Consider the following 121,896-nt stretch of genomic DNA (forward strand, 5'->3'; position numbering starts at 1 on the left):
ACAATAACAACACGACTCTATTGTAGCAGCCTTTAGTTAACAGTGTTATAGCTAGATACCTGCTGTAGTTAACAGTATTACAGCTATACCACAATAACAACACGACCCTATTGTAGCAGTCTTTAGTTAACAGTGTTGTAGCTAGATACTTGCTGTTGTTAACAGTATTACAGCTATACCACAATAACAACACGACCCTATTGTAGCAGTCTTTAGTTAACAGTGTTGTAGCAAGATACCTGCTGTAGTTAACAGTTTTACAGCTATACCACAATAACAACACGACCCTATTGTAGCAGTCTTTAGTTAACAGTGTTATAGCTAGATACTTGCTGTAGTTAACAGTATTACAGCTATACCACAATAACAACACGACTCTATTGTATAGCAGCCTTTAGTTAACAGTGTGGTAGCTAGATACATGCTGTAGTTAACAGTATTACAGCTATACCACAATAACAACACGACTCTATTGTATAGCAGTCTTTAGTTAACAGTGTTATAGCTAGATACCTGCTGTAGTTAACAGTATTACAGCTATACCACAATAACAACACGACTCTATTGTATAGCAGTCTTTAGTTAACAGTGTGGTAGCTAGATACCTGCTGTAGTTAACAGTATTACAGCTATACCACAATAACAACACGACTCTATTGTATAGCAGCCTTTAGTTAACAGTGTTATAGCTAGATACATGCTGTAGTTAACAGTATTACAGCTATACCACAATAACAACACGACTCTATTGTAGCAGTCTTTAGTTAACAGTGTTATAGCTAGATACCTGCTGTAGTTAACAGTATTACAGCTATACCACAATAACAACACGACTCTGTTGTAGCAGTCTTTAGTTAACAGTGTTGTAGCTAGATACATGCTGTAGTTAACAGTATTACAGCTATACCACAATAACAACACGACTTTATTGTAGCAGTCTTTAGTTAACAGTGTTATAGCTAGATACATGCTGTAGTTAACAGTATCACAGCTATACCACAATAACAACATGACTCTATTGTAGCAGTCTTTAGTTAACAGTGTTATAGCTAGATACATGCTGTAGTTAACAGTATTACAGCTATACCACAATAACAACACGACGACTCTATTGTAGCAGCCTTTAGTTAACAGTGTTATAGCTAGATACCTGCTGTAGTTAACAGTATTACAGCTATACCACAATAACAACACGACTCTATTGTATAGCAGCCTTTAGTTAACAGTGTGGTAGCTAGATACATGCTGTAGTTAACAGTATTACAGCTATACCACAATAACAACACGACTCTATTGTAGCAGTCTTTAGTTAACAGTGTTATAGCTAGATACCTGCTGTAGTTAACAGTATTACAGCTATACCACAATAACAACACGACTCTATTGTATAGCAGCCTTTAGTTAACAGTGTTATAGCTAGATACCTGCTGTAGTTAACAGTATTACAGCTATACCACAATAACAACACGACTCTATTAAAGCAGCCTTCAGTTACAATGTTATAGCTAGATACCTGCTGTAGTTAACAGTATTACAGCTATACAACAATAACAACACGACTCTATTGTAGCAGTCTTTAGTTAACAGTGTTATAGCTAGATACATGCTGTAGTCAACAGTATTACAGCTATACCACAATAACAACACGACTCTATTGTAGCAGTGTTTAGTTAACAGTGTTATAGATAGATACATGCTGTAGTTAACAGTATTACAGCTATACCACAATAACAACACGACTCTATCGTATAGCAGTCTTTAGTTAACAGTGTTATAGCTAGATACCTGCTGTAGTTAACAGTATTACAGCTATACCACAATCACAACACGACTCTATTGTAGCAGTCTTTAGTTAACAGTGTTATAGCTAGATACTTGCTGTTGTTAACAATATTACAGCTATACCACAATAACAACACGGCTCTATTGTAGCAGTCTTTAGTTAACAGTGTTATAGCTAGATACTTGCTGTTGTTAACAATATTACAGCTATACCACAATAACAACACGACTCTATTGTAGCAGTCTTTAGTTAACAGTGTTGTAGCAAGATACCGTTGTTAACAGTATTACAGCTATACCACAATAACAACACGACTCTATTGTATAGCAGCCTTTAGTTAACAGTGTTATAGCTAGATACTTGCTGTTGTTAACAGTATTACAGCTATACCACAATAACAACACGACTCTATTGTAGCAGTCTTTAGTTAACAGTGTTATAGCAAGATACTGTTGTTAACAGTATTACAGCTATACCACAATAACAACACGACTTTATTGTCAGCAGTCTTTAGTTAACAATGTTATAGCTAGATACATGCTGTAGTTAACAGTATTACAGCTATACCACAATAACAACACGACTCTATTGTAGCAGTCTTTAGTTAACAGTGTTGTAGCAAGATACCTGCTGTAGTTAACAGTATTACAGCTATACCACAATAACAACACGACTCCATTGTAGCAGTCTTTAGTTAACAGTGTTATAGCTAGATACATGCTGTAGTTAACAGCATTACAGCCATATACCACAATAACAACACGACTCTATTGTAGCAGCCTTTAGTTAACAGTGTTATAGCTAGATACCTGCTGTAGTTAACAGTATTACAGCTATACCACAATAACAACACGACTCTATTGTATAGCAGCCTTTAGTTAACAGTGTTATAGCTAGATACATGCTGTAGTTAACAGTATTACAGCTATACCACAATAACAACACGACTCTATTGTAGCAGTCTTTAGTTAACAGTGTTGTAGCAAGATACCTGCTGTAGTTAACAGTATTACAGCTATACCACAATAACAACACGACTCTATTGTAGCAGTCTTTAGTTAACAGTGTTATAGCTAGATACCAGCTGTAGTTAACAGTATTACAGCTATACCACAATAACAACATGACTCTATTGTAGCAGTCTTTAGTTAACAGTGTGGTAGCTAGATACATGCTGTAGTTAACAGTATTACAGCTATACCACAATAACAACACGACTCTATTGTAGCAGCCTTTAGTTAACAGTGTTATAGCTAGATACCTGCTGTAGTTAACAGTTTTACAGCTATACCACAATAACAACACGACCCTATTGTAGCAGTCTTTAGTTAACAGTGTTGTAGCAAGATACCTGCTGTAGTTAACAGTATTACAGCTATACCACAATAACAACACGACTCTATTGTAGCAGTCTTTAGTTAACAGTGTTATAGCTAGATACTTGCTGTAGTTAACAGTATTACAGCTATACCACAATAACAACACGACTCTATTGTATAGCAGCCTTTAGTTAACAGTGTGGTAGCTAGATACATGCTGTAGTTAACAGTATTACAGCTATACCACAATAACAACACGACTCTATTGTATAGCAGTCTTTAGTTAACAGTGTTATAGCTAGATACCTGCTGTAGTTAACAGTATTACAGCTATACCACAATAACAACACGACTCTATTGTATAGCAGTCTTTAGTTAACAGTGTGGTAGCTAGATACCTGCTGTAGTTAACAGTATTACAGCTATACCACAATAACAACACGACTCTATTGTAGCAGTCTTTAGTTAACAGTGTTATAGCTAGATACATGCTGTAGTTAACAGTATTACAGCTATACCACAATAACAACACGACTTTATTGTAGCAGCAGTCTTTAGTTAACAGTGTTATAGCTAGATACCCGCTGTAGTTAACAGTATTACAGCTATACCACAATAACAACACGACTCTGTTGTAGCAGTCTTTAGTTAACAGTGTTGTAGCTAGATACATGCTGTAGTTAACAGTATTACAGCTATACCACAATAACAACACGACTTTATTGTAGCAGTCTTTAGTTAACAGTGTTATAGCTAGATACATGCTGTAGTTAACAGTATTACAGCTATACCACAATAACAACATGACTCTATTGTAGCAGTCTTTAGTTAACAGTGTTATAGCTAGATACATGCTGTAGTTAACAGTATTACAGCTATACCACAATAACAACACGACTCTATTGTAGCAGCCTTTAGTTAACAGTGTTATAGCTAGATACCTGCTGTAGTTAACAGTATTACAGCTATACCACAATAACAACACGACTCTATTGTATAGCAGCCTTTAGTTAACAGTGTGGTAGCTAGATACATGCTGTAGTTAACAGTATTACAGCTATACCACAATAACAACACGACTCTATTGTAGCAGTCTTTAGTTAACAGTGTTATAGCTAGATACCTGCTGTAGTTAACAGTATTACAGCTATACCACAATAACAACACGACTCTATTGTATAGCAGCCTTTAGTTAACAGTGTTATAGCTAGATACATGCTGTAGTTAACAGTATTACAGCTATACCACAATAACAACACGACTCTATTAAAGCAGCCTTCAGTTACAATGTTATAGCTAGATACCTGCTGTAGTTAACAGTATTACAGCTATACAACAATAACAACACGACTCTATTGTAGCAGTCTTTAGTTAACAGTGTTATAGCTAGATACATGCTGTAGTCAACAGTATTACAGCTATACCACAATAACAACACGACTCTATTGTAGCAGTGTTTAGTTAACAGTGTTATAGATAGATACATGCTGTAGTTAACAGTATTACAGCTATACCACAATAACAACACGACTCTATCGTATAGCAGTCTTTAGTTAACAGTGTTATAGCTAGATACCTGCTGTAGTTAACAGTATTACAGCTATACCACAATAACAACACGACTCTATTGTAGCAGTGTTTAGTTAACAGTGTTATAGATAGATACATGCTGTAGTTAACAGTATTACAGCTATACCACAATAACAACACGACTCTATTGTAGCAGTCTTTAGTTAACAGTGTTATAGCTAGATACCTGCTGTAGTTAACAGTATTACAGCTATACCACAATAACAACATGACTCTATTGTAGCAGTCTTTAGTTAACAGTGTTATAGCTAGATACCTGCTGTAGTTAACAGTATTACAGCTATACCACAATAACAACACGACTCTGTTGTAGCAGTCTTTAGTTAACAGTGTTATAGTTAGATACATGCTGTAGTTAACAGTATTACAGCTATACCACAATAACAACACGACTCTATTAAAGCAGCCTTCAGTTACAATGTTATAGCTAGATACATGCTGTAGTTAACAGTATTACAGCTATACCACAATAACAACACGACTCTATTGTAGCAGTCTTTAGTTAACAGTGTTATAGCTAGATACATGCTGTAGTTAACAGTATTACAGCTATACCACAATAACAACACGACTCTATTGTATAGCACCCTTTAGTTAACAGTGTTGTAGCTAGATACATGCTGTTGTTAACAGTATCACAGCTATACCACAATAACAACACGAATCTATTGTAGCAGCCTTTAGTTAACAGTGTTATAGCTAGATACATGCTGTAGTTAACAGTATCACAGCTATACCACAATAACAACACGACTCTATTGTAGCAGTCTTTAGTTAACAGTGTTATAGCTAGATACCTGCTGTAGTTAACAGTATTACAGCTATACCACAATAACAACACGACTCTGTTGTAGCAGTCTTTAGTTAACAGTGTTATAGTTAGATACATGCTGTAGTTAACAGTATTACAGCTATACCACAATAACAACACGACTCTGTTGTAGCAGTCTTTAGTTAACAGTGTTATAGTTAGATACATGCTGTAGTTAACAGTATTACAGCTATACCACAATAACAACACGACTCTGTTGTAGCAGTCTTTAGTTAACAGTGTTATAGTTAGATACATGCTGTAGTTAACAGTATTACAGCTATACCACAATAACAACATGACTCTATTGTAGCAGTCTTTAGTTAACAGTGTTATAGCTAGATACCTGCTGTAGTTAACAGTATTACAGCTATACCACAATAACAACACGACTCTGTTGTAGCAGTCTTTAGTTAACAGTGTTATAGTTAGATACATGCTGTAGTTAACAGTATTACAGCTATACCACAATAACAACACGACTCTATTAAAGCAGCCTTCAGTTACAATGTTATAGCTAGATACATGCTGTAGTTAACAGTATTACAGCTATACCACAATAACAACACGACTCTATTGTAGCAGCCTTTAGTTAACAGTGTTATAGCTAGATACATGCTGTAGTTAACAGTATTACAGCTATACCACAATAACAACACGACTCTATTGTATAGCAGCCTTTAGTTAACAGTGTTGTAGCTAGATACATGCTGTTGTTAACAGTATCACAGCTATACCACAATAACAACACGAATCTATTGTAGCAGCCTTTAGTTAACAGTGTTATAGCTAGATACATGCTGTAGTTAACAGTATCACAGCTATACCACAATAACAACACGACTCTATTGTAGCAGTCTTTAGTTAACAGTGTTATAGCTAGATACCTGCTGTAGTTAACAGTATTACAGCTATACCACAATAACAACACGACTCTGTTGTAGCAGTCTTTAGTTAACAGTGTTATAGCTAGATACATGCTGTAGTTAACAGTATTACAGCTATACCACAATAACAACACGACTCTATTAAAGCAGCCTTCAGTTACAATGTTATAGCTAGATACCTGCTGTAGTTAACAGTATTACAGCTATACCACAATAACAACACGACTCTATTGTATAGCAGCCTTTAGTTAACAGTGTTATAGCTAGATACATGCTGTAGTTAACAGTATCACAGCTATACTACAATAACAACACGACTCTATTGTAGCAGCCTTTAGTTAACCGTGTTATAGCTAGATACCTGCTGTAGTTAACAGTATTACAGCTATACCACAATAACAACACGACTCTATTGTAGCAGTCTTTAGTTAACAGTGTTATAGCTAGATACATGCTGTAGTTAACAGTATTACAGCTATACCACAATAACAACACGACTCTATTGTAGCAGTCTTTAGTTAACAGTGTTATAGCTAGATACCTGCTGTAGTTAACAGTATTACAGCTATACCACAATAACAACACGACTCTATTGTAGCAGTCTTTAGTTAACAGTGTTATAGCTAGATACATGCTGTAGTTAACAGTATTACAGCTATACCACAATAACAACACGACTCTATTGTAGCAGCCTTTAGTTAACAGTGTTATAGCTAGATACATGCTGTAGTTAACAGTATTACAGCTATACCACAATAACAACACGACTCTATTGTAGCAGTCTTTAGTTAACAGTGTTATAGCTAGATACATGCTGTAGTTAACAGTATTACAGCTATACCACAATAACAACACGACTCTATTGTAGCAGTCTTTAGTTAACAGTGTTATAGCTAGATACCTGCTGTAGTTAACAGTATTACAGCTATACCACAATAACAACACGACTCTATTGTATAGCAGCCTTTAGTTAACAGTGTTGTAGCAAGATACCTGCTGTAGGTAACAGTATCACAGCTATACCACAATAACAACACGACTCTATTGTATAGCAGCCTTTAGTTAACAATGTTATAGCTAGATACTTGCTGTTGTTAACAGTATTACAGCTATACCACAATAACAACACGACTCTATTGTAGCAGCCTTTAGTTAACAGTGTTATAGCTAGATACCTGCTGTTGTTAACAGTATTACAGCTATACCACAATAACAACACGACTCTATTGTAGCAGCCTTTAGTTAACAGTGTTATAGCTAGATACCTGCTGTAGTTAACAGTATTACAGCTATACCACAATAACAACACGACCCTATTGTAGCAGTCTTTAGTTAACAGTGTGGTAGCAAGATACCTGCTGTTGTTAACAGTATTACAGCTATACCACAATAACAACACGACTCTGTTGTAGCAGTCTTTAGTTAACAGTGTTATAGCTAGATACTTGCTGTTGTTAACAATATTACAGCTATACCACAATAACAACACGACTCTATTGTAGCAGCCTTTAGTTAACAGTGTTATAGCTAGATACCTGCTGTTGTTAACAGTATTACAGCTATACCACAATAACAACACGACTCTATTGTAGCAGCCTTTAGTTAACAGTGTTATAGCTAGATACCTGCTGTAGTTAACAGTATTACAGCTATACCACAATAACAACACGACCCTATTGTAGCAGTCTTTAGTTAACAGTGTGGTAGCAAGATACCTGCTGTTGTTAACAGTATTACAGCTATACCACAATAACAACACGACTCTGTTGTAGCAGTCTTTAGTTAACAGTGTTATAGCTAGATACCTGCTGTAGTTAACAGTATTACAGCTATACCACAATAACAACATGACTCTATTGTAGCAGTCTTTAGTTAACAGTGTTATAGCTAGATACCTGCTGTTGTTAACAGTATTACAGCTATACCACAATAACAACACGACTCTATTGTAGCAGCCTTTAGTTAACAGTGTTATAGCTAGATACATGCTGTAGTTAACAGTATTACAGCTATACCACAATAACAACACGACTCTATTGTAGCAGTCTTTAGTTAACAGTGTTATAGCTAGATACCTGCTGTAGTTAACAGTATTACAGCTATACCACAATAACAACATGACTCTATTGTAGCAGTCTTTAGTTAACAGTGTTATAGCTAGATACCTGCTGTTGTTAACAGTATTACAGCTATACCACAATAACAACACGACTCTATTGTAGCAGCCTTTAGTTAACAGTGTTATAGCTAGATACCTGCTGTAGCTAAGAGTACTCAGCTATACCACAATAACATTCCAACGTACAGCACCTGAGGAATAAAACACATGACGGAGGTAACGTGTAGCCGAAAAAACACAAACCATTAATCACCTGGTTTCATGTTTGTATCACCCACGAGTCGTTTGGAGGTTATATAGCATGTCCTTGAGGAATATACGTGTTGAGAAGTACTTGAAAACATTGCTTGAAATATTTACGAGTTTCGTATGATGACGTCCAACGCCTATATGTTCGAGTGTTTGTGAGACTGGACAATAAGCTTCGCTCCTCGCAAGATGTGTTGAACAGTTGAAATATTGTTCTAGACTTCCTTCTTCCTTCCTAAAAGGTTTCATTTTCTATTTGGACCCCTTAAGTTGGTGAAATAAATATATCAACTTAATGTGGGTGGAATGAGTGAGTTTAGTTTTATGCCGCTTTTTGCAATATTCCAGCAATATCACGGCGGGAACGCCAGAAATGGGCTTCCGAATTGTACCCATGTGGGGAATCGAACCCGGGTCTTCGGCGTGACGAGCGAACGCTTGAACCACCAAGCCACCCCACTATCCCTGGTGTTGGAGGAGGACACGACAACGTGAAGCGTAAAACCACGAAATCTGTTTGTTTGTCTGCTGTTAGTGGTGATTCGGTGTCCTCCCATTACGCAGACAGGCAGTTCGCAGACGCCTTAAAACAACAACATTTACAATTCAATGAACAGATTAGCTACTACCCGTTACCTACACATTATAATGGAATAGTCCAAATAAAAACGCAAGAAGAAAACTGAAGCTGTATTATTTACTTTGAAAGATGGCCGAAAAGACATTTGAATTTTGAATGCTGCTGTTCATTTTCATAAACTTTTCACTTTAACCTTCTCGTCCAACGGGAGCTGGCATCATCATATTGAAAACATTGTCAAAATGACATCTAAAAGTTCCGACTGAACAGAACAACACCAGTTTGAACACCAGGTGATTGTGGTGCTTAACGCAACACTCGGCAATATACCAGCTATGACGGCCATCTGTAAATAGCAGTGGTGTATCGATGCATCGATCCATGGGCCGCCGATACAGTGAATCGATACAAAGTTTTACATTGTCGCATATCCCGATACGATACTTCAAATGGGCTACGATACATCGATGGTTTACTTTGAATATTGCCGAATCGCGATATGTGTCAAGATATGTTGTTTTTAAACTCAGCACAATCTTCATTCTATTATGTGACTGCAGTGACACCATCCAGATAGATTCAGATATTAAAGATGTTTTTGATCTATGTTTTCTGTTTATAACAGTATTATGTTTTATTTATTTTGAACTTGTCTTTAAAAAAAGTGTATAATGTGACTTTTTTTCAAATCAAAGTTTCTTTCATTTAAACACTGTTTTTGTTTTGATCGTCAGGTGTTTCATAATTGGTGTTGGAATTAGTATCGTGATACATGTACATATTTCGGGATCCGTATCATATCGCAGCTTTAGTGCACAATACTTTGGTAGTATATCTTCGTGACTGAAATTTTAGTATGATGTATCGTATCGCAGCTTATATGCCAATAGCACTAGTAAATAGTCGAGTCTGGGAGAGACAGTCCGACGATGGACCATGTGAGTAACGATCCACGCCATCTTGGTTCGACTTCATGCCTTTATCCAAGCCATCGAGATTGGCCACCCGATTCATTTTGTTGCTTGAACCCAGTTATGGCCCTGACTCCCCATGGATGCAATTTCCGAGTTGTAAAATCTATAGACGTGTGATTTCTATATACACCATTGGATGACAATACTGACAATAAACATAATTAATCACTGTTGCAAAGGTACATTACTTGACGAATATTTCGGTTTGTTTAACGCCGCATTCAGCAAGATTTCGGCTTTATGGCGGTGGTCTGTAAATAATCGAGTCTGGACCAGACAATCCAGTGATTGGCATCATGAGCATCGATGTACGCAATTAGCATACGATTATATGTGCCAACCAAGTCGGCAAACCTGACCACCCGATCTCCTTAGTCGCCTCTTACTAGAGGAATTTAAAAGACATTGAAGTGGATAAAGTATGATTCATACCTCTCTATATATAGTTATTTATTAATGATACATTATATGCTGGGCATACGTGCAGGGTATGTGTGCTTTTTCTGCTTTGAAATTACTCTGAATTCCGAAAGGCACGCGAGTATTAGACATAAATCAAGGCGAAGTGGTGTGTGTTCAATGTTCAGATAGTAATTCGCGTCAGAGGCGGTTGGTTGGCTTAGTGGTCTGGTGGTGCTGAAGACCCGGGTTCGATTCACTGCATGAGTAAAACATGTGCAGCCCATTTCTAGTGTCCCCTCCATGATATTGCTGGAATATTGCTAAAAGCGGCGTAAAAATGAACTCATTCACCCATTGCAGCCCATTTCTAGTGTCCCCCTCCGTCATATTGCTGGAATATTGCTAAAAGCGGCGTAAAACTAAACTCATTCACCCATTGCAGCCCATTTCTAGTGTCCCCCTCCGTCATATTGCTGGAATATTGCTAAAAGCGGCGTAATACTAAACTCATTCACCCATTCTAGTCAGTTGTGTGCTCTGATGATACTGAGGTGGCTGCTTATTGGAACCATACTCGATACTCGTTTCCCACCCCGAACTAGGCAGGAATTATGGAGAGATATATGGCTGGACTAACGAGCCTTTGCAGAGTCCGATCTAAACCACGTTACGAAATTGACATCCGTTTCATAAACAAAATGTCAATATATTCAAACTGTGATTTCGTTTCACTTATAGGTAAAGTGCCATGTGTTGCATATACCTTGTCTACTTTATAATATATGCAAAACCTTTCTCGTCACTATATGGCCGAAATATTGCCGAGGTGACGTTGCATTTTGACTCACTCTCTCACTGTACTGTCTAAAATATCACTGAATAATTCTTTCAACGACGCCTTAGATTTGAACAATTTATAACACATTCGGAAGAGACCAACATCTAGTCTCTGAAATGAACATATATATGTTACACAACAAAATCAGTTCCTACAAAATCTTCATAAAATATAATCGAAATAGGCCAGAGTCGTTCTATTCTTCCTTTTCAAATTTCCTTAAAATTTGGTAATCTAGATTTGCCGGGAATTCTACACTTGCGGATTGATTTCAGGATGTGTGTGCTGGGCAAGGGAGAGACTGTCTCACAGTCCCTGAACCACATTATTTTTCCTACTGCCTAGTCTTCCCTCCCTGCCATGTAGTCTGTCTCACAGTGCCTGAACTACACTATTTTCCCTACTGCCTAGCCCTCCCTACAAAGTAGTCTGTCTCACAGTGCCTGAACTACACTATTTTCCCTACTGCCTAGCCCTCCCTACAATGTAGTCTGTCTCACAGTCCCTGAACTACACTATTTTCCCTACTGCCTAGCCCTCCCTACAATGTAGTCTGTCTCACAGTCCCTGAACTACACTATTTTCCCTATTGTCTAGCCCTCCCTGCAACATTAGTCTGTCTCACAGTCCCTGAACTACAATATTTTCCCTACTGCCTAGCCCTCCCTGCAATGTAATCTGTCTCACAGTCCCTGAACCACATTATTTTCCCTATTGTCTAGCCCTGCCTCCCTGCAATGTAATCTGTCTCACAGTCCCTGAACTACACTATTTTCCCTATTGTCTAGCCCTCCCTGCAACGTAGTCTGTCTCACAGTCCCTGAACTACACTATTTTCCCTATTGTCTAGCCCTCCCTCCCTGCAATGTAATCTGTCTCACAGTCCCTGAACTACATTATTTTCTCTACTGCCTAGCCCTCCCTGCAACGTAGTCTGTCTCACAGTACCTGAACTACACTATTTTCCCTATTGTCTAGCCCTCCCTCCCTGCCATGTAGTCTGTCTCACAGTCCCTGAACTACATTATTTTCTCTACTGCCTAGCCCTCCCTGCAACGTAGTCTGTCTCACAGTCCCTGAACTACACTATTTTCCCTACTGCCTAGTCTTCCCTCCCTGCAATGTAGTCTGTCTCACAGTGCCTGAACTACACTATTTTCCCTACTGCCTAGCCCTCCCTACAATGTAGTCTGTCTCACAGTCCCTGAACTACATTATTTTCCCTACTGCCTAGCCCTCCCTGCAATGTAGTCTGTCTCACAGTCCCTGAACTACACTACTTTCCCTATCGTCTAGCCCTCCCTGCAACATTAGTCTGTCTCACAGTCCCTGAACTACAATATTTTCCCTACTGCCTAGCTCCCTCCCTGCAATGTAGTCTGTCTCACAGTCCCTGAACCACATTATTTTCCCTACTGCCTAGCCCTCCCTGCAATGTAGTCTGTCTCACAGTCCCTGAACTACACTACTTTCCCTATCGTCTAGCCCTCCCTGCAACATTAGTCTGTCTCACAGTCCCTGAACTACAATATTTTCCCTACTGCCTAGCCCTCCCTGCAATGTAATCTGTCTCACAGTCCCTGAACCACATTATTTTCCCTACTGCCTAGCCCTCCCTGCAATGTAGTCTGTCTCACAGTCTCTGAACTACACTATATTCCCAACTGCTTAGACCTCCCTGCAATGTAGTCTGTCTCACAGTCCCTGAACCATATTATTTTCCCTACTGCCTAGCCCTCCCTGCAATGCTAAAGCCCAAAATGAAGCAAGTCTAGATTGCCCCAGGTTCCCCCTTTTCAATGTTAAATGAAATTATTTCTTACTATCAAAATGATATATATTCAGAGACTAAGCGTTAGTCTAGACAAGGGAACATGGCGACACTTCTTTCAGGAAATGCATAAAGACAGACCCGTGAAGATCCGGGTTAGAACTGGGGCTCCTTTCACGAAGCAACCTTTACTAAGGTTAACCTTAACTCCCATTCTGTAACATTGCGCTAAGGTTACCTTAGTGACTTACGACCACCTTAGTGCTTTGTGAAAGGAGGCCCAGGTCTTCAGTAACCCAGTAAAGGGCGACTAATAGCATCGGGTGGTCAGGCTCGCTGACTTGGTTGACACTTATCATCGTATCCCAGTTGCGTAGATCGATGCTCGTGATGTTGATCACTGGATTGTCTGGTCCAGACTATTTACAGACTGCCATACAGCTGAAGTATTGCCGGGTGCTGCGTTAAACAACCAACCAAGCCTAAAGGCAATTTACGTCCGCTGCAGATACTATTGCAGAAGGGAGCACAACTAATTACAGCCCGTGACACGCATACAGACATATGTACACATACGCAGACAAATATGTTATCTTGCCAGTAAGTAGTCTGTCATACAGACCCTGAAATAAATATAGCCAAGAAATCCCACGCAAGACTAGAAAATGTGGCAAGTCTAGATTACCAATGAAGAAAGTCTCAGGGCTCCTTTTCATTATATTTTATTTTTTTCACTTTGAGCTTTTTTTCTGTAAAATATGTTCATTTCAGAGACTAGTTGTTAGTCTAGCCAGTAAGTTGCCACAATGGAGTGAGTGGGTTAAAAATTATTGTCGCATCGGCATTAGTTCAGCCAGATAGCGACGAGGCCAAGTTTACACATTCACACGCGTCCATTATAAACACGAACATGTATACTCATGCCAATAATGGTTGTCACCCCTCTCCCCACCCCAACCCCACACACACCCCACACCCCTTCTCCAATAAAAAAATTGAACGGCGTGACAACCATTATTGGCATGAGTATATCTCAGAGCAATTTTAATACACATTTTAGCATTACAAATATTATTTACAATTTAAAACAGCATCACCCCAGGGGGTATAATGAACATAAACAAATCAAGCCAATATGTGTGTACTCTTAAGTCCTTGATCAAATATGCACACGGGCTGCTTGGGTAGCCTCATGGTTGAAGCGTCCGCGCGTAACGCCGAAGACCCGAGTTCGATTCCCCACATGGGTACAATGTGTGAAGCCCATTTGTCGTGTCCCACACCGTGATGTTACAGGAATATTGCTAAAAGCGGTGTAAAACCATACTCATTCTTTCATTTTCAACAGTGAAGTTCAGTTTACTAGTATATACTCAAAACTGCAACGACCTTCATTTGTCAGGCAACGAACCTGAATTTAGTACAATTACTACAACCTTGGTGTCATTCATGTTTCATGGTATAGCTCCGCACCTCTGAAATCATGCATTGTCATAAGGCTCAGTTAATGAATATATTGCTAGTATAGTCTGTTTGCAGTGAAAACGTACCGATGAATTTCACTTTAAGCAAAAAGTAAATCAAATAAAGTGAAATTAAGACTGCGAATCCTCATAAATTTGCCTTGCCAACTGAACATTTAAAACTCAGAATTTTATTCATTGTAGGACAAAAGTTGTTTAACAAACGATCATACATTCAAAACGCTATTATTGGTTTGGGAAAGAGTTCCTTCCGTTCCCCCAACCCTAAACCTAACTCTAAACCTAACCCTAAAACCTAACACTAAACCTAACTTAAATTTTGGACTTTTAGTCATTTTGTGAGTTCTCTAGTAATTGTTGTGTTAATATTTGTTAATAATTTTAGTATATTTATAAATATTATTTGGGATGGGGGAACGGGAGGAACTCTTACCTTGGTTTGTATTACAAGGGGGTGAGCGCAGTAGATGGAACAGTGAAACAAATGCACGTGCGGTTCGTGATGAGCGTTAACTTAGACCAACCCTACTTGTTCTCGGTGTTTCATTTAATGTGCATACACCCTTGTAATACAAACCAATAATAGCGATTTGAAACTATGATCGTTTGTTAAACAACTTTTATCCCAAGTTGAATAAAATTCTGAGATTTAAATGGTCAGTTGGCAAGGTAAAATTATGAGGATTCGCAATCTTAACTTCATCTTATTGGATTTACTTTTTTGTTTAAATTGGCATTCATCGGTACGTTTTCAATGCAAACAGACTATAGTGGTAACATCACTCTTGTTTAACCTGACAAAGGATAGTGCCACATTTCTTTCCCATAGTCAGGGACAGCGTTTCAAACTGATCCAGGCCTAGTGCGGTCAATGTATAAGAGAAACATGCAGTGTAGAGATATTTTATGAATGCTTCAGTTACCTTTAACCGTGTTCGCGTCTCCTCTCCAATGTTTGAGGTATGTTTCGAGTTCATTTTCAGTTACTTTATATCTGACACCAGGGGCGTAGCTACCATTATTAAAAAAAGCCCGGACTTACACATGGTTGTTGCTAAAAGGGCTGGGCAAGCCCTCAAAACTAGCTAAATATAATGCTTTGCAACCTATCGGGCTTCCACGAAAAAAATGGCTAGCTACGCGCCTGTCTGTCACTTGCAAATCAACTGCAAAATACCACATGTGCTTATGTTTACATGTTGGAATATGTGAGCTCTTCAATAAGGTCTAAACAGAGAAGAAATTATATCTGTTCGTGTACAAGGTTGGCAACCAAACACTTTTTTCTTTTCTTTTTTTTTGGTGTGTGTGACTCGTACCCAAATATTGACAACCCGTACCTACTCGTACGTGATACACATAATAAAGAGTGTTTTATGGATGTCAAATTCTTAAGTTATGACTTAATGAAATTACTGTAAAATAGCGACCACGATCATATTTTTGGCGGATGTAGTTATTTGTCTATATTTCTTTAAAATCCAAATATTTTACATATATTTCTTGTAAATGGTAAGAGTTCCTCCAATATATAGGGTCGAACCACGTTGTATGACAAGAGCCCTAGGCACGGTAATGTTACAAAAAAGATATGGGGAACAGAGGAAACTTTCCTTATAAATAATTAGCTGTCACTTCGTTAAGTTTGATCAGTCAGAACCAAACCACTGTATCTATATATCTGTGACACTCTCTATTGTCCCAAGCTAACACCTATTGTCAAACTGCATGTTTTGTTCACCCTAAAAATCTATCAGGACATCACAGAACTGCTCAGGTCAGCAACGGGACGAGATGGGATAAAAAATAAAGTAAGTTAATTATCCATTATCTGTATATTGTATTGTATTGAAATAATACGTACAGTATGTTTATATTGTCTCTTTGAGTAAACTAAATGTATGTAATATTAAATAAAAATAGGTTGACTAATTACTTAAATCAGGGAGACTATATAAGGAGTATTGTAGAGTATCCCTGCTTAAATATTGGCATGGATCATTTAATATTATATTCTATCACTGTAATGAATGAATGGATGTGTGCAAGTTTTTCCGCTCCGGTTACACTCAGCTCAAATTTGGGTACGGGCCAACTACGAGTTGTCAAAAATGGATACGAATCTGACGTGAATTTGGGGTGCGAGTTAGCCATTTCCTTCGGGTATTATTATAATTATTCAAATCTACGTGGATAAGGATCGTCCAGTATCTGAAATCATTAGTGTTACAATTACAGCGAAAACGAAACGCTATCAAGACAAAACAAGTGAATTATCTAAATTAAGTCACTACTACAACATAACTACAAGGATGCCCATACTGAAACCAGAGACCATATAATATATAATCTATTATATGGTCTCTGCTGAAACAAGAACAAATATTACTCCTTCTTGAGCCGAAAAACGTAAACAAACCCAACCCCAGAACACGTGCAACTTCCGCTGAGCGGTGTTCGCTGTGCGCATGTGTAAAGGCACATTTCCGTGTTAAATGGCAGGAGCGGGTTGATAGTTTGGTTGGATAAAGTCGACTGGAGGTAACCAGCATGTCTTTATGTAGATGTGATTGTGTGACACGGACAGAAGAGCTTCGATAAATACTGGGGTGTGGGCTGGTGGGTTAGAGTCATAAACATAATGACTATTGGGTGGTGTGGGACTGTCTGCCAGGTCACCCAGGTGTCAACAGCTGATATTTTACAAAAGAAAATATCTGTAACAAAGTACGAACCGGTTTTATATTTTGGGTTTTTAAGGGAGGGTCATGAAATATACCCAAGGCTTTATCTATTTCCATAATTTCACTCACAGTGCAATACATACCTTGTGAAGAAACCTGAAAAAGAATACAGGAACACTTGTACTTTCATGTGTTCCCTTATTCGTTTCCATGAGTATATATTCACGGACACGGGGAGGGTCTTCCCAATATATTACAAGCCTTAGGTCAGCAATTTCCTACTGAGTCTGTCAATGTCAACGCCGCACACAGCAATATTCCAGCTATTTGCCAGCAGTCTGTAAATAATCGAGTCTGGACCAGACAATTCAGTGATCAACAGCATGAGCATTGATCAATGAAGTCTCATCAGCGACTGACAAGCATAATGCATGTGAAATATACTTTAGCATATTGTAACTATACACAATCTTCTATAGTTGTGGTTACCATGTCTCTCTGCTGCTTCTTATAGATCAGTTTTGTATCAACATGTCACCACACAGACCAACGGAATATCCCACAATGTTTTCCTGACAGATCCCTGATCCTAATATGTAACGGAAATTATCTGATTGTTTTTTGGTTAGAGGCTATCATTGACCTTTTGTCTTTTATGATTATCTCCCCTCAATAACAGACCGCCTGTCTGGTGTAGTGGTTAGAGGGCACATGTCCAGAGAGACAAAACCCAAAAGGGTTCGATCCCCGACCATGTCATACCAAAAGACATTAAAATATGGTACTTGTTGGTCCAACAATGTTTTTAACATTTACAACATAGGACTGAGATGCAGGTAGTCAATAAATGTTTGAATATTCTTCAGATGAGGAGGACCACGTGAAGTATCTCAGTGGGATAGCAATAAAACCAGCTAGTACAAGCATGTGCTTGCCATACACATAGGCACGCATGCACAGGATATGGGTGGTCATATTCTCCAGCACGACGTTAAACCCAATTTGTCATCAGTTCCCAATTTCAATATCATGCTCATGCTGTTGATCACTGGATTGTCTGGTCCAGACAAAACCCATTTACAGATTCAAGCCTCTAGTTGTAGATATTTGACGACAGAGATGCAGGTAAACAATAAATATTGAATATTCTTCAGATGAGGAGTTGTAGGAGAGTTGGAAACAAGTCCGGTTAAAAACTGATGAAAATAACCATATTGCAATACAGTGGACATGTATGTAGAAAATTGTTCTGTCCCTAATATATCTTCTTGGTTTAGGCTAGGTCATCTCTACTATAAATAGAGCAGATCCCACTACAATGGATACTGACATAGAAAGCAGTAACCATGACAACACCGATGTTAGGATGGAGGAAGAAGACAGCTGCTATATGTTCGAGTCCGATCGACGCTGCACTGAAGGGCAACTCAGACTACCGAGAGCTGCTGAAAACAATCACAAAGTTGGAGGCTCAGCGTAGCCAGGCAATAAAGGATATGGAGGCTCTACAAGAGGCCCAGGAGGAGGCTCTCAAGGATCCAATCAAATTTGTGGAAAAGTTACAGCAGGGCGTGAAGTTCAATTTTCCTCAGCAGCAGGAGATTGCACAGGTGCCGAACATCGACTGGGAGAAGTATCGCAGTAATGTGGACTTCACTTCCTTCGGTGTCCCACGTCACATGACCCGACAGAAGAAACTGCTCACAGAACTGGAAGGTATGTACCTGCAAGTAGATCTTGCTCAGCTTTTAGCTGGAACAGTTGTTATTTTATAAATATCGATACTACCCTTGCTCGAATAATTTACGGGCTGCAGAAACGTAGGTGGTATATTGTTGACATTGTCATTCAACTCAAACAAGCATTTTTCTCCGCGAACATCCACGTGATATTTCTTATGTAGGTGTACCGGTATATATTTTCATTTGTTATCATGTGAAAATGTGTCAAGCCCATTTCTGGTGTCCGCCATTATATTGCTCGAATATTGCTAAAAGCAACGTAAAATCATACTCACTCACTCAGTATCATGTGAGATATGACGTGTTAATGAATAATTATCCATGGACCATGTTGAATAATTTTGGTCGTGAAAAGACTATTTATTTGAAGTTTGTCTTTGAGCAAAAATAACATTAGGAGCTAGGTTAAGCCCCGGCATGATGTGCTTTTCACAGTCCATTGGGTAGAGAATGTATAAATTCTTAAGCCTGTTGCAAATAATCTGTTGTAGAGACTGTTGATTGGCGGAATCTGTAGCAGTGTGAGTTTAGTTTTACGCCAGCAATATTCCGGCAATATCACGGCGGGACACCAGAAATGGGCTTCACACATCGTGTCCATTGTGTGGGGAATCAAACCCAGGTCTTCGGCGGCGTGACGAATGAACGCTTTAACCACTTGGCTACACCACCACACTTCCAAAACATTTAAGCATAACACATACCTTATAATAATATACTTAGGTGGGCGGTGAGACAAAGTCATTGTCGACCGCCCCCCAGGTTACTTTGGTTGATGTAACGTCTTTGTCGGATGACCACCCACCTGTAGTAGAGACTTTGTTTGTATGTTGTCAGATCCTGTACTAGATAGGGAGAAGACAGCACGGGGTCCCCAGTCGGTATCACTGTTTGACGATCAGAATGAGGTTACAGTTGTCCGAGGTCGCTTGAAAACAGAATCCAAACCTGCAACCTTTAACCAGCTGTGGACTGTTGAGGAACAGAAGAGGTAAGATTGACACATGTGGCCCAAGCAGTTTCACCACCTTCCACTGATGCACTATATTTGGGTTAGAATTGGTCTTCAGCAACCCATGCTTGTCGTAAGAGGCGACTAAATGGATCAGGTGGTCAGGCAAGGTGGACATGTAATCGCATCCAAATTGCGTTGATCGATGCTCATGCTGTTGATCACTGGACCAGACTTGATTATTTAAAGACTGCCGCCATATAGCTGGAATATAGCTGAGTACGGTGTTAAGCAACAAACAAACATTGCTCTTCGGTTACATGAAAAGGTTTACACTTTCACAACTTGCTCTTTCTGGGTTTTAGTATTTAATTAGCCAAGTCTTAAATACCAGATTGTTGTAAGTGGATGAATGTTTGTATGTATGTTCATTCTACTCAAAAGATTTTCATTCTTTCATTCTACTTCAGTTGATCTGTCATGCTCCAATTTACTATTGTTGTATGAAAAAATCAGGTTGTCCAGACTTCTTTTGGGTAGTATATGTTTAGAGACTGGTGTGTCTCATTCTGATATCTGATACCCATGAAGATCCGAGTTAGAATTGATCTTCAGTAACCCATGCTCAGGGCTCGAAAATTCCACTCGTCCGCTCGTATTGACGAGTGACATTTGTTTTGGGCAAGTGAAAAACATAATTTGCTCGTCCTAGAAGACAAGTACATTTTCTGACCCAACTATTTTTCAAAACAAAAAGTTTAAAGGTCACATGCAACCAAAAAATCAAACATAAGTAAAACACAATAATCACTTATGACATATAATATACATTGCTGATCATGAAAAAACATATAAACAAAATTATAAGTGTACAATCGCAAATCAAAAGTGCAAATATTTTGTACTTGGGTTTACTTCCCAACAAACGAAGCAGCCGGGATACCGAGCCCAGTCAGAGCGGGTGGGTGTGCACTCAAGTGTAATGGCTGGTTCATTTGCAGATGCCCTTACGGCTTATTGTGTGTGTATATATAGAGATGTTGGGTTTTGTAAATACATGCTCATTTTTTGTGTATAACATTTTGCAATCAACAGACATCATAACATGTCATGCGTACAAGTATCACACCTGCCTGTCTGTGTAATTACATAATGTGACAGAGACCGAACTCGGGCCATAAATCAATGCATTGTGTTTATGGTGTATAGCCTGATAGGTGTTAAGTTCAAATTGCATGTGGTCAGTGATCGAAGTTGTGTATTGAATATTGTCATTAGCAGACAGGCAGGCAGACACATAGGTGTCAATAAAACAGACATTGAGTTTTGTCTGTGACGACATATCTATATCACAGTTAGAAATTCTGTCAACGCTAAATAATGACATTGCTTTTAAGTATCGAACTGAGAAAGTGACTCGGTAAGAAGAACGTGTGGTGAAATAGACAAATGAAATTGTATAAACAGTTAAACCGGTAATCTACTGTCATAACATATAAAATGCTCACGCCTGTGAAATATCAACAAAACATTAGAAAAATAGCTCACACCAAAGCCTTCACCGAGTATTCACCGGACAACCTGCTTCCAAGCTGTGTGAACCTATTTCACTGCGCATGTGCAATGAGCGCAGCCCAGCGCAGCCTAGCTGTTGAAACTACTTTTCCCCCAAGCTCTGGGGGAAAATTAGTGAATCATTTGAACTCCGATTTCACGCAGGTTTTTTCATTGCGCTATTTTTCAACTTTATAAGTTTAATTTTTCATTTTTGATGATTTTTTTCGGTAAGTCCATACCGAAAGGTATCAGAATCTGCAAAGTTGTGTTTTACGGTGCATGTGACCTTTAAGTTTTAACATCGTCATTCCTGATTAGCAGTATTTTCAAATTCCCCGAAAACTGACCAAAAAGTTTAAGTCTTGATGTGCGTTTGGTATCCATTTTAAACAGATATCATGCAGCCTCGTTTTGTAACCTAAATGCTTCGAATTTCTTGATTGGCTGCTAATAATAAACTGACCAATGAGAAATATCATCACAACATGAATGTTACTGCTGTCGAATCAGAATAAGCTTTATAATAAGGAATTGCCTGCTTGTTATTACCGATCGTTTATCGTAGTCAACTTTTCTTTTGGGTGATGATTTGTTTTTATGATTATACATAGGTAATTTCCAGGTAAGATAAAATCCTTGATATGTTTTACCACATACACTAAACTGAAAATTAGATTGAACAAACATTTTGTACAGAAGACAAAGTAAGTAATGTTTAGTTTAGTTTTATTCCAAGCAAACGTTTTGAAATTAAATAATTTAATTTACATTCATTGTGTTGCATGATCTATAGGGCAAGTACAATTTTAGAAGGACGAGTGGAATGTTCATATTACAGATTTTTTTTTGCTTGTCTGAAGAGGTGACTAATGGGATCGGGTGGTCAGACTCGCTGACTTGGTTAACACATGTCATCGGTTCCCAGTTGCTCAGATTGATGCTCATGCTGTTGATCACAGGATTGTCTGGTCCAGACTCGATTATTTACAGACTGCAGCCATATACTGTAATATATCTGAGTGCGGCGTAAAACTACACTAACTTACTCACTCTGATATCTGTATTATTCCTTCATTGCAGTAATAGTAATTAACAATGGTGAAACAAATTGTTTACAGGGTTTTACCTTGACTTACAAAAGTGGGGGGTCCAGGGCACCCCCATGAATAAATTGATATAAAGGTTTAGAGAAGTACTTCAGTGCCTGTAATGAAACAGTGATCATGTGGATAGTTGCCATGATTGATGGATGAAATAACAGACACCCAAAACTACTCTTGGTGTACTGTAGGTATGCTGTCAGTAATGTTGTGCGTGCCTCATGACGCAGTACTTTTGTATTTCTGAATCGCTTCTCCACAATTGTGCATATTGGACTCACATTTGTGCATTGCGTAAAACCCTGAGTTTTAGACAGAGCTGAATAACTGTTGAATTGCATACAATAAGGCTGTAACGATTCACTCGCATATTCAATGGATCGAACCGTAGCCCTTCATGAATTCAATTCATTATTCGTGGTCACCAGAACCGAATATTTACGATTGTTTTAAGATAGCATGTTTTACTTGAACCCTTATGTCCTTTTCCAAAGTGAGATATGCAAGAATGGAACATGTACTAGCATTGCAGTAGCGCAAGTCATGTTAGTTTGCCAAGACTGCACATGGTACTGTCGATTATAACTATTACATACCAAATTTGAGTGTCATGAGATCACTGGTTATTGCTGTGACAAATCAAAACTGTCAACATGAGCGTTCCATATTGTACATCAATCACTTAACTACAATATTGTATTCTTGAATAATTATTCATATTCGTTACCCAATATTCATGATACGTATCATATTCACCACATAGTGCATTCGTTGCAGCACTAGCATACAATATACTTTAGGTTGTCTCCCTTATTTTGAGAGTTGTCTCCCTTGTGCAGGCTGGAAGAACTGTTGTTGGTGTTCCCCCCAGAGGAGGTGGAGGCCAAGAGGTGGCAGAAGATCGCTGTCGCTCTTGGCAACCGCACTACACAGCAGGTGAAGAGCGGCATCAGACAAAAAATTTATCATAATTGGCGTTATTTATAACCCATTGACCTTTCTCAGTCCCTGATAAAATTATACCTTAAATTTTGTTGTTAGTTCTTGCTTGTCGAGATGATATGTGTGATACCAGCCATTGTCAGCAGGGGTGGAAATAACTTTAAAATTGCTAGTGTACTCCGGTACAGTGGCACATGTAAAATCACTTGCCCTGATAATGTTTCCACCATACCTACCGTCATGCCGAAGACCGGGTTATCCCCACATGGGCACGCATTTTGCTGTCCCCTGCCGTGATGGAATTTCTAAATAAACAACATAATTAACATTGGAAATAACTGGACACAGGTACAGTGTGATATACAAATTTGCTTGCCCGACAGAAAAAAACACTGGACTTGGAGGTCGGGCAATGGGTTATTTCCACCCCTGTGTCAGACATTTCATTCTTGAGTAGTGTCAGTGATGAATGCGCATGGTTCTTATCAGGCAGACATAATATTGCTGAAATGGTGACCTGGACATCAAACAACCAAGAGAAAGATGGCTTATAGCTTAATTAGTTTACGCTGTGAACAACCTTCTAGTACCTTCACATCTTTTTGTGTTATTTTATATCAGCTGTCAGTGTTTCTGCAACTAAAATCATTGGGACTGCTGTTTCTCTCATGTTCCAGTTTAGTCGTTAGCACCCACTGGACTTTCAGGATAATACATTGGTGGTTTACTCAGGGTTTTACACAGACTTTTAAAAATGGGAGTCATGGTGACTCACAATATTTATTTTTGGGAGTCATTTTCAATATTTGGGAGTCATGAAAATTTTAATATTTCCTTGTATTAATCATTGTCACTATGTAACTGTGTATGTCACACCACAAAATGAAACTACAGCATTGTTCAATTCAAACAGCCAGGATTACTGTCTCCTCTGAGTTCTCTGGAGCAATCTGACAGCTCTGTAAAAGTCAAACTATCATCGAACAAAATCATTTTTAGCTTATCAAATCTACTTTATTGGAGGAATTGTGAGGGCCACCCATAAAACTCAAGCTTGACTCGTATGATAATAATTTGAGAGTCGTTTACAATTTTTTTGAGTCAAATACACAGGAATCACGCGTCATGTAAAACCCTGTTACTCTGTAGTGCATATAACTGATGTGTGTTGTGTCCCCAGGTGGCCAGCAGAGTGCAGAAATACTTCATCAAGCTGGCCAAGGCTGGACTTCCTGTACCTGGGAGGGCCCCCAACATTGGGACTGGGACCAGGAAGGTAGGTAGCCTGGAATGGGAGGGTAGGTAGCCTGGATTGGGAGGGTAGGTAGCCTGGATTGGGAGGGTAGGTAGCCTGGATTGGGAGGGTAGGTAGCCTGGAATGGGAGGGTAGGTAGCCTGGATTGGAAGGGTAGGTAGCCTAGATTGGGAGGGTAGGTAGCCTGGATTGGGAGGGTAGGTAGACTGGAATGGGAAGGTAGGTAGACTGGATTGGGAAGGTAGGTAGCCTGGATTGGGAGGGTAGGTAGCCTGGATTGGGAGGGTCAGTATCCTGGAACAGGAGGGGGGATAGACTGGAACAGGTGGGTGGGTAGATGGAACAGGAGGGTAGGTGAACTGGAACGGAAAGGTGGAAATGTATAGGCAGTGGGAAAAGAAGGATGGGGATATATAGGTATTTGGTGCAACAGGATGAGGATATGTAGGTGCTGGGAACAGAAGGATGGGGATATATAGGTATTTGGAACAGAAGGGTGGGGATATATAGGCGTTGGGAACAGAAGGATGGGGATATATAGGTACTGGGAACAGAAGGATGGGGATATATAGGCATTGGGAACAGAAGGATGGGGATATATAGGTTTTTGGAACAGAAGGATGGGGATATATAGGCATTGGGAACAGAAGGATGGGGATATATAGGTGCTGGAAACAGAAGGATGGGGATATATAGGTTGGGACACTGGAAACAGAAGAATGGGGATATATAGGTATTTTTGAACAGAAGGATGTGGATAAATAGGTATTTGGAACAGAAGAGGTGGAAGGGCAGATATATAGATGCTGGGAACAGAAGGATGGGGATATATAGGTACTGGGAACAGAAGAATGGGGATATATAGGTATTTGGAACAGAAGGATGTGGATAAATAGGTATTTGGAACAGAAGGGTGGGGATATATAGATGCTGGGAACAGAAGGATGGGGATATATAGGTACTGGAAACAGAAGGATGGGGATATATAGGTACTGGGAACAGAAGGATGGGAATATATAGAGATAGATGCCGGGAACAGAAGGATGGGGATTTGTTGGAACAGAAGGGTATTTGGAAACAGAAGGATGGGGATTTGGGAACAGTCGGTATTTGGAACAGAAGGATGGCGATATATAGGTACTGGTAACAGAAGGATGGCGATATATAGGTACTGGGAACAGAAGGATGGGGATATATAGGCACGGGGAACAGAAGGATTGGATATATAGGTACTGGAAACAGAAGGGTGGGGATATGTAGGTATTTGAAACAGAAGGATGGGGATAAGTAGGTGCTTGGAACAGAAGGATGGGGATATATAGGTGTTTGGAACAGAAGGGTGGGGATATATAGGTGTTGGGAACAGAAGGATGGGGATGTATAGGTACTGGAAACAGAAGGATGGGGATATATAGGTACTGGGAACAGAAGGATGGGGATATATAGGTACTGGGAACAGAAGGATGGGGATATATAGGTACTGGGAACAGAAGGATGGGCATATATAGGTATTTGGAACAAAAGGGTGGGGATATGTAGGTATTTGAAACAGAAGGATGGGGAGATATAGGTATTTGGAACAGAAGGATGGGGATATGTAGGTATTTGTAACAGAAGGATGGGGATAGGTAAGTATTTGTAACAGAAGGATGGGGATATATAGGTACTGGGAACAGAAGGATGGGCATATATAGGTATTTGGAACAAAAGGTGGGGATATGTAGGTATTTGAAACAGAAGGATGGGGAGATATAGGTATTTGGAACAGAAAGATTTACAGAGTTACACCTTATAGTAAATTTAACTGGGGGTGATATTGTAAATTCTGTTGTTTCCTCTTCCAGCTGGGCCGCCAACAGCGCCACAACCGCTTCTACTACCAACCATCAACATTCATGCAGGCCTACACACCCCCAGTCTACATGTCAGACGACGAGGACACACGGGCCTACTACGACGCTGAGTCCGAAGCCAGGTTCTTGCAGAAGTATGAGAAATATGGAGAAAATCTATCTTCTGATGAATCAGTGAGTTACCTGTAAACCTTCTCACTTTTTCCCTTGGTATTTCGTTTAGCTTGCTTTATGTTTAAAACTACTCTTAATTTCTTCCATAGTGTTCACAAAAGATATATTTAACTGGTGTGATTTGTGTTTTGGTAATATAAGTTGGAAGCAATAGTTTATATATACAAGCTGACAGTTGTGGGGAGATATGGTGAATATATTCGTATTGACTGTATTGCTATTATATGGTGTATACATTAAAGTCAACAGTAGTAGTGGTGGAACATAATGGATATATTTATATTGACTGTCATACTGGCAAGATATGGTGTATATATTCAAGTTGACAGTAGTTGTGGGGAGATATGGTGAATATATTCTAAACGTATAGACTGTATTGCTATTATATGGTGTATACATTAAAGTCAACAGTAGTAGTGGTGGAACATAGTGGATATATTTATATTGACTGTCATACTGGCAAGATATGGTGTATATATTCAAGTTGACAGTAGTTGTGGGGAAATGTGAATATATTCGTATAGACTGTATTACTGGGAAGACATGGTGTATATATTCAAGATGACAATAGTATTTCAGAGACAAAGTGTGTGTATTCACTGTTATTCCCACGTGTTGCCAGGACGAGGATGACGAGGTCCCCCTGGAGCTGCGACACTCAGAGGAGTATCGGGAGTTGCTGAAGCTGAGGTCATTACGGGCTCACAAACTGCAGCAGACAGCTGTCCAAGTCCACCATGATGGCTTCAAGGTGGGAGTTACCATGGCAACAATAGCATTCAACACAAATTGCTTTACTTCGTGGACTTTGGAGCCTGATATATGTATTCATTGATGATCATATGGTGCTGTTGTGACATGGCCATTTTTGTGTCAGTTTGAATTGGCATTCATTCTATCAACCACTGGTTTGTACGATGCAGACTCATGTATTTACAGGCATAAAGCACTCTTGATATTTTTCGTTGTAAGTGGTAACTTTTTTGGTTTTACAAAACTCCTTTTCGATATCAGATACTCTTCAATGTGTTACGACCAAATCAAGCCAAACCCTGATTGAATAATTGATGTCATACTATAGCCAAAACATAAGAAAACTCAGTCCGTACAGAAACATACTCTCAGTAGTATATCCTTTTTGGTATCAATTATTTCAATGGTGCTCTCAAACGAGTAGGTCCACAACAGCATAATAGTGCAACCTTTATTATTTTCCATTCAGAACTGTCCGTTTATGTTCATTCTTGAGAGACAGTAATCAGATCTGATGGTGAATTTATATTCAGTGAGCGAGCTTAGTTTTACGCCTCACTCAGCAATGTTCCAGCCTGGATCAGACAATACAGTGATCAACAGCATGAGCATCGATCTACTCAATTGGGATATGATGACTTGTCAACTAAGTCAGCAAGTCTGACCACCAAACGTCGACCAGACGACCCAGTGATCAACAGCATGAGCATCTATCTACGCAATTGGGATATGATGACGTGTCAACCAAGTCAGCAAGTCTGACCAGTAGTAGATATCTTAGCATGAGTTAATAAAGATCGGTTCTTCACGGGTCGTGTGAATTTAAAAGCCTTGTCACACTAAGAATCACCTGAAGTGACCTGCTATGAATGGTTTGTCAGATCTGATCCATCATCAACTGTTCTGTTCCATTCTGTTTCCAGTGTGACATGTGTGGTTGTGAACCGATTATTGGCACCAGATGGCACTGTATGGACTGTCCGGAAGACGAATCTGTGGACTTCTGCGATGACTGTGTTGACAGGTAGTGATAACATTGTGAACGTCTTCAAATTGGTCTGAACACATGCGATAGTTGTAAGCTTCATTTTGGCCTTTTTAACTTTAACTTTGGAGCCTAATTTTTCAAATAAGTAAATATGAGGCCAATAAACTTGCCAAAAGTTGCAATATGTCATGTGCTTGCAGAAGATTTGGTGAAAGTTACAGAAATATCCTTCTAAACCACACAGTAGCTTTACTGTTGTAAAAGCATGTCTTTTTTCAATAACCTTGGTGTGTATTCAATAGATCCTCACCCACCAAAGCTCAGAAACAGGGTCCATTCGTCATCAACTCACACAACTCATTTCCAAAATCAAAACTCTGTATTTTTCATGAAAGGTTGTGTTATTAGTATCAGGTATACAAGGAACTGTTGGTTTCTGGGGGTTTTTAAAAACAAATTTGCATTTCTATGGCAATAAGGTTAAATAAGGGTTGGGTTTGTTTCAGGGGCATAATTCATACCCCATTTAGTGTTTCATGTTTTGGGGCGGTGGGGTAGCCTAGTTGTTGAAGCATTTGCTTGTCACGCCGGAGACCCGGGTTAGATTCCCCACATAGGTACATTGTGTGAAGCCCATTTCTGGTGTCCCCGCCAAGCAACGCATAACCATACTCGCACTTGTTTTATGTTTCATGATACAAGCATGGAAAGTATTACTTTTGCTAGAATGACACTAACGTCCGCCCAGAGAGCGGAAGGTCGCGGGTTCAATCCCTGACCGCGTCATACCAAAAGATGTTGAAATATGGTACTTGTTGTCCCTGCCTGGCACTCGGCATTAATGGGTACAACAAGGACTGGTCGGCTCGGAGTCAGTATAATGTGTCTGAGTGGGGTATTCATGCTTCACTGCGGCATGGTATCTCAGTGGGCTAGCACTATAAAACCAGCTTCAGTCTGGGCTAGTACAAGCAGCAGCACATACACATACACACGCATGCACGTCGTCAAATGAGCGAAATATTCTCAAGCACGACGTTAAACCCAATTTCACCTCACCTCAAATGACACTCACCAATATCTTGACCTCAAGAAAAAGGTGAGGTCCCTGAAACCCATCAAAATGCAGAGAGAGTATATGCCCCTTCCCTTCTCTTCCAAAGAATATAGCTTAAAAACCTTAAGATTAAAATCTCATAACTTTCTTGTCTCCTAGCAACCATGAAACAGAGACTCACAACTCAAGCCATCGTCTGAGGCCAGAAAAGAAGAAAGTGTCATCTACTGGGTGGTGATCAGGACTACATGAAGTTTTCTCTCGCTGACAGCAACTACCTCGACCCAAACTACATGCCTGCTAGTTGACCACACTACGACATTGATGGAGACCGAATCGTCGTTGAACACCTTGTCTTAGATACTGGCTCGTACAGTGGGAGGGTGTTGAGAACCTTGTTAGTGGAGGGTGTTGAGTGGGAACCTTGTTATTGTGGACACCTTCTCTTACTTACTGCCTCATACAGTGAGAGTGTGTTGACACCCTGTGTTACATACTGGTTCAAACAGTTGAGTGTTGGGGGGAACAATGAGACCTTGTTATTGTGGACACCCTGTGTTACATACTGGCTCATACAGTTGAGTGTTGGTGGGAACAATGAGACCTTGTTATTGTGGACACCCTGTATTAGATACTGGCTCATACAGTTGAGTGTTGGTGAGAACAATGAGACCTTGTTATTGTGGACACCCTGTATTACATACTGCCTCATACAATGATAGGGTTGGTGAGAACATTGAGACCTTGTTATTGTGGACACCCTGTATTACATACTGCCTCATACAATGATAGGGTTGGTGAGAACATTGAGACCTTGTTATTGTGGACACCCTCTATTACAAACGGACTCGCATTGCTGATTTGTTGGTGAATACAATGAAACCTTGTTGATACAGACACCTCTACTTATGACTGGCTCACACTGAGATGGTTGTTCAATAAAATTAGACATTGTTAGTGTGGACAGCTTGTATTTAAGAATGGCTTGCACCATGGAATTGTTGGTAATGTAAGGACACCTTGTTAATGTGACACCTTGTATTGTGGACAGTTATTGTTTTCAGTTCATTGTTTTTCATATCAGGTGAACAACAATGTTCGATACAGATGTCACTTGTCCATGGTATGTATTCTCCAATAATACTTAAGCAGGGCTCCAGATGTAATGAATAAAAATATGCACGATCGCGGTAGGGAAATAATTTAGAAAATAAAAATATGCACAGCAATGCTGTAAACGGTCTTGGAATCATTTACAGACGTATTTATGTGAAAGAGTATTGTTTTATTGTTTGACCTGTTTACACAAGACTAGCAATGTTGTAGTGCATATATGAAACGAAACACAAGATTACTGATACTCCATTAAATTCCATTCAGTACTCAAAATGTATTAAGTTTATCCAGTACTCCTATATTGATAAAAATAAGGAGTACATACTCCTGATGTTGAAAAATTATCTGGAGCCCTGCTTAAGTGGCATGTACTGTCATGTTTTTGTTTCATAGCTGTGTGCAGTAGCACTACCCTGTTTGCTCTGACACTTATTGTATCAGCAAGTCGTAAACCTTCGACAGCCCATCGACATCATGCTGCATGGATAATTGAGCCAACCAGTCCCTCTCTTATCTCCTTTGTGTCAAGTGAGTTTGGTTTTAGACCGCTTTGAGCAATATTTCATCAATATCACTGCGAGGGACACCATAAACGGGTTCACACACTGTATATATGTGGAGAATGAAACTCTGGTCTTCAGCTGACAAGTGACGCTTTAATTATTATACCCCATTCAGGCAGGGCAACAACAAGTGCCATTAGTTTATGTCCTTTGGTATGGCGCCTCCATGGAATGAACGTCTAACATTTTCTTCCATCAATTAGACCATGGAAAATATTTCTACCAAGCAACAAGATGTGCACCACTTCATCCATTGGGGACCGCTTCCGTGGTGAAGTGGTTAGAGCGTCCGCCCGGAGACCGGAAGGTCGGGTTCGATCCCCACCATCGCGTCACACCAAAAGACGTTAAAATATGGTACTTGTTGGTCCCTGCCTGGCGTTCGGCATTAATGGGTACAACATAGACTGGTCGGCTCAGAGTCAGTATACTGTGTCTGAGTGGGGTATTCATGCTTCACTGCGGCATGGTATCTCAGTGGGCTAGCACTATAAAACCAGCTTTAGTCTGGGCTAGTACAAGCAGCGCACACATACACATACACACATATGCACCATGAACGACGTTAAACCCAATTTCACCTCACCTCACCTGATCCATTGGGAGTGGTGGGGTAACCTATTAGTTCACTCATGACGTCGAAACCTGGGTTTAATTCCCTTCATGCGTACAATGTGTTAAGCCCATCTCTGGTGATCACTGAGATATTGCTAGAATATTGCTTAAAGAGGCATTAAACCATATTTTCCTTCAGCCATAAGGTGCATCTCTGACCATGGAACAAATAAACAAGTTTATGAAACAAATAAAAATAGTTTATTTTTAAATGTAAATGTATACAGACAGCTAAGTGCATATGATGTAGACGATGTTCTTTGTCACAGATGGAGCTGCCTAAGACATCAAGTAGCCACTGAAACAGAAATACATACCAGTCAGGTACACCATAACTTGTAGCATTATAAAGAGGGATATATAAGTTATCACATCGCGTCGAGGGAAATACGGGGTTTATCAGTCCCGAGTCCAGCTCGAGAATACAACCTTACTCGGGACTGATAAAACCCTGTATTTCCCTCGACACGATGTGATAACGCATTTATCTAGCCGAATGTTTTTACTAAATCAAAAGAAAACAATACGCATCGAATCAATTTCATTCTCAGTTGTGGCAAAACGTTTCCTTGCTGCCATGTTGACAACAGCTGATCGATTGATCGATTGCAGAAGATCGTTACTAAAAGTCACCGAGGCGTGGCGGGATAATATGACTTTTGTACTCCCTGCTCGCGGATCATGACAGGTGTACATGGTATTTTATCAGAGTCACGTGAACCAATCAAAACTCGACATTCTTACACGAGGCTGGATAAAGGGTTTTATCCATCTCGCCTCCATGATTATCCTGAGAGGCAACCAACCAGTCGCTGACTTGACACGTCATCGTATCCCAATTGTGTAGATCAATGCTCATACTCTTGATCACTGGATTGACTGGGCCAGACTCAATTATGTACAGACCAGAGTGCTGCGTTAAATATTAAACAACAATCCAAGCAACCCATGCTAATGTGAGATAAGACTTCTAGACTACTTACGGAACCTTGATCCTCATGAACACTCGGCACATGAAGAAAGAGATGAGGATGGCGATAAAGCCAACACTGAGCAGCAGGACTCGGTTCAGCCGCGGCATGGACGGCTTGTTGGTCTGGTCGAGAATTACGAAGCCCAGACCACCGAGAGTAAACAGGAAGCTGGAGGCTAAGCCTTCCATGATGTACTGCCCGTTGATTCTGTATGGCATGAAGGCAACCTGAAATAGATGTGATTATACAGTAGGACTACATGGTATTACGTGTATACCGCAATAGGTTTCCAAACGATTCGTAGACAATCTCACCCAAGTGTCTACTGATATCAATTATATCAACATGAGTTGATAAAGTTAAAAATATCCGAGGCCTTTTACTTTTATCAACAAGTGTTGATATATTTGATATCAGAAGACACGAGGGTGAGATTCTATTTATCATAAAATATCACTCTTCATTAGTTTTCAATGAAAAATGTACCCTGGAAGTGGAACACAGTACTGCCATTAGACTTGCAGTGCAGTGATGTCATAAAGTTTATGATGTCATCGGTTTTTTGACGTCATAGCATTGTGAGCCATGTAACTGATTATGTCAAAGCATTGTGATCTCATGTAATTGATGACGTCAGGGCATTGTACAAAATCTTCTGTAAAAATGATATCTCTTTGGAGGTATCATTTGATCTCACACAAGCAATTTCTCCAGTGGAACACAGTTTTGGATGATAAATATCTGCAAACCGGTATATTGGGTACAAAAATATGTGAAGTGTTGATGATCTTTAAGGTTTACTTTATGAATCCACACTGACTGTTGTTCTCTTCGTAATGAATTGACAGAATGGCATGTTTTACATGCGATAAATTGTATGAAAATGAATATAGAACCCCTAACCATCCAACCTAGTTTTGAGATTGCAATATTCAGAACCATAACAACATATTTATAAGGCTTTTGTATGTAGAAAATAGGCTCTGCATGTACAATCAGTGTCACAGTCAAACACTAAACACCCTGTTTATGGCAATATGGGTACCAGAACCGCAATATATTGAAATACAATTTACTTGCTAACACACAGCCCTATTATACAGTAAAGCCATGAAAGAGATTGAAGATTCAGGGTTTTACCATGTTTACATGGACTTAAAAAACTTGGAGTCATGGCGATTCACAGTGAATGTTAATGTCTTCTAAATTTGTGTGTCATGAAAATATTCTGTCAATAAAATAATTCTGTATTAATACTATATAAAGCAAGGGCTGTAAAAGCACATTTTGGGATAGTGTCCTCTGCTGTTAGTCATCTGATCCAGTGCACATTTACTTATATATATTTTCAAATCAATTCATTTATAACAATCCTGAATATAATGAAATGGTGAAATACACCAGTGATTTTCCTTATAATACTTTTACGTATTTTTACAACTTCAAGCAAATCTGGTACTAGCTACAAGCTCAAACAGTGACACTCAGTAACTGTACCAAGTAACTCACATCACCTGTTACACTCACTACAGTAACACTACATTTTATTCTCTACCTGTAGGTAAACTTATCTAGAAAACTACTGCATGACTCGCATAAAAATATTTTGGTATTCTTTAACAAAATCGTTGAATCAAATACACAGGAATTACACATCACGTTAACCCACAAGGATTACCATTTCTATCACATTAAACCTTGCCTTAAGCAGAGTGTAGCATTGGGCTTAAGCCATCTTTCAGTTACACCACACTGAATCTGTTTTAGAACAAACTTCAAATCTGTTTCTCTGAAGAAACCAACAATATATGGCACAAAAAACCAACAATCATACTCAAATGCAAAATTACAGTCCATGATTAATATTGTAATTAGCAGGTGATAGGAAACCAACAATATTACGAGACAGCCATGGCACCTTAAAAAACAACAACCAAGAATCATGTTACCTACACATTATAATGGAATATATATTATTTACAAATGCAAAATTACAGTCCATGATTAAAATTGTAATCGGCATGATCAGATTGTGATAGTTCATGACATTTACACAATTAGTCAACTGGTTTGGGGGTGGGACCTTTTATCTTTGCTTATTCTGCACCAGCTTACTTATGAATCCAATTGTATGTTTATTTTAAGGCCAAAAAAAATTAAAATGTTGTGGTCCCGATTTCCTACATTTCAGAACTAGGGTAGGTAGGTAGGGTTTGTTTTGTTTTTTTGCAAAATATTTTTACATTACTCATGTGTCAGAAAATAAATTTAATTTATTATGTGGTGAGTAAAATTGTTAGGCTCGGTGGGAATATTAAGGGTCAGTCGGGAAATCGGAGCCACAAGCCTTTTTTTTTTTTAGGCCTAAGGTGACCTGTATTTTCACACTGGTTGTGAGGCACACAATGATAATTTCAACAAAGTGAATCACCAGGTGGTTCACCACAACACAGAATGATCGATTTCACGTCTCTGGGTCAATTTTCTCCTGTTTGTTGAAACCAGATCATATTATTGTATGTTCACGTTTTGTGTGAAATGTTAAGTTTCATTCATACTTGGATGGGGAACATGTTACAAATCAGTCAGAAAATTGTTATTTTGATATATGCTCCAAATCTTTGTCCTTCATTTATCCCACATAAGGGCCAAATATCAATTAATTTCCAACAGTGGCTTGGCTTTGGACTAAATTGGATTTAAAATCAGATAACATGCTGATTCATCCAGCATAATTACTTTTCATACTAACGAGGTCAATATTTTTCCTCTGGTTGAAAGCCCATCACTGACAAGATGCTGGGAAGCAAATAATTACTGCCACTGTTTAATGAGATGTCAGCTGATCATGTAGGATTAACGAGACAACTGACATAACATCCTAACTGACATTGAACTACACAAGTTGTTACAAGCCAGCCCACCTAAAGCAGATCACTGTATGCAATGTACTATATAATTGATGAATAGTTCATCTCAGACATTTACAATTCGCGTAACTTGAAAAGAGTATCATACTATCAACTTCAACTGATAAGGAATCCCAAAGTAAGTGTTCAAATGTCACATAATCATGTGGTAATAGACAAACATCCAATGTACAACTTATCACATTAATGTGAGATGAAGTGAAACTGGGTTTAACGTCGTGCTTGAGAATATTTCGCTCATATGACGACGTGCATGCGTGTGTGTGTGTATGTGTGGCTGCTTGTACTAGCCCAGACTTAAGCTGGTTTTATAGTGCTAGCCCACTGAGATACCATGCCGCAGTAAAGCATAAATGATGAATATCCCACTCAGACACATTATACTGACTCTGAGCCGACCAATCCTTGTTGTATCCATTAATGTCGAGAGCCAGGCAGGGACCAACAAGTACCATATTTTAACGTCTTTTGGTATGACGCGGTCGGGGATCAAACCTGCGACCTTCTGCTCTCCGGGCGGACGCTCTAACCACTACACCACAGAGGCGGTCCACATTAATGTGGAATATTGCAATTTGTATTCAGAATATCAAAATGAGTTTGCAAAGAGCATTTATTAATTCGAAATTGTTGCCTGTGTCTTGTTTGTCACCTAACATCACATTCAGCAATATTCCAGCTATGATGGCGGTCTGGACCAGGCAATCCACAGATTGACATCATCAGCATTGATCTATGCATATATCATGTCAGCAAACCCTATCACCTAATCATGTTTGTCAATTATTATGACAAGAATAGGTTGCTGATGACAATTAGTCCAGCCCTATCTATCATAACTTTTCTGTTTGCAGCAATCAAATAGCAACATTAATACCATGAAAATAGTGATGCTTTCAGAAGTGTTCACTTCCAAGATGAGGAATCACATTATCTGTGGTTTGAATGAATTGTTATCCATAATGTTAGACTTTATACAGGGGATTAAGCAGGGGATTTTGTGTCCTAAACTTTGCTAAAGCCAACTAATCACTTTCACAGGGCAAACGAATCTCAAAAGATCAACATTGATCAACAATTTAGAAATAAGTCCCAAATGAAATGTTTGTGTAAGTGTATTTTGGGGTGAGTGAGTTTAGTTTTACGCCGCTTTTAGCAATATTCCAGCAATATCACGACTGGGGACACCAGAAATGGGCTTCACACTTTATACCCATGTAGAGAATCGAACCCAGGTCTTCAGCGTGATGTGTTGGACACTTAAACCACTGGGCTACCCCACCACCTGTGGAATTCAGGGCCCAATCAAATGGGTATAAAGACACTGGGACGTTGTACAATTTACTACAAACATAAAATCATATTAGAGGCTTAGATCTAACCCCTTGTATTTAACTGCCGAACATAAATATTTCCTTGATATCATATTCCTACCGTAAAGTAACTTCAAAAAGTCTTTTGTGACGTGATGAGAAATGAAACTCAGACGGAAAAAGTAGATTAAAGGAATGGGGGAGCATCGTCATTTCAAAACGCCCTTCCCAGTCTTCATAACGTAAAATTTTACTTTATTAGGTCTTTTATCCTACTCACGGGTTTGGTATTTCCCCTGTCATCTGTCGTAGATCCTATACTTGGAGGCTCAACGATAACATCATATATGATTCCTGCAACAATAAACAAATGTCAGTCATGTAGCGTACATAACTATAATCTGAATTTTTTGGATGGTAACGTGGTTGAAATAATTCGGAATATCAGACGATGCAACCGGAATGCTCACCTCCTGTGACAAGGAAATATGAAAGAAGAACTAATGCAAACACCATCATAGCAGAAGGCTGTTTGAACCATGATGGTTTCTTCAATTTGATATTTGGGCACTGCAAAAAGGTGTACGGTAAACTGTAAACGGCCTCCATGTTGATGTGGCAAGTGCTTGTCCACTCGGAAAACCTCGGCTCTTCTGACCGTGGAAGTCCCACGTATGCGATCCGATTTCTGCAAGGCTACCGTCTATTTTAGAAAGCATTTTACGCAGTAAGTTGTCTGCGCATTGCGACAACAGACCCAGTTCAGAGATTAACTGATGCGAGCGCCATCTATTCAAGTAAGGGAGATAATTAATTCCGCCAAAGGGGGGTAACTTGGAAGGTAACGCTGAAACCTTTTGAAATGGTCCATCCTTTGTGATTCTTTACGGTAAATCATTGGCGTAAGTTGTTTTTATTAGTAATATTATGAATCTTAACCTACAATTTTACCAGTCTCGTAACTAATGATTTGATTCCACTGCTCTTAATTTGGCATATTAGGCTAATTAACTCCAGAGCTATCGAGGGAGATCACATCTCATCTCCAAACGATGATCATCCCGCAGCTGGAGAAGGAAAAGAAATCGTGGCGCAGCCTGTGAAATACAGTACTATATGATTAACCCATTATAACGTTTTCTGGCATACTGTGTACAATGTTTTGTGTTTGTTGTCAGTAATGCAATTTATTAGACGCAGCTTACACGTGACGCTAATCGGCTCAGATTGCCGGTAGTGATTCTTGCGTCACAGATCTCTCTTCGATCCTTAGGATTATTTTTTTAGGGATTAGGAAGGTTACGTCCTAATGTGTCCTTAGCCATTGCTCTCAGTTCCCATCAAGCACCCCTTTATGATCACTAGGGCTAAGTACCGTTTTCGGATCAAACGCCCCATCACGATCCTTACCCTAAGTCTTATGGTTAGGAGCCCGGTGTTAGGAATTTTAACTCACTCACCTTAGGGTTAGTTTTGAGGTAGGGCTGTGGGTTAGCTATCTTAACCTGATGAAATTGAAGAAACGCACCACAGTTTGTATGAAGTCTCGAATTTAACAGAAAGGTTTGTGCACAAAGGCAAACATTCACATGATCCAGGTGACTGCATATACCATGCCGTCATATGATTCCTGGTACTTACGTTTCCGTGGTATTTTCTAATGACATAATTTCTAACAATCCTCTACCCAAATCGCGCCACCTATCAATTGTTTACGTTCATCAGTCGATCTGGCACGGCTTTGAGCAAGAAATGTTCAGACTTTTATCAATTTGCTTACGTACAGTCATCTACTATTAAAAACTAATGTAACTTTATGTCTAGCATGTAATGCACTTTTTGTGAGATCTTTACAAACATTTTCTATAAACTCATTCAGCTTCCAAGTTTTCCAAACATCGCTCGTCTGCTAGCTGATGTAATCAATAAAAATAATCACATGACCTATGGGGGGAATCCCTGCTCAATTTTTTTAACAAAGGAAGCCCGATAGGGTCATCTCTTCAGTCGTTTTTTTTTCACTTTTCATTTCACGTATTCCATTGATCAACTCTACATATTTTGTAAACTGGAAATTTATGCTGAAGAAATGTGACTATTGTGTTAATTCTATAAAATCGTTGACTGTATTACAATTTATCACCTTCGTTATTTCTGTAAACCTACATTGACACTTCCGGATTGGCTGTTGAAAACGTGGGAGATTGTGACATGTGCTGTTCGCCCGTAACTTGATCTTTAGGGAATACCACGGAAACATATGACGTCACCAGAGTTTGTGCACAATGGCCGCCTGTCATCTGATACGGACAACAATGAACTTCAGAATGACAAAAGTGTTTTATTGACATTAAATGATACAAATTTATGTTATCTAACACCGTGTAATGTTTATATGACTTGACAATATCATTGATTGTTTTCATAGTCGTAATTTCTTAATACCATGAATCCCCATGGCGCAAGGGTAGTTTTGAACTAGTTCATTAGCCAAGCATAGGTTCAAGCTGGCAACATGAGATTGATTCCTGCAGGCATCACTAACTTAGATAAAAATATGTGCAGCTGGTAAAGTCAACTTCTCCCTGTTTGCTTAAATGCTTAAAACACATGTTAATGGACACAGACTTCTTTGGGAAAGACCTAACAAGAACAATTATGAGATTTGAAAAGCAAATGTGACTGTGTCTGTTCGGCCAACAAACAATCATTAAGAATACTATTTGACATATGTAGCTAGTTACATCATGTACACAATATAATCATAAGATTTATGATTGTTTATTCAATTTATTACGTTATTTTGTAATGAAATTCAGAGGTACTTTGTGATATATGTGAGCCACCATTTTTCATTCAAGGAGCCACATATCATGTACCTTTGGCATGCCAGAAAACAAGGGCTTGAATTCCAGAGGTAGTTGCATTCTGTTTCTAGGTTGGTTAGCACTAGACCCAATGGTTCCTAGTTTCACCGAAGTCGTATAACACAACTCACTCACTCCATCAAGACCCTTCACCTTGAGAGCATTGTGAGTGAGTGCGTTTAGTTTTATTCTGCTAATATTCTAGCAATATCACTGAGGTGAACACTAGAAGTCATCCTCGATAATCTCCAGGGTATACGTTACGATCACTCTCCACTATACCCTGGATGCATCCACGGCTTGGGGCGATGATTTTATTACCTCCCTTGGCTGGCTCCGCATTCTCACAGTAGCCAATCAGCTAAGCCGCCGTTACAGCTGAGCTTGCCAGTGTCAAAGATAGCGGTCACAGTCGCGAAAGTTTGTTCGCAGTGCCACACAGATATTTTGGGAAATAATAAAGACAAATTCACAGATGTGAAACTTAAAAACTATATGAAAGAACTCCTTCTACTTCTTTCAGAGTACCTCTGCCTCAATTGTGTTGCCAAGTTTAAACGGTTAGATAATTTGAGTAGCGAAAGTGAGTTGTGATTGGTTAACTCAACTTCCCAGCGTAGGCAGATTGATTGGATAAAAAGCCAGCCAAGGGAGGTAATAAAATCATCGCCCCCAAGCCGTGGATGCATCCAGGGTATAGTGGAGAGTGATCATAACGTATACCCTGGAGATTATCGAGGATGACTAGAAGTGGGCTTCACACATTGTACCCATGTAGGGAATCAAATCCAGGTCTTCAGCGTGACAAGCGAACGTTTTAACCACTAGACTACCTCACCGCCCTGAGATCATTGTGACAGATTGAGTGAGTCTGTATGGTTATAGTACTTTACCTCACTTTCAGCACTATCCCAGCCTTGTGAAAACTAACGAGCTGCACACACCAGACGGTTTCATAACACCCATGTGTTCATTGTCTCTTAGAAGATTACCACATTCCAAGCAAGAAAGATGTGCCAAGCTCATTGTGACTAGACTGTCTACATACATTATTTAATCAAATATATCGAATATTGATAACTAAGCTTTTTGTGTAACAAATTTATTGTTGCTAGACTCTGGCTTTGGTGTGGTGAGTGGATATGGTTTTACCATGCTTTTAGCAATATTCCTGCAATATCACAGCAGGGGACACCAGAAATGGGCTTCACACATTGTACCCATGTGGGTTGGAGTTGTAGAACATGTGACTGACAATGTCTATCATCAGGCAGACCGCCTCCGTGGTGTAGTGGTTAGAGCATCCGCCAGGAGAGCGGAAGGTCTCAGGTTCTCCCTAGCAGTGTCATACCAAAACAAGTTAAAATATGAAACATGTTGGTCCCTGCCTGGCGCTCGGCATAAATGGGTACAACATGGACTGGTCAGCTCGGAGTCAGCATAATGTGTTTGAGTGGGGTATTTATGCTTAACTGAGGCATGGTATCTCAGTGAACTAGCACTATAAACCAGCTTAAGTGTAGGCTAGTACAAGCAGCCATACACATCATCATATGAGCGAAATATTCTTAAGTACGGCGTTAAACCCCATTTTACCTCACTTTCTAGGAATTATTTTAATAACATTGACCTGTTTCTAGTTCCAGTGAGGTGCAAGTATTGCAGAATGAAATAATCGAACTTAAGAGGAATCATGTCTGACACAGAAGAAGAGTTTGCCAAGGTGAGACCTATAACCAGTTTTAGCACATCTTGACCCTGTTACGAGGCCATGGGTCACTTATGTGTCCAATTTTCAATCTGTTTAACTGATCTGATAATTTGACATGAAAACACCTTACATCTAACAATTTAAATGGTTTTCATAGATTTCATAGAATGTTTATTAAGCATGGTGAGGATATAAGGGTGATAATGTATTTTTTCAGTTTTTATTTGGGGAATTATTAATATGATAAAGTATGTAACAAATGAATCTCCAAATCATCAATTTTTGTCAGGTTTTGGTTTCTTTTGAACAACCTGTGAAAAATTCATGGAACATTTTAAAACAGACTAAACAGTTCTAGGTTTCTAATCCCTCTTGACTATTGAGGGTTCCAGATAAGCTGCATATTTGCATAAAATATGCAGAATAAATCTTCAGTACCAAATCAATTTTGAGCTGCTTCCATATACATGATATAAATATGAAGGCACCTAGTAGACTACCAACATTTAGTATAATTATTCTTGTAGCATGCATGTTTGCCTTTCTTAACAGATCTTTATTTTTGAATATACATGAATTCCACTTCAGTAAAAGTCATGAATGCACATGTCACTAATTGTTTAGTGGATTTGTTTGTAATTATTATTGTATCTGTTACATGCTCCAAGATCTGATGGTCACAGGTTCTGGACTTGATTATGATTGTTCTTAAAAGATCACTACAGTCCGTTTGAGTCAGAAACAGACCGATGAATTGCAAATTTTATCATTGTACAAAATTGCCACATAAATAGAAATAGTACACATGTTTATCATTTACTAATACCCAACAGCTTTCTTATATTTGAAAATTTTCCAGACTCCACCAAAAAAGTTCTTTAAGAAACTATCATTAAAATTTTGACACAGTTCACTATTTGTTACGAGGGAGGAGTGCAGAGAAAGGGACAGCCAGGTGTGCGAGAAAGGATGGAGACGGCACAGCACAGGCTAATGAATCAATAACTTGGTGGGCACTTGTGCACGTGCTTCTCTAACACCTGGCTGTCCCTTTCTCTGCACTCCTCCCTCGTAACAAATAGTGAACTGTGTCAAAATTTTAATGATAATTTCTTAAAGAACTTTTTTGGTGGAGTCCGGAAAATTTTCAAATATAAGAAAGCTGTTGGGTATTAGTAAGTGATAAACATGCGTACTATTTATATTTATGTGGCAATTTTGTACAATGATAAAATTTACAATTCATCGGTCCGTTTCTGACTCAAATGGACTGTACCATAGCTTTACTTGTGAGTTTCTCCATAGTGGAAAATGTCAAAAACATGCTTTACTTTTGGCTTCCTTTCACATTATGCTGCATTATTTTACATGATATACTAGTAGCTGAAATGCTGTTAAATCAGCCAGTAAAGCCAACTCATTTGCTCACTCTTGTTTTAGTTCCTCTGTTTCTGCGAGAAGTCCCTGAGTGGTCCCAGCAAGCAGCTGATCAATCTGGTGAAGAAACGCTATGATGAGTGCTCCGACAAGTTCAAGGGCACCCAGGAGCTGTACCATCTACTGTCAAGCTGCAGAAAGAAGATGGAGTCTGACAGCAGGCACCTGTTTGTCCATCTCAAGGACTGCTTGAATGAGCTGAAGGCTTACGCCAAGGGCAGGAAGGGAGAAAACGGAAACACCGATCTGAGTATGACTCGGATGACACTGTGTGGAAAAGGACCAAAACTTCAAATGGAGAATTCCGAGATAAGGAGGACAAGAACACTAAGAGCCGATCGCTGACATCTTCTCCAGTACCTGGGGAGCCCTCAAAACAAGCCAGAGATGATTCTCTGCAGGATTCCAAACTTAAAGACAAACAGCGGGAAAGCAAGCTTAAGATATCTCCTAACTCAGCATGCTCATCAAAGCTTGCAGACATTATCAGAAATCTGAAGGATAAGAAAGGCGGTGGTGATGCTTTGTGTGAAGACACTGTTGTCAGCAAGGGAGACAGTGTCGGTAATGGATGTACGACCAACACAGATGGAGATCTGAAATCTGAAGGTGAGAAGAAATTGGAGCTGCCTGAATCAGGCAAAGCAGAGAGAGCAGTGTTGGATAATGATGACGATGATGATGATTGTATTCTGATTGATGACAGTCCACCACATCAAAGTACAGATTCACTAGAAGCAGCAAGTGCCAACACTGATGTAAAAAGTGCCAACACTGATGTAAATTCGAAAGATGACTTGAAGTTATCAGGTTCTGATTCAGCATTAAGTGGAGTTAACAGTAAGCCAGCCAGGGTTCAGTAAACTGTCTCTTTCCGCATCTAGGGACCTCAATTGGCTTTCGACCCCTGACTCCTGATGCTAACAATGCTGGTATTTCTTCTGCTACAAATGGAACAGAATCCACTAAAGATGTTGTTACAGGTGACCAGTCAGCTGCTACAGACAGTTCCAGGTCGCCATCTGCAGTTGATGGGGACCATTCAAATAATGATCAACATCCTTCAGTTAATTCAGGAAATGATTCAGGTTCACCCATGATCTCAAAAACAGATTTAGATGTAGAAATGATCTCCGATTCAGAAAAAGATTCAGACTTAAAGCCTGATATGAAATCTGACTGTGCTGATAATGAGGAGGATGAAAAACCAAAGATGAGCTCAACAGAGAGAACTTCTCCGTCTGTAGAGACATGTGATACACATGAACATTCACCAGGTGGGAAAGACATGGAGATTTCTATACCTGAATCACAAGAATCATCATCTGAGAGTACTGCCTTGCCTGGGACCAGTCCTCCTGCAGCTACATCATTGAACACCTCGCCTATCAACACAAGCATCCCTTCACCAGCAGCTGAAGAAGATGCTCATGCTACTTCAGCCACAGAAGGGTCACCAGGTACTTCTGGTATTACTGCTGATTCAGCCCCTGTCATTACTGGTGGATCTGGTGAACCTTCTGTTTTGAGAACCTCAAAGCCTTGTAACTTATCCAGTGGTGATACCTCAGAACATAGTGACTTGCCTGTTATCACTGCAGACTCACCAACTGATGTCATGTCTGATCATTGTGAGTCACCCAGTGGTGAGACATCTGAGCATAGAGACATGTCAGTTGTCATCACTGCAGAACAGAGGGACTCACCAACTGATGTCATGTCTGAGCAGTGTGATTCACCCTTTGTTGTCACTGCAGAACATGGCGACCTACCAACTGATGTCATGTCTGAGGACAAAGACATGTCAGTTGTGATCACTGCAGAACATGGGGACTCACGAACTGATGTCATGTCTGAGGACAAAGACATGTCAGTTGTTATCACTGAACATGGTGACTCACCAACTGATGTCATGTCTGAGCAATGCGACTCACCTGTTATCATTGCAGAGCATAGTGACTTACCAACGGATGACTGTGATGTGACGTCTGAGCATTGTGACTCACCTTGTGATGTGACATCCGAACATTGTGACTCACTCAGGACCAACCAGACTACTGGTTCAACATCTCAGGGATCTGCTGTAGGAAGAGGTGAGGAAAAGAAGAAAGAAGAACCAGTGAAGAAAAAGGAGGAACCGGAGAAGAAAAGGGCTGAACCGGAGAAGAAAAGGGCTGAACCGGAGAAGAAAAGGGAAGAGCCAGAGAAGAAAAGGGCTGAACCGGAGAAGAAAAGGGAAGAGCAAGAGAAGAAAAGGGCACAACCGGAGAAGAAAAAGGAAGTGTCTGAGAAACACATCCATCGCTTGGAGAAGCTCCTGGAGGTAGGTGCATTCGCTAGTACTGGTCTTCTTCTGACTCGTAGCCAGCAGAAATTATTGATGCCGGATTCTTTGTTGTATTTCACTTGTTAGTATGCATGTTATTTCTAGTTAAGGTGGTTGTAGAGTGAGATGATGTTGTGTGTATGTGTATTCGTAGAAGTGGCAGACAGTGTGTACAATATGATGGTACAATATGTTTGTGCAAGTGTGTAGAAGCTGTAGACTAGGATGTTTCTGTTTGTGTGTGTAGAAGCTGTGGACTACAATGATATGTTTGTTTTGTCCAAGCTTCAGACAAACATGTTACTCTCTGTGTTTGTGTTTGTGTATGTGAAACTACAGTCCGTTTGAGTCAGAAACAGACCGATGAATTGCAAATTTTATCATTGTACAAAATTGCCACATAAATATAAATAGTACACATGTTTATCATTTACTAATACCCAACAGCTTTCTTATATTTGAAAATTTTCCGACTCCACCAAAAAAGTTGTTTAAGAAACTATTATCATTGAAAATGCAAAAGTTGTTATCTGTCGCGGCAGGGTGAAACCGCAGAAAGGGAACAGCCAGTCATGGCAGGGGACATCTCAAAATCTATTCCGGGAGACCTGTCGGTTCCTCGTCCGTCGTAGTGTCATAGTCAACGACTTAAAGGGATGACAAGTGGTGCCACAGTTGCCTGTTGTAAGCCATCCCGAGACCAGTAACCTTGTTCAATGACGTTAGCTACCTTGTTGACACAGTTTTGCCAAGTTTCAGTCGCGGATTTTGTTAAGGGATTCCTGAACCAAAACCTCTACGTCACGTAATTTAAAAGTTGTGTTTGATCTGGCAACATCTCCTTTGACAATACCCTATATCATTTCAATGGGGTTAAGGTCACAGTGATAGGGTGGAAGTCGCGAGAATATCGTGACCCTTACTTTTATGTAACTGTCAACTTTGTAGAAAGGTTCACCTTTGTGGGTTTTATGATCTCATATAGCTGAGGCTTTGTTGCCTTTGAAGGCCGTGGCGATCTGAAATTTGTCAAGCCATGATATCATGTCACCTTTTCGACTGTTCGATGTCAGGGCTTTACTGTCAGGGTCCTGCACGCTGTGGTATGGGGCATTGTCCATTACGATAAAAGACTTCTCTGGTAGAGCTGGTACCAACTTGTTTTTAACCCAATCGAGGAAAACCGCACCATTCATCTCGGAATGGTAGTCTCTGTTATCTGTGGACTTTGCCCTGAATACCAAGTCGCAGCCTGGGAGAAAGCCTTTGCTGGAGCAACCAGCATGGAGAATGATTAGTCTCTCTCCTTTCCCTACAGGCAGCTTTCACTACGTGACCCCTTATCACCCCCATCTGGTACCCACTGACTGCTGGCAATGTGCGAGGCATTGACCCAGGTCTCGCCCAAGTACACTGGCTCAAACCCTTCCTCGCGATTCTTCTTTATAACCCTGAGAAAATTATTTCTCAAGCTTAACGATATCAGGGCGCTCACAGAGTACTGACCTATTCTCCCCGACATTTTCTTATAGCGATACCCGAAGAGTGTAAGAGTCGCCAGAGTGTGTACTTTGATACTCTGAGGTTGTGTTCTTGCTTCAAATGCTTTTTAAAATTTTCATGTATTTGTTTTCAGAATAGAGCTTGCCTTATAGACGCCTTCATTCTTTTGAAAGTTGTCCAAATGTTTTAATTTGTGTGATTTTGACACGACCCTACCTGCTTCAAGATCACCCTCACAATGTTTGTGTTCCAGAACATTTGTCAGTACCCTTGCTGATACTCCTAAAGCTTTTGCTGCCCGCCACGGAATTTATTAATGGCATAAAATGGTTTGCCCCTTTCAGCTTCAGCACGGAAAAAATCGTACACTTTAATCATCAACTGTTTCACGTCAGCATTCAACTTCATTTTTCATCAGGCATGTGTATCCCGTGCACGACGAGATAGTGGTTGTTCCCTTTCTGCAGTTTCACCCCGCCGCGACAGATAACAACTTTTGCGTTTTCAATGATGATAGTTTCTTAAACAACTTTTTTGGTGGAGTCCGGAAAATTTTCAAATATAAGAAAGCTGTTGGGTATTAGTAAATGATAAACATGTGTACTATTTCTATTTATGTGGCAATTTTGTACAATGATAAAATTTGCAATTCATCGGTCCGTTTCTGACTCAAACGGACTGTACAGACTAAGATGTTCCTACATGTCAAGCTGCAAACATGTCAGTCTCAGTGTTTGTGTGTGTAGAAGCTGTCAAGTAAGATGTTCTTACATGAATGTGTTTCAGTCTTTCCAAGCTGCAGACATCCATGTCACTTCCTGTGATTGTGTGTGTAGCAACTGCAGACTAAGATATTCTTACATGCTTGTGTTTATTAACATGCTTGTGTTTAGTGCTGCTGTAAGATGCTATAATATAACATGCTTGTGTTTGTGTGTGTCCAAGCTGCTGACAAACATGTTACTCTCTATGTTTGTAGAAGCTGGAGACTAAGATGTTCCTATAACAGTTACACACTTGTGTTTGTCCAAGCTGCAGACTAACATGTTACTCCTTATGTTTGTGTATGTAGAAGCTGGAGACTAAGATGTTCCTATAATATGCTTGTGTTTGTGTCTGTCCAAGCTGCTGACAAACATGTTACTCTCTATGTTTGTACAAGCTGGAGACTAAGATGTTCCTATAACACACTATAAGTTATCACATCGTTTTGAGGTAAATACAGGTTTTATCAGTCCCGAGTAAGGTTGTATTCCCCGGCTCGGTGAATACAACCTTACGAGGGACTGATAAAATCCCGTATTTCCCTCGACACGATGTGATAACGCATTTATCTAGCCGAATGTTTTTACTAAATCAAAATGTTACCCTCTGTGTTTGTAGAAGCTGTTCCTATAATATGCTTGTGCTTGTGTCTGTCCAAGCTGCAGACTAACATGTTACTCTCTGTGTCTGTATGTGTAAAAGCTGGAGACTATGATGTTCCTATAATATGCTTGTGTCTGTCCAAGCTGCAGACTAACATGTTACTCTCTGTGTCTGTATGTGTAAAAGCTGGAGACTATGATGTTCCTATAATATGCTTGTGTTTGTCCAAGCTGCAGACTAACATGTTACTCTCTGTGTCTGTGTGTGTAAAAGCTGGGGACTATGATGTTCCTATAATATGCTTGTGTTTGTCCAAGCTGCAGACTAACATGTTACTCTCTGTGTCTGTGTGTGTAAAAGCTGGGGACTATGATGTTCCTATAATATGCTTGTGTTTGTGTCTGTCCAAGCTGCAGACTACCATGTTACTCTCTGTGTCTGTGTCTGTAGAAGCTGGAGACTATGATGTTCCTATAATATGCTTGTGTTTGTGTCTGTCCAAGCTGCAGACTACCATGTTACTCTCTGTGTCTGTATGTGTAAAAGCTGGGGACTATGATGTTCCTATGATATGCTTGTGTTTGTCCAAGCTGCAGACTAACAAGTTACTCTCTGTGTCCGTGTGTGTAAAAGCTGGAGACTATGATGTTCCTATAATATGCTTGTGTTTGTGTCTGTCCAAGCTGCAGAATAGTCAGCAAGAATAGTCACTCTCTCACCCAAGTCAGCTCACATTACCCCTGTGTTGAAGGACCTCCACTGGTTGCCTATTCCTCAGCGCATCACTTTTAAACTCTGCATTCTAAGCCTTCAGATGTCTCTCTGGAAGTGCACCTCAATATCTGTCCGACCTCCTTTCTCCATACAAACCAACAAGATCCCTCCCGGCTCCGAGATAATCTTCTGTGTATTCCTAAAGTCAGAACAGTTAAATTTGGTCAAAGAACTTTCTCTTATGCTGCAGCCTCAGAATGGAATCATCTCCCACAACATTTGAGAGAAATGACAGAACTTTCAACCTTCGAACATCGCTAAAGACCCACCTTTTCAAAAAGCCTTTTCGTCCTGACATCAGCGCTTTGAGCATGCATTGTGCATGGAAATATGCTCTTTATAAATGAACTATTATTATTATTATAACATGTTACTCTCTGTGTCTGTGTCTGTAAAAGCTGGGGACTATGATGTTCCTATAATATGCTTGTGTTTGTGTTTGTCCAAGCTGCAGACTAACTCTCTGTGTCTGTGTCTGTAGAAGCTGGAGACTAAGATCCAGCAGGTCCAGGCACGTGAGCTGAGTCTGGATGACCTGGCTGAGGAAGACTCCTCCTACATCTACGAGGACAAGCTCAAGAAGAAGTTTGTGGCTGTATGGAACAAGCTGTGTGAGCTGAAAGACCGCACCCCCTCCACCGGCCGCCCCACAGAGAGGAGGTTCAACTACCAGGGTAATGATAGTGGTAGCATAAGAGACACATCCTTCACTGATATCTTTGTCATCTATACTGAATGATGCACTAATTGCCCAGAGGTGTAGAAATCTGATCTTTCAAAAAGTAAACTGTTGAAGTAAATTAAACAAATTGAAGTCTTCTTGTCAACATGTTCAAGAAAATTTAAATTGAGTTTTAAGAATGTTGAAAAATTGACCATTTAACAGATTTATTTAATATATTTGATATTTATCTGATGTGATTCCCATAGTTTAAGATAGACTTATGTTAAGCATGCTACGACTGTTCTAATTCACATAGCTGAAAATCGCTGCTGCTTCATGAAATTCATCACAGAATCCTATCCCTATTAAGGATGTTTATTGTTGCAGGTACAAGGTACCCAGAGGTCAATAAGAAGATAGAGAAGATGATTAACAAGAAGAAGGTCTTCCCCGACTTCCATGACATGAAGAGACTGGTGGCTAAAGTCAGCATCAACCAGAAGCTGCATCTCAGGTGAGCATCGGACATTTGTTTGTGCCACAGATTCATTGCCAAGAGTACCTGTGAAGATCCGGGTTAGAATTAGTCTTCAGCAACCCATGCTTGTCGTTAGAGGAGACTAAAGGAACAGGATGGTCAGATTTGCTGACTTGGTTCACACATATCATCGTATCCCAATTGACCCGTGAAGGCCTGGGTTAGAATATTGATCTTCAGCAACCCATGCTTGTCATAAGAGGCGACTAACGGGATCGGGTGGTCAGGTTCACTGACTTGGTTGACACATGTCATCGGTTCCCAATTGCTGCAGATCGATGCTCATGCTGTTGATCACTGGATTGTCTAGTCCAGACTCGATTATTTACAGACCGCCACCATATAGCTGGAATATTGCTGAGTGCGGTGTAAAACTAAACTCACTCACTCATATCCCAATTGAGTAGATTGATGCTCATGATGTTGATCACTGGATTGTTTGGTCCAGACTCGATTCAGACCGCTGCCACATGGCTGGAATATTGCTGAGTGTGGCATTGAACAACAAAGACATCATTGTCAAGAGTAAGTTGCATCATGATGCACTCACTGACTTTCAAAGACCCATTAAGATGAAGTAAACAGTTCATGTCTAGTTTCATCAGTTTGTTCAGGATGTTGTGCCGACTATTTAGGGTTCTTCTGTTTGTTCCCAGTCAAAAGGAGATAGAAAGTGTTGCTCGTGAGGCCTTCACTGACGTGGGAAACCTGCTGCAACAACGACGGCAGGATGACTACATCACAACCTTTGGCTGCAGACTGACAGACTATGAAGAGTAAGAGACTTAGTCATTGCAGTCCAGAATAGGGTTCATATTTAACACTGTAGGGAGTCCAGCCTTGGTAGGGCTCATACACTGTATACTTGCAGTGTGGGGAGTCCAAGCTAGGAATGGCCACAGGCACCTTGTAATTGCAGGGTTGGATACATCTGACACTGTAAGACATCCGGACCAGAATATACCCCATATACCCTATGCTTGCAGCAGGGTTTTACCCGACTCAATAACTTGGGGGTCCTGGGGACCCTCTATTATTAGTTTTAGGGTTCCTTGCAGGCAATATGAGTGTCCTGTGCAGTAACGGTGTAGAGAACTGTATGTTTTGATCATTTCTTTAGAGACTGGAATGAATCATTGATCATGTGGACTGATGGATGAAATGATGCATGTAACTGCTTTGAAAGAAACGAGCAAACACTTAGCAAAGTCATGGATGGTTACAATAAATAATATTGTGCGTCCCTGAGGATGCAGTGAATTTTTTTCCTGCATCCATTCTCCACATTTGTGCGTACTGGCCGCATGTCGCATAAAACCCTGCTTGCAGGGAGAGAAATGGCCACTTATCCAATTGTCTGATAGCGCAATGAGAGTGAGACTTCAGAGTGATCTCATGGTGATGTTCCTCCAGTATTGTCTTCTGTGCTTTAGTATCTGTATTGATGTGTTGTCCGATATGTCAGAGTTGATGTGGCCTGTGTTTCAGTATGAATCACGACCCTGCAATGTACAACGCGGAGCTGAAGCAGAAGCTGGAGGAGAACCAGCAGAAAGGAAAGACTAACCTGGAGAATGTGAGTAGAGATACAGTGAAACCTGCCAACACCAACACCTGTCTGATCCGGCACACTGTCAAAACCGGCATAAAATTTTGGTCCCGCTATTTTGCAACGATATTATGATCATTAAAACATTGACTAATCCGGCACCTGTCTATTCCATATTCCGGCATGGGTATGAGAGGTCCAATCAAGGCCCCTCAATCCAATACACTCTTCTGGGCATGCTGGATAATCAGGAAGTAGTGATTGCACGGTGAATCAAATGCTCGTAGGATTACTGCGGTTATGCTTTATGAACACTGGGGGATTGCGTTAACTGTTTTCAAGTGAGTGACATGTGTCACAGTAAACAGAGAAGGCCTGGATGACCACTGTCTAATCTGGCACCCTTTCTAAACCAGCATTTTATTTCGGTCCCGTGGGGTGCCAATTTAGACAGGTTTCACTGTAGTTATGAACAAGGAATTGTGGGTAACATTGATTGAGACCTGTATTCAGTGGATAGTGTTATACTGGTTTGTGTGGATAGTGTAAAACGAGGACTGTGAATAACACTACTGTAACATGGATAGTATATAATATATCATGAACAGCTTATAGAATTATTACTTTGGTGTGATGGGGTAGCTTAGTGGTTAAAGCATTTGCTCGTCTCGTTGAAGACCTAGGTATGATTTGCCACCAATGTGATGTTACTAAAAGTGGTGTAAAAACCCCAGCTTGGTCACTGGTAGCTAGCTCCCTCACGCCTCACGCCCTCCCTCATGCCCTCATGCACACACACATGCCCTCACGCACTCACTCACTCACTCAACCCGTGAAGATCCGGGGTAGAATAGGTCTTCAGCAACCCATTCTTGTCATAAAAGGCGACTATGCGTATCGTAAAAGGCGACTAACGGGATCGGGTGGTCAGGCTCGCTGACTTGGTTGACACATATGTCATCGGTTCCAAAAACTAAACTCACTCACTCACCAGATCGATGCTCATGCTGTTGATCACTGGATTGTCTAGTCCAGACTCGATTATTTACAGACTGCCGCCATATAGCTGGAATATTGCTGAGTGCGGCGTAAACCTAAACTCACTCACTCACTCACTCACTCACTCACTCACTCACTCACTCACTCACTCACTCACTCACTCACTCACTCACTCACTCACTCACTCACTCACTCACTCATTGTGTACACTGTTTTGTCGGCAGGTGATCCGCAAGTTCTCGGACATGCAGTATGAGACAGGAGAGGAAGCTGTGGAAGTTCCTGAAGGATCAGAGGAGGATGAACGAATGGAAGAAGAGGATGAAAGACTGGATGAGGAAGATGCATCTGATGAGGATGTCATGGAGGTGAATGATGAAGGTACGTTGCTGAGACAGGTGCATAAAGAAAGCATTAGTTGGATGAGTAGAACCAAGAACATTCCTAAAATTGCTTTGAGAATATTTTACAGACACCCTAAGGCCTTTGTATATTCCATTATATAACTACTAAGGAAAGATACTCTGCTGATGTCGACATTTCTTTTGACAGAAAAGACAGTAGTGGGTTTGCAAAGCATGTGTGATTTTACCATCATTGGTAAAAAAAACTTTTCCTCTTCTTCGTTCCAGTGTCTGAAATTATAGTGGTGATTTGGAATGGACAAATGACTAACTTTCATGCCATTTAAGAATATTTGTTGCTTTCGAATGTATATTTATTTGCCATTTCATCTGTACAATTTTGCAGCAAACGGACTAAAGTGAGTGTTTTTATACTTGAAATTGTATTCACTCTTCTTAATTTTTTGTGGATGTGATACAGTGAAAATTCAAAGGCATTGAATAGTAGGTAATGAAAAGGACCAGTTGTATAAATTTGAGTATGTAATTGATAGGGTTTTTCAGATTAGAATTTATTTCCTTAAGTTTCCTTGTACAACCATTTTCTGTTTTCAGACCTTGCAAGTGACAATGAAGATCTGATTAAAATCAAACCCCGGTCAAAGAAGAGAAATATTGAGCTGGTCTCTGACCCTGAAGACAGATCTCCATCCTCCTCCCCTCAACATGAAGCACCTCATGGTCCAGCAGCTCGTCCTGACATTGTGTCCAAGTGTTGGCCGCAGACGTCAGAGGCACCCCCACCCTGGCTGGCCAAATCTGGCAGCATGATACAACCCCGGTCCCCGGGCAGACAAGGAAGCCCATCCACCGGCACCCCTCCGCCCAGGGTGTCGAGGCCAGCTGGGGTCAGCTTCCAGTCTTCTAGTACCCCCCCACCTCGAGTTTCCAGGCCACAAGCTGGTAGCTCCCTATCAACCAGCACCCAAATACCCCGAGTGTCAAGAACCCAAGGGGGCAACTCCCTATCCTCAAGCATCCCTCCACCACGGGTATCCAGGACCACAGGAAGCAACTCCCTCTCCATTGGCACCCATCCTCCACACATGTCCAGGACCCCTGCAAACAGCTCCCTCATCAGCAACCAACCCTCAGGGACTCTTCAGACTCAGGTAACAAGTCGGTCAGCACACAGATCACCATTGCCTATTGAAGTTGAGGATTCAACTGATGATTCATATGATTCATACATGTATCAAAACAGGAAGAACCGCATGCAAGTCCATGATGAGAGTCATGTGCCTTCGTTTTTGGACTCTCAAGGTGACCAGCCACCTTTCAAATTAGCGGTTAAAAAACAATTTCAAAGTAAACCTCAAACTGGAAAGGTCCTCATGTGGTCATCGCTGGGCAGTAGTGATAAAGGATTGAAAAGACTGCAGATGCTGCCTCAAAACTCTTCCTTCAAAAACAGTTCAAACAAGCGAGCAGTTCCAAATCAAGATTCAGTGCATTCAGCTCCATTCTCCCGCAGACCACCATCTTCCTCTGTATCTTCTTCAGCCTCAGTATCCCCTCACAAACAGATTCCTCTAGCAAGACACACTTCTAGTCCTGTACGATCCATGAATGTTAACGGTACCAGTGCAAACAGGGAGTGCATTCCCCCTGTGAAGAAAGAGGCATCAATGACTCCCCTAAAGCAGGCGATGGAGATGTCAAGTCAGTGCTATATCGACATCGATGAGACTGGGGAGGAACCAGATGTGTATGAAGTAGAACCACCCCCAGAGGAGGCCAAGGAGGTCATTGTGCTCTCTGATTCAGAATGAGAAGATGAATTAAACAGTGAATATGATTGTCACAAGAGCATACTGGTATGAAAGCTGTTTTCCTCTGCTGTCTGCCATTGCTCTCTCTGATGAATTGATGTAGAGTGCTTCTCCTTATAGCAGACGGCTTCTTTAAGAGGGTCATCATTCTCTCCTGAAGGAAGGGGTGTCTCCATTCCCTATAACAAGCTCATGAAATGGTTTCTCCCTGCAACAGGCAGCTACTTGAAGAGCGGTCATCACTCTCTGACAGGAGAAAGACATAAAGGGAGGTTGTTGTGACAAAGAGAGGTCCTCATTTTTCTGTGGCAGGAGGCAGATGTGAAAGGAGGTTGTCAGTCTCTCAGTGACCAGAGGCAGACGTGAAAAGAGTCTGTTATTTCTCTACTCTAACAACAGACAGACTTGAAATTAGTCTTCATTCTCTCCCCTCTAGCAGAAGACAGATCTGAAAGGAAGTCATCATTCTCTTCCCTCTAACAGGAGGCAGAGGTGAAGGGAGGCTGCCATTCTCTCCCATCTAGGTGACAGACATAAATGAAGGTCGTCAATTTTCTAGGAACAGGAGGCAGAGGTTAATGGGAAAGTCATTCTGTCCCTGGTTTCAGGACAGACGTCAAAACACAGTTATGAGGACTGGAGCAGGCTGTCTGAGAACTGAGACAAAGATATAAAGGGCATTTGTCATGATAGTGCATGATGCATTTAGCAGCTAGTGCAACTTACAGCTTCAGCTAACAGCAAGCAGACACATGTTCCTCAACAAGCTGGGATGGGGGTTAATGTTCTGTAGGTTACCATGGTTACACAGGATGTGTTTAATATGTTGTGACTAAAGTATTGAATTCTGGATTCTACCATTACAGAGTTCGACTGAGATATTGAACTTGCACCATAATTGAAATAAATTAAACCTTATGTTTGTCTACATGTACCTTGTGCTACTGCTAGTGAGAAAAAAATGTTTTGATCTGACAAACCCTTACATGTCCACACAACTCAATTGTTTAATACGCTTAGTATGTCAGCTAAGGGCCCTGTCACACCTCTACGTATCCTAATTCCTTATGAGTTGCACATTGACATTACTTTCATACGCAGTCGTACGCTCAATATGCACCTCATATGCATCTCAATCGCTTTGTGCAAGTTTTATGTACACCTGTATGCGCACAGTGCATTGAGATTTGGTATAAATATGATGGCTCCGGCGGCCCATGATGACAAAAGGTTGATGTTCAGGCTATGGAATTTGCACTGGTAACGAAAACAGCGGGAAACGGACGCCTTTTTAATAAATCAATACGCCTGACATTCATTGGAAGTGCGTCAGGCATGAGGTCGGCATAAGTTATGTGTCTCCGAAATACGCTCAGCAGGCGCACTTCATATGCTGCTATTTGCGGCAAGAAAAATAGTGTTACGCAAATCATACGTACCTCAAACGCAATGGATGCACTGAATTTGTTATTTATACGCAAGATGTGCGTCACTCATATGTCAAAGTAATTGAAAGATTTTGCAATTTTGAGCGTACAGGCTGGGTATTGAATTTATTTGATAAGGAACTCATGAGCACTTGATATATGCAAAAGTGTGACAGGGATCTATGACTGCGCTGCGTTATATAAAATTCATCAAACGTTAATAGATTCATCATGGTCAGCAGACATTTAAGATAGTAATTATTTAAACTAATTATGCCACTGTTTCAATTTTTGGGGGACCCAACGTGCAACTTTCTTTGTTTTGTGCAACTTGTGCAACTTTTTTTAAATGTCAATATGCACCTTCCATTAACTGAGCCCTGCAGAAGAAGAAACAAGGTGCTTCAACTGTTGTGTGTTGACAGAGACATTGATACAGAGTGTTGTTATGTTTTAGTAAGTGAATATCCAACTGTAAATAGAAGCTTAATTTATCACCCAAGGTATACTGCATGCATAATTACATGGGACATGGTCAGACCAGGTCTGTGTATGTGGTACAAATGAAATGTTTTTGTGCAGAGATACTGCTTCAGAATGAGATGCTTGATGGGCATTTAGAAGTTGGAAGGTAGCATAACAACGTATGGTATGAATTTACAACTTCATTATTATGTACAACATGATGTTTCTGGGCTGCTTCTTGCACCTTCATCAGGTCATAGGCGGATCCAGAAGGGGGTGCAGGGGTGCGCAACCCCCACCTCCCACCCCACCCTGTCCCTTGTCCTGAACCCCTTTCTCAAAAGCTGTTTATTAAGAGGTTACTCATGTAACCTCTGAACGCCCTTTCACGGTTCAAGTTCGTGATTGGAAAATGAAGTTGTGCAACCAGCCGTTGTTTCAAAAGTGATCATTCGCGCAAGGCCCGGTAATTTCCTTATGCTTGAGAAAACTAAACTTCTTCCCCCCCCTTTCTTCTAGAAAGCTGTATTCGCCCAACGGACAGGTGAATGACAGCAGATGGGGATATTTGTGGCCAGTGAGATGGAATTAAAGATTGAGATGATACAGAGATCTCAGAAGGATTTTGAGAACAAGGAGCAGCCACCCACAGGAATGAATGAAGGCCATCAGATATATAATCTATGCAGCCACTGAGACATCAGATATATAATCTATTCAACATTAAGGCTTCTTTGTTTATTCAGGGATGGTTAACCTAGTGGTTAAAGTATTCCCATCACACCAAAGACCAGGGTTCAGATTCCCACATTGGTATAATGTCTGAAGCCATTTCTGTTATCACCTGCCATCGTATTGTGTAAAACCTAAATCGACCACTCATTATTTGTTTATGGACTTTCTTCAAATTTCCCTATGTAAAATAAATTCATAACATATTGTTTGATATTAAAATTACTTTTTTTTAAATATTTTTGTTTGTATTTTTGTTTCATTGGAAATTCATCTCCATTTGCCACTGTCAGTATTTCAATATGTTCGTAGTCTCAACTAATTTGGTAAATTTCAAGAAAATCCATAATCAAGAAATTGGAGTTAATCTGGCTTTATATTGTAGATCAGCTCTAATCTTCTGAGACAGTCCCGTGCCTGTGTGTAGGGTTGTCAAGGGTGAGAACATTTCTCTTTTATGGAGGATCAAATTGAATGATTTAAACAGCTTTAAATGGAATAGCTGATCCATTATTTCAGAAACAGTAAGTCATGAGACTCACATATGTGTGAGGCATTGTGAGCTATGACAGAGATTGTGTACCAGCATTCTGCATGCTTGTAGACAGCCCTTTTCTTTACTGGTTCACGGTTAAGATATGTCCAAACAAAGTTATTTATTACCTCAACTTGGACAGTCAAGTTAATGTAATTTTGTTGAACTATTATATTTTGTGTGTATGCCAAAGTCAGGAGCGTGAATAATATCATTGATATTACTGGTTAACATGTTCCAAAGGTCAAGGTCAAGGTGAAGGTCATCATGAGCATGGTATTTTGTCAGTGTGCTGTATTGTATATACAAATATATGGACCTTTCACCCTTACCGTCAGCGTAATGAGGTTTCATGGTTGCAGCATGAGAGATTAATACTTGCTTACTAGCCCCCTATCGTGTGTCTAGTAGATTTTTTGATAGGGCTAGCATTGTGTGTATGTTCATTTTCACAGAAAAGTGATTACAAGACAAGAAGTGTTTGTCTTTTGCCAGATGTGTATTTATTTTGTAGCGTTTGTGGGTCACCTGGCACTGACCTGAGAGTCAAAATGTAAGAAAAGTCATATCAGTTTCCATAGATGAAAATGTCAATGAATTTACATTAGAAAAAGGCGGCTAACAGGATCGGGCTGTCAGCCTTGCTGACTTGAATGACACATGTCATCATATCCCAATGGCGTAGAACGATGCTCATGATATTGTTCACTTGATTGTCTGGTCCAGACTCAGTTATTTACAGATAGTCCTCACATAGCTAGAATATTCCTGAGTGAGGTGTTAAACAACAAACCAACCCAACCAGATGAGATAATTCAGTGTAACTTTAACACTTAACATGTCCTTAATTACATAAAGCATAACATATTTCAAGATCTCCAGGACTAGTTTCTAGTCTGTCTAAACATAGGTTTGTTTTAGAGTACAGGATGACTATAGTCAAGCCCCTAAGGTCATTTTGTACAATGAGCCACAGGACTCCTAAAACAGTTGTAAATCAGTTGAACTGTGAGAGTTCTGATACGTTCCTAGTAGGGCAGGGACGAGTCAAAATTTTCTACCTGGGTACCCCACCCCCTATTACCCTACCTTACCAGATACCCTTATGTTAATTCCAGACATCAAATTTGCAAGAAATGACAATATATTCTTCAGCTGGGAGGCTAAAATTTGGAGTTTTTCAATATCTTAACCATGTATTAAGTTCATAAGAAGCGACTGTAAATTATGCCTAAATCTTCAAAGACAATACAACCTGTTAATCATGTAAGAATAACATATTACATTGTTTAATCTATTAGTCACATGATCATAACGGTTCGGGTATTGAGACCGGGTACCCAGGTCCAACTCGTTACCCACCCACCCGGCTATCTGGGTTACCCGTCCCAGCCCTAGTTCCTAGCTGCACAACAGTCATTTGTCTATCATGGACTGTAAGCGTTACGATAAAGTCATGGCACTGTGACAGCTGTAAGTCTCCCTGTGAATAGGGGTGAAATGATACATCAGGGTTGTGATATGATACATATCACGATACCTTTGTTCACGTCAAATTGTGGGCGGTGGGGTAGCCTAGTGGTTAAAGCGTTGGCTCATCACGCCGAAGACCCGGGTTCGAATCCCCACATGGGTACAATGTGTGAAGCCCATTTCTGGTGTCCCCCGCCATGATGTTGCTGGAATATTGCTAAATGCGTCGTAAAACCAAACTCAGTCAGTCAGTCACGTCAAATTGCATGGAAACTTAAATATAAATATTTCAGAGCAGATACCAAGGGAATTAATTCTTGACATATGCCCAGAGCTCTTGGGGTTTTTTAAACTTTAAATCGAATTTCATTTCATCTATGTGATATTTGGCTGACAAAATGCAAGGGGTTGAGGTGTCAAGCAAGTAAGTATTTTAGCAAGTGTTTCATCTTACATGTGTACTGAAAAAGGTGTGTTTCGTATCACTACATGAAAACTCATGATGAAACGGTGTATCATTTCACCCCTAGTTATATCATTTGGACAGTCATAAATCTATATTAAGGTGAAAGTGTTACAGTGCTGTTGTTTCGCTATTAGTGTTAAGTCAAGGTTCAATAATGGGTCTATGTTCTACATGGGTAGTTAGTGCTTACTTGTGTCCAGCACAACCTGTGTCTCCAACAGTGTCTATGACAAACTCCTTTAGTGACTGCAGCTAGTGTGCATCCATGTTCCTTTGCAGCCAGTGTGCATTGATGTTACTGGACAACCAGTGTGCTTACATGTTGCTAGGCAGCCAATCTGTATCCATGTTCCTAGGCAGCCAGTGTGCCTCCATGTTCATGAGTATCCAGTGTGCTTACATGTTGCTAGGCGGCCAGTGTGCTTACATGTAGCTGAGCAGCCTGTGTGCTTACATGTTCCTGGGCAGCCAGTGTGCTCACATGTTCCTGGGCAGCCAGTGTGCTCACATGTTCCTGGTCAGCCTGTGTGCTTACATGTTCCTGAGCAGCCTGTGTGTTTACACGTTCCAGGGCAGGCTGTGAGCTTACATGTTCCTGGGCAGGCTGTGTGCTTACATGTTCCTGGGCAGGCTGTGTGCTTACATGTTCCTGAGCAGCCTGTGTGTTTACATGTTCCAGGGCAGGCTGTGTGCTTACATGTTCATGAGTATCCAGTGTGTTTACATGTTGCTAGGCGGCCAGTGTGCTTACATGTAGCTGGGCAGCCAGTGTGCTTACATGTAGCTGGGCAGCCAGTGTGCTTACATGTTCCTGAGCAGCCTGTGTGTTTACACGTTCCAGGGCTGGCTGTGTGCTTACATGTTCCTGGGCAACCAGTGTGCTTACATGTTCCTGGGCAGCCAGTGTGCTTACATGTTCCTGGGCAGCCAGTGTGCTTACATGTTCCTGGGCAGCCAGTGTGCTTACATGTTCCTGGGCAGCCAGTGTGCTTACATGTTCCTGGGCAGCCAGTGTGCTTACATGTTGCTGGGTAGCCAGTGTGCTTACATGTTCCTGGACAGCCAGTGTGCTTACATGTTCCAGGGCAGGCTGTGTGCTTACATGTTGCTGGGAAGCCAGTGTGCTTGCATGTTCCTGGACAGCCAGTGTGCTTACATGTTGCTGGGTAGCCAGTGTGCTTACATGTTCTAGGGCAGCTTGTGTTCATCCATGTTGTTAGGCAGCACACATACATTCCATCAAAATCCAGTGTCATAAACATAAACACGGATCAGGTTATTGCTGGCAGCATATACAGTCTGTAGTTGGCTTTTTAATGGGCTGAACTGACTTCACTACATGAATGTTTGTTATCAATACTTCAGCAAGGTTATTGTAGCACATGTTAGTTATTAAGACTGGACCAGGCTTATGAAGGGTTGATAGCATGAAAAACAGTGTCATCAGGTGAGAAGGCACAACTGGTTCCGGCACCATTCCACAAAAAAATACTAGTGCTGAGATGATTGTAGCTCAGCTTCAATTTAGAGATTAATGGCATCAGTACTAAGATACCTTTGAGGAATGGGCCAATGTCCCATTTCAAGAAAAGCAATCTTTGAGCCATAATGGTCATGAGCCTATGTTAAAGAATGAGAGTTACTCTTGTCTTATCACAAAGATTACTTTATGGAACGGGCGGTGGGGTAGCCTAGTGGTTAAAGCGTTGGCACGTCACGCCGAAGACCCGGGTTCGATTCCCCACATGGGCACAATGTGTGAAGCCCATTTCTGGTGTCCCCCGCCGTGATATAGCTGGAATATTGCTAAAAGCGGCGTAAAAGTAAACTCAGTCAGTATTTTATGGAACTGGACCCTGGGTGCAACTGTAGCATTTCTACCCTATATGGTTTTGATCACACCATGGGGTACCAGTGACCTTGGGAATCCCATAGTGGAAGGGAGCAGTGATGTCCCAGTCATCTAAGGCACTGCAATTAGCTGAGCGGAGCTGCATCTCTTTGACATGCCTAAAACCCATATTTGGGTTTGAAACTGGTTTGCCCTAATTGTATTCAGGTTTGTCAGCACAATATCCTTGCTCATGGCATCAAAGTATTAACTGTCAGCAGTTGCATTATTTCAGTCTTTCCTCCAACAGTAAGCTGACATGTGGTTACATAACTGGAATAATGTTCAAAACAGTATTAAACCCAACTGGTCCGAGCTTGTTTGAGTCAGAAACGGACCGATGAATTGCAAATTTTATCATTGTACAAAATTGCCACATAAATAGAAATAGTACACATGTATATCATTTACTAATACCCAACAGCTTTCTTACATTTGAAAATTTTCCGGACTCCACCAAAAATGTTCTTTAAGAAACTATCATTAAAATTTTGACACAGTTCACTGTTTGTTACGAGGGAGGAGTGCAGAGAAAGGGACAGCCAGGTGTGCAAGAAAGGATGGAGACGGCACAGCACAGACTAATGAATCAATAACTTGGTGGGCACTTGTGCACGTGCTTCTCTAACACCTGGCTGTCCCTTTCTCTGCACTCCTCCCTGGTAACAAATAGTGAATTGTGTCAAAATTTTAATGATAGTTTCTCAAAGAACATTTTTGGTGGAGTCCGGAAAATTTTCAAATATAAGAAAGCTGTTGGGTATTAGTAAATGATAAACATGTGTACTATTTCTATTTATGTGGCAATTTTGTACAATGATAAAATTTGCAATTCATCGGTCAGTTTCTGACTCAAACGGACTGTAATTGTTGCTTTGAAACATTATTGATGCACATTTCATCGGTTTCCTATTTTATTACATATATAGCAGTTTCAATCTCCTCGCAAATACAGTTTCCCTAACTTGGTATTAATCACCCCAGCAGTTCGGTTAATTCCCGCTCCAGGTCTTTGTCCCTACTTTATGGTTTTTAAGTTATTATATTGTTGTTGTGTGTTTTGATTTACCCCAGTAAATCCTTACCAACCACTGTACAAGTAAACCACTGTTGTAGAAACTGTACCTTGTAAAAGACTTATTTAAACTGTCTGTTTCATCTAACCTGACATTCTTACTCATGCCTTATTCAGTGATGTATTGAAATATCAGATGAGCTGCAGGAACCACACCTTTTCCTCATCTTCTATGCGTTTGGTCCTGCAGAAAAACATCCTTTCCCTCTGCACTGTTCCTCTCTATTTACTGCTCAAGATCTGCAGGTTTGGCTGAAGATCACAATTGTGATCCCTTGCAAATACTGAGTAGTATATATTTATACTACGGAAACATACCTGTACTGATGGAAACAAATAAGGGAAAACATGAAAGTGTAAGTGTTCCTGTATATATTTCCATATTTTCAGGGGCATTGGGGTAGCCTAATGGTTAAAGCGTCCGCTCGTCAAGCTGAAGACCTAGGTTCGATTCCTCACATGGGTACAATGTGTGAAGCCCATTTCTGGTGTCCACCTGCCATGATATTGCTGGAATATTGCAAAAAGCGGCGTAAAACCGTACCAACTCACTACCATATTTTCACCCACAGTGCATTACAGAGCATGGAATTGGAAGAAACGTGGAATAGAATATAGCAACACTTATACTTCATATGTTCCCTTATTATTTTCCATCAGTATATTTCAATGTCATTAGACAGGATGTTTGACTTACATTGGATACCTCTCTGAGTCTTTGATATTGTTTTTGTTATCTAAGGATGGAGTTAATCCATCTGGATAACAAGTATTAATGCATCGGTATATGAAATTGATATTGTATATTTTGTACTGTTTCTTGCTGGTTTAAATACCTTGTTACTGTTGTACATACTTTAGTGATGGATTCTAGATTACTCCAGGGTAATAATCTATGTTAGTCTATTTTCTAAAAAAAATACCCAAAATGACAGGTTCCTCTTATGCAAGTAAAGAGTGCTATGGTTTGTGTGGACTTTGTTTCATATTTCAACAAGTCGTTAGAGATGGATTGGGTGGCACGTTTGTGGATCGTTGCCCACAATATCGATCACAGGATTGTTTGGCAGAGACTCAGCCGGAAGGTAGCGGTCATGTAGGTGGAATATTGCTGAGTGGAAGTTAAACAAGAAACAACTAAATCAAAACTGCAGGGTATCCTGTCTGAGGACTAAAGTACTGTCGGAAATGGAATAAAACTGGTGTGTGTGTGTGTGTTTCACGTTTATATCTACAATTTATGTAGTGAGCATGTGAAATATATGTTAAACTAAGTTCGGCCTAACTACAAACTCAGTGGTATGGAGATAAGAAACGGAGAAAAGGACTTTACTGAGGAGAGATTAGTGCAAACATGAGAAATGCTGGGTTTTTCTAAGTCCTAAGTGACTTATTTGGAACAGACCATGGCTTTATGCAAATTAGTGTGCGATGATATCGTATTACAAAGGGCATTTTTCAAATGTCCATTTTGAAGTTAGACTTAGCTTCATCATAAACGATAGCTGACGTAAAAAACAATAAGTTTAATCAGGGATACTCCACAACTTATAGAGTCTCCCTGGTTTAATATAGGAACTATTAAGGATGTAACTACCATGGAGTCTCACGTCTCTCAACCATTCGTGACCAACTCTTGTTATTCCGGGACAAGCCGAATATCGACTTCTTGCAGGTTACGGAAAGAGGGGCGAGTGGTGACGAATGGTCTCTCAACGTGCTGGTTGAAGTAGCAGTAATTGGTACTGTTTGACTGCACTCTCCTACCCAGAGTTCCATGCGGCAAGCCAGCATAGTTCCTCTGCCACAGGCCAGAAAAATGTGACGATTCGTCACATCTTGCACCGTTCATTCAATATAATGTACAGATTTCTTTTACTCTTATTTTTTTGACGAGTCTACACATCTAACTAATCATCTTTAATAGAATGAATTAGTTTCACTGAGAAAATATCCAAAAACATGTAACACTATTTCGATTTGCGTAGCGATCCTTTGTTTACATAGGTTGTACGGCTCCACGTGCTGTCATCGAACCCGACGGAGAGCAAACGGTGCAGCCAGTTTGATATCTAAATATGTACTGTCATAGACCTAACTGTCGCATTTGTGGAAGAATGTATATGTAACAATGTAAAACATTATGAAGAGAGCGCCGCAAAGCTTTCGTGAGTCCAGTCTCTTCTTATTATGAATATGCGCGTTTGATTACAAACAAGAGAAAAGTCCGATCACGTGATATGCAAATTAGCCTGTGGCAGTGATGTTATGTAAGTCATCGCTGTGCCGGAGTGTGGTTTGACTGACTACTGCATCTGAACCTTTTTAGACGAGTCAGAAGTTCGGCAGTGATGTCAGTTGTATTTATGCGCAGTGAAGCGGACATAAATTCAAGTGCATCTTCTTTTTCAATGCGTATAGCTAACGTTAGTCACTGTAGTGAGTGTGTTTAATATTACGCCGCTCTTGGCAATATTCAAGCAATATCACGGCGGGGTACACCAGAAATGGGCTTCACACAATGGGGTAAACTGCACTTTACGGGTCCCCGGAAGTTTCGCTACAGACATGCGCAGAAGCCATATTTACATCGAAGCGAGCACTAACGCTGACGCCATTTTTTGTTTGCTCCAGCGAATAACAACATCGCTGTTTAGGCCTTGTTTTGGCCCATAAAATTACCCTTGGATAGTAATCGATAATCTTCTCTAGCCCTTCGTTCCTCAACAATGTTTTAGGGTTTGTATTTTTTTCTGGGTTTGTCAATTGCAATGTTTATTCATATTTTAAGAAGACGCTGACGTAAAAATACCCCAGTAATGTATTGTTTCGTTGAAATGAAACATTTTAGCCCTTAGATGCTTCATTGTATCCTTCTTTTTCCATTTTCATTTACAATAAACAAAACAGGTAAGTTTACATGATATGTAGCACAGCAAGAAAACAAATATCGAAACGCTTCACTTACCTTACATTACAAGAACAAATCTGCCCCTGAATTGACTTACCTTACAAGAACAAATCTGCACTTGAATTAAATTCATCTGTGCTTTCATTTTGCATGGCATTTTCTTTATTTTCATTTTCAACCATTTTAAAATATTCATGGGTTTTTTTGGGGGTCAAATACACGGCGGATAAAAGTAAGAAATGTAACGAAAGGATCATCAGAACAACGTAAATATTTCTTCCTCACAATGTATTCCACAAAATAACTATCATACAATCCTTTCGTAGTTCCATACCTGGGCAGGGACGCTTTCACCGCTCTCCACGTACTCTCAATTTTAAGAATGCACGCACCATTCTCTACATTCACAAATTCCTTACTATGATTCACTGTCACAAGTTGTGGCAGTCGTAGTAACCGACTACCTTATTCGGAACATTCGACACGTGCGTCCACAATTGACCAATCAGATAAAAGGAACGTCATCGGGATTTCCCCTTGATTACTAACGATTGGATTGATGTTTTGGAGCATTACTAAAATTCGTGTTTAAAACTATCGTCTTTCAGACGAAGTTTTAAATTAAACTTTGCCAGTAAAACACGAAAATGACCTCTAATTTCGTCTAAAATGTCTCCTAACGGAGATCAGCCCGCTCTCGCGTGCTTCTCTATATATATGACGCGCTGCGCGCGTCACTTACTACCGAAGGCAGCAAATGCGCCTTCGGCGCGTGCTCGCGCAAAGCGCGCTATAAGCTATAAAAAGGTGTCCCCACATTTCTACTTCCGGGTCGGCGTAGCGGCGTAAAAGTAAACTCATTCACTGCTGTACTTACGTACGTACTTGCAAAGGTAGACGGTAATATTTCGAGATGGGTCTGTGCACCAAAAAGAAAGGTAGGTGCGAAAACCGATTTCCTGTTTTTTGAATGTGTGAAGAAAGCCGGATCGGGTATGTATGGTGAATGTTCTGTTTCTTGTAACTGCAGTGGTGACTCGAGTGTTGCCTGTACGGGGACGGTCATTTGTTATATCTGTTGGGTTGTAACGAGCTGCAAGCAGTGATATCGTGCTCAGACTAACATTCGGACGCTTGGCAACAGAAAATTGGTAACCTCCAGCGTGCATTCTTTCAATGGCGATGTTCCGTGTCGCAGCGTCAAGAAGTGGCGTAGTGATTTGACCTTGAACTCCTTCAAAACGAATGCCGATTTCCGAAAGTAATCTGGATTTGTATAGCCAGACAGTGCATGCTCTTTGCTGCACAATTTCAAGTTCAAGGTGATTTCTGTTGCGTTGTTGCGATGCCTTTTTAATTCTTTTTCAGGTAAAGTCGATTTTCACTTGTGCAATAGTGTAAAATCATGTTATCAACACTTTTGTCACATATTTTGACGATTGTTTGAACACAATTGGTAATTAATAGATTTTTAAAAATACAAACGCCTATGCGTTTCTTTTTTGGGATAGTATATGATTTGTAGATACGACCTTTCTTGAATACGTGTACTTTAGTATTACTGCCAGCATGAAAATGAATGTCGATTGTTTAATGGAACGTAAGATGTCGCGAATCATCCTATCTCAGTGGCCTATTGCAGAGGTACTTGATTGACCACAAGAACTCGGGATAGGAGATATCGCCTTGCATATCATTGTAACCTCACAATGAAATTACATCACTAAACTCTCAGCCACTGAAGCTGTTAGCTGTACCTTTTACACTCAGTACACTTGTTATTAATGTTTAAAAAGTGAAAAAAGGTTGAAAGATTTGGTTTGTATGGAAAAGTTAATATTTATCGACTTACATCGACTTTCGCCGACAGAGAGGGGATTGGGGTCGGGGTGGCTGTTGTTGAAGATTCGATACCTTTCACAAGTGGTGATGATATTGTTGAGTTTATTATCTACATCATCAAGAAAAACATGTCCTTCATAAAGTTGCAAAACAGCGTGTCTCGTGCCATTTCCCCTCCATCACGCCAGTATAGTCGACGACATTACTAATTCATGCAACCTTCCAGAGCGTGCCGTTCCTCACGCCGGCCATGCAGTAGGAAAATTGGCGCACCATCTATATTGATTGCTGTCCGATGCACCGTAATACCGAGGTGTTAAGTCAAGATCATCCCTGTTGTAAGAACTTCCAGATTCATTCTCAGATTGAAGGGGTTCCCCAACATCAAACACGCAGCGCTTCCTGATTAACGGCGTTAATTGCTGTGGTATATGACACCGATATTTGTTAGGTGTAGGGACGTGTACATGAACACGCCATCGTCAACGCCCGAGATCTGGAGGGCATTCAGAGAAACTGGACAGTTAGTGGACACGGGAGTCTGGTCGAGTTAGGTCGACTACAGCATGAATTTAAGCAGCAGGCGCGGCAATAGCGGTGAGCAATTTATTTTCTTCTTTATCAGGACAACTAAGTGTTTTTACGATTGTAATGAACTCAATCGTGGGGAGTAAATGCACTGTGAGGCAGAGAGGGGTACATGGCGTCACATTGTACAGTCTTCACAGTCCGGACATTACCGTTTACCTTGAGCAAGTACTAAGTGGTACACGGAGAGTCAAGATGACGAGTATACAGGTTCAGAATGTGAACCACAAAAATATGTTTATTACCTACGAGGGCGAACATATCGGGGTTCATATTTTTCATACGATGCTCTAGGGCAAAATATCACTTTGTCATGATGACGTGACGTCATGAACAATGTTTGAAATGTGAAAATCGGATAATTACTGGGAGTATTGAATTTCAAAAGTAACATAAACTCTGTCAAAAGAAACGCAACCCTGTATTTTAGAGATTTTGATCTGAAGTTTTAGGACGACACGGCATTTTATTATTTAAGACAGAAGTCTGAAATTTGGCAGAATAATAACCCAGATGGGCATGTTTAAAATTGTCATTTCAAAAGTCATCTCACAGACACCAGTTTGTCACCAGGGGGCGTCTTTCTCAGTATCTCGTATGAGCACCACACGCTGCAATCACTGCACGGCATCTCCTTGGACAAGAACGGATAAGACGCCGGATTCTTTCCTGGGGAATGGCTCTCCACTCTCCTCCTGCAGTGCAACGGCGAGCTGTTGCAGCGTCTGTGGCGGCGGCTGACGTTGACGTACGCGTCGATCCAGAGTATCCCACAGGTGTTCAATAGGGTTGAGGTCTGGTGATTTAGGAGGGTCATGGCAAGACATTGACGTTGGAATTCTGCAGAAAGTTCATTGTTGCACGTGCAGTATGAGGCCGGGCGTTGTCCCGTTGAAAAATCTGTGTCTGTTGGTCAATAATCGGGAGAAGGTGAAGCTCTAACACGTGGTTGATGTAACGTTGGGCTGTCAGGTTCCCTGGAACGATCACCAAGTCTGATTTCTGGTTGTATGAGATGGTTCCCCAAACCATGACGCTTTCTCCGCCAAATCTGTCCACCTGTCGGACGCAGATGGGCGCAAAACGTTATGACGTCTCCTATACAGACGCTGTCTTCCGTCGTGACGTTGCAAAGAAAACGTGATTCATCAGAAAACCAGATTCGCCTCCAGTTTTTGTAAAGTCCGTATCCTTACGTTGTTGCACCACCTGAGTCGTCGGCGTCGATGTAGGGGGCGTAGTACAGGTCAACAACTGGTCTACAGGCACGTAAACCCGCTTCTTTCAGACGGCGGTTCCTAATCGTTTGAGCTGACACTCTCCTCAAACCTGGTATTTGTGTGGCAGTCACGGTTGGTAGGGCATGCCGATTACGCAGGTGATGGACCCGGATGTACCGATCTTGAAGGGGTCGTGATTCTTGGCCTTCCACTTCTCGGGCGATCGTTGGTCAAATTGAAGTTGTTGTAGCGGCTCCAAAGTCGGGATATCGTTGTTTGTGAACATTTAGGTGCCGCAACAGTTCCAAAACTTTCTCCGGCTTGAACACGACCAATGGCGATATTTCGGTCGGCAGCACTCAATCGTGGCATTTTAACACAGCTTTTCGGCGACAAATGAATGAATATAATACGGAAGCACATGGGCTTTTATACACCCTACATTAACTGCCATTTTCATGATTTGCATGTGGTTTTTGTGCGAAGTCACCATGAGGGTCATTTCATGCGTTGTGACGGAATAAGCAATAAAATACACTTATGCGTACAAATGCAGTTGTTTGGATGATAATCTTCATTAATTACGTGTATCATTTCAATACATTCGAATAAAATTTAGTTTGGAAGCAATAACTTCATTCAAACGAATTTTTCATATCTGAGGACAGGGGGTTGCGTTTCTTTTTGACAGAGTTTATTAATGAACACTCGATATCACTTTTTACATGAAATCGCTAATGATAATTCTGAAACGTTGCCGATGAATCTAGAATCGGTTGGGATGTTTTCGAAAATACACTTACACGAACGCCGTGAGAGCTCTCCGCCATATTGATAGTGTTTACAAAATCATGTTTCGCGAAGGCCGGTATTGAGACGCCAATTACATCACGTATATTTCATATTCAGCTTCGAAAAATGCATCACTGAATTCCCCATACATTTTAGAATCAAATTGCAACTAGTCTTTTGTCACCAATACCAACTGTCCAGATAAAATGAGACAAAACATATTGGGTGTGAAAACGAACGCTGTGCTCGAAAGACTGCGCTGGTTCGAAATGTAAACAAAGACAAATTCCGATTTTTACACTGCGTAGCATTTTCTGAAATTTTCCAACATTCATCCGTCTATTCATTGCTCAATACCTTTGGAATATGGCATGGAAAGAGTATCGTAGTAAGAAAATAGGAAATTATAAATAGATAAAATGCAAATGATTTGATAATTCATAAGAAATTGTCAAAGTTTCCGTGCAGCGTGACGCCATGACTGACGCAAAATCACGCAGAACGACAAGTGTAATTATCAGCATTTCTGGCTTCTTCTCTTACTTACAATTAGAAAACGATAAAACATATAACAATACACAGATAGTCAGAATCATTCTGATTACTTGCACATGTCATATTTATGTACAAACGATCACTGAATCAGTGGAAGGGTCCTCGCAAATATCCTGTGTATCCTTGTCAGCAAAGCCGCCATTTTGTAAGAAATAGGTCATCGGTAGTGATGTCATACGTCAACATTGTTGTACATATTAAGCAATTTCTTTGAGGTGAAGGTCGGTTGAACAAGAGTAAAACACAATCGCCCAATCCTTCCGATGACACTGTCAGTATTATGATGTATATTTTGGGGATAGTTCAGATACTTTTGATGAAACTGACCTCAGTATCTACATTTAGCCTTGTCAATATCATACCATACGTGCATATAGGGTTTACGGTGTTTTTATTCTTTGAAAGTTTTGATTGTTTGAATAATACATTGTATTTACATAAGAAATTGACGCATTTAGTGCAGTACATTATATTCTAAACCTTTACACAAGTGTTAGAAGATCAAAACGTAGCCATAACTGCAATTACTTTACTTCCTATGATGTACAATATTCAATGCATTTGAACTAATATTGCAGTTTCACATGAACAGATTAATGAACGGCGATTTGATTAAACCTATATAGTGAAACTGATAATATTTAATGAAAAATGATTTATGTATGTTGAGAAATGTATATGCACACACATTTAAAGGAATTGTCTTGTTCTTTTGCACATTTTGTATTGTCGTTTTATAGAGAAAACAATGATGTATATTGATTGCCAGGTGCGCGTTTGTCGGAAAACGTTTTGTGATTCACTATCATTGTTTTCGATAATATAATCAATTCATATTCGATTTAAAATTTTGTGATGATGACAGGATATCAAACTCTAACTATATTTATACGAAAATTGTTTAAAAATATATAAACCATGTCATGTCTTAATTTAGACAAATCTTACATCCATATTCTAATATATAGTACGTACTAAATCCATATATAAAAGCTATCTTTTTGCATTTTCCATTGCATACTTATGAAGAGAAATAGCTACATAATCATAAATAAATAAAATTCTTATCCTAAACAAAATATTCGGGTGTTATTTTTCATTTACGTTAAATTGATGCCAAACAGGTGCCCGTGTTGCTCATGATAAGATACACAGTCAAACTGTCTAATTGTTGATATATTCAGGACACTATTTAAATGGAAAAAACAGTCATTTGATGTTTTGTCTAAAAGAGCAAGTTAATTCTGACAAAGAAGCCGAGACCTTTCACACAATTAACGGAAATTAGGTGAGATATATATACTAATCAGCATACCAATGTCGTCTTTTCCGACGTCGCAAAATGCACAAAACAAGCAATGACGTCAACTAAAATGTTGTATTATTTTCAGCAATTTCATTACATTTGAAGATATGGCTAGTACTCTGGTAATAACGATGCAAAATTAGTCAAAATACATCTACACAAACAGGGGAATATGGGAATCTAAGAACTAACTTATATATCGGATAGGGCCTTCCAAATCGCTATTACGTGCTTTCACATGTAGTACGTTGTCATCTTTCTTATAAACTGTGAAACTACCAAAGCGTATCCGCTCTTATTGGGGAACTTTGAATTGGAATAGTTTGGTTCACCGTGAGACAAAAAAATAACTAAAATATAGCGTCCGTATCCACAACAAATACTCTCCATGTGATCTGAGTTACATTGACCTAGTATTAAGCATAACGGAGTTATGCCCCCTTATCATTATACGTGTATGACCTCTCTGTCGTCGTTTGACGTCGTAGAAGAAAATCCATTTTGACATTTATTGCGAGTCATTTTTTAATGTTGAGCGCATAATGTTATGCATAAGCACATAAATCCAATTCATATACACTTATGTCGTTCAGATATCAGGCTGTATTTTTTCGCTCACACTTTCCGTAAAGATGCCAAAAAAAGAAATTTCGTAGCACAGTGCTTTTATCAGTGCGCGATAAAAGCGGAGAAATTTACTGTTTTTAACGCATAACAAAAAATTTGGACAACATTTAGCAGTGTCTATTTCTCAAACCGCCGAGGTAGTGGCACTTATATTTATACCAACGGATAGGAAATTTAATATTCTACATTTCTGTGTAATTTTATAGCCTTACGTAGATTCAGAACCACGCGAGCGCAATTCTCGCACAACGTTCACTTTTCAAAGCGTATGAAAATGTGCACCTGAAAACTCGGCAGCCAGGGGTTAAAGCGTTCGCTCGTCACGCCGTTGACCCGGGTTCGATTCCCCACATGGGTACAATGTGTGAAGCCCATTTCTGGTGTCCCCCACCGTGATATTGCTGGAATATTGCTAAAAGCGGCATAAAACCATACTCACTCACTCACTCACTCTAACGCCCTAAACAGTCACATGGCGGCTGTCTGTAGTAGAGGTACTATGCTGGCCGCATGAAACTGAGAGCGGGCCATCCAGTGCAAGGCCAAGGCCACTGTAGCTCACCTCTCTGATACCGAAGTGAATAGTGAGGAATCACCCTGCATAGAAAGTGACGGATTAATAGAGAATACTAAACGATGTCCCGTGTAATACCATATTTATGAAACGAGTGAATGATTTGAATACCATTCACGAGTTTCATAAAATATGGTATTACACGGGACATAGTTTAGCATTTTATTTATTACTCACCCAACATTAGCAAAATAAAATCGAGCAAAGTACCTTTTTCCTAAGAATTCAACGAGTGTGATGACTCTCAGCTTTCCGCGAGTCAAGCAAGGTCTAGTACTATTGTGACAGAGGTATTAGCATTGTGACGTCATAACTGTATACCACTTTGGCGTCATACGTACGACATCACATCACGTAATAATGTTATTACACAATGTGTAATAACATATTAAACAATATATCTTAAACGGGTGATATCTTCAAAAAATATCTCGGGTGAGTAATTCAGAAAGTACACACTTGGCTTGGAAATTCACACGGTGTTCAGTGATTTTCCATTTTATGACCTTGTATATACCTTTTTCATATCTGCTGCAGATGCACAGGACCCGGATGAAGTCACTGTCACGTGCTTTGGAAAGAAAAAAGGCAAGAAATCCGGAAGTAAGACACCAGTTACACTCCCCACACTACTGACAACTTTCAATAGTGATATTGACATTCTAACTAGGGTACAACTCCATTACGTCATCGACTATAACACGGCATCAATGGCGTCTGTACATTGTATTAATAATAATAATAATAATAATTAGTCCATTTGTATTGCGCTAAATCCACACCGACAGCATGCTCATAGCGCAGACAAGATAGAATTTAGGAGTCACTTGTAAAACATAGAGAAAAGGTATGTCTTTAGGTTTGCTTTGAAACATGTGACTGTTGGGCTTGTTCTAAGGTGAGCTGGTAGCTCATTCCAGTTCATCGCGGCCGCCACTTGAAAGGAACGAAAACCATAGGATTTCAACTTCCATTTTTGAATGTGAAGTAAGTTTTTGTCACTGGAGCGAAGCTGTCTGCATGGAAGATATGGTTTGAACAGTTCTTTGAGATAGGCCGGAGCAGTGCCTAGTATGCACTGGTAGACAAGGGTTAAAACTTTAAAGTTCACTCTAGCTCTTATGGGCAACCAGTGTAACTGTTTCAGAATAGGGGTCATGCTTGAGAATTTTGGTGCTTTGCTCACAATACGTGCCGCAATATTTTCTATGCGTTGCAGATGGTTTAAGAGCCTTTGTGGGATGTTTAAAAGCAAGCTATTACAATAGTCTATTCTTGGAAAGAATGAGGGAACGAACAAGGGCAGCTGTAGAACATTCAGTCAGTAGATTACAATAACAGTTATGTCAACGGTATCCGTCCTTTGTGAATTCCGTTTAACAGCCAATCTAACCTATGCCATGCTAGCTCCGTACATTCACCAAACTGCTACATGAACCCGTTCCACAATACGATCTTACCACCAAGTCTATGTTAAAGTTCGGGAGACACGATCGCCTTAGCACTGCGATCGTTTAGTGTAGTGGGGCCCAGAAGATGAATTACCGTTACAATCAGTTTTGTGTGCATTCCTGTATATTCGCACTCCTTCGGATTATGTAACATATATATTAAAGACATATAGTTCGCTTTACCCCATAGTGCAAGATAGTTCAGAATTGCCCTGAACTATTACAGTTTAAGCTTGTGTCAGTTTAACACGAACGCGTTTATTACGAACTTGCGGATGTATCGAACTGGGTTCGGTTATTTTGGTCCCGACTTTTGCTGTGTTGCTGTGTACCTTATTCGAAATGTCTAAACTACAGTTTTAGGGGACCGTTCATAATTTATTGCTAGGTGTGTGTGTGTGTGTGTGAGCGTGCGTGCGTGCGTGTGTGCGTGCGTGCGTGTACATGAAAATATTCAAAATATATGCTTAAATATGATAGGAAGTTGGGGGCGTGGCATTGATTTTGTACATGACATGCAGGGGGGATCACTTACTTTGTACATATATTTTATGGGGTCATTCACATTGTTCATGCTTTTCCATTAAAAAAAATCATCATCATCATCATCATCATCATCGTTTCACAGTGAACATACGTTGTTCTTGCCACAGAGAACACACGTGCATATTCTTTTAACGAGCATGCGTTCATTTTGTCACACTACGCATGCGTGCATCTTGTCACTCTTAACACACGGGTATCTTGTGACACTAATTGGTTTCAGTTGCCTGCAACAGCATTCTGGTGGAGACGGAGGGACTCGTCCGAGATCTCAGACAGGAAGTAACACAACTCAGACATGCGCAGTCGGGAAAAACTGGTAGGTATTATTAGCCAAGATCTTGGTATATTGTTCGCGAGTGCAGACCATTTATCAGAGGTTTTATGCGCAAAGTTACGCATGCGTACAAGCACCTGACGTGTTGACGTTTACTATATAGGTAAATGATGCTGACAAACCCTAAAACATAATCGAGACGAAACTAGAATCGAATCCACGACGATTGGTTTTCACCCAAGGGACGCAACTCTGCACAGGGAATTGTAGCGCGTAAGACGAGGCTACACTAGGTACTGTGAACTACTCACATAAGGCTGGTAGACCTTTACATTACTAAACCGATTATCGAAGCACTCTTCAACCAAACATCGATATCGCTACCTCATGTTATATGGCGGTGGGATAGCCTAGTGGTTAAAGAGTTCACTCGTCACGCCGATGTCCCGGGTTCGATTCCCCACATGGGTACAATGTGTGAAGCCCATTTCTGGTGTCCCCCCGCCGTGATATTGCCGGAACTCACTCACTCGCCTCATGTTAGAGACTGGAGTAGTCTCCAGTTGATTTAATATAATTTTCCTTAAGAAAGAAAACAGACCAAAAGAAAGAGGGAAAAAGAAAGAAAAAATATTCCTGAAGCTTTTTTTTTAAAATAAAGGCTTTGTTTCAAGAGGTTGTATCCAGTTGATACATTCGGAACACACCACGGAAGCGGGAAAACAGGTACCTCAGATTTTACTTCAAATAATCTTATTGAAAATACTGCATCCAATTTATCTATGTTGCTGTGGCGACGTGTGTGACGTGTTTCAACTTCATCCCTACAGAGGACACGCGCCATCTCGAGGCAACGGTAGAACGTCTCCGTGGGGAGAAGGAGACGTTGATGGAAGAGAGAGGGGGGGGCTAAAGGAAGAGCTGATGGGGCTAAAGATGGGGAAAGTGAATCTGGAACAGCGGGTTGAGAAACTGGTCGCATATAATGAAGAGCTGCTCTCTGAACTCCAAGGTAAATGTGAAGCCGGACTGAAAGTTCCCGATGACTTAAATCTTTGACTTCGGTCCTGCTTTTCGAGTCCTACCTCGGTCGACACCTCTGGGACCGGGTTTTAATTGGTCTTCAGCAACCCATGCTTGTCGTAATTGGCGACTAACGGAATCGGGTGGTCAGGCTTGCTGGATTGGTCGACACATGTCATCGTATCAGAATTGCACAGATCGATGCTCATGATGTTGATAACTCGATTGTCGGCATCTGTAAACCCTCAATGGAAAGTGTTTCTGTTTGCCTTGTCTCCAACTCAAGGTACACCTCTATACAAATGTTATCGAAACGTTACTTGGCTGTAATCAGTCGAAACACAGACAGACCTGTTCGATTTCATTCATTAAAAGTGAGGTTTGTCAACTAACTAAAATATCATTATCTGATGGTGTTTATCAAGACACACATGTACCCTACATTAAGCTGCCTGGCAAAGGGAAGTATACACTTCACAAATGCTATCAAAACTGCAAACAACCCCGGACACTCTGTAAACTTTGAACTTCCTCAACACTTTAAATTTGATACAACACATCGAAAACGCATTTTGTGTTTGTATCATTTCTAGACTCCATCGAACATTGGTGTCTACTTTATTTTGCAGTTAATGTGTGCTTTTAAGGGGGGTGGCGGTGTAGCCTCTTGGTTAGAGCGTTCGCTCGTAACGTCAAAATCGTTTCGATTCCCCAATGTGTAAAACAAAGTGTGAAACCCTTTTCTGGTGTCTAACTTCGTGATATTGCTTGAATATTGCTAGAAGGGGCGTAAAACAATACTCCCTCGGTCACTGTTTTTAACCTGTCCTTGGTGTTATGTATTTTGCGGAGTATACCGATCCGCCCCGAGAGCAGATCAGGTGTATCATACGTATCATTTCAGGTGAATGCGACTGTTCTTACGAGGTTGCCCTTTTGTAAGACCTTGGTGTCGTTTGTTAGAGCGTCATCACGTCACTTAACCCTTGAAGATGTGGGTTAGAATTGATCTTCAGTAACCCATGCTTGTCGTAAGAGGCGACTAACGGGATCGGGTGGTCAGGCTCGCTGACTTGGTTGGCACATGTCATCGTATCCCAATTGCGTAGATCGATGCTCATGCTGTTGATCACTGAATTGTCTGGTCCAGACTTTTTACAGACCGCCGCCATATAGCTGGAATATTGCTGAGTGCGGCGTAAAACTTAACTCACTCACTCACTCATTTATGTACAACAAATAGATCGATCACGTGAGCTGAACCTGAGCATGGCATCGGCGACGGAGGAACAGCAGGAGACGTCGCGGACGACGGAGACGTTGAGACACCAGTGCGAAAGCAACAAGAGGTCGTTGTTGGAAGCCAATCAGAAGCTACTTCACAGGACCAGTAAGTAACCCACCCCCGTCCCTATCCACCATTCTCGGTTGTCCCTATCCACCACTCTTGGTTGTCCCTATCCACCACTCTCGGTTGTCCCTATCCACCACTCTCGGTTGTCCCTATCCACCACTCTCGGTTGTCCCTATCCACCACTCTCGGTTGTCCCTATCCACCATTCTCGGTTGTCCCGATCCACCGCTCTTGGTTGTCCCTATCCACCACTCTCGGTTGTCCCGATCCACCGCTCTTGGTTGTCCCTATCCACTACTCTTGGTTGTCCCTACCCACCACTCTTGGTTGTCCACGATCCACCACTCTTGGTTGTCCCTATCCACCACTCTTGGTTGTCCTGATCCACCACCACTTGGTTGTCCCTATCAACCGCTCTTGGTTGTCCCTATCCACCATTCTCGGTTGTCCCTATCCACCACTCTCGGTTGTCCCTATCCACCACTCTTGGTTTTCCAGATCCACCATTCTTGGTTGTCCCGATCCACCGCTCTCGGTTGTCCCTATCCACCACTCTTGGTTGTCCCTATCCACCACTCTTGGTTGTCCCGATCCACCACTCTTGGTTGTCCCGATCCACCACTCTTAGTTGTCCCTATCCACCAATTTTGGTTGTCCCTACCCACCACTCTTGGTTGTCCCTACCCACCACTCTTGGTTGTCCCTATCCACCACTCTTGGTTGTCCCTACCCACCATTCTTGGTTGTCCCTATCCACCACTCTTGGTTGGCCCGATCCACCACTATTGGATGTCCCGATCCACCACTATTGGTTGTCCCGATCCACCACTCTTGATTATCACGATCCACCACTCTTGATTGTCACGATCCACCACTATTGGATGTCCCGATCCACCACTATTGGCTGTCCCGATCCACCACTCTTGGTTGTCCCTGTTCACCACACTTGATTGTCCCGATCCACCACTCTTGATTGTCATGATCCACCACTATTGGCTGTCCCGATCCACCACTCTTGATTGTCATGATCCACCACTATTGGCTGTCACGATCCACCACACTTGGTTGTCCCGATCCACCACTCTTGGTTGTCCCGATCCACCACTATTGGTTGTCCCGATCCATGCTTCTGTCACTGCATACAAAGAGGGAGTTTACTCTCTCAGGAACCAATAACAGAAACAGTGTTACCCCACAAAATGCTTCGTTACCTCGAGATCAATGAATGTCATCCTTTACAATAAGTCGTGTTAATCTTCATGCCGTTGGTGCTCGGACAGCTAACAACACTAGTCAATGCCACTGAGGGCCCAACAACACGATGCAGACCTGTCGAAACCCAATGTAAAATATTTACGCTTCCTAAAAGTCCCTTGTCTTGTTGTCCGACAGATGAGCTGAAAGAGCTGCAGAACCAATTCGATGCCAGCAAGGCGGAAGTGGAGCGACTGTCGGAAGAGCTGTCCAAACTGGAGGTGTGGAAGGTCGTGACCGTGGCAGAAATTGAGGTCAAAGTCGCCGATATAAGGAAGAAATACACGGCTTTGAAACGTGAGACTTCATTCTTCACTTAGACCGCCCCGACACCCGATCGATGATACTCTATCTTAATTGGAGCAACTTAGTTAACAATGTAGGCATGTTTCATGAACTTTGAATTGTAAATAAATGCGTGCTGCGATCTGGTTAGGATGACGGAGTTTGCACTGTATGTGAATACCTTGCCTGCTCAGTGTTAGGTTATGATGCAGGTAAAGGTACTTTATTTGATCAAATAATGACGGGCGGATAGATAGACGGATGGAAAGCCTAATGGTTAAAGGGTCCGCTCGTCACACCGGTTCGGCTCACCACATAGGTACAATGTGTGAAGCCCATTTCTGGTGTCCCCAGCCCTGATACTGCTGGAATATTGCTAAAAGCGCCGTAAAATCATACTCATTCACTTAAATGATGATGTTTTACAAGGTGAGAATCACATGAATGGTCAACGGTGAATGTTGGCGGTAACATTTTTGTGTCCGTTAAATGAATGTCGACAGTGTGACTCTGTGCAGGTGTGTGCCGGGGAAAAGACATGCTGATCAACAAACTGAGAGAAGAAAAGTCCAAGGCACTGGTAAGACAGTTTAAGAAATATTTGTTTCTCTATATTTAAAATATTGTCCAGGGTAGATCGAATTGTATTTTATAATTTGAATCAAAATTGTTGTTAATGAAAATTATGACAAATAGGAGTTGAATGTAAGCTGTAGAACCTCGTAGAGTAGTATACACATAGGGGAACTGGACCAGGGGCGGTATTCATAAAGCTTCTAAGAATTGTCTTAAGAGTTAAGAATTCTTAAATCCACTAAGAATTCTTAGTTTCCATAACAACGTTCTTAACTTGTGAGAAAAAACTTAGACAAGTAATTTTATATGGCGGCTCACGGAAACGCAAACTTTCACACTAGGAAGAATGTTTTTGATATGTACACCGACAGAGAGTTATTTCGTATCTTTTCGGCTGAAGAGTTCGTTTCCGTTACTAAAATTAGACTTGGGGTTTTCCGAAACGTCATTCGCGTACCGCTAGTACCGGTACATACGATCCCATCATGCTTTATGATTTCTTCTCAGAAGATTCTGAGTTGTAAGAACATTTTTAGCTAAGATTTTTTCTTAGTTTGGATTAAGAAAGAAACTAAGAAGTTTTCTTAAACTTAGGAATTCCTAAGGAAACTTAAGTAAAAAACTAAGAAAATTCTTAGAAGCTTTATGAATACCGCCCCTGGTCCCTGGGAAGTCCCTAATCCTGTTCCCCTATTCTGTATACTACCGGCGGAGGTACATGCCAAATTTCACGAAAATCGGTTGAATAGTTTAGGAAATATTGACTTTTGAGTGAGCACGGGGTCCGTCTGGCGAAAAGCTAAATGTTCAATGTATTGTTGTAATTAAGTCTTAATTAACCTAATGAAGTCATCGAGAGTGTCCTGAATTCCGTTCTGCTATAGTGTGAATAACTGCTGAGATGCATGCAAAATTTCACGAAAATTGGTGGAATAGTTTAGGAAATAATCATTTTTTTAGTGAGCATGGGGTCTGTCTGGCGAAAGGCTAACTATCCAACGTATTGCCGTACATGTTATAAGTAGCGAGGTGAGAGCCTCTGAAGCTAAATCATACCGCAGCTCTCGGCAGTTTCCCCCTGGTCGCCAAGCTGCCGTCTCGGTAGCACCGAGCGATCGCTGTGAGCTAGTCGCAGAGTGTATGGAGAGGTGCAAGTAAATAAAATTCATAACATTAGTGGAGTAAATTAAATTCATACCATTCAACAATATCATTAAAATCTTATTTTAGTGCTACTTCCTCTAGGCACAGATCTCAGGACATCCGGCTGCAGGTCCCTTCAGAATAACTTTATCGAGCTTTACATTCCGGGCTGATAAACTTAAACCAAAGAAAATTCTGGAATGTCCAGTAGATGGCCAAGATTTGACACCAGTACTTACCACTGGCTATGGAAAGTGTCGTTTCTTATATGTGTTCCTCCCATAAAAGCTGCAGATTCAGTTGTACACCCTGTAACTGTCCCTCAGAATAACGCCTGTTTAGCTTTAGGATGCATGGTTAGAAAACATTTGCTGTTTTTCACGTTGCTATCTTAAAAAAGGTTATTCATGAGTGGCTCATCTTGGGTGGTTCTCGGGTCTGTGTATTGTAACGTCACAGAGCGCTAAGATCAGTCTTTAATGAGATTGTAATATTTAGTAAACCCGTCATACGTTAAATCCAAATCCAAAATGGCCTATCTGTCAACCATGTTGAAACTGTATTTCAGATGCAGTTATGGCAGACAGCTTATGGCCACACAGCTAAACAATTTTCGTGCATACCAACTCACGCCGACCTACAGATCCCCATGGCAACGATTGAGCCGTTTCAAAATGGTGGCATCACAGTCTGCAATGCAACGTCACCGGTCAAATGTCAAGGTCAGTGTTAGCAATACTTTAGATTTCTACGCATACTAGAGCTACATTCTTCCGGGGACCACATATCGATATGTGGTCACTGATTCGTTACAATTAGTGATTATTTGTCGGGAGGCATAGGTCGTCTATGGTGCGGCAACACCATGTGCAACGATGCGTCTCTCTGTTGGTCTGGCTCCTGACTCCTTTGATCGGGGGTTCGAACCACAGATTTAGCCTGGCTATTGTCTGTCGTTCACGGGCACCACGCCCTTTCGCGAAAGTAAGCATGGCTGTACAATGACGTTACAAACACAGTTGTGTCGATGTTGAAGGGACCGACTTAAGTACTTCGAGTTCAGTTCATCTGCTCGACACAACCGCAAAGTGATGACAAAATACGGATTGTGAGAAGAGTACGGAAAATGCGAAGCTCGAAGACATTTAAGTTGTTGCGGCATAAAGTTTTGTTTTTAACCCAGGTGAAATATCGATTATATATTTTGGGAATAATTTTGATATTTCATCAATGAACACATATTAAATATATTTGTGTGCAGCAATACATTCCTGTGGTTGGGGGGCGGTTGGGTAGCCTAGTGGTTAAAGCGTTGGCTCGTCACGCCGAAGACCCGGGTTCGAATCCCCACAAGAATACAATGTGTGAAGCCCATTTCTGGTGTTCCCCGCCGTGATGTTGCTGGAATATTGCTAAAAGCGGCGTAAAACCAAACTCAGTCAGTCAGTCCTGTGGTTGTATCCTGTTGTTTTTTATTGTCATAATAATAATACAAGTCAAGACATGTTTATGGTTCTATGTTTCCAGATGTTGGGGATGAGTTGATTGGTGCCGACTTCATCAAAAACAAGGTAAGTCACCGTCCATTCTCTGGCGCAGTGATTTTTAGCAGTGCACCTCACCTCAGGCTATTTTGCATATCACGTGACCAGAATTTTCTCTCATTCGTAAACAATCGTGCTTATTCTGCAATCAGGGCACATTTGCTTAATGCAAGCCTTCCGGTGCTTGTTGACCATTCTATGTCCAATGCTTATTTAACTAATAATCTAAACTCTTCAAAACTGAAGGGAAGAAAAACTTAGCATGTTCGTTGAGTTATGTGGTACTGTAGAATTCTGGGCAAAAGTGAGTGAGGTTTTACGGTTTAAGGAATATTCCAACAATATCACGGCGAGGGATTCCAGAAAATATTTACACATCGTACCCATATGGGGAATCAAACCCAGGCCTTCGGTGTGACGAGCGAACGCTGCAGGCGTACCATAAGATGCGACGAAGCCGGACAGTGAATATAAATTTATAATGCGGTGTGTTCGTTGGGACTTGACCCTCGGAGAGCAGCCAGGGCCCCTATTCTCGAAAGGATCTTAGCCCTAAGATATCCTAACTTTGATCCTAGGGTCTAGGATAGGTGTCATACCTTATTCTCGAAAAGTTAGGACAGGGGTAGGGTCGTTTCCAGAATGGGTCTTGTCCTAACGGTAGGATGACCTAACTCCGGTCTTAACTACTTCGGATCTGTCTTTGCTGGGACACTTTCGAGAATAGGCACCCAGGCAGCTTGGCTCTTGATTCCTTCCGAGTTGCCGAATGGTCATTTCAAAGAAAGTGATGTGGATCCAATCATGGAAACAGTTATCCCAGCCTTAAAAGCCTGGGATACATATCATGGGAAGATTTTGTGTATTTTCAGACGATGTCAATGGAATTGGAGCTCTTTCGGAAAAGAAAAACAGCCGAGATATTTGGAAACAATTTCAGTCCCCTTCAGCCAGACGCCGCATCTACCGAGACAAACAGCACGTGCAGCGGATCCGGATGTGACGTCAGCCCAAGTCTCAGCGAATTCATCGATGTGGTTCTCAACGACACAATGGATCAGACACTGAACGGTGAGAAAATACTAAAATAATACCCATTGGGGTCAGAGTGACGTGTAACAGCTTTCGTTTGACAGGTTTTCGCTAAAGGCTAGGGTCAACACTGTGCATTCACTCAGGGCAGACAATCTGTAATTCCTAAAAGGTCAGGGGTGTTTCGCTAAGTATCTGTATTAACACACTCCGACCACACAGTGAGTGAGTTCAGTTTTACGCCAATTTTAGCAATGTCACGACGGGGGACGCCAGAAATGGGCTTCACACATTGTGCCCATGTGGGGAATCGATGTGGGTCTTCGGCGTGATGGGCAAACGCTTTAACCACTGGGTACTTCTTACTCACTCAGTATATTTTGATTAATTCTTTGACTATCGGATTCTTCAAAATAACCACTTGTCCTGTGTGTTTCAGAAACGGATCCTCAGTTGCTGTTCTGATGTCCAAGCCGCTGCCATCATGTTTGTCAACATTTAAAATAAAACATCCCTACGAAATTGTCTTTGGTTGGTGTTCAATGGCTTATACCTGTCGCTTACTGTTTCGCGTTCATCGTTGAAGAGCTACCATGATCAGCCTATTTCCTCTTTTGAGTGTGTCAGTTGGGTTAAACAGTAACTGAATCCAGCGTGGGCAGCGTATTAAGTGTTAGCTGTAGACGCAAGTAAATGAGTGTGTGAGTGTGATGAGTCTTACGCCGCTTTTGGCAATATAACGGCGGGGGACACCAGCAATAGGTTTCACACATTGTACCCATGTGGGGAATCGAACCCGAGTCTCAGCATGACGAGCGGAAGCTTTAGCCATTAGGCTACAACACGCAAGTAAACATATCTTAGACTACAAACTTGTCAAGGACATAACAAGGATCAAAACCAACCAATTCCTGCAGAGCATTTTATCTGATCACAATGGATCATTTTCCAAGATCGCAATATAAGGACATGTTTCACTGATATTAAAAATCCAGTCGAGAGGCAGACGCCATTTTGTTTACATGTCATATAGTCAAAATAAAATAAAATGATATTTTGAACATTTAACATGGCGGTAATACGTTGTTTGCTTCTCCCTCGGGTAATACGGTTTGATGTACGCCTTTTTGTAGCAGTGTCATATCCTCGCCTACCGGCTCGGGTGACACTGCTACAAAGAGGCGTACATCAGACCGTATTACCTTCGAGAGAAGCATACAACTTATATTATACCGGCTATGGAGATGGTGGCGGTCAACGCCTCCGAGTTAATAGACATACACAATTTAAGCGTCTACGTGCTATACCTATAACGATATGGGTATATGCCGAAATACTGCCTATGTGAAATTTCACGCACCCACTCATTTACTATAATAGTTCAGGGCAGAACTGAACTTTATAACACAATACACAGGGTTAGAGCGAACTGTATTACTTTTAAGCTGCCAAATTTTATACTTACTGACAATTAATCTAGGGCACAAAACATGAGAAAAAGCAATGTTGTCGGAGACCAAAATTAACAGTTCTCATTCAGGGCTACCTGACATGTTGAAAATGTTGAATAAAGTATATTTTACGTAATTATTGAATATGAGGTTAGAAATCTGAGAGCACAACCCCGTGAGGAACTGGGGTCTACCTTTGATGGTGGCGATATTTTATTTTTCTATAAATAAAGGGAAGGAAAGTACGTACGTTGCCAACCTTTGCTCGCTTCGCTCGCATACAAGGAGACTGGTCATTTTCTCTCTCTGTTGCGCAACCCTATTTGCGCTACAGTTTGCCGGTGATGTAATGTAGGAAACTGAGACATCTTAGATGGCAAAACAATTTGACAGGAACACAATCTGGAACCTTTGACAACAAAACCACATTCGGCTCAGACGCCGAAGTCGTAGAGAACCTGTCACCACCATCATATAGGACAGTGGATTCGAACCACTCACCAGCGACATGAGATTCAACCTGGCTCTGTAATGGCCAGCACTATCTCAAGGTCCCAAAGGATATCAGACGGAAAGACAACCAGTTTTTTAACCAACGTTTGTGCAGACATCGTTGCCAATTAGTGGAGACAGGTAATTTTAAATTAATATGATAATCCGAGGTGTATTTAATTCCAACATGTTTAAAATATATTGTTGATTGTTCTATTGTTTTAAGGTAAATCGGTTACAGTATGAAATGAATGAGTGAGTGAGTTTGGTTTTACGCCGCTTTTAGCAATATTCCAGCAATATCATGGCGGGGGACACCAGAAATGGGCTTCACACAATGTACCCATGTGGGGAATCGAACCCGAGTCTTCAGCGTGACGAGCGAAAGCTTTAACCACTAGGCTACCTCACCGCCCCTCACAGTATGTTATGATAAACTGGAGAGTGTTGGAAATAGATTACCTTGTGCAGTAAAGGAAGAGAACCCGTGCTCATGCATAACATGCTGTTAGTGAGGAGACATTGTCAAGTACAGGCCTTACAAGGTTCTTTTGAAAGTTGTCCAAATGTTTTAATTTGTGTGATTTTGACACGACCCCTACCTGCTTCGCATCACCCTCACAATGTTTGTGTTCCAGAACATTTGTCAGTACCCTTGCTGATACTCCTAAAGCTTTTGCTGCCCGCTTACGGAATTTATTAATGGCATAAAATGGTTTGCCCCTTTTCGGCACGGAAAAAATCGTACACTTTAATCATCAACTGTTTCACGTCAGCATTCAACTTCATTTTTCATCAGGCATGTGTATCCCGTGCACGACGAGATAGTGGTTGTTCCCTTTCTGCAGTTTCACCCCGCCGCGACAGATAACAACTTTTGCGTTTTCAATGATGATAGTTTCTTAAACAACCTTTTTGGTGGAGTCCGGAAAATTTTCAAATATAAGAAAGCTGTTGGGTATTAGTAAATGATAAACATGTGTACTATTTATATTTGTGGCAATTTTGTACAATGATAAAATTTGCAATTCATCGGTCCGTTTCTGACTCAAACGGACTGTATAAAAGCTATCCTTGCATGTTGGTGTCATATCATATCTATAACTGTTCAAGGACGATGGTTGGGGGCATGACTTGACAGATTTTCTCAGCGCAATCCCACTCCACCCCGATATTTAATACCCAAACCGGCCCGAGTCGACCGTGACATGTACAATGGACCGCAGACCTTGGATTAGATATGTCTCTGAATATATTATTTTAATAGCAAAAAATAATTCCTTTTAAACTGAAACGGCAAAGGAGCCCTAATGGGATGGGATATTTAGAATCAGAATCTGAGGAAGTCTAGACTTGCGTCATTTAGAGTTTTTGCAATTATTTATATAAAAATATGTACTTATATTAGTTTAGTGTATCCGTACTCGTTGTGGAAACGTTGACCCAAACACAATATTTCAGATAAGGTTTTCACCATAGGCCGCCGGTTTGTTAAAGAACAAATCATAGGTAACGTGTAAATATAAGATTAGCCTGGAATGGGAGCATCAAAATAAATAAGGATCAGAGAATTCAAAGTTAACCACACATAAATATGCTGAAACTGTAGGGAAGCAATCGTATTTGTATACAGTACATATTGGTGGCGAGATTGTATTGTTAACAATGGAACCAAAATATATGAATGGACAGTGTGATATGTGCAAGGATATACTGGTAAATTATGTAACGTGACAATAGCTATAACACACGTGAATAAGCCTTATATTAATTATAAAAAAATGTTTTTATACTTTGGGAAGAGCCAGTGCAAGTCTAGGTCTCTCGACTCCCAGGTTCTACCAGATAAAGCGGCTTTTTCTGATGGCGGATTGAAGCAATAACAGTGCAATGTGTGTCAGGTCACTTTGACTGACACACTTGCGGTTCAGCTGCACGAGCTTTTCCTGTAGGCCGTGAGAGCCACAGCCTCGCTCTGATCGAATTCGTCAGAATCGGCGAAATGATTGGTTAACTCTAACATGACTACATCCACAACAGCCTGCATGTTATCGGAGACCTCCGTTTCCCTTTAGAATTAACATAATTTACCTCGAGGAGGTCAGTGATTCATATTGGTGTTCCCCTCAGTTGTTCCCAAGCCAGATATTCGAGACAGCACAAGCACGCGATGGCGAGTTTCGTGGGCCGAGTTGTACTTATTACGGGTAAATATGAAAAACTATTTTTCCTGCACAGAGACTTGCACGTAGAAGGCTGTACACTCAAACCCTCCCAGGAACGCTAACAATGCGTCGGGGAGTTATATGGAGCAAGACATATGGAGATTGTGTATTTTTGTTATCGCCTTGCTAAATGTGCAGTATCATCGTTACATTGCACAAATGGGGCCATTTAACTCAAGCAGGCGACAATGCTACAGTTTTCTATAATTCAATTCATGTTCCGTTCCGTGCATATAAATGCAATTGATATATGTTTTTAGAAATAGTGCAGATTTCAATATGTGTCTGCGAATGAGCTGGGTTTATAGACGCATTGAAGTACAGAATACTAGTAGTTTAAGTACCTATATTGGCTTGTGAGTGAATGAGTTAGTGAGTTAGCGAACGAACTGAGGTCAGCTATTTTATTGTGTGAGCTGAAAGAGGGAAGAAACCGAAATTCACCAAGGTAGGTGGGTATTGGCTTCGAATGCACGATCAGCGAATCCGTGCAGAGCCAAGGGAAGACAGATTGCCCAGAGAATTATAAAACCAACTGGTTCGAATCCCGTAAACGAATCTTGTAAAGGTATCCAGAATCCGCTCCATACAAATGACCAAAAATACTTTGTTTAATGACCGCCTCCGTGGTGTAGTGGTTAGAGCGTCTGCGAAAGGTCGCGGGTTCGATCCCCGGCCGCGTCATACCGAAAGACGTTAAAATATGGTACTTGTTGGTCCCTGCCTGGCGTTCGGCATTAATGGGTACAACAAGGACTGGTCGGTTGGGAGTCAGTATAATGTGTCTGAGTGGGGTATTCATGCTTAACTGTGGTATGGTATCTCAGTGAGCTAGCACTATAAAACCAGCGAAATATTCTTAAGTGCGACGTTAAACCCCATTTCACCTCATCTACACTGTATAATTGCTAAATATAAGGTCTACTGATGAATTACATAATGTATTTTATGTATGTATTCGCTTGTTAAGTGATATCGAGTTATTGATGTTGATGAATGTCTCTATTGCTCCACATTGTACATTACTGACAAAACTGTTCACTGTTAATGCCAAGTCAGGTTTGTGGAATGTTGTTTATTCAATGTTTCTAAATGACATCCTATTTCTCCATTCTCCAGGAGCGAGTGCCGGGCTTGGAGAGGGGACGGCTTTGCATTTTGCCAAAAAGGGAGCCAAACTCGCGCTAACCGGACGAGATAATTCGAGACTTGAAGATGTCGCTAAGCGATGCATGGCGTGCGGGGTACCTGCTGATAACGTGAGTGTTGTGAGAAACAACTTCCGGTTGTACTTCCGGTTTTGTACACTCCTAGGACATTAAATTCGTATCGATAACCGACTACCCGTGTAAATCCGGGTCAGAACTGATTCAACGTGTGAGGCGGCTAACAGGATCGGATGCTCAAACTTGCTAAGGATGTCATCGTAGAAGAAGTATACTGAGCATATAATTCAGTACAAAATAACAATAGATACATTCAATGTGATAGTGGTTAGAAAGCTGCAGAAATGAGGTGAGGTGAGGTCAAATTGGGTTTAACGTCGTGCTTGAGAATATTTCAAGAACAAATCATAGGTAACGTGTAAATATAAGATTAGCCTGGAATGGGAGCATCAAAATAAATAAGGATCAGAGGAATTCAAAAGTTAACCACACATAAATATGCTGAAACTGTAGGGAAGCAATCGTATTTATATACAGTACATATTGGTGGCGAGATTGTATTGTTAACAATGGAACCAAAATATATGAATGGACAGTGTGATATGTGCAAGGATATACTGGTAAATTATGTAACGTGACAATAGCTATAAACACGTGAATAAGCCTTATATTAATTATAAAAAATGTTTTTATACTTTGGGAAGAGCCAGTGCAAGTCTAGGTCTCTCGACTCCCAGGTTCTACCAGATAAAGCGGCTTTTCTGATGGCGGATTGAAGCAATAACAGTGCAATGTGTGTCAGGTCACTTTGACTGACACACTTGCGGTTCAACTGCACGAGCTTTCCTGTAGGCCGTGAGAGCCACAGCCTCGCTCTGATCGAATTCGTCAGAATCGGCGAAATGATTGGTTAACTCTAACATGACTACATCCACAACAGCCTTCATGTTATCGGAGACCTCCGTTTCCCTTTAGAATTAACATAATTTACCTCGAGGAGGTCAGTGATTCATATTGGTGTTCCCCTCAGTTGTTCCCTAGCCAGATATTCGAGACAGCACAAGCACGCGATGGCGAGTTTCGTGGGCCGAGTTGTACTTATTACGGGTAAATATGAAAAACTATTTTTCCTGCACAGAGACTTGCACGTAGAAGGCTGTACACTCAAACCCTCCCAGGAACGCTAACAATGCGTCGGGGAGTTATATGGAGCAAGACATATGGACATTGTGTATTTTTGTTATCGCCTTGCTAAATGTGCAGTATCATCGTTACATTGCACAAATGGGACCATTTAACTCAAGCAGGCGACAATGCTACAGTTTTCTATAATTCAATTCATGTTCCGTTCCGTGCATATAAATGCAATTGATATATGTTTTTAGAAATAGTGCAGATTTTAATATGTGTCTGCGAAAGAGCTGGGTTTGCGATAGGTGAGGTGAGGTGAAATTGGGTTTTACGTCGTGCTTGAGAGAATAATTCGCTCAAATGACGACGTGCATGCGTGTATGTGTATGTGCGGCTGCTTGTACTAGCCCAGACTTAAGCTAGTTTTATAGTGCTAGCCCACTGTGTTCCGTTCCAGTGAAGCATGAATACCCCCACTCAGCATATAAATGCAATTGATATATGTTTTTAGAAATAGTGCAGGCGGACGCAATATACACCACGGAGAATGAGCTGGGTTTATAGACGCATTGAAGTACAGAATAGTTTAAGTACCTATATTGGCTTGTGAGTGAATGAGTTAGTGAGTTAGCGAACGAGCTGAGGTCAGCTATTTTATTGTGTGAGCTGAAAGAGGGAAGAAACCGAAATTCACCAAGGTAGGTGGGTATTGGCTTCGAATGCACGATCAGCGAATCCGTGCAGAGCCAAGGGAAGAAAGTTTGCCCAGCGAATTATAAAACCAACTGGTTCGAATCCCGTAAACGAATCTTGTAAAGGTATCCAGAATCCGCTCCATACAAATGACCAAAAATACTTTGTTTAATGACCGCCTCCGTGGTGTAGTGGTTAGAGCGTCTGCGAAAGGTCGCGGGTTCGATCCCCGGCCGCGTCATACCGAAAGACGTTAAAATATGGTACTTGTTGGTCCCTGCCTGGCGTTCGGCATTAATGGGTACAACAAGGACTGGTCGGTTGGGAGTCAGTATAATGTGTCTGAGTGGGGTATTCATGCTTAACTGTGGTATGGTATCTCAGTGAGCTAGCACTATAAAACCAGCGAAATATTCTTAAGTGCGACGTTAAACCCCATTTCACCTCACCTACACTGTATACTTACTAAATATAAGGTCCACTGATGAATTACATAATGTATTTTATGTATGTATTCGCTTGTTAAGTGATATCGAGTTATTGATGTTGATGAATGTCTCTATTGCTCCACATTGTACATTACTGACAAAACTGTTCACTGTTAATGCCAAGTCAGGTTTGTGGAATGTTGTTTTTTCAATGTTTCTAAATGACATCCTATTTCTCCATTCTCCAGGAGCGAGTGCCGGGCTTGGAGAGGGGACGGCTTTGCATTTTGCCAAAAAGGGAGCCAAACTCGCGCTAACCGGACGAGATAATTCGAGACTTGAAGATGTCGCTAAGCGATGCATGGCGTGCGGGGTACCTGCTGATAACGTGAGTGTTGTGAGAAACAACTTCCGGTTGTACTTCCGGTTTTGTACACTCCTAGGACATTAAATTCGTATCGATAACCGACTACCCGTGTAAATCCGGGTCAGAACTGATTCAACGTGTGAGGCGGCTAACAGGATCGGATGCTCAAACTTGCTAAGGATGTCATCGTAGAAGAAGTATACTGAGCATATAATTCAGTACAATACATAAAATAACAATAGATACATTCAATGTGATAGTGGTTAGAAAGCTGCAGAAAAGGTGAGGTGAGGTGAGGTCAAATTGGGTTTAACGTCGTGCTTGAGAATATTTCGCTCATATGACGACGTGCATGCGTGTGTATGTGTATGTGCGGCTGCTTGTACTAGCCCAGACTGAAGCTGGTTTTATAGTGCTAGCCCACTGAGATACCACGCCGCAGTGAAGCATGAATACCCCACTCAGACACACTATACTGACTCCGAGCCGACCAGTCCTTGTTGTACCCATTAATGCCGAACGCCAGGCAGGGACCAAAAAGTACCATATTTTAACGTCTTTTGGTATGACGCGGTCGGGGATCGAACCCGTGACCTTCCGCACTCCGGGCGGACGCTCTAACCACTACACCACGGTCGGTGCAGAAATGAAGGCTATCCTATCATCGTATGTCATAGTATCCTAATTGCGTAGATCAATACTCATGAAGTCAGTCACAGGACTGTCTGGTCCAGACTCGATTATTTACAAGCTGACGTAATCTGGCATAGACACGTACACTTAACACAACAAGAAAAGCAACAATTACAGAGCCGAGGAACACTGAAGGTGAGAACACGAAGCATGACTTATGGTCTGTTTGATTTCCAGATTCGGACTATTTCTGGTGACCTGACTGACTCGGCGTTCAGGAAGGACACCATTGAAAAGACGGTCGCCAAGTTTGCCAGGCTCGATGTACTGGTACGTGTACGGGTGCGATCGTTGGGTGGCGTTTCCAGCCTGAATACGTATATGTGTGACTTTAGTCTGCCCCGGTGAGTTCCGAATGCATAAAAAACACCTAAAACATATTTATAATGCTTTTCTTAGCGTGATTATTTTGGTTTCTCTTGAATATGTTTGCTTGTTTGGGGTTATGTGAAACATTTCGATGTTGTAGTGGTACAATTGGTGACCACTCCATCTAGGGTCGATGTACAAAAGGAAGTACAAATCTTGTGTTACAGAAATATTTTTTTAAGAAAAGGCAAATATTTTGAAAAGTGCTTTGGTTGTGATGTGACCTACAATCACAAGCATTGTGTAGTGTTGTCCAAACAACACATGCATCCTTTACAGTGATGTGTGTGGAATATCATGAAAATCAGTCCCAGACCTGAAGGCCGAGAATGACCTCCCGGAAGATATCCATTATCCATCTGCGCAACCGGATGCTCAAAGTGACGTCATCAGTATCTGCAGTTTTGGCCAGCGCTCCAACAGGAAGACAGACGACCGCGTGCTGTCGGCACCTGGACCTAGCGACCATATTGTGGTGTGTCATTAACCCGCCAAAATCGAATCGAAGGTCATAGACTAGTCTCTGAATTGTCTACAGGGGCAAGGTCACTGGGAAATTAGGTACGATATCTGTGGTGTTTTGGCAACATGTACACAATCGTAATCTATACTAAGGATGCGTTTTGATTTGTGGTTACACATGTATGACCGGGTATAAGTGTTGATCACCCGGGCGTCTCACCTGACCTACCTGTACTGCAGGTGAACAACGCTGGTGTGGTCTTCCCTGGGGAGTCCATGGGTATGTCGGAGTCCGACTACGATAAGTCGATGGACCTCAACATGAAGGTGCCCTTCCTCCTGTCACAGCTGGCAGTCCCCCACTTGGAGAAGTCGCAGGGTAGGTGAATCTGGGGGAGACGCAGGGTGGGTACATCTGGTAGAGATACAGGTTGGATAAATCTGGGGGAGACGCAGAGTGGGTATATTTGGGGCAGACGCAGGATTGGTACATCTGGGGGAGAGGCAGTGTGGGTACATCGGGGGGAGACGCAGGGTGGGTACGTTTGGGGGAGACACAGGTCGGTACATCTAGGGGAGTCGCTCAGTGGGTACATCTGGGGGGAGACGCTCAGCGGGTACATCTGGTAGAGATACAGGTTGGATAAATCTGGAGGAGACGCAGAGTGGGTACATCTGGGGGTGACGCAGGGTGGGTACATCTGGGGGAGACGCTCAGTGGGTACATCTAGGGGAGACGCTCAGTGGGTACATCTAGGGGAGACGCAGGGTGGGTACGTTTGGGGGAGACGCAGGTCGGTACATCTAGGGGAGACGCTCAGTGGGTACATCTAGGGGAGACGCTCAGTGGGTACATCTAGGGGAGACGCTCAGTGGGTACATCTAGGGGAGACGCTCAGTGGGTACATCTAGGGGAGACGCTCAGTGGGTACATCTAGGGGAGACGCTCAGTGGGTAGATCTGGGGGAGGCCGCAGTGTTAGGTAAATCTGGGGGAAAGACAACAAGATGAAGGTGGGTGTGCATCTGGAGAAGACGTAGATGGGTACATCTGGGGGTGAGACAGGATGGGTACATCTGGGGGTGAGACAGGGTGGGTACATCTGGGGGTGAGGCAGGGTGGGTAATCTGGAAGAGCTGCAGGGATGCTTCTGGAGGAACATCTGGGAATACGCGAATGGGTACGTCCGGTGGAGTGGGGTGCGTATAGCCCGTTTATCTCCAGATGAGAAAGATGAATTCCAAAATAACTCAAAATCGGAAAGGGAAGGAGACTGTACGTAGTCTAGGCAGAACCGAATATTACGATTGCTACACAGGACCACCAGGCTGCTAATCCAGATGCGGTCGAAAATGTCCAAAACTCTACGCATGACATGAAGTAATGAGCAAGAGCGAGAAGGAGTGGGTGGGTTTGGTGACTAGACTAGCTCTGAGCTCGATGTCATTGTGGACAAGTGCGATATTTGTTCTGAAGGAAAACAGTTAAATATTTCATTTACCTTTAACATGCAAACAATAACCCATGCTCGGCCTACCCACGTAGTGTAGCACATTGTCGTAAAACGTGAAATGGTGTAATGCGGTGCCCAAAATACAGGCGAACTAAGCTTTTTTCTCCTTGCAGGGAACATTGTAAATATATCAAGTCTTTGCGGGACCAGGGCGGTGAGTCCAACTATGTTTGTGGTATGAATGGTTTGGTCACAGTTCTTCAATTCCTGAGTCAATGAGGATCCGTATAAGAATTGATCTTCATCAACCCACGCTTTTCGTTGGAGCTACTAACTAGATCGGGTGGTCAGGCTTGATGCCATGATTGACACAGCTTATCGTATCGGTATAGTCGAACCTCGTTTGCGTTTTTCTCAATTATTGTTCGGATAAACGAAGTTCCGGGCACCTGAGTCACCTCTCAGATGACCAGAGTTACCTCCCCTTCCCAAATTCTTCGGAGCGAAAACAAACTAAGATTCACAGTTCAATAATTTAATGATTAAATTGTGTAAATTAATGTAAATCGTAATTTGAGAGAAAACATTGCAGAGAGAGAAAAAGCGATTGTTACAATCATCTGTTGCTAATGGATGGCTGATCGAGTCACATGTGTTCCAGATGCCGGAGGTTGGGATCTACTGTGTCGGCAAGGCCGCCCTTGACATGTTCACTCAGTGCCTGGCTTTGGGTGAGTGTCTTGGTGGGTGGGTGACTGTCGGTGGATGGGTGGGGTGACTGTCGATGGCTGGGTGTCTGTGTGGGGTAACTGTCGATTGCTGGGTGTCTGTGTGGGGTGACTGTCGATGGCTGGGTATCTGTGTGGAGAGACTGTCGATGGATGAGCATCTGTGTCGAGTACCATGGTGGAGTCATCTCTGGGTTTGGTGACTGTGCGTATGGGTTAAATTGGGTGGAGTGGCCGTGTGGGAGAATTGACTGTGGGAGGGTTGACTTGGGTGGAGGAACAGTGTGGGAGGGTTGACTGTGAGTTTTATCTATAAGGTTTATTTTGTGTGGGTGGAGTGATCTCTTGGCTGGTTGACTGAATTAAGTGGGGTAACAGTTTGCGTGGATGACTGTTTGAATGTTGAGATTGATAATGTGGGTTGAATGATTTGGTTCGTTGATCACTTGTTTGGGTTTTCTAGGTGGGTGACTGAAAGGAGCGCTGTGTGTTTGGTTGGGAGACTGTTTTGAGTGGACAGACCTTTTTGAGTGGTTGTGGGGTGACTGTATGTCAGAAGAGGTAACTGGGTGAGCGTTAGATGTGGTGGGAAGGGCGGAGTAACTGTTTGCGACGTGGGGTGACCAACCCATAGTGTTGGAAGGTTGTTCCAGCGAAACGTGCGTTAGTTGTAATGATGCATTGATTTAGGGGTTCGTATAATTAGATCAGATCCGTCGTCTGTGTATTTTGCACATGAGGAAACTTAGAGGATACGTCTGTCAAAGCACAGGCAAATTGTAGCGCAAATAGGGTTGCGCAACAAAGAGAAAATGACCAGTCTTCCCATCTGCGGAAAGACTGGTCATTTTCTCTTTGTTGCGCAATCCTATTTGCGCTACAATTTGCCTGTGGTCAAAGTCATCAGTTCATCCTGTTCAGGGGAGACAATTCGAAACAACGTTATCTTGGAATGTGTGTTGCCTTTAGTATGCTTTAGTGTGACAATTACTGATATTAAATTTAGATTCTCGTTTGAGCATCCGTTGACGGCATATTGGATAACAAACTGACACCCTAACACATTGCCTGACACTGGCCACTTAAGTAGGCGTGACCCCAAGTCGAGCATGCAGCTTCCATGTTAGACTAATACTTAGTCTCTGAATATATATAATTTTGATAGTAACAAACAAGCCCATTTAAATTGAAAAGGAGCCCCAGTGAGACCAGAGATTCAGAACCTGAGGAAATTGACTTGCTTTATTTAGGGCTTTAGCACTGCAGAGAGGGCCAGGCAGTAGGGGTAATAATGTGGTTCAGGGACTGTGAGACAGACTACTTCCATGTTTGAAACACACTCACTGTTGACAGAAATTCAATCATCTGCTTTTACCCCCCATGACCGGAAAATGCACATCCCGATAACAGTGAATGAAAAATCTATAATTTGGGATGACAAACTCTAAAATTGAATCAGATTCTTCTGGTTAGGTCAATGATACACATAGCATATATCTATTTGTCATCATATGCAAACCCACTGAGCCGAAACTGGGTGCCAACCAACCATGTGTATATTTAGTCACACCCACGGACTATAAGTATTTATGTTTGTGTTCATCGTAACATGACATGTGTTTACGAATGTTGTTTTTTCCTCTGCAGAGCTCGCGCCCAAAAAGGTTCGGGTGAATTCTGTGAGGTAAGAATTTCCTCTCTTCAGCAATGACACATCAGTTGGGTGTGCGAGTCTGATTAGGCCAAATACAATGTTGTGGTTCCGATTACACCTCTTTAAAATTAGGGTGGTTAAGTAGGATTTTTTAATACATTTTTTAAGCAGTAAAGTACAAACTAATAACACATTTATCAATGTGTAATTGTTTATTTAACCAAGCTTGCGGCCATCATGTGGACATTCTCTATCAGAATGACCAATGTCTGTTGGTGCCGGGAAAAAACAATGGTATCAGAACGGTTATCTTATTCATACTGCTTATAAAAAAAGGTTCGGCACCAGAATTCAAGGGTCTGTCGGGGAATCGGAACAACAACTTTTTTAATGCCTTAATAATGTGTTATTTCTGTGTATCCTTCCAAGGTAGCATAGATTTTGACAGACATATGCCGCACACACTTACAGGAGGGCTATGACCCAACGATCTGCCTGTTTTCGATTGTCACTATTGTCAAAGTGAGACGTTGTCTGTGTAAGAAGGGTCAGCATCTGCTCCTCAATTATATACATCACACGAAATGTGAACTTGAAATATATATATTACTCAAAATAAGTTAGAGACCATTCTCCCGTTCCTCAAAGCCATTGTAGCGCTAAGATGATCGTTACTCCCAGACTTTAACATAAACTTACGACAGTCGTTGCGCTAAGATGATCGTAACTCCCATACTTTAATATAGACTTACGGCAGTCGTTGCGCTAAGATGATCGTAACTCCCATACTTTAACATAGACTTACGGCAGTAGTAGCGCTAAGATGATCGTAACTCCCATACTTTAACATAGCATTACGGCAGTAGTAGCGCTAAGATGATCGTAACTCCCATACTTTAACATAGATTTTCGACTGTCATAGCGCTAAGATGATCGTAACTCCCATACTTTAGCATAGACTGACGGCTGTCGTAGCGCTAAGATAATCGTAACTCCCATACTTTAACATAGACTTACGGCAGTGGTAGCGCTAAGATGATCGTAACTCCCATACTTTAACATAGACTTTCGACTGTCATAGCGCTAAGATGATCGTAACTCCCATACTTTAGCATAGACTGACGACTGTCGTAGCGCTAAGATGATCGTAACTCCCATACTTTAACATAGACTTACGGCAGTCCTAGCGCTAAGATTATCGTAACTCCCATACTTTAACATAGACTGACGACTGTCCTGGCGCTAAGATGATCGTAACTCCCATACTTTAACTTAGACTGACGACTGTCGTAGCGCTAAGATGATCGTAACTCCCATACTTTAACATAGACTTACGACTGTCATAGCGCTAAGATGATCGTAACTCCCATACTTTAACATAGACTGACGACTGTCATAGCGCTAAGATGATCGTAACTCCCATACTTTAACATAGACTGACGACTGTCATAGCGCTAAGATGATCGTAACTCCCATACTTTAACATAGACTGACGACTGTCCTGGCGCTAAGATGATCGTAACTCCCATACTTTAACTTAGACTGACGACTGTCGTAGCGCTAAGATGATCGTAACTCCCATACTTTAACATAGACTTACGACTGTCATAGCGCTAAGATGATCGTAACTCCCATACTTTAACATAGACTGACGACTGTCATAGCGCTAAGATGATCGTAACTCCCATACTTTAACATAGACTGACGACTGTCATAGCGCTAAGATGATCATAACTCCCATACTTTAACATAGACTAACGACTGTCATAGCGCTAAGATGATCGTAACTCCCATACTTTAACATAGACTGACGACTGTCATAGCGCTAAGATGATCGTAACTCCCATACTTTAACATAGACTGACGACTGTCATAGCGCTAAGATGATCGTAACTCCCATACTTTAACATAGACTGACGACTGTCATAGCGCTAAGATGATCATAACTCCCATACTTTAACATAGACTAACGACTGTCATAGCGCTAAGATGATCGTAACTCCCATACTTTAACATAGACTTACGGCAGTCGTAGCGCTAAGATTATCGTAACTCCCATACTTTAACATAGACTTACGGCAGTCGTAGCGTTAAGATCGCTTTGAGGAACGGAGCCCATATTCTTTCCTAATTATATCCTTGATAGGTAATGGTAGTCTCATTTAACGCTCTAACACAACAAGAAATCATTTCTAAAGGAGTGCTATTTGTTAATATCGAAACAACCACTCACAAATCATTAATAGCTCAGAGTTCAGTAGTAAACTCTCTCAGTCATTATCAAACGCCAAACTGGCATCTAAGCTCCACACACCTTGGTTTCAGCCCCAGCACTGTGGCTACTTCGATCTTCGGACGAGAGGGTTCTGCCCTCCATGGCAAAGACGACGAGATACAGAAGGTCAGTAACTACGGCGTTAAGCATTCATTATGTACAACGTTGATACTGGTCAGATAGATCTAAACAGTTGTGATTTGTGACGCGACGAAATACATGTCACCTATTACATCAGTAGATACATTGTATGTCCGTTCTGACCGCCTGCGTGGTGTAGTGGTTAGAGCGTCCGCCCGGAGAGCGGAAGGTCGCAGGATCGGTCCCCGGCCGCGTCATACCAAAAGACGTTAAAATATGGTACTTGTTGCTTCCTGCCTGGCACTCGGCATTAATGGGTACAACAAGGACTGGTCGGCTCGGAGTCAGTGTAATGTGTCTGAGTGGGGTATTCATGCTTAACTGCGGCATGGTATCTCAATGAGCTAGCACTATAAAACGAACTTAAGTCTGGACTAGTACAAGCAGCCACACATACACATACACACGCATGCACGTCGTCATATGAGCAAAATACTCTTAAGTACGACGTTAAACCCAATTTCACCTCACTTCACCTCACCCCACCTATGTCCGTTGATAGAACATTGAACCTTTGGGTATACTCGGTGACTAAGCGAAAGTATGTTCTGGCAATCCAGTGATCAACATCAGGAGCATCGATCTACGCCACTGGGTTACCATGACACGTGTCATCCATCTTCAGATTTTGGTGTTGGGGTGATTGTAATGGGAATGGCCCTTGTACTATTTTCATGAAAGATTATTATTATACATTTACAGTTTTTTGGATGCACAAGCCAGTGCCAGCCCCCCTTGGCAGATTGGGCACGCCCCAAGATGTGTCTGAGGCTATTGGCTACCTTGCCTCCGACGCTGCAAGCTATGTGACGGGACAGATTCTCTTAGTCGATGGGGGCCGAAGCTGTACCTTCAAGTGAAGAGTAGTATCGCCATCATAGAATAGTTTCGTCACGTCTGACGTCGTTATGGCAGCTTGATCTTACAGATTGTTGTCAAAGAACTTCGTATCCTATATAGATACCTATCACACAGCTTAACTTGTTTGAGTGGCATTTTAGAAGTTGGGACGTACAATATTGAACAAATTTTATGGATTACAATGGATTTTATATGTACATCTCTGTCTTCCACGCCCTATCCTTTGTGTACTCAGTGGCTTCAACATCTTACTGCTTAACCAATTATGGCAATTATGTTGTTTTCTCTGTCAATTATGTTGTCTCATTGTTACATTTAGTATATATATACATCTCCTCCACTCCATGTATCACTCCTGCTTGACAACGGGACAAGAATCTGTATCGAAACGTCACACTCACGAAATAAAGAAGCTGTTATCCATAAGATTTGTTCTATATTATCACACAGCTTGTTGTCAGCAATATTACACCTATATCTGGCATATTACAGCTGTATCATTTAAATAAAGCATTCATCTGTGACATAAGGTTAGGACATGAAAACATATTTTGCCTCACACATAAATGTCGATTTTTGATTGGCTTAGCGCTTTTCTATTATTTTCAATGTACCCCGCTTACAAGCGAGTAACATTTTCTATGTACCCCGCTGGGAATACCGAACTCATTTGGTACTTCGTAGTAGTAATTCTTTATCTCGAATAACGTTGTATTACGTATGATGCACGGAAATTACCGATGTTTTGCGAATGCAATTCGGTGGAAGAGAGACAACTCTAAAGTTGTTTTTCTTGTCTTGTCATCTGGTACTCCATACTATGATCCGATACCCGTGCTTCAAACAGTTCAGAATTACCATTGAGGTGTATTTGAAGATAAATACGTTGTTCACTGGTCCCTGGGTTGATGTACCCTCGATGTTTCTTCATGTTCTAAACAAACATCAAGGGTACATCGGCCCATGTCCCCCTCGAGACCAGTGGACAACTTTTAATATAGTCCATACCCCCCATGACCCAAGTATGCAAATTAGATAACGGAATTATTTTCTGAGTGAACACATTTTCATTGAAGTGCTAAATATCAGTGACATTTATACCAGAGGTATAGTCAAATGACGCAGAATAGTTGTTAACTTGTTACGGTTATTTTAGTTTTAATTATTCGGCCAAACTCTGTTTTTTAATTCTGTTGTTAGTTTTGATGGTTATTTCTCCAAAAAGAAACAGCAATGTGAACATGATAAATTGAATTCATCACTCGTATGTGTGCTTTTTTCAAATTTGGTGAATATCACGTTACTTAATCAGTTTTTGGCAATGCAAGCACCATTTCCTCTATAATGCCATCACAGGCCTGTAATCAGCAGACCCGTGAAGATCCGGGGTAGAATAGGTCTTCAGCAACCCATGTGCTTGCCATAAAAAGGCGACTATCTTGTCGTAAGAGGCGACTAACGGGATCGGGTGGTCAGTTTCGCTGACTTGGTTGACACATGTCATCGGTTCCCAATTGCGCAGATCGATGCTCATGCTGTTGACCACTGGATTGTCTGGTCCAGACTCGATTATTTACAGACCGCCGCCATATAGCTGGAATATTGCTGAGTGCGGCGTAAAACTAAACTCACTCACTCACTGTAATCAGCAATATTACAGCTACCGTATTTCCTCAAATAAGCGCCGGGTGTAAAGCAGCTTCCTTACAATTAATGTAATTCCACCCAGTAAGAGCAAAGGCGTCGGGCCTCTAATAAGGGCCGGGCCAGGAAGTCCATTGAAAATATAAACTCCCCGGGCGCTTTTTGGAGGAAATACGGTATATTATCATAGGCATGTAATCAGCAGTAATACAGCAATGTCAGAGAGACATTATAGTTAGCGTTATGACTGCTATATTACTAAAGGCCTGTAAGAAGCAATATTACTTGCATATTACTGAGAAGATATTTTCTCAATAAAAACACTAATCTATTTCAAATGCTGTTATTTATCATACACTTGATGTCATAGACTATCGTAGGATAGTGAGCAATTACAATGTCACCATTTGCGAAGTAACGAGCATTTGTTATCTAGAAAGCTTGCCCCTTCCGTTCAGATTGACAAAACACATTTCAGTTGGTTGGTTGATTTTTAACGCCGCACTCAGCAATATTCCAGCTGTATCGTGGCGGTCTGTAAATAATCGAGTCTGGACCAGGGAATCCAGTGATCAACAGCATGAGCATAGATCTACGTAACTGGGATACGATGACATGTGTCGGCCAAGTCAGCGAGTCTGACCACCCGATCCCGTTAGTCGCCTCTTACGACATGCATCGGTTGCTGGGGCCCGATCCACAAAGCGTTCGTAGCGCTAAGAACATCGTATAACCTATCGTAACTTTAAGACACAAATCTAAGCGATCCACAAAGCTATCTTAGTGAAAACATCTCGTAAAGTTAAGAGAAAATTTAAGAACGGCCAGCGCTTATCGTAAATCAAACATTTCTGTCGTAACTTGGGAATTAAGATGGCTGCATATTTTCTGCTCGGCTTAGTTGAAGAAGAGTCAAAACCATCACGACCAAGGGTATTTCAGGACCGAACTCGGGTTCTCGATACGCTGGATGATGACAGCATAGTCCGGCGATATCGTCTACCACGTCATGCCAGTTTTGAGCTTGTAAACTCACTATCACCATATCTTGCTTTCCAAACCGAGCGTTCTCATGCATTGTCGCCGGAAACACAGGTTTTAATTTCCCTCAGATATTATGGTAAGGGGTCGTTTTTCTCTGAGCTAGCTGACCTGCATGGGGTATCCCAGTCCACTGTGTCACGGGTATTTACCCGCACAAACGATGCTATTGTCAAACATATGAAACAAATATCATTCCCAAAGACAGCATCCGACCAACGAGCCACCAAGGAATCCTTCTATAACATTGCTAGATTTCCAAAGGTGCTTGGGTGTATCGATGGAACTCTTATCCCTATTATGCGACCCAGCGATGACGAAGAAGATGTTTACGTGTGCAGAAAGGGTTTCCATGCCGTAAACGTTCAAGCTGTCTGTGACGCAGAACTAAGGTACGTGACACTACTTAGAAACTAACTACTATAGCCCAAAACGTCCATATTTAATGCGTTATGCTTTCAGCATATGTATACTACCCGTATTCAAACATGGTGGCAAATCATAATGTAAAACTTCGAAGGATACACACCTTGTTTACTCCATTAATGACCTTGACAGTGACCAGAGGTGCCACCTATTCGTTTTCATAACCAATCATTACGCAAGGCCCAATATGGGTTATGCCATGAGGTCCAAAAAAGGTTGCTTTTGCCGTTTTAGAAAGTAATTACATGACTTTAGTCAATAATGAATGCATGGTTGATGAAATAATTATAATTTTAATCCAAAGGTTCACAAGTGTGGTGTCAAATTGGTCAGTTCATGACTCGTTTATGCTTCAAAACGGCTGGGATTGACGGATGGCTGCTAGGTGATTCAGGGTAAGCATGCATGCATGCGTGCGTACATACATACATACATACATACATACATACATACATACATACATACATACATACATACATACATACATACATACATACATACATACATACATACATACATACATACATACATACATACATACATACATACATACATACATACATACATACATACATACATACATACATACATAACATTACAAGTAGAATAAAAATTTAAAGTTGAATTGAAGACAGCAGTGTTTAATCAATCAGGAAATGAAATTTTATTTCACCCTTTAGTTGATATGTATTATTGTAGTATTCATGTTGACTTTATGTTCTTAATGGTATGGCTTATTTATACTTTTTTATTACTTTTCCATCAGATATGCCTGTCGCCCATGGCTGCTTACACCAAAAGTCAATCCAACCACACCTTCTAAGGAGCGGTACAACACTGCTCACTGCAGAACCCGCAATACTGTGGAGAGGGCTTTTGGACTCATCAAATCCAGGTTTAGGCATGTGCAAGTTCATACATTATTCTTTCAAAGCTATTATAACGCTATTTGAGATGCTCATATATTGTAAAGCTTACTTTTTGGCTAGTGACAGATTGAGATGTAATAATATAACACAAGCATAATGTGATATTATTGATACTCAAACTTCTTAGTAAATGAAAGACATGATCCGTCAAGAATACTTCAATATATAAGAACAATTTGACTAGTAAAATTGGTCTTTATGCTGAACAAATAACAATGTTTTGTTTATAGGTGCCTACATAAATCAGGTGGCTGTCTCCCATTCAACCCAAAGAAATGCCATCAAGTTGTGTATGCAACCTGTCAGTTACACGATTTCTGCATCAACCTCAGATTGCCACCTCCTCCAACACTGGAAGACCTTACCCACGAAGATGGGATATCTTACCAGGGACCTCTAAATGATGGTCTCAAAGTTCAACAAGCTGTCATAAAAAACTGCTTTTCTTAATAATGGTGTCATTGGGCAGAATTATGATAAATAATAACAATAGGTACAAGAACAGTCTGATTTTTAAATTGTTGTGCAAATGCATATTCTGTCAAAGAAACTGAATGATTGGGGACACATTGAGTTCAGATTGGCCAGTCTGGTGCAGAGAGGTGATATAGGCAAACTTCTGCTCCTCAATGTGTAGTCTCTTCTTTTGAACTTCAAGCAGGTCCTTAAGGACGTTCAGTTTCTCCCTCTCTATCATAACAATAGTATCCTTATCTCAAATATAGTTTCATGTTATATAGCACAAGTCTGACACCAGGAGATATTTCCCATCCATCAGTATAGCAAATACACACAAACAAGTTCTTTAGCAAAATACAATTTCCATCTATGTATGTTTTGAAACTTCATGAATAACAGTACATATCACTGAGAGTCTTTGAGGCAATCAAGTGTGCAACTGCCTCAACTGCATCAACTGCAATAAAGATACACATCATTTGATTTTGAAATGTGGACGTAGACATGAAAACATAATCACAAGAATCCGAAATTCTGAGTAAAGACATTTTACTATTAAATGTATACCACCCATCTTCTCTCTCAATGTGAAACATGAACACACAGAGAGAGTGGACTATCAAGTCATCAAACCTGTGATACTATGATATTGTAGATATGATGTCATATTATGTTGTGATAGATTACTTGCTTGAAACTGTCATAATTCTCTCTCCACACAGAACCCTATAACTGTCTTGTCCTAAACTTAATGAGCCTTATATCCATGATGTACATATTAACAATTCTTGGGGAACATCATCTGCTGACAACAAACTCTCTGAGTAGGTAGGCAGACTGTAGGCCCCATCACGTGGCAAATCAGGCAGTACTTGGAGAGTCTCAGGGGTGGCTGGAGTAGTGTCTGTAAGTAAAACATTTATTGTAATAACAATTGAGAAATTTTCATACAATCAAAAAGGAACAATCTACCAAAGGTATGGTAACTCATCTGCATTATTATTCAAATTTTTAAATCAATTTTAATTACATCGGTTCCTTACCTTTTCATATTCACCTTATTTTCCTCACTTTCAATGCCGACGTCACAACCTTGAATAATGCATGAAGGCAGGAATGATACAACCTGAAATGAAATTGTTAAATTACAATTCAACAGCAACTGTATACACTGTAAACAATATGCCCAGATGTATTTCATATATCTTAATAAAGACACACGTGAAATTCATGTTTCAGAAAGGACTGTAGGCTCACCCGCTGTTACATTTCTGTCAGGCTTGATGGTGGAGGCCCCCCTCCAGTTTTGTTTGCCTCCCTCCTCCTTTCTGCCGCCTTTTTCCTTGTTTGACTCCTAATGAAAGAGTTGAATAAGAGTAAACACAATCACACTGTCCTGCAGATTACACTTGTATTATTAATGTATACTTTGCGTATCGTTCACATGTGGTTTCATGAAACTAATTTCATCATCAACATTTAGTATTTTAAACCTAAGTAAAACTGACATAATAAATATAAATGATTTATTTATTTCATGAAATGTATATATGCAAACGTTTTTAAAGGATATGTCTTGTTCATTGAATTTGTTTATGTTGTGTTATAGACAAAACAATGGCGTATAATCATTGGCCAGGTGCGCGTTTGTCACAAATGTTTTGAGTATCATTGTTTTCGATAATACCGTGAACAAATCATCACTGAAACATAGTGTCCTTATCAACAGCAAATTCTCTCAAAGTGATCTGAGTTACAATGACTAATCGTTAAGCATAACGGAGTGATGCCCCCTTATCTTTATAAGCGTATGAACTTTTGTAGTCATTCGACGTCATAGAGGAAAATCTATTTTCAACACATATTGCGAGTCATTTTTTAAAGGTCACATGCAACCAAAAAATCAAACATAATTAAAACACAATTATCACTTATTCATGACATATAATATACTTTGCTGGTTATGAAAAAACATATAAACAAAATTATAAGCGTACAATCGCAAATCAAAAGTGCAATATTGTGTACTTGGGTTTACTTCCCAAGAAACGAAGCAGCCCGGATACCGAACCCAGTAAGAGCGGGTGGGTGTGCACTCAAGTGTAACGGCTGGTTCATTTGCCGATGCCCTCACGGCTCATTGTGTGTGTATATATAGAGATGTTGGGTTTTGTAAATACATGCTCATTTCTTGTGTATAACATTTTACAATCAACAGACATCATAACATGTCATGTGTTCAAGTATCACACCTGCCTGTCTGTGTAATTACATAATGTGACAGAGACCGAACTCGGGCCATAAATCAATGCATTTTGTTTATGGTGTATAGCCTGATTGCATGTTGTCAGTGATAGCAGCTGTGTATTGAATATTGTCATTAGCAGACAGGCAGGCAGACACACAGGTGTCAATAAAACAAGACATTGAGTTTTGTCTGTGACAACGACATATCTATATCACAGTTAGAAATTCTGTCAACGCTAAATAATGACATTGCTTTCAAGTATCGAACTGAGAAAGTGACTCGGTAAGAAGAACGTGTGGTGAAATAGACAAATGAAATTATATAAACAGTTAATTTACTGTCATAGCATATAAAAAGCTCGCGCCTGTGAGATATCAACAAAACATTAGAAAAATAGCTCACACCAAAGCCTTCACCGAGTATTCACCGGACAACCCGCTTCCAAGCTGCGCGAACCTATTTCACTGCGCACGTGCTATGAGCGCAGCCCAGCTGTTGAAAAAAGTTTTCCCCCGAAAAGTCGGGGGAAAATTAGTGAAACGTTTGAACTCCGATTTCGCGCGGTTTTTTTCATCGCGTTATTTTTCAACTTTATAAGTTGAATTTGCATTTTTGACGATTTGTTTCGGTAAGTCCATACCGAAACGTATCAGAATCTGCAAAGTTGTGTTTTACGTTGCATGTGACCTTTAAGATTGAGTGTATAACGTCAAACATATGCACACAAACCAATGTAATACGTACTTATGTCGTTCAGATATCAGACAGCATTTTGTTCGTTCACACTTTCCGTAAAGGTGCCAAATTAAAAATATAGTAGCACAGTACTTTTATCAGTGCACGATAAACAGCGGAGAAATTTACTGTTTTAACGCATAGCTAAATTCGGGATAACATAGCAGTGTCTATTTTTCAAACAGCCTACGTATTTGCACTTGAGTTTACACTATGGTATAGTCAATTTCATACTCTACATTTCTGTGTAATTTTATAGCTATAGGTAGATCCAATGCTGCGCAAACGAAATGTTCACTTTTCCAGGAAGTTTAATGACGCTCTAATGATACCCCAGGACCTTCATAATAAGTTAATGACGCGCTAATGACAACACGACGTCATTTAAACCTTAGTACAACAGAATGTAATGACACATTAGTTAATGACACGTTACTTAATGAACGTTTTATGGCTCGTTAATGCTTCATTAAAGTTTGATACAACCGGGTCCTGTTCTAACCCGGATTGTCACAAGTAAAACCCATTTCAGTATTTGAATCCCCATGTAGCATCATCAAGGCCTTCTTACGTCACACGGTGTCCGTTCAAAAGAGACCAGTAAGACACCATCGGCGTGATGGGCGAACGCTTTAACCACTGGGTACTTCTTACACACTCAGTATATTTTGATCAATTCTTTGACTATCGGATTTTACATCATTGTCCTGTGTATTTCAGAAACGGATCCTCAGTTGCTGTTCTGATGTCCAAGCCGCTGCCATCATGTTTGTCAACATTTAAAATAAAACATCCCTACGAAATTGTTTTGGTTGGTGTTCAATGGCTTATACCTGTCGCTTACTGTTTCGCGTTCATCGTTGAAGAGCTACCATGATCAGCCTATTTCCTCTTTTGAGTGTGTCAGTTGAGTTAAACAGTAACTGAATCCAGCGTGGTCAGCGTATTAATTGTTACAGTCCGTTTGAGTCAGAAACGGACCGATGAATTGCAAATTTTATCATTGTACAAAATTGCCACATAAATAGAAATAGTACACATGTTTATCATTTACTAATACCCAACAGCTTTCTTATATTTGAAAATGTTCCGGACTCCACCAAAAAAGTTCTTTAAGAAACTATCATTACAATTTTGACACAGTTCACTATTTGTTACGAGGGAGGAGTGCAGAGAAAGGGACAGCCAGGCGTGCGAGAAAGGATGGAGACGGCACAGCACAGGCTAATGAATCAATAACTTGGTGGGCACTTGTGCACGTGTTTCTCTAACACCTGGCTGTCCCAGGTTAAGGTTTTCACCATAGGCCGCCGGTTTGTTAAACAACAAATAATAGGTAACGTGTAAATATTTAAGATTAGCCCGGAATCGGAGCATCAAAATAAATACGGATCAGAAAATTCAAAGTTAACCACACATAAATATGCTGAAACTGTAGGGAAGCAATCGTATTTATATACAGTACATATTGGTGGCGAGATTGTATTGTTAACAATGGAACCAAAATATATGAATGGACAGTGTGATATGTGCAAGGATAAACTGGTAAATTATGTAACGTGACAATAGCTATAACACACGTGAATAAGCATTATATTAATTATAAAAATATGTTTCTATACTTTGGGAAGAGCCAGTGCAAGTCTAGGTCTCTCGACTCCAAGGTTCTACCAGATAAAGCGGCTTTTTCTGATGGCGGATTGAAGCAATAACAGTGCAGTGTGTGTCAGGTCACTTTGACTGACACACTTGCAGTTCGGCTGCACGAGCCTTCCCTGTAGGCCGTGAGAGCCACAGCCTCGCTCTGATCGAATTCGTCAGAATCGGCGAAATGATTGGTTAACTCTAACATGACTACTTCCACAGCAGCCTGCATGGCATCGGAGACCTCCGTTTACCCTTTAGAATTTACATAATTTACCTCGAGGAGGTCAGTGATTCATATAGATGTTCCCGTCAGTTGTTCCCCAGCCAGATATTCGAGACAGCACAAGCACGCGATGGCGAGCTTCGTGGGCCGAGTTGTACTTATTACGGGTAAATATGAAAAAACATTTTCCTGCACAGAGACTTGCATGTAGAAGGCTGTACACTCAAACCCTCCCAGGAACGCTAACAATGCGTCGGGGAGTTATATGGAGCAAGAAATATGGAGATTGTTTATTTTTGTTATCGCCTTGCTAAATGTGCAGTATCATCGTTACACTGCACAAATGGGGCCATTTAACTCAAGCAGACGACAATGCTACAGGTTTCTATAATTCAATTCATGTTCCGTTCTGTGCCTATAAATGCAATTGATATATGTTTTTAGAAATAGTGCAGATTTCAATATGTGTCTGCGAATGAGCTGGGTTTATAGGTGAGGTGAGGTGAAATTGGGTTTTACGTCGTGCTTGAGAATATTTCGCTCATATGACGACGTGCATGCGTGTGTATGTGTATGTGCGGCTGCTTGTACTAGCCCAGATTTAAGCTGTTTTTTTAGTGCCAGCCCACTGTGATACCATGTCGCAGTGAAGCATGAATACCCGACTCAGACACATTATACTGACTCCGAGCCGACCAGTCCTCTCAGGGCGGACGCTCTAACCACTACACCACGGAGGCGGTCGCTGGGTTTATAGACGCACTGAAGTACAGAATAGTTTTAGTACCTATATTGGCTTGTGAGTGAATGAGTTAGTGAGTGAGCGAGTTCGCGAACGAGCTGAGGTCAGCTATTTTATTGTGTGAGCTGAAAGAGGGAAGAAACCGACATTCACCAAGGTAGGTGGGTATTGGCTTCGAATGCACGATCAGCGAATCCTTGCAGAGCCAAGGGAAGAAAGTTTGCTCAGCGAATTATAAAACCAACTGGTTCGAATCCCGTAAACGAATCTTGTAAAGGTATCCAGAATCCGCTCCATACAAATGACAAAAATACTTACTTTGTATAATGACCGCCTCCGTGGTGTAGTGGTTAGAGCGTCTGCGGAAGGTCGCGGGTTCGATCCCCGGCCGCGTCATACCGAAAGACGTTGTTATAGTACTTGTTGGTCCCTGCCTGGCGCTCGGCATTAATGGGTACAACAAAGACTGGTCGGCTGGGAGTCAGTATAATGTGTCTGAGTGGGGTATTCATGCTTAACTGCGGCATGGTATCTCAGTGAGCTAGCACTATAAAACTAGCGAAATATTCTTAAGTGCGACGTTAAACCCCATTTCACCTCATCTACACTGTATAATTGCTAAATATAAGGTCTACTGATGGCTTACATAATGTGTATTTATGTATGTATTCGCTGTTAAGTGATATCGAGTTATTAATGTTGATGAATGTCTCTATTGCTCCACATGGTACATTATTGACAAAACTGTTCACTGTTAATGCCAAGTCAGGTTTGTGGAATGTTGTTTTTTCAATGTTTCTAATGACATCCTATTTCTCCATTCTCCAGGAGCGAGTGCCGGGCTTGGAGAGGGGACGGCTTTGCATTTTGCCAAAAAGGGAGCCAAACTCGCGCTAACGGGACGAGATAATTCGAGACTTGAAGATGTCGCTAAGCGATGCATGGCGTGTGGGGTACCTGCTGATAACGTGAGTGTTGCGAGAAACAACTTGCTATTTTGTACACTCCTAGGACATTAACTATTATCACTGAAAACGCAAAAGTTATCTGTCGCGGCGGGGTGAAACCGCAGAAACGGAACAGCCACTATCTCGTCGTGAACGGGATACACATGCCTGATGAAAAATGACGTGAAACAGTTGATGATTAAAGTGTACGATTTTTTCCGTGCTGAAGCCGAAAGGGGCAAACCATTTTATGCCATTAATAAATTCCGTAAGCGGACAGCAAAAGCTTTAGGAGTATCAGCAAGGGTACTGACAAATGTTCTGGAACACAAACATTGTGAGGGTGATGCGAAGCAGGTAGGGGTCGTGTCAAAATCACACAAATTAAAACATTTGGACAACTTTCAAAAAAACCTTGTAAGGCAGTCTATCAACAAGCTTTATTCTGAAAACAAATACATGTCGCTGACAATTTTTAAAAAGCATTTGAAGCAAGAACACAACCTCAGAGTATCAAAGTACACACTCTGGCGACTCTTACACTCTTTCGGGTATCGTTATAAGAAAATTTCGGGGGAGAATAGGTCAGTACTCTGTGAACGCCCTGATATCGTTCGCTTGAGAAATAATTTTCTCAGGGTTATAAAGAAGAATCGCGAGGAAGGGTTCGAGCCAGTGTACTTGGACGAGACCTGGGTCATTGCCTCGCACACTGCCAGCAGTCAGTGGGTACCCAATGGGGGTGATAAGGGGTCACGTAGAAAGCTGCCTCTTGGGAAAGGAGAGAGACTAATCATTCTCCATGCTGGTTGCTCCAGCAAAGGCTTTCTCCCAGGCTGCGACTTGGTATTCAGGGCAAAGTCCACAGATAACAGAGACTACCATTCCGAGATGAATGGTGCCGTTTTCCTCGATTGGGTTAAAAACAAGTTGGTACCAGCTCTACCAGAGAAGTCTTTTATCGTAATGGACAATGCCCCATACCACAGCGTGCAGGACCCCGACAGTAAAGCCCCGACATCGAACAGTCGAAAAGGTGATATGATATCATGGCTCGACAAATTTCAGATCGCACGGCCTTCAAAGGCAACGAAGCCTCAGCTATATGAAATCATAAAACCCACAAAGGTGAACCTTTCTACAAAGTTGACAGTTACATAAAAAGTAAGGGTCACGATATTCTGCGACTTCCATCCTATCACTGTGACCTTAACCCTATTGAAATGATATGAGGTATTGTCAAAGGAGATGTTGCCAGATCAAACACAACTTTTAGATTACGTGACGTAGAGGTTTTGGTTAAGGAATCCCTTAACAAAATCACGACTGAAACTTTGCAAAACTATGTCAACAAGATCGCTAACGTCATCGAACAAGGTTACTGGTCTCGGGATGGCTTACAACAGGCAACTGTGGCACCACTTGTCATCCCTTTAAGTCGTGACTATGACACTACGACAGACGAGGAACCGACAGGTCTCCCGGAATAGATTTTGAGATGTCCCCTGTCATGACTGGCTGTTCCGTTTCTGCGGTTTCACCCCGCCGCGACAGATAACAACTTTTGCGTTTTCAATGATGATAGTTTCTAAAACAACTTTTTGGGTGGAGTCCGGAAATTTTCAAATATAAGAAAGCTGTTGGATATTAGTAAATGATGAACATGTGTACTATTTATATTTATGTGGCAATTTTGTTCAATGATAAAATTTGCAATTCATCGGTCCGTTTCTGACTCAAACGGACTGTAAATTCGTATCGATAACCGACTACCCGTGTAAATCCGGGTGTGAGGCTGCTAACAGGATCGAATGGTAAAACTTGCTAGCTCGGATAAAGGATGTCATCGAAGAAGTATACTGAGCATATAATTCAGTACAATACATAAAATAACAATAGATACATTCAACGTGACAGTGGTTAGAAAGCTGCAGAAATGAAGGCGATACTATCATCGTATGTCATAGTATCCTAATTGCGTAGATCAATACTCATGAAGTCAGTCACAGGACTGTCTGGTCCAGACTCGATTATTTACAGCTGACGTCATCTGGCATAGACACGTACACTTAACACAACAAGAAAAGCAACAATTACAGAGCCGAGGAACACTGAAGGTGAGAACACGAAGCATGACTTATGATCTGTTTGATTTCCAGATTCGGACTATTTCTGGTGACCTGACTGACTCGGCGTTCAGGAAGGACACCATTGAAAAGACGGTCGCCAAGTTTGCCAGGCTCGATGTACTGGTACGTGTACGAGTGCGATCGTTGGGTGGCGTTTCCAGCCTGAATACGTATATGTGTGACTTTAGTCTGCCCCGGTGAGTTCCGAATGCATAAAAACACCTAAAACATATTTATAATGCTTTTCTTAGCGTGATTATTTTGGTTTCTCTTGAATATGTTTGCTTGTTTGGGGTTATGTGAAACATTTAGATGTTGTAGTGGTACAGTTGGTGACTGCGCCATCTAGGGTCGATGTACAAAAGGAAGTACAAATCTTGTGTTACAGAAATATATCTTTAAGAAAAGCTAAATATTTTGAAAAGTGCTTTGGTTGTGACTTACAATCACAAGCATTGTGTAGTGTTGCCCAAACAACACATGTATCCTTTACAGTGATGTGTGTGGAATATCATGAAAATCAGTCCCAGAACTGAAGGCCGAGAATGACCTCCCGGAAGATATCCATTATCCATCTGCGCAACCGGATGCTCAAAGTGACGTCATCAGTATCCGCAGTTTTGGCCACCGCTCCAGCAGGAAGACAGACGACCGCGTGCTGTCGGCACCTGGACCTAGCGACCATATTGTGGTCTGTCATTTACCCGTCAAAATCGACAGAATCGTCTACACTGGGAAAGAAACGAGGGCCACTGGCAAGGTCACAACTAGGTACGATATCTGTGGTGTTTTGGCAACATGTACACCATCGTAATCTATACTAAGGATGCGTTTTGATTTGTGGTTACACATGTATGACCGGGTATAAGTGTTGATCACCCGGGCGTCTCACCTGACCTACCTGTAATGCAGGTGAACAACGCTGGTGTGGTCTTCCCTGGGGAGTCCATGGGAATGTCGGAGTCCGACTACGATAAGTCGATGGACCTCAACATGAAGGTGCCCTTCCTCCTGTCACAGCTGGCAGTCCCCCACTTGGAGAAGTCGCAGGGTAGGTGCATCTGGGGCAGACGCAGGGTGGGTACAACGAGAGATGAAGGTGGGTATGCATCTGGAGAAGACGTAGATGGGTACATCTGGGGTGAGACAGGGTGGGTACATCTGGGGGTGAGACAGGGTGGGTACATCTGGAAGAGCTGCAGGGATGCTTCTGGAGGAACATATTGGAATACACGAATGAGTACGTCAGGTGGAGTGGGGTGCGTATAGCCCGTTTATCTCCAGATGAGAAGGATGAATTCCAAAATAACTCAAAATCGGAAAGGGAAGGAGACGTACGTAGTCTAGGCAGAACCGAATATCACGATTGCTACACAGGACCACCAGGCTGCTAATTCATCCACAGATGCGGTCAAAAATGTCCCAAACTCTACACATGACATGAAGTAATGAGAAAGAGCGAGAAGGAGTGGGTGGGTTCGGTGACTAGACTAAGCTCTGAGCTCGATGTCATTGTGGACAAGTGCGATATTTGTTCTGAAGAAAAACAGTTAAATATTTCATTACCTTTAACATGCAAACAATAACCCATGCTCGGCCTACCCACTTAGTGTAGCACATTGTCGTAAAACGTGAAATGGTGTAATGCAATGACCAAAATACAGGCGAACTAAGCTTTTTTCTCCTTGCAGGGAACATTGTAAATATATCAAGTCTTTGCGGGACCAGGGCGGTGAGTCCAACTATGTTTGTGGTATGAATGGTTTGGTCACAGTTCTTCAATTCCTGAGTCATTGAGGATCCGTATAAGAATTGATCTCCATCAACCCACGCTTTTCGTTGGAGCTACTAACTGGATCGGGTGGTCAAGCTTGATGACATGATTGACACAGCTTATCGTATCGGTATAGTCGAACCTCATTTGCGTTTTCTCAATTATTGTTCGGATGAACGAAGTTCCGGGCACCTGAGTCACCTCTCAGATGACCAGAGTTACCTCCCCTTCCCAAATTCTTCGGAGCGAAAACAAACTAAAAGATTCACAGTTCAATAATTTAATGATTAAATTGTGTAAATTATTGTAAATTGTAATTTGAGAGAAAACATTGCAGAGAGCGAAATAGCGATTGTTACAATCATCTCTCGTTAATGGATTGCTGATCGAGTCACATGTGTTGCAGATGCCGGAGGTTGGGATCTACTGTGTCGCCAAGGCCGCCCTTGACATGTTCACTCAGTGCCTGGCTTTGGGTGAGTGTCTTGGTGGGTGGGTGACTGTCGATGGCTGGGTGTCTGTGTGGAGTGACGGTCGATGGCTGGGTTTCTGTGTGGAGTGATTGTCGATGGATGAGTATCTGTGTCGAGTACCTTGGTGGAGTCATCTCTGGGTTTGGTGACTGTGCGTAAGGGTTAAATTGGGTGGAGTGACCGTGTGGGAGGGTTGACTTGGGTGGAGGAACTGTGTGGGAGGGTTGACTGTGGGTTTTATCTATAAGGTTTTTTTGTGTGGGTAGAGTGATCTCTTGGCTGGTTGACTGAATTAAGTGGGGTTACAGTTTGCGTGGATGACTGTTTGAATGTTGAGATTGATAATGTGGGTTGAATGTTTTGGTTCGTTGATCACTTGTCTGGGTTTTCTAGGTGGGTGACTGAAAGGAGCGCTGTGTGTTTGGTTGGGAGACTGTTTTGAGTGGACAGACCTTTTTGAGTGGGTGTGGGGTGACTGTATGTCAGAAGAGGTAACTGGGTTCGCGTTAGATGTGGTGGGAAGGGCGGAGTAACTGCTTGCGACGTGGGGTGACCGACCCATAGTGTTGGAAGGTTGTTCCAGCGATGCGTGCGTTAGTTGTAATGAAACATTGATTTAGGGGTTCGTATAATTAGATCAGATCCGTCGTCTGTGTATTTTGCACATAAGGACACTTAGAGGATACGTCTGTCAAAATCATCAGTTCATCCTGTTCAGGGGAGACAATTCGAAACAACGTTCTCCTTGGAATGTGTGTTGCCTTTAGTATGTTTTAGTGTGACAATTACTGATATTAAATTTAGATTCTCGTTTGAGCATCCGTTGACGGCATATTGGATAACAAACTGACACCCTAACACATTGCCTGACACTGGCCACTTAAGTAGGCGTGACCCAAAGTCGAGCATGCAGCTTCCATGTTAGACTAATACTTAGTCTCTGAATATATATAATTTTGATAGTAACAAACAAGCCCATTTAAATTGAAAAGGAGCCCCAGTGAGACCAGAGATTCAGAACCTGAGGAAATTGACTTATTTAGGGCTTTAGCACTGCAGAGAGGGCTAGGCAGTAGGGAAAATAGTGTGGTTCAGGGACTGGGACTGTGAGACAGACTACTTCCATGTTTGAAACACACTCACTGTTGACAGAAATTCAATCATCTGCTATTACCCCCCATGACCGGAAAATGCACATCCCGATAACAGTGAATAAAAAATCTATAATTGGGATGACAAACTCTGAACTTGAATCAGATTCTTCTGTTTTGGTCAATGACAACACATAGCATATATCTATTTGTCATCATATGCAAACCCACTGAGCCGAAACTGGGTGCCAACCAACCATGTGTATATTTAGTCACACCCACGGACTATAAGTATTTATGTTTGTGTTCATCGTAACATGACATGTGTTTACGAAGGTTGTTTTTTCCTCTGCAGAGCTCGCGCCCAAAAAGGTTCGGGTGAATTCTGTGAGGTAAGAATTTCCTCTCTTCAGCAATGACACATCAGTTGGGTGTGCGAGTCTGATTAGGCCAAATACAATGTTGTGGTTCCGATTACACCTCTTTAAAATTAGGGTAGGTAAGTAGGATTTTTTAATACATTTTTTAAGCAGTAAAGTACAAACTAATAACACATTTATCAATGTGTAATTGTTTAGTTAACCAAGCTCTCGGCCATCATGTCGACTTTCTCTATCAGAATGACCGATGTCTGTTGGTGCCGGGAAAAAACAATGGTATCAGAACGGTTATCTTATTCATACTGCTTATAAAAATAGGGTCGGCACCAGAATTCAAGGGTCTGTCGGGGAATCGGAACCACAACTTTTTTTATGCCTTAATAATGTGTTACTTGTGTGTATCCCTACAATGTAGCATAGATTTTGGCAGACATATGCCACACACACTTACAGGGGGGCTATGACCCAACGATCTGCCTGTTTTCGATTGTCACTACTGTCAAAGTGAGACGTTGTCCGCATCTGTTCCTAAATTATATACATCACACGAAATGTGAAGTTGAAATATATATATTACTCAAAAGAAGTTAGAGACCATTCTCCCGTTCCTCAAAGCCATCGTAGCGCTAAGATGATCGTAACTCCCATACTTTAACATAAACTTACGACAGTAGTGGCGCTAAGATGATCGTAACTCCCATACTTTAACATAGACTTACGACAGTAGTAGCGCTAAGATGATCGTAACTCCCATACTTTAACATAGACTTACGACAGTAGTAGCGCTAAGATGATCGTAACTCCCATACTTTAACATAGACTTACGGCAGTAGTAGCGCTAAGATGATCGTAACTCCCATACTTTAACATAGACTTACGGCAGTCGTAGCGTTAAGATCGCTTTGAGGAACGGAGCCCATATTCTTTCCTAATTATACCCTTGATGGGTAATGGTAGTCTCACTTAATGCTCTAACACAACAAGAAATCTACTCTAAAGGAGTGCTATTTGTTAATATCGACACAGCCACTCACAAATCATTCACAGCTCAGAGTTCAGTAGTAAACTCTCTCAGTCACTATCAAACGCCAAACTGGCATCTAAGCTCCACACACCTTTGTTTCAGCCCCAGCACTGTGGCGACTTCGATCTTCGGACGAGAGGGTTCTGCCCTCCACGGCAAAGACGACGAGATACAGAAGGTCAGCAACTGCGGCGTTAAGCATCCATTATGTACAGCGTTGATGCTGGTCAGATAGATCTAAACAGTTGTGATGTGTGACGCGACGAAATACACGTCACCTATTATATCAGTAGCATTGTATGTCCGTTCTGACCGCCTCTGTGGTGTAGTGGTTAGAGCGTCCGCCCGGAGAGCGGAAAGTCGCAGGTTTGGTCCCCGGCCGCGTCATACCAAAAGACGTTAAAATATGGTACTTGTTGCTTCCTGCCTGGCGCTCGGCATTAATGGGTACAACAAGGACTGGTCGGATCGGAGTCAGTGTAATGCGTCTAAGTGGGGTATTCATGCTTAACTGAGGCATGGTATCTCAATGAGCTAGCACTATAAAACCAACTTATGTCTGGACTAGTACAAGCAGCCACACATACACACGCATGCACGTCGTCATATGAGCGAAATACTATTAAGTACGACGTTAAACCCCATTTCACCTCACCTCACCTCACATATGTCTGTTGATAGATCATTGAACCTCTGGGTATACTCGGTGACTAACCGAAAGTATGTTCTGGCAATCCAGTGATCAACATCATGAGCATCGATCTACGCCATTGGGTTACCATGACACGTGTCATCCATCTTCAGATTTTGGTGTTGGGGTGATTGTAATGGGAATAGCCCTTGTGGTACTATTTTCCTGAAAGATTATTATTATACATTTACAGTTTTTGGATTCACAAGCCAGTGCCAGCCCCTTTGGCAGATTGGGCACGCCCCAGGATGTGTCTGAGGCTATTGGCTACCTTGCCTCCGACGCTGCAAGCTATGTGACGGGACAGATTCTCTTAGTCGATGGGGGCCGAAGCTGTACCTGCAAGTGAAGAGTAGTATCGCCATCATAGAATAGTTACGTCACGTCTGACGTCGTTATGGCAGCTTGATCTTACAGATTGTTGTCAAAGTACTTAGTATCCTATATAGATACCTATCACACAGCTTAACTTGTTTGAGTGGCATTTTAGAAGTAGGGACCTACAATATTGAACAAATGTTATGGATTACAATGGATTTTATTTGTACAACTCTGGCTTCCACGCCCTATCCTGTGTGTACTCAGTGGCTTTATCATCTTACTACTTAACCAATTATGGCAATTATGTTGTCTCATTGTTACATTCAGTATATATATACATCTCCTCCACTGCATGTATTACTTCTGCTGGACAACGGTACAAGAATCTGTATCGAAAGTCGCACTCACGAAATATAGAAGCTAATATTCATAAGATTTGTTCTATATTATCACACAGCTTGTTGTCAGCAATATTACACCTATATCTGGCATATTACAGCTGTATATTTAAATAAAGCATTTATCTGTGACATAAGGTTAGGACTTGAAAACTTATCTTGCCTCACACATAAATGTCGATTTCTGACTGGCTAAGCGCTTTTCTATTATTTTCAATGTACCCCGCTTACAAGCGAGTAACATTTTCTATGTACCCCGCTGGGAATACCGAACTCATTTGGTACTTCGTAGTAGTAATTCTTTATCTCGAATAACGTTGAATCACGTATGATGCACGGAAATTACCGATGTTTTGCGAATGCAATTCGGTGGAAGGGAGACAACTCTAAAGTTGTTTTTCTTGTCTTGTCATCTGGTACTCCATACTATGATCCGATACCGGTGCTTCAAACAGTTCAGAATTACCATTGAGGTGTATTTGAAGATAAATACGTTTTTCACTGGTCCCTGGGTTGATGTACCCTCGATGTTTCTTCATGTTCTAAACAAACATCAAGGGTACATCGGCCCATGTCCCCCTCGAGACCAGTGAACAACTTATAATATAGTCCATACCCCCATGACCCAAGTATGCAAATTAGATAACGGAATTATTTTCTGAGTGAACACATTTTCATTGGAGAGCTAAATATCAGTGACATTATACCAGAGGTATAATCAAATGACGCAGAATAGTTGTTAACTTGTTACGGTTATTTTAGTTTTAATTATTCGGCCAAACTCTGTTTTTAATTCTGTTGTTAATTTTGATGGTTATTTCTCCAAAAAGAAACAGCAATGTGAAAATGATAAATTGAATTCATCACTCGTATGTGTGCTTTTTCAAATATGGTGAATATCACGTTACTTAATCAGTATTTGGCAATGCAAACACCATTTCCTCTATAATGCCACCACAGGCCTGTAATCAGCAATATTACAGCTACCGCATTTCCTCAAATAAGCGCCGGGTGTAAAGCAGCTTCCTAACAATTAATGTAATTCCACCCAGTAAGAGCAAAGGCGTCGGGCCTCTTATAAGGGCCGGGTCAGGAAGTCCATTGAAAATATAAGCGCCCGGGCGCTTATTGGAGGAAATACGGTATATTATCATAGGCATGTAATCAGCAGTAATACAGCAATCTCAGAGAGACATTATAGTTAGTGTTATGACTGCTATATTACTAAAGGCCTGTAAGCAGCAATATTACTTGCATATTACTGAGAATATATTTTCTCAATAAAAACACTAATCTATTTCAAATGCTGTTATTTATCATACACTTGATGTCATTGACTATCGTAGGATAGTGAGCAATTACAATGTCACCATTTGCGAACGTAACCATTTATTATCTAGAAAGCTTGCCCCTTCCGTTCAGATTGACAAAACACATTTCAGTTGGTTGGTTGATTTTTAACGCCGCACTCAGCAATATTCCAGCTATATGGCGGCAGTCTGTAAATAATCGAGTCTGGACCAGGGAATCCAGTGATCAACAGCATGAGCATAGATCTACGTAACTGGGATACGATGACATGTGTCAGCCAAGTCAGCGAGCCTGACCACCCGATCCCGTTAGTCGCCTCTTACGACAAGCATCGATTGCTGAAGATTCTGTTCTAACCCGGATTGTCACATGTAAAACCCGTTTCAGTATTTGAATCCCCATGTAGCACCATCAAGGCCTTCTTAT

At 41.1% G+C, this 121,896-nt stretch overlaps 6 protein-coding genes and 1 long non-coding RNA gene across 8 annotated transcripts; 5 read left to right on the forward strand and 2 right to left on the reverse strand.

Moving 5' to 3' along the window:
* The first annotated feature begins 18,768 nt into the window (after window positions 1-18,768).
* LOC124275812 (ZZ-type zinc finger-containing protein 3-like) lies at window positions 18,769-30,821 on the forward strand. Its single transcript, XM_046711488.1, is given in 11 exon segments — window positions 18,769-18,899; window positions 18,901-19,207; window positions 20,071-20,224; window positions 23,682-23,778; window positions 24,965-25,060; window positions 26,884-27,066; window positions 27,689-27,817; window positions 28,743-28,843; window positions 30,024-30,087; window positions 30,089-30,247; window positions 30,338-30,821. Coding segments are annotated over 10 exon segments (1,305 nt in total). The 5' UTR covers window positions 18,769-18,809; the 3' UTR covers window positions 30,173-30,247; window positions 30,338-30,821.
* Window positions 30,822-32,343: 1,522 nt separating this feature from the next.
* Window positions 32,344-38,072, reverse strand: LOC124275813 (oligosaccharyltransferase complex subunit ostc-like). The gene is made up of 4 exons (XM_046711489.1): window positions 37,846-38,072; window positions 37,656-37,729; window positions 33,142-33,359; window positions 32,344-32,456 (listed from the first exon to the last, which is right to left on the reverse strand). The coding sequence occupies exons 1-4, from the start codon at window positions 37,982-37,984 to the stop codon at window positions 32,438-32,440; spliced, it is 450 nt and encodes a 149-aa protein (XP_046567445.1). The 5' UTR covers window positions 37,985-38,072; the 3' UTR covers window positions 32,344-32,437.
* A 118-nt stretch (window positions 38,073-38,190) lies between these two features.
* On the forward strand, window positions 38,191-56,552 carry LOC124275850 (microtubule-associated protein 1B-like). The gene is made up of 11 exons (XM_046711531.1): window positions 38,191-38,277; window positions 41,883-41,965; window positions 43,394-43,732; window positions 43,792-44,110; window positions 44,236-45,713; window positions 49,843-50,035; window positions 50,413-50,539; window positions 51,220-51,339; window positions 52,052-52,139; window positions 53,336-53,492; window positions 54,071-56,552. Exons 2-11 carry the CDS (start codon window positions 41,936-41,938, stop codon window positions 55,285-55,287), a joined length of 4,068 nt encoding a protein of 1,355 aa, XP_046567487.1. The 5' UTR covers window positions 38,191-38,277; window positions 41,883-41,935; the 3' UTR covers window positions 55,288-56,552.
* Window positions 56,553-67,147: 10,595 nt separating this feature from the next.
* On the forward strand, window positions 67,148-84,770 carry LOC124275814. Of its 2 annotated transcripts, XM_046711490.1 has the most exons (12): window positions 67,168-67,200; window positions 68,556-68,701; window positions 74,304-74,369; window positions 75,984-76,079; window positions 76,868-77,049; window positions 78,304-78,450; window positions 79,807-79,965; window positions 80,472-80,533; window positions 82,241-82,394; window positions 83,200-83,243; window positions 84,089-84,287; window positions 84,688-84,770. In XM_046711490.1, exons 5-12 carry the CDS (start codon window positions 76,962-76,964, stop codon window positions 84,711-84,713), a joined length of 879 nt encoding a protein of 292 aa, XP_046567446.1. In that variant the 5' UTR covers window positions 67,168-67,200; window positions 68,556-68,701; window positions 74,304-74,369; window positions 75,984-76,079; window positions 76,868-76,961; the 3' UTR covers window positions 84,714-84,770. The 2 variants fall into 2 exon arrangements, with proteins under 2 accessions (XP_046567447.1, XP_046567446.1); XM_046711491.1 differs by lacking the exon at window positions 68,556-68,701 and having other exon boundaries at window positions 67,148-67,200.
* Window positions 84,771-88,261: 3,491 nt separating this feature from the next.
* Window positions 88,262-100,836, forward strand: LOC124275851 (uncharacterized oxidoreductase TM_0325-like). The gene is made up of 9 exons (XM_046711532.1): window positions 88,262-88,398; window positions 89,536-89,675; window positions 93,072-93,164; window positions 93,966-94,104; window positions 95,352-95,392; window positions 95,840-95,909; window positions 97,554-97,590; window positions 99,886-99,961; window positions 100,696-100,836. The coding sequence occupies exons 1-9, from the start codon at window positions 88,362-88,364 to the stop codon at window positions 100,834-100,836; spliced, it is 774 nt and encodes a 257-aa protein (XP_046567488.1). The 5' UTR covers window positions 88,262-88,361.
* A 1,817-nt stretch (window positions 100,837-102,653) lies between these two features.
* Window positions 102,654-115,204, reverse strand: LOC124275819. The gene is made up of 3 exons (XR_006898359.1): window positions 115,193-115,204; window positions 112,816-112,818; window positions 102,654-102,765 (listed from the first exon to the last, which is right to left on the reverse strand). It is a non-coding gene; the product is annotated as an uncharacterized LOC124275819 (long non-coding RNA).
* On the forward strand, window positions 110,206-120,352 carry LOC124275817 (uncharacterized oxidoreductase TM_0325-like). The gene is made up of 9 exons (XM_046711499.1): window positions 110,206-110,356; window positions 111,760-111,899; window positions 114,038-114,130; window positions 114,920-115,058; window positions 115,699-115,739; window positions 116,188-116,257; window positions 117,701-117,737; window positions 118,852-118,927; window positions 119,634-120,352. Exons 1-9 carry the CDS (start codon window positions 110,320-110,322, stop codon window positions 119,787-119,789), a joined length of 789 nt encoding a protein of 262 aa, XP_046567455.1. The 5' UTR covers window positions 110,206-110,319; the 3' UTR covers window positions 119,790-120,352.
* Window positions 120,353-121,896: the final 1,544 nt, after the last annotated feature.

This window comes from Haliotis rubra, unplaced genomic scaffold (assembly GCF_003918875.1).
Source record: "Haliotis rubra isolate DU_JTF1 unplaced genomic scaffold, ASM391887v1 Scf203, whole genome shotgun sequence".
In the NCBI taxonomy this organism is placed as follows: domain Eukaryota; kingdom Metazoa; phylum Mollusca; class Gastropoda; order Lepetellida; family Haliotidae; genus Haliotis; species Haliotis rubra.

Bases quoted from the DNA above. Each gene is read 5' to 3' on its own strand.
- LOC124275813 (XM_046711489.1), bottom strand. From the start codon at position 37,984: ATGGAGGCCGTTTACAGTTTACCGTACACCTTTTTGCAGTGCCCAAAT. The intron at 37,730-37,845 runs GTGAGCATTCCG...TTATTGTTGCAG, and splicing joins ATATTTCCTTGTCACAGGAG to GAATCATATATGATGTTATC. The intron at 33,360-37,655 runs GTGAGTAGGATA...CATCTATTTCAG, and splicing joins ACAGGGGAAATACCAAACCC to GTTGCCTTCATGCCATACAG.
- LOC124275850 (XM_046711531.1), top strand. From the start codon at position 41,936: ATGTCTGACACAGAAGAAGAGTTTGCCAAG. The intron at 43,733-43,791 runs TGACATCTTCTC...GATTCTCTGCAG, and splicing joins GAACACTAAGAGCCGATCGC to GATTCCAAACTTAAAGACAA. The intron at 53,493-54,070 runs GTACGTTGCTGA...TTCTGTTTTCAG, and splicing joins CATGGAGGTGAATGATGAAG to ACCTTGCAAGTGACAATGAA.
- LOC124275814 (XM_046711491.1), top strand. From the start codon at position 76,962: ATGGGGCTAAAGATGGGGAAAGTGAATCTGGAACAGCGGGTTGAGAAA. The intron at 77,050-78,303 runs GTAAATGTGAAG...TACAACAAATAG, and splicing joins GCTGCTCTCTGAACTCCAAG to ATCGATCACGTGAGCTGAAC. The intron at 80,534-82,240 runs GTAAGACAGTTT...ACTGTATTTCAG, and splicing joins AAGAAAAGTCCAAGGCACTG to ATGCAGTTATGGCAGACAGC.
- LOC124275851 (XM_046711532.1), top strand. From the start codon at position 88,362: ATGGCGAGTTTCGTGGGCCGAGTTGTACTTATTACGG. The intron at 95,910-97,553 runs GTGAGTGTCTTG...TTTCCTCTGCAG, and splicing joins CACTCAGTGCCTGGCTTTGG to AGCTCGCGCCCAAAAAGGTT. The intron at 99,962-100,695 runs GTCAGTAACTAC...TGGATGCACAAG, and splicing joins AAGACGACGAGATACAGAAG to CCAGTGCCAGCCCCCCTTGG.
- LOC124275817 (XM_046711499.1), top strand. From the start codon at position 110,320: ATGGCGAGCTTCGTGGGCCGAGTTGTACTTATTACGG. The intron at 115,740-116,187 runs GTGAGTCCAACT...CATGTGTTGCAG, and splicing joins GTCTTTGCGGGACCAGGGCG to ATGCCGGAGGTTGGGATCTA. The intron at 118,928-119,633 runs GTCAGCAACTGC...ATACATTTACAG, and splicing joins AAGACGACGAGATACAGAAG to TTTTTGGATTCACAAGCCAG.